The following is a 143,232-nucleotide window of genomic DNA, read 5'->3' on the forward strand; positions in this document are numbered from 1 at the left end:
AGTATATTTAGTATGAAGGTAAACTGCATGGGTGCCATGATCGATTAAATCTCTGAAAGGAAATAGGTACTGTGTATATTCTGTGATATTCAGTGTGTTTGCAGCATCTGAATAGCCCTCCCCTAAGGATTCTGTAACATGCGCTGCAACTCAAGAGGCATGTTCTTGTTTTAGACAGCAAATATTTACAAAGCATTGGGCCAAGGAAAATGTTTCACTGCACAAAAATAATGTAGGTGGCAAAGACTTGTGGGAATGCGGCTGTACTGTGGAATATGGGGGGATCGTCAGTATTTTATGTTTGACATTTTTATTTACTTTTTTTCTGATGCTAATTTAAGTTTATCAAGATTTGAAAGAAACAAGGGGTAAGAATTCATTTTTAAAAAGTTCAGTTTTAGCAGTTAGACAGATACAGAACTAGTTTTACTTGGTTTGTGGTTACTTAATTATTCCATATTACTTGTGTTTTTATTATTATTATTTTAGCTAAGATTTCTTTATATATTGCCTGAGTGTGCAAACATGAGTTACAGTTACTAATTTGTTGATTGATCTCACTTGGATTTAATACAGTAAAATGTATATCATTGATGTAGACTGATTTTATTGGGACTCTAAACTCTCTAAACTGTTGTAAAAACCTAACTAAATGTTACTTTTAATAATGCTGAATTTATGTCTAAAAATATACACAAACAATGTCTGCCTGGTATTATGTAACACCTGATGCTTTTACAGTTGAAAAAATTACAAAAACATTTTTTCTCTCTTATCTCTTGTGGTATCTAGCCTTGCAAAAAGTTTTCGCTTTTATTTGACCAGGTTTTAAGACCTGGTCTCTGAGATTTCTGCTGTCACCCAATACAATACAGGTAAAAGTAATTTTGTTTGTGGTACTAGGAAATTACATTTAAAAAGATCAACAGCAACAGGAATAAAACACAGTGTGAGCACTTTCCATTGGGTTTATTTCTTTGGTAGAAAATAGTGCCAGTGAAAACTGTTCACAGTGAAGTCTGTGGGTTATCCACAGTGATGGGGAAATTGTTAACAGAATTTGTAAATTTTAGTGCTGTGAGCAACACATCCAAAATTCTCTTCACCTCCTTTGTATTTTGGTGGAGGTACAAATATCAGAGAAGAATATCTCAAAACCCAAGACTCATGGAACCAAAATTACCTGCATGACTAGATACCATTAGATGCAAGTGTGTTGTTTTTTTTTCAGTGATAGATTTATGCAAATTACTGATTTAACGTTCGTTTCCACTGGCATTAACAAGAGCCCGAGTCACTATTCCTCTCTTTACTGCTTCATCATGCTTGCCCAAAGACTAGTGACAAGATGGCTAAGATACTTTAACATTTTAGAACCTGACTGGACTCCCAGCTTCATTCCACACATTCCTCTTCTTCACACCCCGTCTGCGTTTTTGATCTGTTGTAACAAACACCTGTGATCGCTGATCAAAGACGAGCCGTGACACTGTTCTGGGACCTGCGAGGGTGTGTACTGAATGTGTGTGCATGGGAATCTGTGTGTGTGAAGTGTGATTGATTGTCATGAGTTGCCTGCACTACAGTACATGTTGGCAGGCCATTGGAGGGTGTCGTGTGTAATAGAGTGTGTGTTTCCAAGTGTTCGTAAGATTGTGAGAAGGCATCTCTTTCACAGAGAAGACAGGTGGCCGTGATTTACAGCCTTTTACAGGAATCAAGAGCAATTTAAATCTCAGCGTGCATACGTACATTCTCATGCACACACACAGTTATTACAGTAATAAAAAAAATAAGAGAGTTACTGTGTGTGTCACAGCAGAGTGTGAAACGGGAGAAAGAGAACAAATTCAGGCTGCAAAAAGTGACACTGAAAACTCTTCAGACACACCACCTCCGCTTTCTCTTCACATACACACTCACCTAGCCTTTCTGCCTCTCTCTTCCCCCATTCTCTCTGTTGCACATGCATACATAGACAAACACACATACACACACACACACACTCAGACACACACATACACACCCAGTCTCACACCGCCAGCCAGCCATTCGCTCTTCACTCACACCCTCAAATCTTACCAAGCTCAGCTCTCCCTGCTCAGAGGCAGACAGGAGCAGCACGGCAGCCTGTTAACGGAGTTGAGGGACGGAGCAGCAGTCAGAGAGAGAGACATAGAAGGAGAGAAGGGAGGGGGATGAAATAGTGAAGGGAGAGCAAAGCAGAGAGAGCGCTTCTCCCCATATGCTGAAGAGGCATGGGCGGTTGAACAAGCTGCCCCCACTGAAGCCTCCTGACTCATGGGAGCGTCAGACCCCGATCCCCCAGAGAGCCTGGAAACGCTGCCGAACCACGCGTAAGCGAGAAGGAGGGGAGCCAGAGAGGAGAGAAGAAAGTCTGGGGAGAGGAGTGGAGTAGAGAGGAGAGGGGAGGGAAGAAAGCCACAGTGGTAGGCTGTCCCACTCAACTGCTGTGCAGTGATGATGTCAGAGGACATGTGACCCAGGCTCTCCAGTGACGGCACATGGAGGGCAGGAAAGAGACGAGTTTTAAAGCTGGTGCCTTTTGGGTTGTGTGAGGGCTCTGCTCGCCTCCCAAACAACCACAGAACCACAGACGTGCGGCTCGGGGTTGGTGTTTGAGGGCGACCTGGAGTGTAAATGGTTAATCGTCGTGGGCCAGCACCAGTCACAAGGACGGCGCTAAGCGAGTAAGTACGTTCCAACCACACTCGCCAAGCAAGCAAGTCCGACACCATCTGATCTATCCGCAAAGGCGATATTTGCCTCTGCAATTTTTTTTTCTCTATAAAACCAGACCGGGTTGTTACTTGTGGTCATCCAAATAGTTGATACGTAAAAACATGTCTTGTGGATGGCTTTTCCATTTTTTTTCGTCATGACATGCTGCGTGCTCTTGGTTTAGGACGTGTCAAGGGTCACGGAAACCACAGAGGAACAAAAGTGGGGCTTGCTGCAGCCAGAGGCAGCTATGGCATCTAACAGCCTTTTCAGCACAGTGACACCATGTCAACAAAACTTCTTCTGGGGTGAGTACTGCTTCGCTGGTCTCTGTTGTGTCTGGAGTTGTGTTAGGGGCTTAGGTCATTGGGAGGACTTGGGGTTAGGTGTTGAGGTTTGGATAGAGGAATGAAGGGGTTTGGGTTAAGGGGGTAAAGATCTGTTGGATCTGATTGAAGGATTTGGGTCCACATCAGTGAAAGGGATCAGCTGAGGTCACTGAGGACTTTGCAATCAAGGTCCAAGCTTTTGTGGTGGAAGAAAGACCCAGCTACCATCATGGCTTTTTGTGGTGCACAAATACAAAAAAACAAAAAAAACGAACCTCTCCGCACTTAGAGATTCCAGTATTTACTGTACGTGATGTTTATAAATATTTCTGAAAGAGAGAGATGACATGTTTGTGCAATATACCCTTAGATTTACAAAGCGATGCCATTGCGGAACCAAAAACAAAAGCATGGGTGATATTTTTGACAAACGTAAACAGACACTGCGCAAGAGAGTTTACAGTTGAGCATTGGAACAAGATGTGGGGATTACTGGATTGTGTGTGTTGGGCGCAGGAAAGAAGTATTGATTAGTTTGCCAAGAAAGGTCTGTAACCGCTTCCTGATATTGTTCCGTCGCACTGCTGTCATTAATGAATCAGTGTCCTTTTCCACATCCTCCAGGGAGCATTTAATATAAATCTACATTTAACAAGAAGTTGCTCCATGTCGACTTCCATATTATGATTTCAGATTCAAGCACTGTAATAATGAATTTGAACTCATAACAATCACTTTATCCTGACTTGCTGTTCTGCAAATTACTAAAATAAGAATGTATAATTTTTTTTTGGATTATAATCTATGATCTAATTTATATGTAGATGTAACGAAAACCCTCCTGAAACATATTTTCTTCCAATAAAAAATTCATATTTTCAAAGAATTGTACAATTGCACTTTTTAGTGTAATTTATTCTTCATATTTATTTATTCTTTATTTGTCTAATCCTATAATCAACATCCCCCTTGGCTCCTAGTGGATCTATAGGAAATAAGACGACAATAGATTCAAGACCTGTGAACAGTAGTAGTGTCAACTTTATGATTTTCAATTACCTGTGAAGGCCAACTTGCATGCTCCAGTTTGCGGCCACTGTTTTGGTTTTGCTGTATTGTATTGTGACAACTTCCTTACACAATCTAATTTCATCAGCAAAATAAATGATGTTTTAGGTTGACCAGAAGAATTTTCAAATTTAAACAAACATTTCCACTCCCGTGCGACACAAGAAGACAGGCTGAGTTTAATAGACCCCCTCTCTCTCTCTTCGCTCCGGTCCATAGCCTCTGCTCCCCTGTCCAAATCAAATGTTTAAAAGATGTTTTTAAGAAGTCGCTCCGTGGTCAGACACAGCTGTTCTGGGCTCCTGCTCCACACAGAAGCAGGGTGGCTCCTAATACGCTCTGAAAACCGGGAGAGAGTGAGCGTCTTCTTCCAATCTCCACCACCTATTACCATGTTAACCCCCTGACCTCTCGGTGTGTCTCTGGGGTCGGAGCGCAGGAGAGGAGAGGAGCAGCGCAGAAGGAAATTGAAAGCAGTAGGGGCAGAGAGGGAGAGAGAGAGGAGTAGATGTGTGCAGATGTTCATATGGAGAGACTCAAAAGAAGATAGTCACTGATCAATTTCTGTATTAAATATTGTTGATTGATATTGTGCTATGGCCCATTGATGTTGCTCCTGTTTGTGAACATCTGGGTAGTAAATCTATCAGTGCAACCACAAAAAGTCCCCTTGACACCGCAGTGTGATTTTGCAAGACCACCAGAGCTTTCTGTTGTATTTCTAATTTAAATTAAATAAACGTAGTGTGCTCTACTGTATCAGGATTGGTAAAAATTTGGAATGGCATCTTAAATATTTTTGTTGTGATCAGACAAAAAAAGGGCTCTGATTTTCAGTGAAGTTCAGTTAGATTTTGAGTGTTCATTAAGCTGAAATAGGGATAAATTGAATGAACGATTTAACACAGAGGTTAGATTTTATTACATACCGCATATTTATATCTCTTAATCTTGATCTTGAATTTAAATCTATTTAGTGGACAAAAACATGCTATAACTAAGCTCAAGTCTTGCCTTTTTTGTTGACTTTATATATTTTCTTCAAGTTCTCCTGTTGGTATGTTTCTCCTGGATCATTTTGTCCAGCATCAGCCAGTTTGCGGAGGATACAAGTTACAAAATATTGTTTTGTTAGTTAGAAAGCCACATTACTCAATCCTGTCTCTAGATTTGTATTTAAGGACATTTTTAATTTCGAGCTGAGTGCACAATCCAGGCGATAAATTGAGCCGACTTGAGGAAGGGGGCAAATATTCCAAAATGAGAAAAGGGGGCTCATTAAAATTTGTCTTGGCATTTACATCAAGCAATTTTCATTTAACTGCCTCAAATACATTTTTTATAACTCCTCATACTGGCAGATGAGATGGGGAGGGCAGACTAATCTTCAACATGTGTGGCACCCACTCAACCACCATGCCTCTCTGGGGACCATTAAAGTGCCTATTTTCTCTATTACAAACTTAATTACATATAGACAATTAAGTCATGGGAGCAATTATCATTCAGTAAAGTTGTGCAGTCACAGTAGAGCAAAAGTGCTTACACAGACAGACCCAAATCAAAACGATCAAAAGAAAAGCGGGTCAATGTGGGTAAATATCTGAAAACTCCAGGCGGAAAACTTTCCCCAAGAAAATCTCAGATAATTTGCAGGGAAAGCATATATGTATTTGAGAAAGGCAGCTTCTGTTGCATAAGTGTTGCCTTAGATCTAACCACAGGCCTGCTTTTTGGAGACATCTTAAAAGTGAACCAGACACCCCCCCCCTCCCCAGCCAGGGAGAGACATGAAGCCCTCTCATCAATAGGTAATTTGAAAAAGCCAGGGGGAAAAATCTGAGCACTTCACTGGCTGCTACTGTGCAGAGAAGAGTCTTCCCTTAACTCCGGGCTCAAAGGAACTCTATTTAGCAATGCTTAATTGTACCTCTGAGGCAAATGCGTTATTTAATCCCAGCAGGGTCATATTGATGGAGTAAAATGGTGCTGTGTGTGTTTGTGAGCTGTACCAGCTATTAGGACTTATTAGTGCTGGAAGTTCACATTAGTCTACATAATTCCTGAGGGTAATCAGGGAGGTGCAGAGTGTTAATGTATCAGTGTTTAATCAAAGATAGATTAATTGGTCTGTATTTTCACTCCAATGTAGTGAGACTGAATGGTGGGTTGATTATGGCCCTAAATAGGCTGGAGGCAGTTATTACGGTCTAAATGAGAGTAGCATGGGAACACTTTAACCTGTGATTTTAATGGCCTGAAATAAGTCTTTCCCACAGGTGAAGATGTGAACGTTGTGGAGAAAGTTCTGTGTGTTTTTCTTTGAGTCTGTAAAGACATTGACGTGGTCTTGGTGCATGTTCTTATCCATTACATCTGAAATGGTGGTAAAAATAAATGCAAATTCAATCAGTGAATCGAAGAAAATGAGTTTAGCATTTTCAGAGAACAAGAGAAACCCTGACTGTGGGGCATTTTTAATCTAGTGTCAACTGGCAAACTATGTTGTTTCTGAACTACTGATTCATGTACAATATCTGCTTCTCCTCCTTCCAAATTAAGCAGTGAGGAGTAATTGAAACAGACTGCAACAACAAACAGAGAGTTGAATGTAAATACTCAAAAGGCACCGTGTATTATCTCTTGTTTTATCCTCATATTCGGTAGCTGTGGGGCTAATTACACTGTTATGATAAGGCAACTTGCCAATTGACTGTGCTTACTGTAGGGTTTGTGCCAGTTTAAAGTTTTGATAAAAGACTCAAAACGCAATGTTCACGAGGGAGCGATAAAAACTATTTGGTGAACGCTGAAGGCTAGTATCTCTGCTTTTTAACTAAGCTCATTTTCTCATAAATCAATGCAAATGTTTGATGTCTTTGCAGTGTTTCCTTAGAATACATTTCAAATTAGTGTGTATTTTTTGGATAGCTCTGTAAACTCATGTTATGCATAGCTATAATTTTTGAATGCACCATGATTACCAGGTAGCTTAATGCCATTGCATTAGCTAGTGAAGCTTTTAATGCAGTGCTGTACTATTTTCACACTTAACAAGATCATGCAGCCCTTCATCCATTTCAATTGCATCATGCTGGGAAAATTACCGTTATCCGATATAAGCCCTCAGAGAGGAAGTAACTACCTAACACTTTGAAAATTGGTCTATTTTGGAACCGGTTCACCCTAATGAAACAGAACACCAGTATTATAACCCAGATTCATATACCTCTTTCACTCTGCTCTCTCTGTTTTATGCCCTGTCTTTTCTCTCTTCCATTCAAGCATTCAGGTTTTATTTTAGTTGTTTAAATCAGGAGATGGCTTTAAGCAAAGTTGATACAGCAAACTAAAACCACAGGAAACCTGAACAGCATTGTTTAGCGTTCCCTCGCTGACCTGCAAAACGGCCGAGGCAGCTTCGCTTCCACACTCCATGTTTCTATAACGGGGGAAATATGGAGTGTTGAGCCTCCTGGATGTTTGGGTTCAGCCTGTAACGATGTGAGTGAGAGCACGGGCATAGCACCTACACAAGGCCTTACCTGTTCTGCCCTGTGCTGGAGAAAAGGGAAGGTTTTTCCCCTTGTTAGTTTAATCTTAAAGGAATGCAGTATCCCCTCTGACTCAGCCCGGACTCCCAAATATATAAACCTACTTACCAGCAGGTCATGAAAAGAGCAGCATGTGTTGGACATGTCAGCCATATTTTTGAAGCAATACTGATTATTTAACTGAGGTAACACATAACGTGCAGGAGTATAAACTTAGAAGGGTTAGATTTGGCTTATTTTTCAAGGAGAAGGTGAAACAAGATGAGTAAAGACGCATCAAAGAGCTACACCAAGCTTTGACTGTGATCAATAGCTTGGCAGCAGATCAGTGGAGATGTCTGAGGGGATGAGTACACCTTGTTACAACTTGTCTTCAGACGTTGGTATAAGCACTCACTTTCTCTCAAGTTATAATTGTTTATCACTCTCCACAAATTTAAAAAACATTTTGTATTTTTGAATGGGAGTTTGGTATATGCCATGTCATGGAATACTGACGGTGGGGTTTGTCGTTAGTATGTAAACCTAGTAATGTAATGAGTGTATAGATGTACAGTACTCTCTCTCTCTCTCTCTCTCTCTGTGTTTGTGTGTGTGTGTGTGTGTGTGTGTGTGTGTGTGTGTGTGTGTGTGTGTGTGTGTGTGTGTGTGTGTGTGTGTGTGTGTGTGCTTGCACGCACTAAGGGTGTGTGTGAGAGAAAGATCTGTCTGCTTGATTAATGCTCTCACTCAAACTGGCACCTGGAACCAATCCCCTCTCCTGTCGCCCCTGTCTCATGTCCACCGTGTATGTATCGAAGTGTGTATGCTTTCCATACACTGTGCCTTAAGAGGGACTTGGAGCGGAAGAAAAGAAAGGTGTGTGCAGAGGAGGGAACAATAGGTGGACATGCAGTGAAGGGTATGGGGTGCCATTAATAACACACATGCCCCATCTCCTAATTTGCTCAAATTACCTGCCCACACAGTGGGCCCCCTGCCAGCACTGATGTGTGAACACAGCAGATCAAATACACCTGAAAATCAGAATGCCCACCCACTCGGCAACGCCCACACAAGCCTTTTATGGTGGTCTGACAACTCTGAAAGCCTGTGTGTGTGTGAGTGTGTGTGGAAGAGAGAGGTTGCGTGCTTATTCTTTCATGTGAGAGTGAGGTCAAATGTGAGAAAATTAGAGAATATGAAAGAAACATAAAGAAGAAAAATAGTAAAGAGTAAGTGAGAAAGAGGAAGAGATGATACAAAAGGGAGCATCGGTTCGCGCTCATGAGGCATCCCAGTAAGAGAAACACAAGACTGATTCTTTCCAACCACCTCCCATATGGCACTGCGGGGGTGGCCATTTACCATCATCTACCCTCTTCTTCTCCGTTCTTACCTTTCCTTCCGCCATTTCCTTCCCTTTATGATTTCCCTTCATCCTTCCCATCCCACCCACGCTTTCAGGACAAGGGTGATGACAAAATTGATGGGGCGGCGATGCGTTGGTCACCACAATAATCAGAGTCACCAGGACCATACCACCTGCAGCACACACACATGAGCGCATAGAAACATATTCAAATGTGTGCCCTGACAACTGAAATTAAATATGCCCCAGAGATACAAAAGGGGCCAGGAGAGTGTGTGTAGGTGTGTGTAGTGGGATGCTAGTCTTTGAACTTTGAATAGTGTGTGTAGCTGATATTGGCAAGTCTCTGGGGAGAGGAGGGAAGCTTGAAATGGTAGATCTCATTTGTAAAGTGGCCTCCAGAGATTGACAGAAAGAAAAAGAAAAAAGACAGAAAGAAAGAAAGAAAGAGACAGGGAAACAAGCATGCAGATGATTCAGACTAAGAACTGAAAGACGTTATGGGTTATGTGGTAACACTTTACATTAACCCCCCTATTTTACATTTATAAGCAGTATATAAACGCTTAATAAATAGTTTTTAACATGCTGTAGTGTAGGTATAAGCATATATAAGGAGACTTATATCAACTACAACAATTATAACTTTTCTTAAGAATCTCCAACTGGTGTAAAAACAGTTAATGTATGATCAATAACGCAGTACAGCATAGTTGTAATTATAGTTAAAAATATTGGATTACAGTGAATTATAAAGTATTTATTAACTATTAACTGAAAACACGTAGAAAGGATTTACAGGCAGGTTTTAAACTATCATGTGATGGACAGTGAAGGAGAAATATTTATAAATAAATGAACACTTAATCAATAAATGTAATAGGAACTATACTTTAATGCAAGTACAACGGGGCCCAAGAACACTGTGCAGTTCACTGATCGGGAAGCCAAAAGCAAGTACTTCATTGATAAATATAATAAAGATAATCAATAAATATACATAAAACATACATAAGTATTTCATATAAAGACATATTTTAAATACTCACAATTGTGTTATATTCCATTGTTAATCATTTTCATTATCTATTAAGAATGCTACGCAGGAGGAGTAATAGCTGGTGGCAAGTACATTAAAAATACTTAAAAATGTCCATTTACAACTACAACAAGTGTGTTAAAAAACATTCATTAAGTATGTATATAATACTTATGAACACTAAATAATGGGTTAATATAAAGTTATACCATTTAGGTTTTCTGTCTAACACCTTTGAAAATTTCCAGAAGCCTGGATGACTCTTGCTGTTAAAAAAAGTAAAGTTTTGAACAATTTATGCTTGTACAGCAATGTTAAAAAACTGCAAAATCCCCAACATTACATTTCAGGTTGTTTTAAAGCTCTTTCCTGTGACTGGAGTAGGCATCTTTTGAGAACTTGTAGCTGTTGTGTTTTATGTTGATTCCTGAGGCATTCCAGTTTACACATATTCAATCCAATCTGTTCCGACAAGCAGCTCTGCGTGATCGAAGTCTACATACATACATAATGTCTGATCCTCACTGGAGCAGGCTTTCAGTCTGGAGTTGAATCCTGTCACTCACCCAGACAGCTGCCCTCTTACAGTCGTCTGTAGTTCATTTTGTTGTTGCAGTTAAAAGTTTTCCGTCAACTGTTGCGCTGTTCATTCTATTTTCTGTCTTTCCCCAAAGGAAATAGGTCTCTCTCTTTTCTCTCTTTCTCCTTTTTGGATGGAGACCAAAAACAGGCCTTTTCCACTTCACTTCTCCTGATGCTGAATGAGCAAAGGAGGATCCCAGAGGAGCAGGAATATTTTATTAGAGTGATTTTGAAAGTTCCTCTCCTCCCCTGTCTTTCTTCATCTCTCGTGATGGAATTTTAGGATGCTGCAACAACTCTGTGTTTGTGTGAAAGAAAACAGCTCACACAGAGCAAAGACAATTCAAAGTTACAGCTAAATGACAGACTGGGAGCTCCGGTCTTTTGAATTGCATTGTTTTCTTTTTATTCCTGCTTGGGAGGAGAATTGGTGAAAAAAAAAAGCCCAGTCGGGACAGAAAGCAAGCAGTTTAGTCTCGGGGGAACTACACTCGGCACAAACAAAAATAGCAGTCATTTTTTGCTGACAAACACTTCTTAATATAAGGGTATTTTTTTGTGAAGCTGGGCTCTTTTTGTTGTCTTATTTATGTCAAAGCTACCATTTCAGGGTAGGAAGGGTGGGCTGTGTATATTATAGCCTTGATTTACTGTTGCTTAGAGATGCGTGAGAAAAAATAAGGGAAAGAGGGATGTCCGTGTTCTTTAGCTTAAATGGAAACACTGGTTCCTTAAAAAACAAAACACTTTAGAAAATATGCTAATTGGAGGAAATTTATAGGCAAAATTGTCTTTATAATGTTCACAGACAAATTTAACTTTACCTATGACCTTTACCTCTGACCTATGACCTGATTACACCTACACACACATACTCATGCACACACAGCTGGACAGATACACACACCCTTTTCCTGAAGGACCCTGCAGATGCAGCAGAAACAGTAGAGTTGGTCTGTCTGGTAAACAAACAGTGAGAGGGTACTGGGAGTCTTCACTGGGCCTCCAAATTATAGTCTGGTTAACCAAAGTCTGAGAGCCAGCCCCTTTACTGCTACACACACACATACATACAGTACATACACACTCACTGCACATGTATATGCGCACATATTCACATGACCTGTGCACATTAAAGCGACTATAGAGGCATAGTTAAAAAGCGTATATACAATCAGGTTCTAATGGGACCTTGTCTGCACTGCAGTTGAGCCAAGGGTAAAAGATTTTATAGACATAAGAGAGACTAAGAGGGAAGCACACCCTAAGGGCCCATCATAAATATTACCCAATCATCAGGCTCACGGTGTGAGGCGATTACTGATGAAAAAGAATCCCTTGCAATGTAAACACAGGTTTAATGTTTATAGCTTTTAACCCTATATACCTGTTTTATGATTTTTAAGGTTTTTTATAGGTAGGAGCTGCTTTGCTTAGAGAATTACGTGATAATGCTTTGTGGCTTGTAAGACGTAATACACTTGCCTCTTTTGCAGGAAAGTTGCTAAAAGAGACTAATTTGGTGTAAGACGTTTTCAACACTAGTTCAGCGAGAAGAGGTTGGATTGTTTAGAGATTCTTTAATTGTCTGTAAATGAGTTTTGCAACTACTGGGAACAGTTTACAGTCTCTTGAGGGACGCAAGAACATATCGGAGTGATCTATGACGCCATAAAATCCAGTTAAAACATTTAAGATGATCAGTTCTCGTGAAAATTATTAGAAATAAATCTCATGCTTCCAGAGTGACAGTATATTCCAAGCGGACAATTTAATTGTCAGCCCCAGACCACATCCCAGCAACCCCATTGCCAGAAAGTATTTTTTTAAGTGTGTGACTTTCAAATTCTCAACTTTGCCATAATGCAACACCACATAATAGATTGTATTTGAAGGACTGCGTTTCACAACGTAATTGATGTTCATCGTGGGACCCAGCAGTTGTTGAGTCTCCCTGCTCAGGACTCAATTTAGGCACTATAAAGCTGGCGTCATCCGGGTCTCAGTTAGGGGAAGAGCAAACATGACATGAAAGGCCCTGTCCCGGAATAACCAGCAAGTTGTGGAAAATACAGGGTCATAGGTCACATAATCAGACAATAGTCATTTATCCTCTGTGAAATCATATTTTCCCTCAACTTTCATGATGTTTTCTTTCATTGAACCTTCCTCCAAAGATGACTGGAATTGATATTTTCTGAGGACATCTCAGGCTGGAAGCTATGAAAGTGAACTCCATCCATCCGTCTCTTTTCTCCCCCTCTACACCCCCACTTTGTTGTGAGTCATTTCTGACCAGTAGCCTAATAGGCACAGTGTAATTATAGGCTTTAGGCAAAAGGTTTCAGGCAAAGGCCCATCTCTGAGTGAGCTGCATAAGCCGTGACACTCTCAACTGAATTTGTTAACTCATTCAGTACACGAAGCATCAGATGCTACATGAAAGGCCTCTCAAGATTTTCACAAGCCAAGGCTTCCTGGGCCATTTTGACGTCTGAATGGTTTGGAATTCGATCCAGTATGTATGGCTCCAGGTTGCAGAGTTAAGGCTCAGTGTTTTGGAGTGGCTCCGAGCTGGACTATGATCAGGAAGAGATCAGGAGAAAGAAAAAGAGAGCAAGATCCAAACCCTCGGAAGTTGAGTTGATGCACTCCCAGTACTGTGGCTGCTTGCGGTGCCTGCCCAGTACTGTTATTCACTTTCCTGTTTATCTGATTGGCTGTTGTCTTTATGCTGGACATATTCACTTGACTCACTACAGTTTTGATGTTGATTACCTCCCAGAAATGGAGCCATAATGCAAACTTTTCGAAAGCGGCTCACTTACTTTTAGTAAAAGCCCTTCATGATACCCATTCTGTGAAGATGGCCAACCAAAACAGATATTATATTTAATTCTTTTAAATGCTCCAAGAAATAAATGTATATGGTATATTTCCAGGCATGGGTTTACTCTGTCTTTGGTTAAATGTTTATGTCTGTGTGCAATTGAGCATCCATGACAGACTTTTTTTCCCTCCATCTGGTCCTCCTCTACAGCCCCTTACATCGATTTGGACCCAGTGCACCTGGACATTCCTCCACCCTGTCTCCATGCATATACATACATATATCCTCACCTCCTGTCTCCTTCCTTTCCCTCCCTGTCTCCAGCCGCTGCCCGTCCTTCCTTACCTTCCTCCAGTCTCGAAACAGAAGCAGTGGAAACGGTCGAGTGACAGCCGATAGCCCCCCTGCGAGTGCTAGTCTGGGCCGCTGCCTGTTCGCCTCTCGCAGTGTAGTCACTCTATCTATCTCGCCTGTGCCTCCTTACCTCACATAAATCATTCTCAATTCTACTACACGGACAGGCAGAACAGAGCGAAATCTCCCCCTATAAATCTGGTATTAGTTTTACCTCACATAATGAACACAGGGCTTAACGGTCCTGGATACATGAGAACAGCATGTCTTGCAGATGTACTATAAATATTTTGATACTAGCCGGCTAGTTTGCAGAGGGGAAGTAGACCAGTGAAATACACAGAGGAAGGGAAAAGTGTAAAGTGGAATGTTGGCCTAGCCCAAGTGTCTGTATTGTCTTTAGCACCTACAGAGGGTCTCAGTCCAAGAAAAACGCTCTTTACAGGGTTCCTGTTCCCAGCCGTGGTCCGGTACCACTCTTGGATAAGCTGTGTTTCCTTCAAGCCAATCCTTCAAACTAGTCTCCAAGGAAGGGGATCATTGTTTGATTAATAGCACAATCAGACCTGATTGAGTGATAGATGTTTTGAAGGGAAAACCAGCACGCCTTAGGGACACTGGGACCAAGTCTGGGAAAGGCTGCTCCAGGGAGGGTTTGAATGGTGGAAGGCTTAAATTAAAGTGAAGGACCAATAATAGCATAGCTAATGACACAAAGGCTGCACAGACTGGGGCAGCCAAATATGCCTAATACTGTAAAGATATTTTGTTGCAGCTATGTAAAGAAAAACTATAAAATACACACACAGTTGCAAAAAAAAGTGGAAAAATTGAACTCCCCCTTTTTGGCATGTTTTGGGCCACAGCCCCAGGCGCTGTCACCCTTCCGCATCAAAGAGTCACACAACCACCCACCAACACACACACAAACACAAACACACACACACACACACACACACACACACACACACACACACACACACACACACACACACACACACACACACACACACACACACACACACACACACAATCTACAAATACTCTCTTACGCATGCACATTTTTAGGGCTATGACAGCAGGTGGTGTATGACACGTCAACATCTGAAGGCTCCCTCGCAGACACAGAAAGAGTACTCAGCTCTCTGCCCCAGTCACTCAGATCTATCATTGGGACTCTTTAATGGCAGCCTTCATCACATATTACTGCTTTATTTTCTCCTCTCCATCTCTCAGCCCACAGAAGTTCCTTTTTTGTTCCTATTTTTAAGTACAAGTGATCTCAATTAGGGACCTCCATGAAGGCGGTAGGCGGCAGACAGTCAAAGGAATAAGAGCAGAGAGGAAATTGTCTTTATACCCCTCCTCTCTCCCTCCCTCCCTCTCTACCCTCCTGCCACAAGCAGTGAGCAGCCGCCCCCTCCATGTCTCCATCTCTTTCCATGCTGCTCTCTGCCATTTCAGGAACAGAGTGAAATATCAGACAAACTCTTTTTCTGTATTTCTCAATACTGCAACATAAATACATTAAACTCTATAGGCACAGCCACTCCAGGTCTCTCAAAGTCTAATACAAAACTTGGACAAGCATCTGTGGAAATGGTTGCTCTGGGACACACACACAGACACACCACATTACGTGCCGTCCTCATCCTAACAGTTCATGGTGATGTCACAGGTTCGGTGACAAACAGTCATAAAGGGCTTAGCTGTGATCTGGGATCACTGTGTGCATGTGGATGTTGGTGAGGTTGTGTCAATGAGGTCACGAGGAGTAAAGTTTCTGCCTATCGTCATCCTCAGCTTAATGGCTGGTTCACTAATTGACATGCCCAGTTGGCTGGCTAACAACCGAACTCAATCCAACTGACCTGCAGGGTAGATTTGCAGCTGCACGTCTGTTCTCTTGGTTGGTTTGGTTGACTGACTAGTGGACGGTTATTTGGCGAGTTTGCTGCCTGGCCTGGTGGGCTTGCTGATTGGTTCGCTGACAAGCTGGTTGGCTGGTGGCCTGCCAAACATGGAAACATCCAGTTAGAGCTGAAAAAGCCTGGGCCTCGTCACAGCCCTTCTCTAGAAAGCTATAATTAAGTGTCTTGAAAAATGCACCACTGTGAAATGGAGCCTTAATCCTGAGCCTTAAGCAGCTGTACTTTTCCTCTTGAATGATGAGATTATGCGCTTGTGAAAAAGAGAAGGAAAGAGGAAAGTGGTATGGAGAACCAGTAATGTTTCTCATGATCTGTTTTTATTATTTTTTCTGTAGAAGTTAAAGTGCGTTCATGTGGATGATCCCATACACTTGGGTGTGTCCTGCTTATATGTACTTTATAGCATCAACAATGAGCTATGTGTTCTGCGTTCTGTGTTCTAATGAGATGTTGTTAATAGTGAATATAAAAGGGCCTTTACATGTGTGTTTCTGTGAATGTCAAAGAGAAAGAGAGATGTAAAGAAGTTGACAGAGAGATTCTGCATGGTTAGTTTGCTGACAACATTATAGACAGTGTGTGTGTGTGTGTGTGTGTGTGTGTGTGTGTGTGTGTGTGTGTGTGTGTGTGTGTGTGTGTGTGTGTTTGTGTTTGTGTGTGTGTGCGTGTGTGTGTTTGTGTGTGTGTGTGTGTGTGTGTGTGTGTGTTTGTACACATTAGCGGTTCACACAGTCTTTGTAATTCCAAGTGGGAATGAGAACAGAAACTTTTAATACACGCTTGATATCTCGACAGGAAAATTAGTCAGAGTGTCAGCTGAGTTTGATTTTTATTGAAAACAAATAATTGAAACTGAGCAGCAGAAATACAATATTACCGTAAATCATAAAATGCACATCCTGCTCAATGTGGTATACTGTGGTTCTTCACTGTTAGTGACTTCGCCTACTGTGCAATGACTCCAAGCCAGTGTAACACAGTAGATGAATAATACCAGAGCTGAGAGAGATGATCCAGCTGTGCACCAGGCCAGCAGCAGCCACACTGAATGAACAGCTTTACGCTAGATTCATTACTAAATAATATTACGTCTGTTAATGCTGAGCAGGATTGGTCAAATATCCTAAAAGTCCAATACTGCACGGAGGTTCCAGCATATAATTTTAATCAAAAGTAGATTTTTGGCTGGGTTAAATCCAGGACACTGAAGCGGAGGAAGCGGTATTTTTTGATTGAACAGCATATTCTGGCACATTAACGCCTTCGCCACTGTCTCCCTCACATCTTCAGGACATCAAACGGCAGATTTTAAACTCAGAAGTCGCCCTACACCTCTGGATGACAGGGAGCCAGGCAACAGGCCCTACTGTATGAATACAGGCCGTATCCTTTAGGGAGCTGGAAGACAGATGCTGGACGTATAGCGGGGGGGGGGGGCAAAGCGGAGTCAGATGGGACAAACACTCTTTGATGAGCGGGGCTTGTCAGGGTCTAAGTCACGACTACACTGGGGTGGGAGTGGGAGCGTTTGGGGCCTGGGAAGGGAAAATCAAAAGGTTCTTCCTGGTGCTGCCTCTGATGGGACAATAACAGAGTGCAAAAAAAGACTGATTAGTTGGGCTTAGAAAAGTAAGTAAGTTGTAAGTTGTAAGTTGACTGGGGATGTAATTTTTACATAATGTATCTATTGATTTGTCTTTTTTTCATAACCCATACAAATAAACAGTTACAAAATTAAATTTAATTTCAAATCTGAAAAAAAAAAACAATTTCAAACATATGCATTTGCAGTAATTAGGCTGACTAAATTGATTGTATGAAATTGACTCGAGTTATTATTTCATCCCTAACATTTCCTAGATTAGATTCCACTACAACATTAAGGATGTTTTCCACATTACTCCAAATGTACTGAGCACTGAAAAAATTATATTATCGGAGCTGAAACTTAACTCTGTTGGAATAACTGGCTTCACGGTTCCTGCAAGGCCATGTTTATCACTATTACAGATTTAATTACTACTATTCACATTTATTCATCCATGAGTTGTTAGTTGATCTTTGAGAATGTTGGACAATGTGAACCATATTTCTGGTGTTTGGGGCACACAGAGGGGAAGTGTAACTCAATCCCCCCCCACCTCCCCATCCACATGACGAGGTGCCAGATGCGTGTCAGTGCTTTCAGACTTTATATATATCCCTCCCACATCCTCACACACACACACACACACACACACACACACACACACACAGACACACATATACAGACATATGCTAACAGACATGTATGCAAGTTTATGCCCACGTACATACATACTTATGAAACAGAAGAAGTCAAGTTATTTCAAGCCCTCCGGCTGTAATACTGCGAGTAAACGTTTTTTGTCTCTACACAGAAATCTTATCGTAAAAAGTATCATGCTATATCCAGCTTTATAGCACAAAAATAAGCTGAAAAATCCCTAACAGGATCCAAATAACCAGACAGCTTTGTCTCCCAGTAGTCCCTTTTATTTTGAAATAGACCCAGACTATCAAAGGCCTGTGTCTTAAAGACTCAGCAATAAAAGCCAGTTTAGGGGCAACGGAAAAGGAACACAGAGTAGCAATACACATGCTGTTGTGTGATGTGGCACTCAGAAACACTCATCGGGAGACTGATGGATAATCAGGACAGAGGGTGGGGTGGGTGATGAGAGTCAGCTGAGATATTGGAGTTTCTCAGAGAGCTCAAGGAGGGTAGATGATGCCCTCTACAGTAGACACAGGAGGGACAGGCGAAGAAGGCCTTCTCCATGACTGCCTTCAGAGCAGCATCCACTCTGAATATTAGATATTTCAGCGCTAAAATCAAAGCATAAAATAGTTTTCTTTTTTTATTTGAAATGATTTTTCACTCATGTTAGAAAGGTGTTATTATGAAAGGAGTCTAAAGCTGCCATCAATGCTTTTTAAAAAATAGGTTTTTATCAAATTCGGGGATTTTTTTGTTTGTTTTTCCCTTGCTTTGAAAAATGTTCAGTTTGCAAGAAAAATATTTTGCATCGTTTATTTTGGAGTGGTTGATGAAGTATTTAGATGCTTTATTTAAATAAAAGTAGCAATTCCACGTTACAGGTAAACGTCCTGCATTGAAAATATTCCAAAAAAGTGCACAAGTGTTATCAGCAAAATGTACTTAAAGTATTGCAAGTAAAAGTACTCATAATGTAGAAACATGGTCCCTGTGAATTTTATATTATTATACTACTGAATCATTATTACTGGTGCACTAATGTGAAAATAGCATTTTATTGTTGTAGTTGGTCGAGCTGGAGCTAATGTTAACTATTTTATACACTGTTGGATAGTTTAATATATAATAATATATGATATTTTATAAGCTCAACATATGTTTCATATGTTAAATCTTAATCTGCAAAGTAACTAAAGCTGTCATATGCATGTTGTGCAGTAAAAAAAATAAATACATTATTTCCTTCTAGGCTTTTAGTGGAATAGAAGTATAAAGTAGCATTGAATGGAAATACCTAGGTAAAGATCAAGTACCTGAAATTTGTACCTGAATGCAATACGTGAGTAAATGTAGGCTACTTAATAGGCACTTTGGAAACGATCTAGGGGCTCATCTTTTGGCTCTGTAAGATTGGGTTTACCTTTAACTAATGAAATTGTACCTATGTAATAATTTTAACAAGCTGTATGAGCCACAACAGATTGTGAAACAGGATTTTACATAATTGACTTTTTCAAAAGCGCCGGCGGTTAACAAGAAACGGCCCCAGTGGTTGATGAACACTGTTAAAGTAGAATACCTGTACACCTGCACAACAGCTCTCCCCTGCGACCGAGTGAAACTCTACTCCTGCGCCTCTACCTGACTCACCGCTCTCCGGTGACTCACTCACTCCTACCTTACGGAGTGTAATTCACTTCTCAGCCGGGCTCGGCTCTCTGAACGCTCTTGTGAGCCGCATACTGTCAGGACGTGGTGGTAACACAACACGGACTGATGGACTGATGCGTGCACGCCGACTGGAAATGAGCACCTCCAGAGTTAGGAGCGCGCGGACAGCCCAAGAGAGCGGTAACATGTCGGTACGTACAGCGGGCTCTGTTAAGCTCTTAACTGTGAATAACGATAAAGATAAAAGAGGTGAAACGTAGCCCCATGTGTGTTTGATTCAGGTATAGACGTTACACTCAGACCTGTCCGGTCGTCTATATAGGCGTGATAGATTATGGTGAAGGGAATGGATCTGACTCCAGACACCACGTGTTGGAGTCACATCAGTGCAATAATTGCCGGGCGCTTGAGCTATATAAACCACAAAAAGCCTGAGCACGGGAAACCCCGGCCTCCAAACACTAACCACATTTGCGGCTCCAAAAACGAGATTCGTTTTTCCGCCTCCTTCATCTCAACGGCGATGATTTTTTTCCCCCTGATTCATCAACCGTTTTAACCCTATACACAAAACCTGCTGCTCGGCAGAGAGACTTTAAGGAAAAATATGTGCAATTTGCAGGCGTCACGGGGTTATAAATAGCTCTGTTAAGTATTGTCAAAGCTTATCCCTTTGACTTTGAAAACTTTTTTTGTGTGTACATAGCCTGCGGGCTTTCAGAGAGCCTTTCAGTTTGGCACAAAGACGCACCTGGAGCAGCGCTTTGACTTTTCACTCTAGGAAGACAGACAAAAACTTTTTTGAGCATCTGGGTCGGCTGTTCATTTTAGACCTGCTTTTTTTTTTTTTTTTTGTAACTCTATAGCCTATTACGCGCTCGGAAATTTATTTGATGTTATTTATATCCACACATGATCAACTACGCCTGTGTTATGGCGCACGGACGCTTCCTCCGAGAAGTCTGAAAAAAAAGAACTTGTCATTTAAAACATCATCAAGTTTTCAAGGGTTGTTTTTCTTGCCGGGGAAGTATATTTTATGTCGTCTGAAAGCGCCCACTAAAGTTTGTAGTGGAGAGGGTTTTGAAACGCGGTGTTCGCTCACCAAGTCCCATTTTCCATTGGCAGACACGCTGAGGTTCAGCAAGCAGCGGCGCAAACTCAGAGTTTCTCCCTGAGTGTTTGAGAGAGAGAAAGAAAGAGAGGAGCTGGAGAGCCTTTGGTGCACTTTCTGATAATCCACGCTGTTGTGATGCGAATTCCCGTAGATCCCAGCGCCAGTCGGAGGTTCAGTCCGCCGTCCAATAGCCTCCAGCCGGTCCCAGGGAAGATGAACGATGTGAGCTCTCCAGCCGGCCAGCCGGACGCAGCGGCGGCGGTGCCAAGGCTGCGCCCCCACGAAAACCGCAGCATGGCCGAGATCATCGCCGACCACCCGGCCGAGCTGGTCCGGACCGACAGCCCCAACTTTCTCTGCTCGGTCCTGCCCTCCCATTGGCGGTGCAACAAGACGCTGCCTGTCGCCTTTAAGGTGAGTCCCGGCTCAGTTATGTGTGGGTATATTAAAAGGTGGGTAAACAGTGTGAATCGTATTCAGTGGAAGTGAAGCAACCACTAAAATGAGCCAAATGATTTAATAAAGAGCGAATGCAGGATTGTTCTGTAAAGACTCAATCTCTATGCAACTTGAATTTCGGATTTTGTTGTTTATCCTCTCGACTCGTGTTCCATTAGACTTTTTATCCCTTGCATTTATCACTGTTTCGGAAAAACATATTGTTGTATGTTGTTATTTCAAATTTTAAATAGAAAGTTATCAAAATAACCGGTTAAGCTGCAATGTGATTTGGGAGTTTTAATGTTTATTCACAAACAAAATATGTGCAGAAAATGCATTTTAAAATGAAAAAGCATAAAAGAAAGGTGATGTATAAAAGGCCAGAAAAAATGTTAAAGGTTTCGTTAAATGTGTCTATATCTAAAAGAATGGAGCATGTTCTTATTCTCTTTTCACATTTTGTATACAAACAAAAACTTTTTTTTTTATTGCCAATAATCAGTTAATACAGTGAACTATAATATTGTGGTCATTTAAAAAAAAAAAAACCCTCCCAAGCAGTGAATAATAATAATGCCACAAACAAAACTTGGTTTTCATGATGATTAATTACAATTTTCTACATTAGGCAATTAAATATGTTAAAAAATATTTTTAAAATATATAACAGTTACAACCACATATGGTCTACTGTAACCGAAAGTATTTTAATGATTATACTAAATTATTGCTTTTAGTCTTCGCATGTTTTGTTTAACTTAACTTTTAATGAAAAGAAAATCAAAGATAGAAAAAGATATATTTTAAGATGAGGCAAAGTAATTATTTATATATTTTACAGGAAAGGCACTATGAATTACTTGACAGACATTATTTAAAGGATGGATCAAAGACACACCAGAGTGGAAATTTGTAGCTGTAGTCTAGCTCCAAATCAAATGTGACACTTTTTAAAATATATGTGCTATTTAACCATTCCAATTACTACAGCTCTGTAATTATTTCTGCTCTTTAGGCCTACTCATGCTCTTTTATCTGCATCCAGGAATCTAAATGATAACACGAGGCATCACTGATTTTTTTTTAAGACTTTGAAAGCATTAAGCATTTGACAAGCGATTCACATAATCACATTTATCATGATATCAGACTGCTTCAGGAGAATGAAATTAAATCAATTTATCAACATCATTTGGTGGAGGATGGCATGATGTAAAACTAGTCTGTCACATTAGCTAGATGAATGCTTTTATGAGTGAAACTGAGAATAAAACTGATGTTTGATTTCATTCAGCTTTTGGCTTTTAAACTGAAAGAATTTTTTTATTAAATTTTCTTCTATAATAATTTTTCTTATTTTCTTTAACCATGGACAGAGATAGAGAATATGTTGTAGCATATTGTGGAGGAAGGTAGTATTTTATCAGTTTTTGGCCATTGGACAGGGGTATTCTGCCAGAACATTGATCAAAATAGTTCCAAATTTCTGCCCTGACCTTCATGCTGCCTGACAGGTGGTTGCCCTTGGAGACATACCTGACGGGACTGTTGTCACAGTAATGGCAGGGAATGATGAGAACTACTCTGCCGAGCTGCGGAATGCCTCAGGTGTGATGAAGAACCAGGTAGCACGTTTCAACGACCTTCGCTTTGTGGGCCGCAGTGGAAGAGGTGAGGCCTGAAACATTCTGTGCTCCTTTCCCTGTACACTACTACTACTCAGAAGGGGCTATTAGGTTCAGTGGGGTGGATTAGTGGTCACATTCCCTACGTGGCAACCACATAATGATGTCTCTAACTCCGGGCTCAAATCCCACCGCCCCTCTCCTAAAGTCTGAGTGGTGAATCATGTTGCTGCTTCTCTCTTTGCTTTAAAATGAGGGTCCTTTATTTATTTATTTTTAATCTTTTAACCCAGGTGAGACAGACAAGCCTTGTAAAAGCCACCATCTCCTACTTGTGATCTTTGCCCTTTAGTTTAAGAAAAAAAGCTTTGGACAATGATGGGATGTGCATCAGTCCAGCATCAGCTGCATAAGAAAGTGCTGATCTGATAACAACGAACAAGTCTTTTTTTTCATACTTTCCTTAATGTTCACCTGAAATGACCAAGCTCAGGTCAGGCTTATAAACATGTTGGGTGGTGCTGCAGCCCTATAACTGATCACTCGCTGCACATATACTCAGGCTGTTAGGTAGCGAGGCAGAGGCAGACTGCTATTGGGTCAAAAGGCATTCCCTGAATATTTGGCATCACTAAAGCAACTCTTTGCATAATTTGCCATCTTGTTACTAAATCATCTTATTTATGATTTGAAACTTGGCACTGAGGATGTCCTCACACCCTCTTTTCACCCTCTCCAAACTTTTCTGGAAATATTTTCTTAGAGTCTCACAGAAAGTTGTCATCTATGATAAGTTGGTGGTGATAAGAGCTGTCAGCAGCACTACCAGTGACTTTTCTTTTCAGTTTCCTTCACTGTTGTAGTTGCAAAAAAGGCAGGAATCAGTGGCAGTTAGGAGGGTGTGACAAAGTATAGAGATGAGAGGAGGCATGGTGGTTGGACCTGTTGAAACAGGGACCTTGTGTGCGTCCCTTCACTGTGACACAGAATCTAGTCACAGGAAGTGACATAGAAACCAAGAGAGATCAGGCTACAAGGTGTCTGAAACAAATACCCAGCAATGACAGAGATAAGTCCAAGCAGAGCGAACTTATAGGATGTAGATAGATAGCTAAAAGATCTGTGTAGAGAGGTGGGAAGAGCCAACAGAGATGGAAAAGGATTGATAGTTACAGGGCATAAAATTGTTCCACTGTATGACGAAAGCATGGATGGATAGGACAGGTAACAGAGAGTAATCGGATACTGTTGATAACGTCATTGGACTTACTAGTAGTCTACAGGCTTGCTTGACACTAAGCCCAAATTAGATCGCAGGTAGTAGATGGCAGCAGCAATGATGGCAGGGAGCGCAGGAAGGTGACGCACTTGGTGTCCCACTTTTATCGTAGATCACTAGCTCTGCTTCACCCACATGCGCCTCAAACCAGGTGTGTGGGGCACCTGTTGCATCTGGGATCTGCTATCTCCCCTGAATCATCTTATCGCTGCTTTGTAAGGTATGTTTATAGTGAGCTACAGTGTGCAACGGAAGAGGGGACGACACGCACAGGTAGATGGCTGACACTGAATGGACAGCTGCTTCAATGAGTTGCTGCAGCTACCTGCCCCCACTTCCTGTTTTGTGCATGCAGTCATGGTCACATGATGCGCCTGCATACCTCAGACGTTAGTGCTGCTGCTGACTTGGCTGTTGTGCTCTGATTCATAGCATTCCTCGTGTATGCACATAGGAACATACACACTTGCACAGACACACACTCAACCCCAAGGCAGCAACTGCTGGGGATTATCGAGAAAGGAAGTGACTATTAAAATGCCTCTCGCCCACTCACACTGCATTAGACAGGGAGAAAGTCTGGATAACAAGATACTGGCTCCTGCAGTCAATCTTCCATTTAGGCTTTGCCAAAGAACCTAAATAGACCCTCTCAAACAGCCAATGTTGTCTGTCGTTAATCCTCTTAAAGTCGATTTTTCCCAGTTTGTATTGGCCATTATGTGATCACAACCACACTTGTGACTTAGGGATGGTTTAGCGATGAATGCTGGTCATTGTCTCTGCAGATGGTATGTCATTTGATGTTGTTTGATGTCACCACAGGCAAGAGCTTCACGCTGACAATCACAGTATTCACCAACCCACCACAAGTGGCCACTTACCACCGAGCCATAAAGGTCACTGTGGATGGACCACGTGAGCCCAGAAGTGAGTACAAATGCACACACATACAGTATGGGAACATGCATGCAACATTTTGCTTATTTTCATATGCCTTTAAAGGGTTACATCAGTGAACTTCCATAAAATTTGGGGACTCAAGAGAGACAGGCTAAAAAATTAACAGTTAATATCAAAGCAGTAGAAGTCAAGATATGCTTATTTTTAGTCCCTAATATGGGTCAAGCTCCAGAAACACTGGATCCTACATTTCCCATAATGCACCAAAATAATATCTTTCATTAGACCCCAGATGCCTCTTAAATGCCTCCTTCAATCAAACCCCACACCTCCATATTGTAATGCAGGCTCAAATTTTAAGTCTCCAGCCCAAGCCGAGAAATACCCTGATGACATCATCAGGGTAATTCCTTTCAAATTTTAGAAAGAGCCACAGAAGACATTATACAACTGTTTGTACAGACTGAGCTGTACTCCTAGACCTTTAACTGTGCTGTCAGTGTGGCTGACTGTGTAGCTAGCCAATGGCAACAAATGCCCAGCTAAAATGGTGACAGATTAATAAAGTTAATTAACAAAGACACTGATTGTGTTAATTCGCAATCAGCTGGCTTTTAATTAGGTTTACCTGTGAAAAACCAGCTCAGCCTCCCATTTAACGGTTTGAGAGAAAGAAGAAAAATAAAAAGTGAGGCAGAATATTCCTGAAAGGGTACACTGGGTAGCAGAGTGCTAGCATCAGCTCATTTTAATGGACCATATAAAAACAACTGAGGAGGAAAAAAAACTTTACTATAGCCATCAGTGCCAACTGGTCTGGCATGCAGCTGTTTCTCCAACCCTCTTCCCTATTCATAAAAAAAAAAAACAACAAAAAAAACAAAAAAAACCCCATATTCATCATACCCGCCCACCGCCCCATCACATATGGCACCAGGACACACAGAGACACAGAGGAGCCGGGAGACAGTAGGATTAGTACCACCATTCGTCTCTGTTGTAAGAACCCTACCCTTGGTGCCAAAAAATGGCTCACACAATCGACATTCAGCGCTCATCAACACGCACCCTGAAACAAAGGCACATGCTTGTCCTCAAACGCACATGTACTCACAATCACGCCCACTTTTCCCCTCCATCCCTCCTTGCTCTCGAGCCATCTTGTTTGATCAAAAGCATTTCCTGTGCATCTGCTGTCCCTCGTCAGATGACTTTCAAACAAGTCCTGTTATTTGGTGGCAAGCAGATGGGAGTTGGAGCAGAATTTGTTTAGAAAAGCCAAAGTTTGGTCTCAACAAAGTTGCAGGCCAAAGTTGAGGTCCAACAAGCCTCAATGGAGGTGTGGGAATATGTGAAGGGAGACTGAGATGCTGAACTAGACAAAGGCAGTACTACCTGACGTCAGGTTAGGGGAAGGGACTTTACGCTTTCATCCGTTGTTCTTCCCTTGTATTTGCACAATTTGTGGTCTGAGAGAAAGCTTCAAAGTTAAAGTTTGCATGTTCTAACTACAGTCTCACGACAGTAATTTAAGCAATAAAGCCTATGTCATCATACGTAACCCCTGAACTTCTTTATTTTGCTGTTAAGTGGTCAGAATTGCAGCACCAGTGTAATTTACCCAGAAACTACAGCCAGAACACGTCTCTCTCAGGGGTCATTAAGCTGAGGTCGGAGGGTGGCAAAACACACATGTGCCCTCTAAACCGCACCTCCCCTCCTCTGGGTTTCAGCACGGAGACTTTAGAGCTGAGAGCACCGGCTGTCTCAAAAACTGTGATTCTATCTGTGAATGCTTCATTGACACATGGGGGGCTTTGTCAGCCATTACAGCTCTATTTTGTGTTAAACGAGTGAATAATTAGGAGGCCTGTGGTACACTCGGCCCCTAAAGGGAGCGGTCAACACAGAGAAAGAACAGTAGGCTGTCTTAAAGTTGATATACACTGGCACACTGTGGCCCTGCTCTGTAAAAACATTGCGTTGTTTACGGAAAATTAGCTGACAATAACACTAGATTTCAACATGGGCTGGAGACTGGTCTGAAAAGCTAAAATTAATAACCATTCTCTATGCTTTTATTGAATTTTTACACTTTTCCTGGTGTTTTTGGCAGTTTTTTGCTTTCCTGGTTGTGGGTGTCTCATTCAGGAAGGACATTTTGCGTCGGCATGTTTGATAAGCCTTATGGTAGCCATATGAGTCTTCCCCAGGGATGACATTTCCCCAGCGGTTCCTCATCTAATATCAGAGGGGGGATAAAGCAGGACCACCCATGAATGAAGGGGGCTCATATCTCTGAACTGTGGTGCTGAGCTTTAGCTAATTAATTTGGTGGTTAGAGTGACGAATATCAGTGAGGCCTAGTTTAAAGATCTTTCGTGTGATTTTCCTCAGAGGATTATAGTGTGTGTGTATGTGTGTATGTGAGTATGGTAAGTGGTTAGTCAGGTCCATCTGGCCACTGTGTTAGTAGCAGGAGGCTAACTCGGTTTCTGTGGCTCGCATTGTGCTTAATCGCTTGACAGCTCTTGGTTACCCTGTGGTTTGCCACTGTACCAACAACTCAGCAAGAGTGTTTGTACATGTATGTGTCTGTGTGTGTTCATGCGTATAGGCATGAAGACACACATATGCGTGTCTGTTTGCTCATGTAGATATGATTGCAGATGAATGTATGTCTGTCCTCTAGCGCCTGTTTCTGCAAGTGTGCACCCACATGACATGTTTTAGAGAGAGAGTGTGTGTTATTGGTGTCATTAGTCTAGTGTCTAGTGTAGCCACAGTGCAGATTTTGAGCAGAGCTAATAGGCCTCATTAAATGTCATTTTGAGCTAATAGACAGGGAGTGGCTGTTTAAACCAATATGCTTTTATAGGTGGTTCTGTCTCCTTTCAGCTGCTCCTGACGGTGGCTGCAGCCAGCTGAGACAAACTTCCTGAGTGATAATAGCTGAGCCGTAATAACACAATATACAAGGCTTTCTGTCCAAACCCACTGTTCTCATTATAGATAATTGATGACAGACAAACATAGGAGGTGACAAAAACCATTGTGGCGTCACACATACTGTGTCTTGCCGAGGCATATTGCAGTGGTTATTGTGCATAACTGAATGTGGTGATGTGTGTGTGTTATGTGTCTGTGGTGGAGGTTAGCAGTCAGGCACGTCTCTGCTCTCTGGTTTTTGAAGCTGCTGGGTCTGGGGGGTTCTGGGCTTGGGGAGGGGGTCGTGTTTTGGTTCGGTTTTGGTCAGGGTGTTAACAAGTCTGGTGAAGAAGCCCTGGTTCCTTACAGGCCTGCAGACAATATTAGTGGTTCAGGAGACCTGTCTGCCAAGCCAAACTCTTCCTGCGACATACACATACTCACACTCACAGACACACACATACCCACAATACTATCTTATGCAGATCTCCATCCCTGTACATTCACAATAATAGCTTTAATAATAATAGTAACTGCACATGTGCACATATGTGCATAAATATAATAAAGATAAAATACACTAATATAGAGACAAAGGGGAAAATTAAATGAAAAATCACACTAGAAAAAAAAAGTGGCTCATTGCAAATTTGAAATGTGAAATTTGAATATGAAAATGAATGCAAAGTGATTTGACATAAGACATAAGCTTAAGTTGCTTAGGCAAGCAATTTCATGGCTGTGGAGCCCACAAAGCAGGCTCTATCACCTCTAGTTACTAACCTGGCACTTGGAACAGACCCTTTCCAGAGGACATCAGGCTGTGGTCAAGCTCACAAGGGGTTAGGAGTTGACAGATGTATTTTTGGGGCTAGACCTAATTTAACCTTGAATGTAATTAGTACAATTTTTAAATCAATTCTGAAATTAACTGGAAGTGAATGGAAGCTAAGATAGGGGTGATGTGATCACACTTCCCTATAATTTTTTTTAAAGCATTACTGCCACATTTTGGACAGGCTACAATCGAGAGAAACTGAGTTAAATGAGTTCTAACAGGATGAAATAACAGCAGTGGACAAATTTTCTCCAGGTCAGTAGAAGACAGAAAAGATCTGATTTTGGATATTAAGTGAAGATATTTGAGTGAAGAAAGGAGGAGCATACAACCCTCTTGATTTTAGCATCAAAACAGAGGACTCTCAGATTTCTAGACACGTTTGTAACATATATTGAGGGACTGCCAAGGTTTTTTAAAGATGGGCTGAGTGAAGTTTAGAAGACCAAATAAAATCATCTCTGGTTATGCTGAATAAAAATTGTTGGCATCCAGTGCTTAATCTCATCAAGGAAGTTAATGAGAGTGACATGACTTCTGTTATTGCCAGGTGTTATTGATACATACAGTTGGGGGTCGTCTGCATAAAAAAGAAACTTACCCCCAGAAAAGGACACTTAATTAACATCTGAATCATACCGAGGCCAAAGCGTCCCATGGGAGGGACGGTGTTTTTTAATGGATTAATGATATATCTGACAGCAATGTCCCCAAGAGGAAGCATGTAAAACAATAGTGGGCCCAATACGGAGCCTTGTGGCACACAACAAGTGAGATGGGCAGTAGAGTATGGTGCATGTTTCCACTGCATGCACTCAGACAAACACCCACACACCTAAACAACCTTATTGGAGTCATTGCTAGGCTACACTCTATTACAAGTCCGCCATCTTCAGTACTGCTACGCTGGAAACAGTTTGAGCCTCCCTTAACACATATGTCATGACAACACCAAAAGGCCTCCAAACATTGCCATCAAATTCATGTGCCATTACATGCACTTGTAGGGTACTATTACCTGCTGTAAGGCCTGGGCTTTGTGTCTTACAACAGCCGTTTATGCTCAGTGCTAAACGCTGAGATCCTCACAGATTCTAATTACATTGTACCACAATATTTTAGATGATTTCAGCCAGCAATCATTTCTTTTCCTTGAATTAGGTCCAGAAATATAAGGCCATTTTATGTCTTTGGATGTCCATGAGTTGTCATTGACTGTCTCAAGCAACCTGTCCAAAAAATAGAATATACTTTTGTATAGGATCCAGGTAATTAAACCTATCTGCTGCTGCTTTACTCGAAGCAGCTTTTAACAATGGGATCCGGACAAATAAAACTCACCCAAACATCAGGAGGAGAAGGAATGAAAAGAGGGAGGGAGGAGGGGAAAAAGAGAGAAGAGAAAAAAAGACTTCAGGCTTTTCCAGAGGCAGTCAGTCAGTTGAATGTCTCATGAAGTTCCTTGAAGAAGTGCCAAGGCCTCTACAGCGCAAAACACAAAATCATTCAGTGGGAGGGAGAGACAGAGAGAAAGATAGATGAATAAAGAGCGAGAAAGGGAGGCAGAAAGTGAATTAAAAAAAGAGGTAAAGATTGGGAAAGAGGGTACAGAGTTGGTTGGCTCTGAGCTGCAACAAAAAACATCTCTGAGGGATTTGTTCTCCCCTGTTCTGAATCAAAACACTTTAATGCGAGCAGAGAGGTGCAGAGGGACCCTGTCTGAAAACCACACACACGCCAAACTGTGTGGGTGTGCGTGTTTCTGTGTGTGTGAGTGCTCTTCAAACTATAGACAATATTATACAAGTGTGTATATAGTGTTTTTGCTTTCAATAAATGTATTGCCTTTGGGAATTGTTGTGTATATCTGTGTGTGTACATAAGTGTGTGTGTGTGTGTGCCCTTCCCTTGCCTGGCTTGCTTCCTCCAGGCTGGAACGCATGGACCACACAGACGGCTGGCAGCGCTCCACGACAGCCTGGCTCCCCCTTTCTCTCTTTCTCCTTCTCTCCTTTTCTTGCTGCCTCATCTCCGAAACCTCCTTTCTCATCGCTCTTTTTCCCTTTTTTGTCTTTTCTCTTTTTTTTTCCAATTCTGTTTCTATTATCCTCTTCTTACCCCTCTTCTTTCTCTCCCCTCTTTTCCTCTCTCCTCTCTCTTTATACCAGACCCCCATGGTAGACGGGCGTCTGGCTATCTCAGCGCTTTTCCTCCCAAGCCAAGCTCTGCCAGCTTCAGATTGCCACCTGAAATAATTCATTGTTTCTGACCGCTCACAAAAACAACATGGCCACTGTGAGGGCTCCAAATAAAAAAGTGAAATATGGAACCAGTGTATTCATTCATCGACTTTACTGGCTGTTCCACAGTGAGATGACTGACACACACATACATACACACACAAACACAGACTGGCTGATTTAACTCAGGCTCCATGAGCATAGAGGTTTTTATGAATCAGCCCCAAAGATACATTCATTTGAGCTCACCCAGTGATCATAAACCAGACTGAAGGGCTTAGAGGGCATGACGTGACACCAAATTTATAAATTATCCCATTTATTCAGGATTTTCTGGCACTGTGCATTTTCCTCACGTTACTTAGTCAGGCAGCAGGCAGGAGAATTTCCTACTGATGTGTCTGCAACGATAGCTGAAACTTAATGTGTTGGTGGGGGGAGGAGGTTCTTTAAAGACTACGTCGACATTTTGGAAACATCTTCTTTGTCAGAGATGTATGTCTGTATGGTAAATACGAAGCTATAGCCAGGAGATGTAAGCATAAAGACTGGAAACAGGGAAACAGCTAGCCTGGCTCAATACAAAGGGAACAAAATCCGCCTACCACTGTGTTTGTTTAATATGTACAAAAAAACATTACTTTTTAGTATTACTTTTAGGCAAAGCCAGGCTAGCTGTTTCCCTGTTTACCCCAGTAGCTTCATTTTTATCTAATCTTCTTATCTAACACATGGCAAGAAAACAATTAGCATATTTTGCAAAATGTTGAACATTTCATGTAAACTTTTTAGCCTTTGGAACTAGTTACCCTTGTCATGTAAAACCCCAACACAAGCCATCCCAGAGCTAAGGGAACTGGGGTATTTTAGGAATATTTTCAGCTGGGACATATGAGGGAACAGCTAACCATCCATCAAAGATTTCTGTACTCAGACTCAGATCTAATCTAACGCTGCCATTAATTACAGAGGACTTATATTCTATTTGCCTACTTGCTGTTACTAACTGTTATCAGATCAGCAGGGGCAAGTTGAATCCAGAGTTATGTCTCTTGGACGGCTGAAATAATACTATTCTAGGATCAGTGTGCAACTGTGTGATTAGAGATACTACTACAGAGGTGTTATCTAATCATTATTAATCTTTCTTTAGTGTGTGTGTGTGTGTGTGTGTGTGTGTGTGTGTGTGTGTGTGTGTGTGTGTGTGTGTGTGTGTGTGTGTGTGTGTGTGTGTGTGTGTGCATGTCTGAGTCTGTACTATGGGTGTATGTGCAAAAGTATAAGCAACATGTGTGTGTGCAAATGTGCATAATTAAATGTGCAGACGTGTGTTTGCATATGTCCTTTCTTGCATGTGTGTTTCTATGTGTGTGTTTTGTGTGTGTGTGTGTGTGTGTAAGTTGCTCACATCTGGACTGAATCTGTCCATGTTTCCGGCCGCTGGCTGGGCAGGGAAGTGGCAGGCGCTATCGAAAATCTCCGCTGTTTTCACAGGGATGATGGGAATCTCAGGGACTTTCCCTACGGCAGTGAAATCATCCGCCTTTCCCGCTCCTTTAAATACCCCCGGCTCATTCCTCCACCCTGCTAGGGTTCCGATAAAACAGCTGAGACGGCTTGTGTTTGGCAACAGTTGTCGTCTAAAAGGTGTAATTAACTCATGAAAAACTGTATTTACTGTCAGGGCCCGCTAAACTAATGGACTTGAGGTCTAGCTGTTTGGAGTGTAAAGTGGACCTTAATGTGGTGGTTGACATGCTGCATTCCTATAAGAGAAAGAAATATATTTGTTTCCGTTAAACTGGGTTGCATCCATAGATTTCTTGACAGAATGGTAGTCCAGGGGTGGAAGCTGGGAGTTACTGCAACTGTGACATAAAATTTAAGTTACCAATAATAGAGAGCTGGCTTGTCATGCTGATCAGAATTGTCTTCATCTTCTTAAATATACATGTAAATATCTGTCTGTATTTTGGGATCTTCCTCAAAGATATCAAAATCCCAAACCCTCTCTAACTGTATTACCATTTACTGTACTCTGTGCTCAGCACTCTTCACAGAGTCTGTCTTCTGACCGGCTCAGACCCATCCAGAGGTCTTAATTTACTGGTCATCGGGGTCTCTTCCTCTCCATGTGCCTGCTCCCCCCTCGTGTCTGTCCCCCTCTGTCTCCCCTCATCTCCCTTGGACTCCCATTGCTATTTATTCCCATCACTAGGAGACGGGCTGTGCACAAAGCCCACACTGTGTCCAGAGGCTTTTTTAGAATAGAAATTCAGTCTGTTGAAAATGGAAACGCTATGATTGACTGGGCACAGCTTGCACAGGGAGATGAGGAATGCCAGCAAGAGGCACAAATTATCCGCAGGAATGATGGAGAAACATTATTAATGAAATATGGACATGAATTATGTTACAAAGTCCTCAATAAGCGGAGGTTTTCAAGTAGCCGATATTATTCTACGTTCCAAAGCAACTATGTTAAGAAGCTGATGATGAGATTGTCTGTTTATTTTGAACTGGATGATGCCAGTCCAGTAACGTCACTGTAATAAAAATCATGGTCTGTCACTGGCTCTTTTTCATTGCTGCCATTCTCAAGTCTCATTTCAAAGCAGCAGTATTTAGTATTAAAATTCCAAACAGTTGTTCCAGAATAAATGAATGTGTTGTGAGGAGTCAGATGGTTTATAAAAGCATTTCTGAGGCTGAAATAATTTTGTTCAAAGATGCAGTAGTGGAAAAATGCTACGCTGAAGATGAGGCAGTTTTTAAAGTCATTTTGCATTTATTTGATAGTGAAAGTGACAGAAAATATGCAGAAACAGAGAAAACTGGAGATGAAATGCAACAAAGCTCCTCAGCTGGGGGAGTTATTAGTACATATATTAGACAATTAGTCCACAAGGACCCCCACTGAGGAGTTTTCTGTGGTCTTTGATCCTTGTAATGATGCTTCAGTAACACAAAGGATGATTTTTCTTAAGGTCTCCTCTCCTCTCCTCTCCCATCTCACCATAACACCCACCCAGTGCTATAGGTGTACTGCCAGGCCTTTGTTCTCAGCCCAGGCAGGTTAGGCAGGATTCTGAAGTAGCTCGCTGTTTTTGCCTGAGCCAGCTGGAGCTCTGCCAAGCACAGCAGGAGTTTCTACTCTCCTCTGTTTGATATTTTCTTTACTGCCTTTACAGAGGAACTAGTGCGAGACCAGACAGACGCACTGACACAGTCCTATGTCAGTGTTAACAAGGACTGTGTGTGCACAGGCCTCTGTTTTTACCCCACCTTTGCAAAACTATAATCTACACCTGGGCCTATGGGCAGGTTTTGCTTTGGTTCCCACTACAGGACCAACAGGGCTGTGCGATCTATGTGTTTGCAATGTGCATGTGCTGTTTTCGTATATTGGAGGAGGATAGAGTTACCAGCCTGAAAGACTGATTAGAATAGGATCCGGAATATAAAGGGTGTAAAATTATCAACAGAGGAATGCAGGAAAAGAATGGGTGTAATATATTTAGCATAGGAGACGACTCCTGTGGGGATAATGGGGGAATGGCATGAGAGCTTGTGTTTACCTGAGGAAGAAGCCTCAGGTTAAAACATAATATACATGCAACTTCTCACTCTTGAGATCTCTCTCTTAACTTTCTCTTTCTCTCTCATGCAAGGTTTGTATCACCTTTTTTGCAGAAATCTTTGTTAATTAACAGGATGTAGATTCCCATTCCCAAAAGCCTCTGTAGCTCCTCTTTGTTTAGGAGCACAAACTACTTGTGTTTACCAAGTAAGGCATGGCACACACAAGAAATGAGTCATTAAATGTACATTATACAGGATAAATGACAAACTGTTATGCCAAGAGAACGGCAAACAAATTGAGATCATTTATCATACAAAGCCAAGCGCTGTCAGTTAATTACATCTTACGTTTTCATGCAACATCTCAGCAGTGATGACAATATAAACACTGATATCTAATAAAATTGTCTTTTATTACAGCCTGGATCTCTTTCTGTGACTGGTGCAACTCTGTTCCAATGAAAAACTTTTTGTGTGTCTGCAGGGCATCGTCAAAAGCTCGAGGACCCTCCCAAGACTGGTCTCTTCTCAGACCGCCTCAGTGAGCTTGAGAGGATGAGGGTGAGGGTCACCGTTCCCACTCAAGCCCCCCGGCCAACTCTCAATACAGCGGGAAACTCCTTCAACCCACAGGGACAGACACAGATAACAGGTGAGCACCCCAACATCAGCTTTTACCTTACACCCAGGAAGGACTGGGTTTGAGCACCATAACAGTAAGCATCCACCCTCCTGAAGCACAGCTGAGCAAAGTAATATTAGCCTACTTTTCTGTACTTGATCTTGACCTCTGACCTCTGGGATTACATGGTTAGTGGTCAACGGTGGTTGTATTGCCTTGTGTCGTTGAAATACGTTTAAAATACAAAATCTTTTTGCTGCACAACCTTTGTAGTTGGTTAGTATTAGGTGTTTATTTCAAAGTATATATCATCTGTCAGAGGTATCATATTGTGAAATGACATTAATACCTTATTTCTCTGTACTGAACAATGAAACCTTTTTATCCAGACTGAAAATAATTTTAGGCTTTACTACCTACCTTATTGTGTTTCATTTGGTATGTAGTATAATGCTTTCATGGCCTGCTTCCAAGAATTGGAAAGACACTTGATTAAGACTGGCCATCATTCAATATTATTGTATAGTGACTTTCATTAGAATTATGTCATTAGGATATGATGTCATTGTGTTATTAATTTTACAAAATTCAGTTATCAAAATGAATGATTCCACTGATTTTTTAATTAATATCAGACAAATATTTTTTATAATATGACAAAATTGATTTCAGACAGATTGCCCAGGCCTACATTTTATGTTTACATTCAAGGATAAGAAGGGTTAGCGAACATTTTTATGTTTTTCACATTGTATTTTACACCCAAACTGCCAAGAAAATCCAAATATAGCATTGTTGAAGAATTCTGTAAGAAGGGGGTACATTTACAATATGCACCACATTTTTCTAAACAATGTCCTAAAGGGTATCACTGAATAAGCAAGCAGGCTGAGTCACAAGCTGAGTCACCAAGTGAGCAACATTTACTGTATGGAAAAAGTGAAATATTAAACCCGGACTGGAGCCACGGGTACATCCTGATGGGACCAGCAGATTATACCGCAGAACATGCTGTACAATATGTTACATTGCCTCTAAGCTCACCTGTCTTTCTCTACTCCGCCATTCTATCACTCTACAACCTAGAGTTTCCACGATGGCTGCTACCTGATCTCCCACACTTCTGCAGGCTTTCACAGGTCGTCATTTAGTTCTTAATTACTCTCTGGCACGGCTTTGTAGTGTTACTTAGTGGATCGTTTGAGGGATGGTTAAACAGAGTAGCAGTGTGGTGGTGAGTGGAGAGTAATATACACTGGATTGGATAGTAAATCCACGTGAGAAAACTGCCTCTCAAGTGTAAATATTCTGAGCTGAATCTTGAATTTTATAGATTTAAATTTATTATTTATTATTTTTTATTTATTGATTCGAGCAGAGGTTACCAACCTTTTTTGTCAGACGTACTCTCATGGCCCCGTCTCAAGTACACCTGCATCAACAACACCCTCCATGTTCTAGATGTATTTTGAATTTATTCTAAACTTGATGTTAATTAACATTATAAATTATTTAAAATTGGATAATAGTGTTTTCGTCAATTGAACTGTGAAAGATTTGGTCAGTTAGGTCACTTACTAGTACCACTTGGAGTGGCAGAAGCTGGACGTTTAACTATTTTCCATTGGTTTTTTCTTTTTTTTTCTTTTTTCTAAAAAAACTACTTTTTTTACTATTGTAACTGTCTTATTTAGCTAACTATTTCCACTTTTTATCCAATATGTTTAGGTATTTCAGCTAGCCTATTTATCCATTAGTACTTTTAGCTAACCTTTTTTTTTTTAACCATTTCTCCATTAATTTAGCTATCTAATGTAGTTCAACCTTTTATCCATTACTTTTAGTTAACTATTTCTCTCTTTTTCTCTATTAACTTAGATTTTTTTTTCTTTTTTTTAATGGGTTGAGCAACTTTACAGTCATTCCACACAGCCCCTCCCAACTGCAGAAGAAGCTACAACTACCCCTGGTTGGGAATCAGTGAATTACAGACTGTAAATCACCACAAATTTGTTCACAAATATCACCGTTTCACATAAAAATAGCTTACTTACAATACGATATCAATCAACTTTCATGCTCTACAGTCTTTCATTGCCGCACAGACAGAATGTTAAAGTGTGTGCGACGGTTATTTTCATGGTTGTCTGCTGGTGTGTTTATGCCCTGGGTGCATGCCAGCAAGGCTCTCTGTGCCTCAGCTGCAAGCACAATGTTTTATAAGGCAAACAGGAAGATCTTCTCTTCGAAAGTAAACATTAGATGTGTCATTACAGAGGATGTTGCATAACACGCCCAACTGATACTTACCTCTAAACACAAGCACAGAGAAACAGAGACACTAATAATGTCTGCAGTTGTTGTGAATGTTTTTGTCAATATGCTCCATAGTTTAGCAAAAAATTAGAACATTTGAACCAGCTGATGGGCCACTGGTAATTATTCTTTCTCTCTTTTCCTGTCTGTTTTTTCTCTTTCTATGTCTTTCTGGGCTCTTTTTCTCCTTCCTCCTTTTCCTCCCTCTCTCAATATCCCCCCATCAGACCCTCGTCAGTCCCAGTCCTCTCCTCCCTGGTCATATGAACAGACGTACCCGTCCTACCTGAGTCCCATGGCATCCCCCTCAGTCCACTCCACCACCCCCCTCTCCTCCAGCCGAGGCACGGGCCTGCCTGCCATCAGTGACGTGCCTAGACGATTGCCAGGTAGAACTACTTCTCTGCCACTGTCTGAAACTACAATTTTTTGTCCTGTCATGACTGCCTAATCTGCTAGGAATTCTAGATCCAGATAATACATTTTCTTAAGCGATAGAAGGAGGGAGGGAAGTGGGGAGAGAAAGACAGACACTCACACACAATTTTCACACTCAGACAAAGCAGAAACATAAACAAAGACACGATTAGTGGACTACAAAAAAAAAAAACAATGATGTACTACTATTTACCAGAGACTAATACAGCAAAGCAAGCTGTTATTAGGTCATTCTCAAATGAACGTGAGGAATGAAGCATGTTGTCAGAGTCTGACTGTCTCTCCAGAGAGCGGTTTGGATGGCGTTTTTTAAACAGTGGAGGAAAAAACGATTGTTTCCTTTTTTCCTCGCTCCAAGCCTTTGATCCCAGAGGAGTATGGGTAATAACAGGCCCAGGGATAATAACAGGCTCGTGAATGACAAATAAAGTGTCTTTATAGCGATACGCCACTCTCACAAGGCATTCTGGGTAACTGCATTAGCCAGTCTGTGTGCCGTAACGGCAGCATCTGTGTTCCAATTTGTCTCTGTTTTTCCCCCAATGTGAAAGCTCCTTTAAAAATAGATGCCGCCAGACAAATTTCTCCCCGGTACACCTGTTTGACTCACTGCCACGTGAGTTTTTTCTTTCAGCCCTGCTTTTTTTCCTTCTGTTTCCTTGTGCTAACATACTACACCCTCCTCTGTGTGTGTACCCCGAGCGAGGGTGAACGATTACACGACACGGCCGTGTGACTCTGCATTACAAAGGGTTTAAAATCCGGCCAGCTGCCTTGTCAGCTTTGATTAGTTCGGTCTTCCCCTTCAGCTTTCATCTAATAAGCACCAGGCTTTGTTCTCAAAGTGACACACGTGCATGTGCGAGCGTGCGCACACGCATTAACACAGGTCAAAACCTCGCCTCCCACCTTTGCCTGCTTGCACACCTCAAGCGCTTAATGCCTCCTAAGTGATGTGACTAAGGCTCTCAGATCTCTGGAGATCATGTTGACACCTTGCCAGGCTGCACTGTAACAGTATCCAGCCACAGAACATACTGACAAGTACAAGCAGAAGCAGATATGGATGCTCCAATGCAAACACTGCACCATCCTGCACCATCCAAACACACCGTCACACAGTCCAGCTCTGCTGTTGAAATGTTACAATTGCTAAGAAAGCAGTTGCAAATGTTCATCAGTCAAGTCAGACACCTAATTTGGAAATGAAGCTCCAAAGTTTGTAAAATCCTTCCAAATATTTAGACAATGTTCCACTCTGGTTTCATTTAAACTAATAAAGTTCGATCTGGCTCATCATCACACGGCCCCTTTGAGCTCTAAAATAGGTCCAAATGTTAAAAGCAGGAGTCAGGAGTTTATTGAACAGCGCTGGTCATGTCTGAGATCACCCTGCTCCTCTACAGCAGACACAATCACTTACTATTTCTATTAGAATCAAACGAATCTTGTGGAAAGAGGAAGTTTAAAGGCCTTAATTGGCAGCATATGCTATCTGACACTAGCGACAAACTGGGATTCACAATTCCTCCCTGCACATAAACACGCAGCCCCCTGTCCTTTCACAGCAGACATGGTGACACGGAAGACGCCTGGTGATTTATGATAAGAGCGCCATGGCTGGACTAAACCACTGAGAGGAGACTGTAGAGTGGGAGTGTGAGAGGGGGAGGACCTCCTATTCTCCTAAAACTCTGCGCCCAGCGCGAAGCTCGCCGCAGCCAGTTAGTGGTTTTTGGGTATTTTTTAAGGGATAGAGTGAAGAGAGGAACGAAGGGTGAGATGGAGGAGCTCCTTCTCAGCTCTCTCTCTCTTGCACATTCGCTCCCGCGCACGCACACGGGCACACATACACACACACACTGGAGCCGATGGGAGGCGAGGAGAGGAGCCACATCAGAGCTCAGCCCTGCCTCATTATAGATCTCATGGAAACTGTTTCTGCTCAAAGTGCTTCCACATGTGCAGCTCCTGATTCATCCCAACTGCTTTTTTATGTGCATACAGTATTCACACACATACACCCCTCACACACACACACACACACACACACACACACACACACACACACACACACACACACACTCTCCGTTTGCATGACGGAGTGTTTGCATGCATAAACAGGTATACAGATACACAAAAACATGCGCCAACACACACACAGAAATATAAATATGCAGAGGTGTAAACATATTAAGGTATATGCATGCGTGGGACTTTGCTGATGTGTTTGTTAACTTTATCAAAACTCAGGAGTCGAAGTGAACAACATTACAGACGTCGATGATTATAACGATATTTATGAATAAATGCTATTTCATAACTGTGTCCACAAAATCCATTAGCCAATCCAAACTGGTTAATGTACTTATCTGGCTTGAAATGTCTTATTATGTACAATTAAGTTTACTACCGTTTCATTTCTCAAGGGACTTATTTGTTAAATTCAATTACTCTACAACACAAAGTGCTAAATAGTTTAAGTGTCCAAAGCCACATTTTTACATAATCAAAACTGACACACTGATCTGTAAAAGTGTAATTATTTAGGATTCCAAATTAATATCTGCTGTATTTGTGTGCATGCGTGTGTGTGTGTGTGTGTGTGTGTGTGTGTGTGTGTGTGTGTGTGTGTGTGTGTGTGTGTGTGTGTGTGTGTGCCTGCATGTTTTTGTCTGCAGGTTCTTCCGACCTGAGCCCATTCCCTGGTCAGTTTGAGCGTCAGTTCCCGGGCCTCTCCTCACTCACAGAGACTCGTTTCTCCAGCCCTCGGATGCACTACCCAGCCACCTTCACCTACACGCCACCCGTCACCTCCGCCATGTCGCTGGGCAGTGCCCACTACCACACCTACCTTCCCCCTCCATACCCAGGCTCCACTCAGAGCCAGAGCGGACCCTTTCAGACCAGCAGCACGCCCTATCTCTACTACGGAGCTTCGTCTGGCTCGTACCAGTTCTCGATGGTTCCCGGCGGGGATCGTTCGCCCTCCCGGATGATCCCGCCTTGCACTAGCGCCTCCACAGGCACCTCCTTGGTGAACCCCAACCTACCCAGCCAGACAGAGGGAGGGGTGGACGGCGACGGGAGCCACAGTAACTCCCCAACAGTTCTCAACCCTGGAGGCCGCATGGATGAGGCTGTCTGGAGGCCATATTGAAGACAGCCAGGGGGTGGAGATTGGAAGTCAACTGATGTCATGGTTTGAAAGCACAAAACCTTTTTTTATCGAAAAGGGGATTTTTGAGCTCTCATCACCTATCTCTACCTTTCGCTTGGAAATTAAGGTTGAGATTAAAAAAAAAAAAAATACCAGACTTGTACGGACTAGTCTTCCTGGAATGTGTTTTGACCAAGGCACTACAAAGGGAGTCATTCTCACAGCAATAATGAGAAAGACAATTTTGGTTTACTAGGCCCAAGTGGATGAGACATTATTTCAGTTTTATTATAATCCACAAGCTAAGGGATGCTTCAACAATATTTGTAAAAGACTGCCTCTTTTGTATAGTGTTTGTATTTCAATAAGGCTTTTTGCAGAGCATGTTTTTGTATTACGACAATATCAAGATGCAAGTTAAGCACTGAGTAGCAAGTGATGAGAGTAACAGATATGTTACCTTAAGTGGTATGGACAGTAAATTTGCTTTTAATCAATTAATTTAACTTGTATATTGTGGGTGAAACGATGTAGATTGAGGCGTTTTCTTAGTTTTAACTTATAAAGCCATAAATTATGTATTGTATTTGAAACTTGAGTCAAAGAAGTGTAATCTGAATATTTTTGATGCATCTATATGACTAAGTTAAAATGATTTTTTTTGATAGGTAATTTAAGAGAGTGAAAGGTTTAATTTTTTTGTAGTACCCAAAGATTTAAATCGTTTCAAATATGAAATGTAATTTCCAAAGAGTATTGCAACATGTTTCTTCTGGTGTAACTTTCAGTTTAACTGCTCGACAAGTTAAGAGCCCAACATCCTCACTAGGTGTTGACACACATTTGGCTTGGAATTAAACCTTCGGTATTTATTGAGCAATAACTTGTATTGTGCCTCTTGGCAACATACCATAAAAGAGAGCTTAATTCGGGGAAATTAATTATCCGTTGGGGGAAAATCTGCTCCATTTCTATAGTTTGTCTAGTCTGACATGCACACAGACACATGTATTTTCTTGTCCAAATCAGAAATGGTACATTTATAGACAAATTTACATGTAGCCCAAAGATGATTACGGTGGTGCCACGCCTAATGGTGCTCTCCAAAGCAGCAGGTCAGACTTTAAGGTTCAGCTAGCTCATGATACATGAACTCCTCAGGACTGGAATAATCCTTGTGTGATCCCACAGATTTGCTATGTCTGCATGTCTTTTTTCATATCCACTCTGCTATGTCAAGATTATAGGGAAAACATGCCAAGTCTATTATAGCATTCATATCATGTGCAAAAGACAGCTTTGAAAAAGTTTGTCTTAGTGTGTGACACACATGGGTACTTCTTTGTTTGTTTCTTTGCATTTTTCTCTTTCAGACTTTAAGATTGAAAAGAAGATATCACAGTTAAAGACAAAAGAGACTGTGACATTCCATCTGAGATTTATTTATTTTCCTTTTTTTTTGCCTTTGTTGACATGGTTTACCCATTACATTTGAACCATCCTCACTAACCAGTGTCACTATCTAAAATCTTTCTGTGGCACCAGGAGGAGTGGGAGGTCTGATATTTTTCAATCTGAAATTACTATGAGAGATTTTTTAAAAAGTGTTGGAGTAAAAGGAAACAGTGCAAAAACTGAGGTGATTGGACGCAGCTGCTGGCAGCAAACTGGTAACCAAAAAATATGGGAGACTTGTGTATGTTTGTTTCATAAAGCACTTATTTCTTGTGTTATTTCTAGCAGCACTTGTGGCTGGCTGCCAGCAGGGCACGTGGTTTTGGTCCTCAGTGCAGATATAAAGCCACTGGAGTCACTCACACACAAACACACACACACACACACACACACACACACACACAAACACACACACACGCACACACATATACACATATAGAATGGATAACACTTGGCCAAACAAGCCATTTACATTGGAGTTGAATTTGATCTCACAGGGCAGTTGGTATTTATTTGAAAAAACATTTTTAAAATTTTTTTTTTTTTTTTTTGGCTTTCATACAATATGATATTCAGTGCATGTAGGTAATATAATAACCCAATTTGAAAAAGTTGAGAAAAACATGGCCCTCTCCAAGGATCAGACTTCAAGCTTTTCATTGAAGGTTTGCACGCAGTGCCTCTTTTCCAGTCTCTGCAGAGGATGTTCTGAAATCACTTAATGGAATTGAACATGTCGCACTACATTTCCCCAACTGCTTCAGCCCAAACAAAAAGTGATTTTGCTGTTACAGTGTAACATAAGAAAGCAAATAAAAACCTTTTAGATTGTTGTGATTTTATAGCTTTTTTCCAACTACAGATTTATCCAGTGTCTCCAATAGTAACTATGCACATCTGTTGCAATTTATTTAAACCTCTTCTTTCTTTCCATATTTTGAACAGGAAACGGTCTTTTTAAAAACTGTTTACACATCAACGCAGCACTGACATCCCATTCTGTCCTCATGTGCTTTTGTTTGTGTTGTGTTTGTTTGTTCTTCCTCAGAAAATAAGAGATTAATCATTTTCTTTTCTTTGGTTTAATGTTGCGTACAATTTGTCAAACTTGTATTATTTAATACAAACTTGTATTATTTAATGATCAACATGTACTTTACCCTGCTCTTATGTAAAGTTTACTTATTATGTCTATTGTTATGCTTCTTCTCTCAAGAACACTTGTCAGGAAACTGAAACTAATGGAGACAACATTAGATTTTGCTGGTACGTTTCATAAAGATCGAGTGATTTTTTTTTTTTGGGGGGGGGGGGTAGACCTGACAACAGTGAGTGAAATTGGCATTGTGATTGTACATTTTGTTTATTTCAAGAATAAAATAGGAATTTTGTAACTTAATTTTTTCTCTTAATCTCCTCTTTCCACCAAAATAACAGTTTTGTTTAATTTAAAAAGAATTATGTTTGAGTGTAGAGATTATGCACCACATTTTCTGTCAGCTTAATTTTGATATAAAGTCCCCTCCACTCAGAAAAGAGTCTGGTTTATTGTTACTTAATGAATGTTGTATGTGCAGAGTTTCATGTTGTTTTCATATTTATTTGCTTGAAGGGAAAAGTCAAAAGTTTCATTGTTTCTTTCCTTTCATCCAAAAAGTTATTTTGACATGTATGTACGAGATGATTTTGTAACATCACTATGGGAAGCCAGTGGTGGTCCAATTTGCAATTTACAGAAGTGTGATGTGGAAACTTGAAACTTCCAGTGCACAAACACTGAGAGTGGACTTTTCAGTGAAGTAGAAGGCAGCTTGTGTTCAGTAGTAAGACTTCTGAAATGAACAATATTTGCATATTCATAGATTTTGAATTTTTCTATGCGAGAGAAGGAGAAAAGTGCTGCTAAGAATTTTAACCAGGTAACTGAACATTTTTGGAGAGTATCTTTTTTTTAAAAAGGTTTATGTATCCACCGATTGTCTGAGTATTTGGATTTGATTTCCCTGTGTGTTGAATTTTCATTTAAATAGAGAGGCCCACCACTGAGTACACTCTTAATTCGCCAAGAACGTTTAGCAGTGTCATCACTTGTTTAATCTCTTTTGAAACAGTTAACAAGCAGATCTGCGAGCATGTTGTGCATTGAAAGCACATTTAGCGGTGTCATCTCTGGTCTGCCGGTCTGTCTGCACCAACATTGTCTTTGGACAGGGACTAAGGCAGGCTGGGGCCCCGGCACGCTCAGCCAGACTACTACTGCCACTGCCACTGCCATGGCTTCATTTCAAAGGTACACTGGGAAACCAGAGAGATGGAGACAGGAACAGAGACAGGGAGAACCGGAGAAGCTGTTTTACATTATTCCAAGACATAATAGAGCCAATCTAAGTGTGCACACACACACATACACATGTTGAAATAGAGAGACACAAGAGAGGGAGAGCTACACCATCCCATGTGTTTTTTTAAGGTTCAGATTGGGAACATTCTCGGGATTTCCCTGAATATAGATTGCGTGGAAAAAGCTCCCGCTGGTTTCAAGTTCACATTCTCAGCGTTCTCAGCCATGTCTAGCAATTATAATAATGAACTCCGGAGGAGCAATGGGACCCAGACACCCAGAGAAATTAGCATAATGTCCTGCATGCACGGAAGAGACAGCAGCACTGAGACAGACTCATTTATGTGGGGTTGGTATAGAGTTTTTGTCCCTGTTAAATTTGGTGGTTGAACATGATGCCAGCAATGATGTACGTTTGATTTTTATACCAGGTTATAAGTAGTTTTGCAGCAGCAGCACAAATCAGACTGCACTCTCTTCCTTATGTTATGCAATCAACAGAGAGGAATACAAACAGGAGTTTATGAGGAGACGAAACCACTCCATTCAGATGACTGTGCACACATGCACACACACACACACACACACACACATACAGCTGACAGTCCAATACAAACTGTTTACGTGACCTCTACAAACGTTTCAGAGAAGCAGCTCAGGCGGGAAGTGATCCTCAAGGGTCCCATACCACTCAGGGAGCTGTATATCTCTGCCTATGTTTCCGTCTCCACTAACAGAGCTGAGGGCTGTGTGTGTGTGTGTGTGTGTGTGTGTGTGTGTGTGTGTGTGTGTGTGTGTGTGTGTGTGTGTGTGTGTGTGTGTGTGTGTGTGTGTGTGTGTATGTGTGTGTGTGTTTTCAATGCTCAAACAATGAATACATGCATCTTGATTTCTCATTCAGGCCACAGATAAATCCAGGGCAGGGGGCTCTCCAGTGTGTCCCCTGACTGTTAGATCAGCATGAAGTCCTGACCTCGTTGAACTTCTCTCATCTGCTGTCATCTGATCTTAAAAAATGGCGACCTGCCACTCTAATGTCTCAGAGGAAGACCATCTTCAAGATCAGCCCATGCCCACCATAAAATACACAAAAATGATCTTAATTTGATCTGATTGTAATTGAGCAACCACCCTCCCAGTCCAAGAGAATTTCAAACTGAGTCAACAATAACTGTGTACTTTGGCGCACTCTAGTGGCTTTTTATATTTAACCTTAGGGACTGGGGTGAGGGGCCCACCCATATGGTGTTCCATAAAGCCAAAGGCAGGCTGGATGTGGCCAAACTAGCTCTTATTATGTTAGTGTTACTCCTACTAAAGTTCCAACAACCCACATTTTGTCTCTGTAGACTTTAGCCTGCTCCAGAGCTTTTGCACTGTAAATGAATACCAGATATGAAAAGTTCTTCACCCTCACAGAGAGGGGGTTGTAAACGACGACTTGTCTTTTGACCTGTAATAAAAGAAATGATCAATTGGCAGGCAAGCTGCATCCAGGCAGCAGCCCAGAACCTCACAGACATGGTAGTTTGTAAGGCAGCCTGACATCCTGCATCATAATCCATTCATCACTAGATTAAAGCATGCCTGTGTCTTTAGCCTGCTTTGGAAACATTGGATTCCATGAAACCATTTGCTGCTAAGTGAAGCCCAACTCAGAGAAAAGTGCACTTATGAAACCTAAAATGCCTACATTTAATGGGTTCTGCCAGTTCAGATTATGCAATCTGATACTGGCCACATCGCTTGAAAAAAAAAAGGAATCGCTGTGAAAATGCAAGTGTCAGGACCATGGACAGCGACCAAACACACAAACAAAAGACCTCTTTGTCCAAGGCCGATTCAGGTCAGTGTTTCAAATTATACACGATCTCAACTGTCAAAAATGGCAAACTGTTGCAGCACGACTGAGTGTACAGAACGTAAGGCAGGATAAACCTCAGCTTGGTGCCAAATATTCATGCAAAACAGGCCTTTTCCATAGGTTTCAGCCAGGCAATAAAATTTCAAAAATTTGGGCAGGGGCCCCATCTTTGCCTGAAACTAGGCATGAAGGAACTCTCTGTGTTCTTCCTGTCAGATGAAGGGCTGTTAAAACTTTATCAGGCAAGTGTTAATTGAGAACTAATGGACTTGTAATTCAGAGCAGTAAAACAGATCCAGTTCACTGCTAAATAACATATAACCCTGGTGAAATTTAGATCATGTTGGGGCTGTTTGGAAAATCACACCATAGCCATGCAGGGATACCAGGCAACAAGGGGGATGAAGGATGCCCGCCATCATGTCTGGAAGCACAACCAGACATGGTTCATCCTCTCTGTCACCAGGGATCATAACTCGTGTTAGAGGTAGGTTTTATGGTTTACGACTGGAAAATAAAATGCTGCGTGTTTCCTGCAGGCGAACCGATGATTTACAACTATGAGTGATAAAGTGAGTGCCCACCTGACAGTGCGGATTGTGAGGGCTGCTGAGGATCCAGACATGTCCGACATGTGGATGTGAGTGTGGTCGTATAGCGCGTGTGGTCACACAGTGTGGTTATATACATTGGAACACAGTATAGAGAATAGTTCTGTCTCACTAGTAGGTATCAATACCTGACATCATCATCTCACATAATTAGCACAGTTTCCGCATCCGTCTCTAGTGACTATGGATTAATTAATGTGGTTCACAACTGGAACTGAAACCCTAACCAGTGAATCTAACCAAGAGCATAAATACGCCTGCGCTCTGCTGTCTGCAGACCTGGTTACTCATTTCAACAATTCCTCTACAAAATGCAAATCAGATATGTTATTGTTGTCTTCTGCCTTAATTTGGGCCTGATCATTTAAATACACTGAAACAGGGCTTGGTCCATCACTGAGGACCTGAAACCATGCTCCAAGCTCAAACTTTGCACACTTCAGGCCACGACAGGCCTGTCCCAGCCTCCACACAGCTCCTCTACTGATCTGAGACAGAGATCGATGTGTGCCAAGAACTCTCTCTCTGGTGAGGTCGTCAGTCTTACGCCGAAACCGCAGGCGCGCGCCAGGCAGATCAATAATCCCCATCAAGCTTCACCACAAGTCACTCAAACCTCCAAGGGCAGGCGAGCAGAGGAGGGCCGGGGGACCTGCTGAGAATCTGATACTCTCTAAGATGCTCTCTGTCTCAGAGTGGAAGAGATGAGGACTCATCTGTCTCTCCTCTAAACCTGATCTCCTGTTATAACATGGTTCCTGTGCTCTGATTAGATGCTTCCTTCTCTGTCCTGTATGACTTCAGCTGTCACCTTCTGAATGGGCTGATGTTGATGTCACATGTCAGTCATTATCCAACTTTAAGAATCACAGCTGTTAGTGAATGGAAGGAGGATTTAAGTGGCAGAAGACAAGTGAGTTTCTGCTCGAATTATGTGTGCCTGTCGTGTAGTTTCATTACAAAGAATTTGCTTTCTGAAAAATAAGTACCTGGCAATCTTTGAAAAACCAGAAAGTGACGCTGCAGGTAATTTAGAATCCTCAAAGACTCTTGAATCATCTGAATAAAAAAATATTCTGTGTTCTGCAAGAAGTTCTAAAAAAAAAAAAGATTATTAACCCTCAGGCAGCCAGAATTGTAAAAATATAATTGTCGCAGTGTTATTTTTAAACTAAAATATAAAATAATGATAATAGTATCTATAACTGATAATGAAACCATGGATAAACCTTTTATTTTTCAGAAAAATGTCTGCTAAGATCTATGACTTGTGAAATGAGAATACGTGAGAGGCACAGCATGGGATTATATGTAGTCTATGTATTATCATACTGAAAAATCTGAAGTGAAGAACTACAGCCAATGAAGCCCTTTCCTCTACTATTGCTGCTAAAAGACATTGATAAAACAAGGTTTCTACTAAAACACAGTAGTACAGGAGAGGAGAAAGCAAACTCCAACTCAGGCTGAAACATATGTGTCTGTCTCCTGGGTACAATATCTATGGAAACAGCAGCTAAACTTGACTTGTTCTTGCAAGAGGCTTTGAAACTATGGGTCTGGCCCTTAATTGGATCACAGGTCTGTTTCTGGTAGGTCCTCACACGTCAAACACATCGGTTTGTTTTAATCAGCTCAGGTCTCAAAGCAAGACTCAATTTACACAATTTATGTCTGAGCTGAAAAGGTTTACTAAACCTGGCTATAAAAGTATGCCGTGTGTGAGTCCCTGTCAGCCTATACGGACTCCCTGTACTATGGTGGCCGAGCCAAGGCCAGCGACTGGTAGATCCACTGGGAGTGTAATAACAGATTAATGTGGCGTGCCAGGCCCCATGACCAGACGTGTTTGACGTTAATGCTCCACTGTATATTATCCAGCTTGCAGAAATGTTGGATGTGAGCGATGGGATCCAAGGACAGGGATGTTTAGGTACTAATTACCAAACAGCAAGGCACAAGTCTCGCTCCATATTTCCTTACTCCTGTGGAAACACTAGGCAGGCTCCATTTATTTTCTTTGACTGTTGTTTCTGGCAAGGCTGCGTCTCAGTAAACACCACTCGCCCACCATTGTAAATCCGACAGGCGCAGATCTTTCAAGTTAGACTCCTTTGAGGAAAAATGGAGACAGATCGGATGGCGGTGCTCGGGTTTTCCGTCTTAATGAGAGAGTGGAGAAGAGGGATGGCGTTTGATCCCTGGCATGGAAGCCTCTATTTAAGCCTGTCAACGGTCATCACTCTCTCTCTCTCTCCTTCTTCCTCTCCTTCTCTCTTTCTCTGTCATGGATGAAGAAACAGACCTGCACCACTGGATTTGATCAACTCAGTCAGACACACTTAACCCTTTTCAGGATGTCGGGACCAGGATCCAGGCTCCACCAGCACTTTTGCTATCACCGAGACAGACCGCGCACCCCTCCCTCCTTGACAACCTATAAGTATCAGTGTTGATTGATCACCTAGCTGGAAAAGAAAAGAACAGGCAGAAGCAGATCTGTGAAAATATTATTTTATTTGTAGAGCTTTGCAATGAGCAAGCCTCTCAGTCATCATGCTCCAATTTCATATCACGTTTGTCCAAACCACACAAGCGCCTTATGGTTCTTCAAGGAAGTCTCGCTATAGTTGCAGCCTGACACCAAGCCAAAGACGATAAGACCCAAGACAAATTTCCATCCTCCTCTGCATGGACAATGAAACTTTTGAACTTGAACTTCTAGGCTGTGGAAGTTGATAGACTCCTCAGAGTGGAGGAAATGTCCCTTTGATCAAGAGCTGGAGGGCAGGGCTCCTGACCATTGTGGACCTGGCCTGGAAGACGCTTTTCATCGCAGCGCTAATGGCTCTAGCTAATCAGGCCTGATTGGGGCTGCTAAATAAATACTCTCTCCATTCATAATATCATCTGTAACTTAAGACAAAATCAATACCTAGACTGAGCACTAATAGCTAGAGGCAAAACAAATGTCTCAGCTCTGGCTGCAATACATTTTTCATAATGAGTCCATCAGTGACATTGGCATGGACTTTTGATGCTTCAAATAAAGGCACATACTGTAAATGAGGAATTTTCATATCTTAAAAAGAGGCTCTATATCAGGTTTGAATATTACAATTTAAAACAGATTCATGCATGCAAACAATTCAGAAACAAGCTTTGTTCTAAGCTATAGATTCCCTCATCTGCTAATTTTTGTTCTTTTGAACTAATGTCTTCAAGCATATCATCTTATATTTAAAATCAATCTGTCTTAAAAATCAACCTTTCAGAAGCAGGAGTGAATTTTCAAGGTAATTATAAGCTTGAGGGAAAAAAACAACTAGAGCAACACCTACAATAATGAATGACAATCAGAATGAGTCTGCAGATTGCAACAGTCATATTCAGCAAACAATTAAGAGCATCAATCATAAATTAATCAAAGTGTCTCCGCAGGAGCCAGAACTTGATAATAAGCACTGGAGTCAGACTAGACTTCTGTAAGCTTAGGAATAAATAAAGTGAACAACCCTGACATCAGCAGCTAGTAAAAAGTTTGGCTGTGTGGTCCAGTGGAGTATGTATGAAAGAGAGCTTTGTGTTATGAGAAATGAATACAGACAGACACAATCACATTTGAGTGAAAAAGGGTTATTTCAGAAGTGTCACAGCAGCAAAATTTGAATCTGGTTTGATACTTGTGAATTAAGCTTATTGTGACTGATTTATATTCTGCTCCACTTCTGTTTTGTAATGTCTGTTTCTGTAATTGTAATACCATACACACTATGCACTGATTCTGTGACATCCATCACATCTGGAGCATTACAAGCCACTGTACAAGAAAGACACCTGCAACATCTGACCTGTTTGCTAAAACAGACAAAAATTGCAGGTTCTTAGAAAAATGTCACTGAAGAGGACTCTAAAGGACAGTCACATGCATGTTTGAAAGTGATGTTTTTTGTGTTCTGCTGCTAGTTTTTTTTGTTTGAGCTTGGTAGGCAAATTATTTTGCCAGTCTCCTTGCAACATCTTTGTAGGCGGTCTCGATCTCAGAGTCAGCAGCGCAGGTGTTGGTGAATTCATCACGTGTGTAGGCATTCTTCAGGTACCGCCACACACCCGTCATGTCTGAGGGGATGTCGTAGTTACGGTACTTCTTAGCAACAACCTACAGAAGGAGAGGAGGCAAAGCTTTATCTTCAACCTGAACTTAAAACTAACTTGATTTAAAATGTCAGACATTTAAAATCCACCCCTGGGTGCTCTCATGCAGTCAACCTGTATCATCAATTTGTTACATTCAGTGCATTCCAAGAAGAATTTTGTTATGAGTTGTTGCAGTTATCATTTTTGTATCCTGCTTTCCATCAACTGGTCTCATTTACTGCTTTTTCAGTAAATAAATGTTAGAATAAATGACTTTAAAGAACCTCCTGGGTGCTTTCTGTGATGCATATGTTCAAGTAAGTGCGCACTAGCAGTAGCATGTGGACTTCCTTCAGAAAAAAGGAGAGGAAACTTGAGAGGGGAAAGATAAAAATACTGTGAGTTGCTAACCTTATTCAAATTAATTAAAATTATTAAGAAAAAAAACTACTAAAAGCGTACAGCCATGCTCGCAGCTCTGTGAGGCTGTACTGTGGTTTAAGCTAAATGCTCACATCAGCTAACATGACAATCACCATCACAATGAATGACAGTACTAAAATACTGATGTTTACAACGCACACCATCTCAGTTTAGTGTGTTAGCATGCTAACATTTGCTAATTAGAACAAAGTATAGCTGGGGCTGAAGAGAACGTCATTAGTTTTGGAGGTGCTTAGTACAAAGTATTGGACAACTTGAAATTTTAGCCTTCCTCTAATGTTGCAAGATGAAAAGTTAAGGGATCCCCAGAGTTACTGCGGTTAAATCGCCTAGGAACCATGAATGTCTGCACCAAGTTTCATGGCAATCCATGTTTTAGTTGTTTAGATATTTCTGTCTGGACCAAAATGGTGGGCTGAAGCAATGGCATTGCCATCCACAGAGTCATGTCGCTAGCATATTTAAAATGCTGTTGTCATGTCTAATTGAATTAATTCAAATAATTAAAAAAAGCAGTTGCAGAGGATGTTGTACTTCACAGAAACCATTTCTCTTTGATTCTGAGGGACTGAACATAAAATTTGGTCTTTACTGGTTACATTTATACTGGAACTATCTTAAAATGCTTTTATGTTGTCTATTTATATATCTGAATTAGAAATAGCTGAATAGAAAATTATATGATCAAATTATTATTTTTTGTAAGGAAGATGAACACTGGGATTTTTTTATGTCTTCACTCTCAGCCTGCTTTTATGGTGTTGTTTGGGATTTTTTTTTTTAGTTTTCAACAATTTTATTATGAAACATAGCTTGATCTTGTTTTTATCAATGGTTTTATTTTGTGGGTTTTTATTTCCTATGTTTTGGTAATCAGTCTTGGCCTGATTAGGATGGGGGCAGTGTCATTTCCATGTCCTTATGGATGAATAAATTGAACTTTTGACCTTTGGAATACCATGGAATAGTTTTAAACAATGGATTTCACCTTCAACTAACTTCAAACAGGGTAACATAACGTCTAAGATAATATAAATCCAATACTCATCTTTTTCTTAACAACCAATTAACAACAATCTGTATTTTCCTCAGATACACTCCTTCTTTACTTTGACTATGTGCAGTTTAGGCAGCAGGTTGCAGTCTGCGAGAGTAAGCTCGTTCCCATCCAGGAAGCATCTGCTTGAGCCCTTCTCCTCTTCCATGCTGTCTGCATCGATCTCATCTGGCAAGGGGCTGTTCAGGTAGTCATCCAGCTTCTTCAGGGCCCTGGTTAAACCCTTCTCTAGAACTAAACACACAAGCCACACAATGAAACACACATAATCATGTATACAGAAAGCTGAAAGTGACAAACTGTGTAGTGATAATCACACTAGGTGGGAGCACAGCAAAAGCTATGAGTTAGAAATACTCGACTCTGCTACAACCTAGTGGAGAAATAAAACAATGTCTGTCATTTTTTTTTTTTTTTTTTTTGACTGTTCATGGCACAAATTTTGCAGCCCACCAGCATTGGCCTCCAGTTTGGTGTTCTTGATGTAGGCTGAGAACTTGGCAAAGATGTCATTTCCAGCTGTGTTGGACTCCCTCTGCTTGGCGGCTAGTTTGGGATACCTGAGCAAACGGTGGGACAGAGGCAGGAGACACAGTCAGAGACGCAGTCAGACCAAACCATCTGGATAGCATTAACACCTGGACTGGATCTCAGCTCAGACTGAAAACATGTTACACACTCAAACCGAGTTGGCAACCCGCCCCTTAAGCTCTTGCACACTAAGGTCCATTTATAATGTAAAAAACTTTACAGGCAATAAAAGAAAGATTTAGTTAATCTGACATTTTTCTCTGGAAATGCTCACACACTGGCTCTGACTCTTTTTTAATGACAATAACAAAACAAATAAACTTCTCTTGCTTTTGCTAAAATCACACAAGAGCCGCAGCTGTTGTCAATGAAGTACATACAGTATATTTGGATTTGTTGATAGCTAAGGATATTGTTTTCAGGAATTGAATGTTAAAAGGTACCTGAAAAAAATACTGTAAATATGCATTCACCAAAGATTTATAACAGCCATAAACAACAAACAGTTATATCAGTTAACCTCGGCCCTCTTTTACCAGACTAAAATGTTTCCTGTCCTTTCAACAGTGTTGCTGAAGTTAAATAAATCTAGCTAAAAGGAGCATGTGTGTTTAGTCAGCAATATAATCTGATACTGTAAACTATGTGTTGTAAAACCTTCCAGTGGAATTACCTCGGAGGACAGAGCATTTCCTCAAGAAACTCCTCAATCTTGTTGATATCGGTCTTGACCTCTTCGTTGAAGGTCAGGAAAGGAGGGTGTGTCCCTGGGGCCAGGTTGTGCAGATCTGCTGGCTTTCTACAGAGGACACAGTGAAAGAGGTATGTCAGGAGGAAGCCATAAGTGTGTTTTTGTGTTGGTAGGTAGCATTTTTCGAAGCCTAACCTCTTGAGGTCGACGGTGGTGACGTTGAACACGACTCCTTTGAGCCAGAGGATCATGAAGAGGCGCTGAGAGAAGGGACAGTTTCCAATACTCTCTCCATCACTGCCTGCCTGCACACCAACACAAGATGGCAGAAAATTAGTCAGAGTGATGAAATACAACACATAGCGGAAATATGGTGTATACATGTACATGCAAACACCCACATACAGTGGGGGGTCATTTCATAGTATAATGTAATCCACTACTACAACAGAAACGCCTACAGTTTGGAAAATAACCATAGAATTCTATCAAGACAACTATGACATAGTCAATATAAAGCTTAACATTAAAAATCTTACAAACATACACAAGTATTATATTCAGGTCTACAGAACAGCAGATTTTTCTGTTAGTTTCTCTTTTTGTGTTCTTTTATATATATATATATATATATATATATATATATATATATATATAAAATCTGTGACTGTGACGCTTTGGTCACAAGGTTGCAACCTTGCTGCTAAAAATTAAATACTATTTGGATTAGGCAACTGTTATCTTGACTGTTGACTGTTATCTCGCTATTTGACCAGTAAGGTTGTTAAGAGAGGTGTGATAAGTTGGATAAATATAAACACTATGCAAACACATAAATACATCACCCTTAAACCACTGTTACTTGACAGAGTCAAACCAAAACTACATCCTTGGAATCTGCCCACACATTCTAATTTAGCAGTAAAAGTATATAGAGACTTCACTTAAGTAAAAGTAGTAATACAGCAATATTAAAATACTTTATGACAAGTAAAGGTGCCACATTGCAAAATGTCACTCAAGTAAAAGTATTTAAGTGGTATCAGCATAAAGTATCAAAAGTAAAAGTACTCACTATGCAGAAAAATGGCCTCCGGGAATTTTATACCATTATATGTCATAATATTGGATTATCATTACTGATGCATTAATGTATAAGTAGCATTTTACTATTGTAGCTGGTCAAGGTGGAGCTACTTTTAACTATTCCGTACATTGCTGAAATACATTAAATTGAATCTATAGTAATGCATCATATTTCAAAAGAGCATCATATTCCTTGCATGAATAATCTCACTAAAGATGTCAAATGAATGTAGTGGTAAAAAACTACCTCAAATTAGTACTGAGGTTTTGTGCTTGAAATGTACTTAGTTACATCCCACATTTGCTTACACTAAATGGTGTCCATAAAGATTTGGCCATATGAAAGCAGCACAGTCTTGCTGTCAGGTAAAAGCATTTGACCAAATGCTAGAAAGGAAACAAGTTTTTTGCATTTACAGCTTTAGATTTATCCAAATGGTTTTGAAATAAGTTCATCAATTGCTCCAGCATTTTCAAGTTTAAATACAACCTAAAATTAAGGGTAGAACACAAATATAAACAAATAAGAGTTATGTTTTTCTTCTTACAGCAACGCTACTAATAGAATCACTTCCTCTCCATCATATATATATGGTGATATCATGTATCAGCATTATGGATACAAAGCAGAGCACCACCGGTGACATCTGATCCACTGGCCCAGCTGAATTATACATAGTGATTCCATCATCTGGTTCACTGGCCACTGCGGCACAGAGTCCAGGGTCAGACCTGTCGGCATGCAGTCACAGAGAGAGCCCACAACACTTGGCAAAATAAGAGCACTGACCTCGAGGGCAGCAGGTTGAGCAGAGATTTGACAAGTGGAGTTATTCTCCCTGATTTAATGCATTAATGATTAGGAAATTAATCTCACTTTAAAGAAATTGAGAAACCAGCAGATGAGTTTCATTATGTGTAATTTAATAATTACTGTAATTAAAGCAGGGTCTTGAGATGACTAATATCATAAGCGCCAACAATCACTTCACAAGAAAAGATACTACACTGGAGTGGAAAACATTTTGCCATTCAGCACATGCTCCCATCGGTACACAGCTCCTAGCAAAGACCAGAAAACAGAGCTGTCAGTCCAAAAGTAGCTGAGCCAACTGTATGCACGCCAGCCATTGATGCTCCCAGTGCTGTCATGCTGCCTGAGTGCATGTGATGCTTCTGTCTGTGCATTGTAATGGCTAGGCTCAGCAGCACGGCAGTAACACAATACACGGTCGCTGATAATAGCCAATCAACATCTAGAACGTGGAGGACAAAAGCTGTCACACACAACTGGGCCCTGTAGGCACAGAAAGGCCCTGTATGGAGTCACTGAGTGATGATGAGTTGGGTCCAGTGGAGGGAATGTTACTTTATATGATCCATCAAATACATATATATGTATAGTATACTATAACTGGGGTTTGGTTTCCTTGGTTTCCTTGGTTTGTCACAGATTTTAATGAGAAGAAATGACAGCGTTTCATTACCAAGGTAGTCTAAACAAAACAATTCCTCATGATTTTATGTATGTCTTTGTCTGTAACTAATTAATACTGCAATATTTGGCCATTAACTCTTTCAACTCATCTGTACAAATTCACTTTGTTCCAATAGAAAGATCAGAGGCTCATCAAAGTCATTTGAGTAAATTATATGTTGCAGTTTCAATTCCAGCATGCAGTTTTCTTTTTCTAAAGCACTTAGTAAAAGATATTTTCAATACTTTTTTCATTAAACTGAACTTAATTGTCCAATAAGAACTGTATTTTCCAAATACCTGATTTTTATCACAACATGCCACTAGAAAAGAAAAGAGTATTAGAGTTTATAAACTTCTGATTTTAATCTCATGTTTTTCAGCAGACTTGATGAATACTGTAGGCAAGAAATTTAAGTGCTTTCAATGGCCAGCCTGAGTATAGATGAAAATTTGATGAACACAAATAAGTAATTTAGAATTATGTTTCCATAAAGTTGGAGGACTCAAAAGAGTAAAATAAGAATCGTCAAAATTGTTGCAGCAAAGCCCGAGATATCCTGACTTTTACTTGTCTAACTATTGATCCAGCCTCAGAAATGCTGCATCCTACCCTCCCATAATGCAACCAATCAATTTTTTTTTTCATTGGTGCCCCACAGACTGGTAAACGCACACGTTTCAGAATCTACATCCAAGTTAGTACTGCTTTCTTTTTGACATTCTTAGTCTCCCAGTCCTGCCTGAGAATACCCTGATGACCTCTAGAGCCACTGAAGCCAGTTTATAACAGCTTTTGCAGGCTGTGTAATACAATTCACGTGATCTTGATGTGTAAAATTGCTGGAGGGCCCAATTACTGACTATACCATGTGAAGATATGCTCATGAGGGTTTTTGTCCCAGTCATGAGATTCATCATTCGGGTACTGGTGCAAAGTGTTATAGCCTGTGATCTTGCTGCTTCATGCTCTTCTACATTGTATAATGTAGATCCTCTCTCTTTAAGGAGAGTTAAAATAAAAAGAGCTTAGATTCATATAAAGGGTGACGCAAGCCGAGCGTGTTGTCAGTGTCTGTGAACTTTTAGTTACATAGCTGACTGTTTTCCTAGGAGGTGTATTGGCTGAAAAGAGCCTTCACACCAGCTAATTGGGTTAGTGCATACAGGCACCACATCAGTTTTTCCACCTTCTTCCACTTCACCTGCCTCAAGTATATTCATCTGCCTCTAATGTTTCTCAGGGGGCCTCAAGTGCATCTTGTTATGAAGAACAAAACAACACTGCTCTATTTACTGAAGGTGATGCTTCCAGACTGGTACTTTTATCATTTTTGCTCTATTTCAGGTGATAATCCAGAGCATCTATTGATCAGTGAATACCTGTGCAAAAATAATGCCAGGAATACTAAAATATGAGAGAACAGAGTGGCTGATTTAAGGGAATGGGAGTGGCAAGTAAAATCCACTTCTTTCATTTCCAAGAGAATTAGCCCACCATGCAGTGCAAAATCAAGTGTCATTAGTCAAATACATATTGCAATCCCTCCTTTGCAAAGGTTTCACTAGAGTAATTTTAGCACAGCATTGCAGAGCTTCCCACAATCAACAAGCAGCTTCAGTATCACTGTCACAACAATCCTGGGTCAACATGGAGCACAGTGTGCCAGTGTTCCTGTAACTCTACCTGTACTATTGAGTTACACAAGCTTTCCACAACACACAGTGATGCTACAGAGGATATCTCCTGATATACTGCCTCTGTCTTCCATCATAAACTTAAGAAAATATTGTAATCATAGTTCTGTCTCTGTCTTACCTTGACAAACAGTTCGATATCGGGATCTCTGTCTTGACCGTTTGTGGACATGATGCCTAATTCTGGCTGTCACCTTGTTTCTTTAGTATTTTAGTTTTAGTTAGATTTTTTTTAATCTACAGTCCTTTGCTTATTCTTGGAGGTCTACATCCTCCACAAAAAAAAGAAAAAAACACAGATATTCTTTCTGACTGATCTTCTCTTGCGGCTCCTCACACCTAAAGAAGTTGTCTTTGCTCTGTTTCCCCTAGGAAACAGGTCCTGGTCCTGTAAAGGTTTTTCTTCCTTTGTTTATGTCCTGCAGGTGAGGTTGAGAGTCAGTCCAGGTGGCAGGTAGAGAGCCTTGTGCTCTGATTTAGACACAGATGGAGGGCAGAGACAGCTCTCACTGACACTGAGTGGAGAACAGGTGTCAGTCTATACCAGGGGGTGGAGCCCCATCTATCTCTTCCCACCGATGCAACCAAACTCCCCCCCGAACACACATCACTTCCACTTCTTACTTTCTTATCTGTCCCTTCTTTCCCAAACTAGTCACCTCACGCTTTTATTTTTAATTATTTTTCCATCATTACATTTGGTCTATATTTGCTTTTTGTCAGATCAGGTTGAAGAAACCTTTCCACACATCGCAAACGATCACAAATACCATCACATCCCATAACAATGCCCTTGGGATGATATTTGTGTCACTTTTTATTTCTGTGGTTGTCTCTCTGTCAGTATATGAGTGCCTGAGCAGCATTGTTCATATTTAATGTGTGTTCACACGTACGACAGGATAGTGCAGGTTATATTTGATCACCAGTGGGAGATTTGGAGAAAATTCCTCTTTGAATTATGGGTGCTTGGCTTTGGTTTTAAGACAGGAATTGGCGTTCATTTAGAGAAAGGGCCTATGTAGGGCAACAAAAATAAATGGCACCTGACCGCAAAAATCTTCATCAGCACACAGTGAAGAAATTCAGTGGCACTCACTATTTGGCTCACTATGTCAGATATATCCAAAAAAATCCCTCATTATCTGTCAATGTGAAAGTTAGATGAAAGTAGAAAGATGAAATGGGGGGCAAGAGCTCTTTTTTTTTTTCAACTGTTTCTATTTATAGAGCAGCCCCCTCTCCTGGCAGACATACCAAAATGCAGCGCAAACCAGTTATTGGGCTAGAGTGGAAGAAGAGTTCGTTATCAGTGTTTATGAGGGAAAATGTTGAGTGTTCTCTGTTTTAGGTTTTTTGGTGAAGAGAGTTTATTTGTATAGACATTACTGAGAGGTACAGTCTCAACAGGATTCACAGCACGCTCATGATAAAAACAACATATGGTAATGAGCTGAGCCTAAAGTCTTTTCAGATTTAGATTTCATGCCATTGTCTTTCAGCTACCAAATATTGCATCAATAAACAAGGAACCTCATATAATATGGATATAACTGCATTTCCTTGCATTTTAAAAATTTAAATTTTCAGCAACTTGTACAGCTGCAGCACAAGAAGACACTGAATTGAGCTGATTTGATGATCTTTATAGCAATAGTTCGACATTTTGAGAAAGAAGCATATTTGCTTTCTTGCCAAGATTTAGATGAGGAGATCAACACCACTCTTAGATCTGTCCATTGAATGTATGGCTAGAGCTAGCAGTTAGGTAGTTTAGCTTTGTATAAAGCCTGGAAACAGCCACCCAGGCTTTGTTCAAAAGGCCAATAAACAGTCTCGCACACAACCCCCTGTAAAACTGCAAAATTTTTGCTCCATATTTCTAAAATAAACAAAACCTTGAAAGTTTTTAAAATAAAAAGGTGATTCTATGATTATTTTATCCTTTCTTTGTAGCCTACTGATGAATAGCAAACCCTTTCCTACATGATGTAACATTAAATAATTAGTTCATCGTGTTGGTAGTGAGCTTATTTTGTTTTCTTGCTGATAGCTTGATAAGGAAATGTGTGCTACACAACTCTCACGTCTGTATGAAGCTACCGCCAGGAGACTATTAGCCTTGCTTATTCACTGCACCCAGCCAGTCCATTATAAAACCATCTGTAAAATCACAAATTGCTGTTTTTAAACTAAGTTTTTTGTACAAATTAAACAAATGAAGTGTTGTTTGTAGGCAGACTTTTGTTACCCATTGGTAGAACCAGGCTTGCTGTCTCCAACGTTTTCCAGTCTTGATGTTACACTGAGCTAACCCAATACTAGCTTATTTATCGTTCAGGCACGAGAGTGGTCTCAGTCTTCTCATCAAACTCTCAGCAAGAAAGCGAATAAGTGTATTTCCCAAAATAACAAACTATTGCTTGTTTAAAAGTGATATCCTTGGGCAGTATTCCACAACTGGACTCTTATCCACCCTTATCTTGAAAGTTCCCCTACAAATTGACACTTTTATACTTACAGTTTTTGAATGGATTAATCTGACAATTTATGTTAATTAATAATCTTAAATGGTGCTGGCAGGTGAATTTTGTTACCTTCAGACAGAACCAGGCTAGCTGTTTCTCCTCATTTCCAGGATTTACTTACTGACTAGAGCCTTATATTTACCATACAAACATGAGCGTGGCATCAATTTTCTTAATTAACTCTCGGCAAACCAGCAAATAATCATATTTCCCCAAATGTCTTGATCATCATAAAAATGTTGATTATTTAGAATTGCTTTTTGTCCTCTTCAGACAAAAGGAAGCTCAAATCACTGACTTATTGGACTAATCATTCGCCTGAACATTAAACAGTAACAGACATTTTGTGTCTTTCCAGAGCCAAGGTGGAGGAGGGTGTCTGAACTCTTGTAACGACAGACACTTCCCAAATGAGACAGTCTGACAGTCTTGTCAATGCATGCATTGTCTTACGTTTTAAATTGTGAGGTGAAACATTAGTGACATCAAACCCTATGTACATGATTTTATGGCCATCCTAACTTTGACATCGAATACTTGAGCATCTTTTACTTAAAGAGAGCGTGTTATCATATGAAATCAAATTAAAGCAGATGTGACAATGTTTTTATTGATAGTAGTGATGGCCTATTCTGTAGTGGCCTGCTTTATCAAAGAAGGCAGGGGAAGACTCACGTTATCGTTCAACAAAACAGATGATCTCCTAAGTCTCCTCCCTACTTTTATAGTACAGCTCGGTTTGGTTTATGGCAACTGTTGAAGATTAAACTGTTGGGAAATCCACCCATGGCTTGGACTCAGATAGGAAGGCCAGATAGAAAGTAGAGGACAGTGTAGTATGTGGAGTAGGGACCAAGTATGTTGTCACTTCTCTGGTGAACTATGGTTCATTTTTATCATAATTGTGATACAACAACATCAAGATAGCATATCTACTGCATGTGTCAAACTTTTCCTTTTAATGTGTAAATATGCTGAGGTTTCCAGTGCTCTGGTATTGACTGAGGTGAACTTCCAGAAAAAAAGGAGTTAAAATCAGCTGCAGGGACAGAGGCAATATAGTGTATAATACTCCAGAGGAATAAGGTTTCTGTATGGCTTGATAAAAGACAGAAGATCCTTATTATACTGAGAACTGTCCCTTGGTAAAAGTCATAACAATGGAAAATTCAATATGTTGTTCTTATGAGAATGCAATGTTTATGAAATGAATCTTCTCAGAAGCAAATCATTTTTGAATTTGGCAAAGCCCTGTCACAATTATGGGAGGGAGTTTTGATCATTTTAAGGATTCTTCATCCAGATCAGATTGTAGCATTTATTTTGTTTGCAGCTCATCTATGTTGATTGCAAGCACTCATTTTATCTAACCACGACCTTTGCTGATGCTATACAAAGACATGGTAATTTTAAAATATAGCATAAACTACTGCTGTCATTACCAATTACAAGGGCTTTGGTGAGCTCAAACAGAGCTCGAGTCTCGACTCTCAAGCTCCGTTGCCCAATCACCAAAGTGACCCCTGCATGTGCTGATAGTACACCTTACAGACCAGCTCTATCAGAAAAGCAGCAAAACACACAGTCGGATTTGCTCAGCCATGGAGTTCACCCCTGGTTTCTATGGCCCCACAGTAAATAAGTTAATTATTACATCAGACTACCAACAGATAAAGCCCTTGACAATAGTACTGATACACAGAGATTGCTGCCTCTGTGGCATTTCTTACTGAAATCAATAGTTTTGTCATACAAATAGTTTTGTCATACATATTTCTGAATATACGTCTGTTTATTACTATAGGTATGGTTGTAGCACATTGGCATCCAGTCACTGATTTCAAAAAGTTAAATTTATTCAACTTAAATCATTTCTACAGTTAGTTAGGCTTCAAAAGTAAACCGTGTATATACTCTGGTCATAAAGAAGTTGATAAAATTTATATTTTCTAGTTTTTCACATTGTATTTAGATCCCTAATAATGCTTGACTATAATTTCTTCATACAACAACATTATAGTTCTGATCTGTGTTTTCAGATTTTGATCAATAAAATTAAATTAAATTTAGGTTTAATTTTTGAACGTTTCCATTTTTTTATATATATATATATATATAGCCCAGAAAAGGAATCCAGAAAGTCACATCTCTTGATTGTGCACATTTACGTAACAGTTTAAATTTATTCAGATTTGCACCGTGACTGGGAAATGCCATAGGCCTGTTATTCAGAGATAGCAGTGCTTCAGATTATTTTATGATTATTATCATATTATGCCTCAGAAGCTGGTGTAATGATGTATCTATATGTTTGGCTAAGGTGCTTTACAAATGGCCAAGTTACCCACATCCAAAAACACAGATTGATGTTACACTTTTGGATGGTGTTACTCAATCTATGCACTGATCTTTAATATGCAATATATATGCCAGATAACATAATACTGTTCTACAGTTGAAATTAAGTACAGTTTAAAACATGTATATGCACCTGACAAAATGATGTGATCCCAGCTGTTTTATTGTCATATTAGCCGCTAATTAGCTTGCAATATGACAGTCATTAGCTGGCTGTAATCAATAGATCAATAGATACATTTTGCTCTATCTCCAAATGCAGAATATGCCAGTTGGTTGATACTTCTGTTTAAGGTTATTAAAGTCTATACCTTGCAGTGTCTGTGTTCCATCTAGAGCAGCCAACACTAACATCGGAGAGACATGAGAGAGACATGAGAGATGTGCTAGAAAATCTAAAAAGGTGAAAGTTCCCAGCACAGTGAAGAAAAATACATAGCATGGCCTCAGGGAGCCTTTTGGCAAATCCGGTATATGGTGCTGGATTCTGCATTAACAGTGGTGAAAAACCAACCACACTGCAGCTGCCTTGTCTGATGCCTCATGCTGAACACTGAGGCCGGGGCAAACTGAAGCTTGACCTGGGTCAACCCAGCAGACACTCTCCTATGCTGCCTTCCGCTGACCTGTATCTATTTCTTACCTTGACGAACAGAGAGACTTCAGGCTGGCTGGGTTCAGCCGGTGCAGCTCTGCTCTCATCCAGGGTGACGCTCTCCAGAGTTGTCAGGCTGTAGTCGACAGACTCGTCCAGCTTGGCGTCAGTGTTGGGGTGGGTGTACGCCATCAGCATCCCATCCTCGGCGTTATCCTCATCCTGTATCCTCGGCTGGACCGACTGGTCGTCGCACGGGTCTCCAGGGGAGGCGGAGGATGCTGAGGAGGCCGATGAACGCCATGATCCGCTGTGCGCCTCGCCGTTCACCTGCTCTACCCTCACCTCCACCACAGGCTCCGGCTCCACCGCCGCCGCTTTTTGCTCTGCAACCTCCTCGGCTTTAACCTCATCGTCGTCGCTGGATGAAGGGGACGAGCACCTGTGTCTGTCCCCGTCCCTTATTTCCATATAGTCCGGCGAGCCGCGATCTCCCCCCGCAGGGGAGTGGACCTGCACCTCGCTGTACAGCTGCTCCCTCGCCTCACCTGGGTTCTCTCGCCCGGGGCTGTCCGCTCTATTACGGCGCTCTTCATGCACATTTCCCTCAACTACTGTGTCATGGATGTTGTCCATGATTGCTGTTTTTGTTTTTTTTGTTTTTGTTTTTTGACAGACCTGAGGATTAACGTGGAGGAGTGGAGCTGGCGCGGTCAAAGTGCTGGTACAACAGTCCGCCTGCCTGTGACTGTCTGAGCGCCTGGGCGAATTCCAGTGATAACTCATAAAGACCTTTGATCCGGCAAGTTAACGAGCGATTAATGCAAAAGCTGAGGATTGTGCCTTCAAGGACATTTGAGGGAGCTTATGTTAAAGTGTGAAGCCTTGTAGGTGCAGGGAGCAGATACAAACTTAAAAGCTGCATTTCATTTGTAACGTATTCCCCATTTCAGTCCCAGGCTTTAAAAGGAAAAGCTGAGAAAATTCAAAATGTCAAGGCAACAAACTAAAACAATAAAATGTTGCGTTATTTCACTTAATTTCTTAAGTCTTGCTTTTGAGTTTGTCCAACTTTTTTCACTACAAATCGACTTCAAGAGGAATAAGTTTACATTTTAATATCATCGCAATTTTGAATTTTCATTTACTCCAATTTAGTTTCTTGCTTTGTAATAAATCCCAACTTAAGATTTCAAGTTATTAGTACAAGGTCACTTTTGTTGAAGCAAGAAATTAGCTTGGTTTGTTGGTACAACTTCAATTTTTACTTAAAATGCTAAGAATCCATATTTCTAAGGGACTGTATGAAAATATTTATGAGGGATAGAGTGGCCTGAATTGGGGGGGGGGGTATATTTTTTCTTTTCTTTTTTGGGGAAGTTACATTAATAGCTGTTTATCTAGAAGCTCTTTTCTCAACAATCAAGTGGCCATCTCTAATGTGTGCGCTGGTGGCTATGATGAAAACCATCATTCTATTCACATATTCAGATTCAATAGTGAAATGAATTGTACCAGTCCAGTTTTGAAGATGGGGGAGAGAGTGTTGAAGTTTTTTTTTGTAGTTTTTAGTGTCAGTGATAATAATAATACTGAGGAGAAACATATCATTTGAGTACAGTCCCCAAGTCCCAATAACTTGTAATCCTTATTTATGCCAAATAAAGTAAGTTGAAGTTTTTATATGAGTTTTGTCTTCCATTAGAAGCAGATCCCTTGAACTGTTTGGCCTCTTACTTGTCAGCAGCCGCACGGAAAGTGAAGACATAAATGGTATTGACCAACAGACAATGTGTAACGGCCCTGGCCTCATACGCCAACACAAAAAAATACATCCAGAAAATCCAAAAAATACAATGGATTCAGTTTCACATAAGTCCCTTTATTTTCAGAAAGCTCTTTAATTGAATCAACATGGCAAAGATAGGTACTCTATCAATCATATTAAATATCCATATTTAAAATCCAAGGTAATCAACTGACTTTTTAATAATTTGAGGTGAATTATTTAAATATAGTATGGATATATGTAATGACTGTCAACAAGTATGGGGAAAAATTATCAGACAACACTTTTTTTTTCATAAAACAAGAAAATTGTCAGAAAATTAACAATTTCCATATAAATGCTTTCAATTTATGAATTTAAATTTTGTAAAAAGTAAATATTCACAGTGATGTCTGTCATTTTTTGGCTCATAGGTATTTGTCAATGCATCTAAAAGCATAAGAAGAAAAATTAACCACTTCTTTCTTAAAAGATGCAGAAAAAATATTAGAATAATTTAATGGCAGATTTGGATTCTACTCGACTTTCTATGATTATGCTAATTAAAAAGATTTTTGGCAAGAGGCACCTAACTTTTTTATTATTTCAGATAGCAACTATGAACAAGAAGTGCAAATTATACATGACCTAAAAAGCATCCGACTACCGCCCCTTTGTTCTGTTTCACTTCTATACTGTAGTGAAATCGCGGGAACAGTTCTTGCCGAAATAGTCTTCCTCATTAGTCAGCCAAGCAAAAACGAAACCCTTAAAATCCCTAAGGGTATAATAGCAACTGCACTTCCCATTTCACAAACAATGGCCATGGTTATGATGGTCAATGTTTGAAGAGGAGGGCAGTACACAGTAATCTATACAGAAAAATGCCTTCCCAACACAAATGCTACAAGAAAAATAGACCAACTTACACACAAATGATTGCACACCTTAGATAGTTGTTCTCTGTTAAGTTAAAAGGCAAATGGTTACTAACTAATAAAGAGCAATGTTGTGATGTGATCAGCTCATGGAATGACCTACACATATGAGCACTAGGCTGGTACATTGAGTGAGTCTTTAGTGGAACATATGCATCCAAGTAACATTCAAAAGTAACACTGAGTCCAGTCATTCTCCTCAAATTAGTTTTGAATACTTCAGCCTAATCACAACATTTGTAATGTAAAGTAACTTCTAATTCAGTGCTCAGACCTCAAGAAGAGCAATTGGTGGAAAAAAATCTGACCAGGCCTCGATCCTCCTTTACTCTGCAACATACAAATCCGCTTTGCATAGATTTGAAAATGTCAAAAGAACCAAGTCTACTGCCGGCCATATCGCTGCTACTGCCTGAAGTAAAGGGGGGTTGCTGTGTCTATTTCTGTGCCTTTCCTAAACCAACAATCCAATAATCACGCCCACTTCATGCTGCGACTGGCCAGGTCGCAAAAGGTAGTCTGTTTTCCTAAGCACAAATGAGTGCAACATCATGAATGCCATCAAGGAAAGATTGTCTAAAAGTATGCACGGTTACCCCCATTTAAAAAAAATATTGCTTCCAACCCTTTCTATGATGGCTAAGCTTTTTCACCCTGCCGTGGAGTGTGGCTGCTCTTAACAGCTATAACCACTTTTACCTTCAGACAGTCTAATTCATTTCAAGCATACTAACACCTTAATATTATCCAAGTCACAGTTTTGGCCACCAAAGGTTCATACTTGCCAGAATGACAGGATAAAATTCCACTCTTAACTTTGATTTTTTTTACTTTGTAAGTGACTATGAAAATGTTGAGATTATATTAGGCAAAATTCACAATCAAAGCAAAGCCACTATAACGCCTATGTAAAGGTTTATTTTCTTGATTAAGCCTCCACCAGAAGCAAATCCTACACATTTCCCTCACACTTGAGCAAACAAGATGTACCTCTAGACATGATTACAAGGTTAGATTACATTCTCTTGATCTCTAAAAAACTAATAAAAGAGCAGCACAATGGTAATTACTGGTGTAAGGGGGGCATTTAGGGGATGCTTCTGGATAGAGCACACCACCTTGGGGAGCAATACCTCCTCTTCTTTTATGTCTGCCATCCTTTCTGTTTTTTCAGCTACAGGTACAAGTCCTCTTGCAGTAAGGGCTGCGACATCTCCCTGCTTCTGTGTTTTAGTGGGGGCAGTTGTTTGAGCGTCACTTGTCTGATGTAGACAACCAGAAAGCCAAGCACCACCACCACACTGAGGAAAGAGCCCACGACGGGGGCACAGGAGTACCTGTTGACCCTTGGAGGGATGCTGGGTGTGAATGGAGCTGGCTCTAGGGAAAGCAGGTCCTGAACGTTTAAGAGGGAGCCGTTGTTCGGCAGAGGGTGGATGGACAGGATGTGGCACATGAGAGGGTAAAGATCGACAGAGCGCATGGAGGTCTTCACATAATTCTGGCGAAAGGCTGGCCCACGCGCCACGAACACAGGCTGCATGCTACGTAAGGTGTTGTCATAACCGTGGTTTCCCACTGGAGGAAAAAACAAGAGATACACTTGCATAAGGAAGTATAGTGCTTTGCTGTTAATTATCTTTGCATTGTTAATCTGTAGATCTCCAGTTTCCGCATGCCACGAATCCCAGACAGCAGTTTTTGTTTAGAGATTTATGGCATCCAGTACGTGATATACTCCCATTACTGCTTGCCCCAGCTGACTGGTTACTGTTAAGTCATTCACAGAAATACACGAGCAGAACTGCTAATTAAATCAAAACACACAAGCAGAAAGACCTGTGATGAAGGCTTAGACTGGCTAACAGCTGCTCCTAAAATGTATCAGCTGTATTACCTTCCTGAAGAACTGACAGGATTCTCTGTGAGTAAAATCAATACAGTTAATCAGTGCTGCCTAAGATGGCAGCATCAGTGGATTTAACAACCGTCAAATCAGACACAATATCTAAGACTTATCTTGCCTTAATGGTACTCCGTGGAAGGCCAACAGTTATGCTATGGAGGAAGGCTTTTATGATTTTTTTCATTTTGTTTGTATTGTATACACACACGATGAGGCAAATGCGGAAACATATGGGCTACACGATAAACAGTCCTGCCCATGGTTCCTGACTATTCCACTGATCGATGGTGGAGGTAACCTGCAACAAATTTAGCAGTATGCCAACAAAGGCAGTGAAGAAGACTGCTAGCGAGTAAACATGGATGTAAACAATTCAGGATTTAAAATATTCAAAATATTGGCTTTGCAAATGTTGTATGATGAAGGAAACAGATTTAACACCTTTGTTAGACCTCAAAGATATTGTCTAACACTTAGATTAAAAGTCTATGGGCCACATTTAAGGTATTGTCACGAGCTTTCTGTTGAACAAAACTGTAAACAGACTGAGAACGATGCTTCAGTTTCAGCAGACTAGCTACACAGTCTCACACCATGTCGTCATTGAATACTGAGAGTCAGCATGTTTTTCTCAATGATTAACACAGAGGAAGAATTAAGGAATTAAATAGAACTGCTGTGGTTTGTGGCTGCATTAAAATAAACTTTTCCCTCTGTGACATATGGTTTGAGATCTCTAATATATCTGCTTGATTTGAATTGACTTGAAGAAAAATACATGCTCTCGGAGGCAGTACAAGAAGAAAATCCAAATCCACTCACACATTCATGCTGTTTCTAAGAGAAAAAAACAAATATAGCTTTCTTTGTTAACTACTGGTATTACTTCTGGCATAACATGAGCTGGCTTTGATTCAATGAAAAAACACCTCCCGTGAAGCTAGTAATGGAGCAGACGGAAGCTGCTGTTTGAAACAACTATGGAAAAAAAAACAAAACAGTTTCTAGCCACAAACCAGAATATTGTCTCAACACAGGTTATTAGGGTTTGAAAACGTACACATGAAGGTCCCAGTCCTGTTCTGCATGATGGTCCAGCCCTCTTTGGCCTCGATGATGATAGGCATGATCCTGATGTTGTGCTGATAATGGAAGTGCTTGGGAATTTCTTCTTTCTTGTACACCAACATGTTTGGGTTTGCGTCCACCAGCTTACTATACACCTCGTCAAGCTTCCCTGGAAGAAATAGACAGATACAAAAATTTTATTTCAAGATGAGAAGCAAATAAGAAAGAAATTCGACATTTCAGAAATTTTGCTAATATTTATGTATAACTAAAGAAAAAAAAGGGTTCTAGATTGAAGGGCCATACTCCTGAAATTTACATACTGTATTGGAGAGTAGCAAAATGTAACAAAATGACAGATTAAATAATCAAAATTGGTTTAACCTTTGACATTTTTAATCAGAAAAGATGCTTCTGTGCTTATTTTATGTTGCATTTCAAATATATTAATCTTAAAATGCATCATGTACCCATAAAGGAACAGTTCGACATTTTGAGACATTCACTTATTTCATTTTCTTGCTGAGAGTTTGATGAAAAGATCGATACCAGTCTGAATGGCAAATATAAAGCCAGCACTGGCAGCTGCCTAGCTTAGCTGGGAAGTCACTGCACCCATCTAGTCCAATATAAACCTCACATAAAACCACAAGTTTGTCATTTTTACACTTTGTTTTTTGTATGAATTAAAAAAATGGGCTATTATGTATTAATGAGCAAGCCTGAGAGTTGCTGGTTAGTTGCCTAGACGGACAGTATTTATGATTCCTAGTTACTTCTAGCTCTGGCATCATATTTATTGTACAGACATGAGAATGGTATCAATCTTCTCAACTAAGCAAATATGTGCATTTCCCAAAATGTCACCATTGTTTGTTTAAAACTGATACCTTCTTTGGGCAGTATTCCCACCACTGGACTCTTATCCACCCAGGTGTACAGATCTCTGCTAACATACTCATCCAGTTCTATGATATTATCAATGAAAAGCTGCGTCATCCCGTGGTCACTGGTCACTATCAGGTTGACTTTCTCATACAGCCCAGCCTTCTTTAGCTCATTAATGAGGAAGCCAAGCTTCTCATCAATTCCGGCGATGACCACATCCATGAGGGAACTCTGAGGTCCTAGGTTGTGCCCGCTCTCATCAGGCTCCTCCCAGTACAGAACTCCAAAATCCACCGCTTCCTCTCTAGGTGCGGAGAACCACTCAATAATCCGCTCCACTCTGGCTTCAAAGGAGACTGAGGCATTATACCGGAGGAACTGAGTGGGGAACATGCCATGGATCTTCACATCAGACCCAGGCCACATTGCCGCCCCGCTCCGCCCTCCAGCTTTCTGGATGGTCACCCAGAGAGGCACTGCCTCCTCCCACCACCGTGAATCATAAATACTGTCCGTCTCCATGGAGAAGGACCGGTTCAGAGCAGGGTCGTACATCTCGTTGGCCACTATGCCGTGTGTCTCAGCATACAGACCTGTCACTAAGCTGTAGTGGTTGGGGAAGGTTTTGGTGATGTAAGTGTTCTCCACCTGCTCCACTGTCACCCCCTCATCCATGAGGCTTTGGAAGTTAGGTGTAGGGACTCGGTCAACATAGTCCCAGCGGAAGCCGTCGAAGGACAGGAGCAGCAGCTTGGGCCGGTCCGTCACAGTGTGGCCTCTGCTACCATGCTGGTTCAAGTGATGGAGGGTGACCAGCGGTAGCAGCAGGGCCCACAGGCAGACCAGAGGACTGCAGCCTCCTCGCAGCAAGCAGCCCAGCATAGTACAGTGTGTGATGACAGAACCTTAAAAAAAAAAAAAAAAAACACAAACACACGCACACACACACACACACACACACACACACACACACACACACACACAAGTAAATAACCTCTTATCTGGAAACATGAACAATATAACCAAAGGTATACAGACAACCCTGCCCACAAACTTTTGTGTACTTTTGTTCTGGGAATATTTTTGTGGTTTGTCTAAGCCTAGAAACTCCAGTGAAGGGAAATCATAATGCTACAGCATACAGTGAAAATTTAGATAAGATAAGAGTGTGCATCTATAGGGCTGCAACTAATGATCATTTTCATTCTAGATTAATCTGCTGAAATATGTTCTTGATTGATCTTTTCTCTTTAAAATGTCAGGGGAAAAAAAGCAAAAAAATTAAATGTTCAATAATCACATCTGGGTGTCATGTCAACATTTACCATTTCTGTTGATTAGTAATGAGGTGCTAAATCGATGAGTAGGGATATAAAGAATTAATTGACAACTATTTTGATAAACCATTAATCATTTAAGTCATCTACCAGGCAACACATTTGCTGATTGCAGCTTCTCAGATATACTGCATTTTCTGTTTTATAACATCATGAACTATCTTTTGGTTTTGGACTGCTGTTGCCACTGCTGTTGTCCCAGTGGGTTCTGGCAACTTGTGATGGGTATTCTTCATTAATCTCTGACATTTTATAGGCTGAGTTATTAATTGATTAATCAGAAAACTATCCAGCAGATTAATAATGAATATAATATATATATAATATATATATAATATAATATATCATCATTTGCAGCCCCAGTGTGGACATGATGACGAAGCAAATAAGAATGGAGTTCAGAAAATTCACTGTAATATCAATTAAGTCCAGCTTCAAGGCTCAGTCATAATGCTAAGATACCCCAAATGGCAGGCAATAACCAGTCTTATACCAGGATTCTGATATTAGTTTGATACATCCAACTCTACATTCCATACAGTCAAGATTGGAGCTAACTATACCCTAAACAGACCGATTTGGCACATAAACATATAAGCACTGAAGACATCACAGGTCAGGAGAGCAATGATGTCACTGGAAATTTGGCAGAATGATGATATTGCGACTGCAGTGCATCTTAAAGTGCGACTTAGCAACAAATAAAATGATGGCAGCCTTTCCATTCACAGTCAGTCACATTTAAGAGGAAACAGGCTTTTGTGCATGCCGTGCTAACGGCTAAAACACGCAGCTCTGCCTGCAACAGTAAGACAAACCCCACACAGTGTTGAAGCGACATTAAGGCAGAAACGAATGCGCAAATTCCAAACGCGAAATGTTGCGCTGGCAACAAGCTTACCTTCTTATCAGATCCTGTCCTGGTTCGCCTTGAGCTGCACACCGAGACACACAGCCGGACACGTTTATGCCCGATGGAGGTCCGGCCTGTTAACCTCCCGTGTTTTTCCCCTTTCTGTCGCTTTTATTTACAGATATTAAAGCAAGTCAGACCATTTGAAGGCAATACGCTGTCCGGTCTGTCCTGCCAGTGCATGCTTCGCCTCATGCGGAGCAGCATCCTCGAAATTCTCTGCTGCGATCGACAAGTGCCCAGGTCCCAATGACGTAATGTAGGGTGAGGAAGCGGGGGGGCTCAGTATCACGAATAGGCTTCTTGGGTTCAGTCAAGCTGCAATCGTTCTTGAATGAACAAAAGTAAATAAATAAAGAAATCAAACCTTCATTTCCCCTGATGAAATGTTATGTGAGCGTGTTACCTTTACAGATGTGAACGCAGAAGACGTTTTCACTCAAAATGATACTCCGTACTAAAAATAGTGCAGTTCAAAGACACCACTGTCCTAATTCCGTCAGCATTTTTTTTCTCTTACACGTGTGATATTGCTGAACGTGCAATGCAATAGCCCTGCAACAATAATGACAAAAACTGTCCACAAGGTGTCAGTCAAGTCCGGTCTGCACGTATTCATACCGATGGCTTTCTTCACATTCTGTTGTAAAGAAAGATGGGCGCCACATGGTCAGAGTGACCCACTGACTAGCGCGTCCATCCCTGTAGAGAAAGTCAGTTTACTGAAGCTTATTGCATCAATGTTATTATTTTAATTCTGTCCATTAGAGCATGTTCATTTGCTATTAATTCAATGCCCCGCCACTTTTCTGTAAGCTAAATTATTTTTATGACCTTGATTTATGACAATGATGAAAAGCGCCACAAATGCTTATAGATGGACATTGAGGTGAGATTGCTTTGTCAGCTTTTTCCAATTTTTAAACCAGCATACGAGAGAAGTCCTTAAAGTGCTTAGAAAAAATGGAAACATGAACATCTATTCCACTACACCTTGGCACTCGACCTGCTGATGAAGATCATGTGGTTTGACTGAAAACTTCAGAACAGAACATACAAAAACCTTGAGGGGAGATTGTTAAATCAGCTGCTGTCTACAAGGACAAGAATTACCTCAAAAATCATTTTTGTTTAGTGTGAAGTAAAGTTGTATTTACAAAGTAGCTCTTCATGTGCTGCTTATTTAACACAGTGGAATTAAACGGGATTAACAGTCCTTTATAGTATTATTATTAGCCTTGAACACAAGAACACAACAAAATAACAATCTTGAAATCTATTTGAACCGCAGCAGCTTTTCAGATGGCAAACAAAAGAACGTTGCAGTTTAATAAACAAGTAATAAAGACACAAATGGGCTGGCAAAACTGATTAAAAGAAACCAAACCTCCTGAAACTTAGGGCCCCAGAGCAATGATTTGACTCATTATTTCAATGGAAGAAATTTATAGCCAGCCATAATTTGAATTTTCCAGGCATTTGGCCAATTAGAAGTGAACTTTAAGTACTTTATGATAGGAAATGTTTTTTGGTTTAATAGCATGAATTGTTTGGAACACTACATGTATTATATCCACCAGATCTGATAGATGCATGATACATACACCTACAAACGTCTCCCTTATTCATATTTTTTCCCAATTCAGACATTGCTCAGAAAAAACTGAGATGCAGACCTATTGAGACATAAGCAGTTTAGGTTCACTGACATTACAAAAAATTAGTCTGAACAACTCCCATGCATATGTTGTGTTTATTCTCACCAAGGTTTCTGGTTATGGCTTAAACGGGGCAGTATGTTTGGTTGGTCTCTTTAAAGAATGTAGTTTTATTAGTCAAGTGACGTCTCACTTTTACATCACATGTCATCATACATGTTGAAATCACACATGGTCATTTTTAGCCATGCTAGCAGCTAGCATGTCCACCACTTTGATACAGATTGAAATATCACAACAAATATTGGATGGATTGCTATGATGTTTTAATGCAGATGTTCATGGTCCCCAGTGGATGAATCCTACTGACTTCGGGGATCCCCCGACACTTTGTCTAGCACCACCATCAGGGGGATGTTGGGGTTTTGGGTGAAATGTCTGGCAAACTATAGGATGGATTGCCACAAAATTTAGACATTCATATTCCTCTCAAATTAATGGTGATATATGAACTTGTCATCTGGTGTCACCATCAGGTGAAAATTTTGTCCAGTACTTTGGTTTATGACCAGATTCCTTCAAAGTAACAACATTCCAAGTGGGGAATAATTTGATTTATTACATCAAGCAGACAACAGCACTGCACATCTATCAGCAAATACTCCAAGGATGTAGGAGAACATTGGTTGAATAAAAGGAAAAGAGAAGTACATTTTGTCATTAGAACCGCACCTTATCGACTCAGAAGAGCAATTTGGTCACTTTTTCTGTCAAAATAAATAGTGTACCCTCTCTCTTTCTTTTTAAGTTCAATAGAAATGTCTTAGGTGTACAGGTTTAAAGACTCAACATGGAAAATCAAAAAGATAATACACCACAAAAGGAAAGCATCCACAAAGAAAGACAACTAAATAGCTTATGCAATACAGTATGTGACAAAAAGCTACAAACAAGAAAAATGTGTAAACAGAACTGTGATGGTGCACCCATCATCATTTTTTATACACAATAAATGTGGTTAAAAAGTTAAAAAAATAATTTTGGTAGGGAATATATCTTTTCATTGCGTATTCCTTTTGTGCCTTTCCTTTATGTATATATGTGTTGTACTTGTTCCTCATTGTGTTTCTGCCTTCCATTTAGCTGACAGTGTGAATCTACATTATGTTGGAACAGTGGAGCAGTCATTAAGCTACCTGCTCCTGTGTGTTCTGGGTTGACTTCTGAAACAGCTGTGTATTCACAGCCATGTAGACATGAAAGGTTTTTTGTTTGTTTGGGCAGGAAAGCTCTGTCTTTTGTGAGATTTGTGAGAGATTTGCTCTCCCTCTCTCTCTTTCTCTGTCTATTGTAAGGATGCACAAGAATGTTGCAGTTGCTTTTGTTTATTGTAGAATGCATTTTCTGGTTATTGTATGTTCAAAATGTTTTGATATTTGCTGTAATGTATGCACTTAAACATTGTGGAATATGGTGAAAGCCATTGTTGTGTAGAAGACGTTCTGGAAGTTGCATTGTTGCAAAGCGTGTATTACTACACTAGTGGAAGCACTGGATGTTATTATAAACGGAGCAACTGAGTATGTTGTAGCAGCACTTATCTATGATATCACAAGAAGTTTCCCCAATTCTGATGATGATTCAGTTCTGAAGTTTTAGAGTAAAATGCCTTTAATGAGGAGAAACAAAATAGACCATTAAATATTTAAAAACTCTATAGAAAGTTGTGTTCTCCACAATTGGTTCTGGCACAAATTCATGGATTGAGAGGGTAGCCAGTCTTTAACATGAATATTCCAGCAATACAATAATTTGAAGAATTGTTTAAAACAATCCCATGACCTTCCTCCCTCCTGATTTAAACTACAGCAAATGAGAATGACAAAACACATCTATTCTACACATCCTACCCTTTCTTGGCTTAATAAACCTTTTGACAGTGGTTCTCTCTGTTTTATTTGAAGCAGTAAATGTTATATGTTGTTATATATATACAAAGCAGTGATGTACACAGACTTTGTGTGGTGCAGGGGATGAAATAAAAAAAATGGGCTCTTGTGAATGGGGTAAAGGGGTATTAAGATGAGTATATCCCTAAATTGAAGAACTTTTTGCGACTGGTGCCAATCTGAGTTGTCCTTGGGCCAGTTGCAAGGGCCATTTGGCAGGACGCCTTGGCCAACCAGAGGGCACCTAGGCTTATTAGATAGGAACTTGCTTCCCCTTTGGCTGACCACACTTTGGGACAATTTGGCTGTGTAAAGTGGTACTAGGGCTAACCAGAAGGTCCAGTGGGTTGTAACCTTTGGGGAATTCTCAAGCATGTAAGCATCCCATGAGGACACAGACATAACCTCCTTAAAAAAGAATGCACGCATCCTATATACACTACTGGATCAGTATCTGTGCCAGTACTTACCAATATTTAGTGACGTGAGCATTTAACATCATGTAACCTACCTAGTTAAATGTAGTTTCTTTTTCAATATCATTATAAAATAAAGTTTTTCCTCCTATGTGTTACATTCCTTCATTCAATCACTGCAGGCTGCACTCAGTTTTTAGTATGTCAGCGTCCCTCATGGCCTCATGTTATCTTACATAAAAATGATTCCAGTGAGATATACAGATTTTAAATGTGATAAAAAGAGAGAAATGTTATAAATGATAAATGGCAACGGTATCAGCCTAATGGTAAATGGCAAATACATCTGTCTGACACTATTTTACACATACATAAAAATGTGCAAAATCATTAAAGAAATAACCCACAGAGTATCCAGTAGGCACTAACTGGTCTAATTTTGTCTACAATAGTGAATTGTATCCATTGCATTGTTTTACTTAATAATAACGTGTTCCTAAAGGGACTAGTGGCTTTGCTGTGATATGTTATTTGCTGTGCAAAACTGTGGTGTATGATTACTCTAGTTCTTTATAACCCGGAAACCCTACAAGACACAGCGCTTTTCTGGAGCTCGCCATTGTGTCTTTGTGCCCATTTTTCTGGCCCTTTGTGTTTTATTTACAACATTCGCTCTCTCGCTCTCTCATCCTACATTACCCAGATCCACCGAGAGTCGGCCCCGCTTTCATTGGCCTGTCTCCACTTTCCCTCTCAGCCATAACTGTCTGGTGGGATCTGCGCACAAAGAGCGCGGAGCCAATCACAGGGAGCCTCTGATAAATCTCGACCAATGTCCGCGAACCTCATATTTACATAGAGACGGGATGAGCCAATCGGGAGTCAGCACAGGAGAGGATTTTGACCTCTCTACCCAATGGCTGTGGGAGGTATAGAGTTTTGGGGAGTGCATATAATCAACATATAATCGAAGGTGCTTAGATATTGATCCTGTATTTCGAGGTAGTTCAAATTCACCACTCTTGGACCTTCGGGTTTGACTTTATTTTTTTCCGCGCTTGGTGGAGAATAATTCACGCGTAAAATGCCGAAGAGAAAGGTGAGTGTCGTTTGTGCCATCCAGCTCACTTCACTGTAGTTTTTCTGCTCTTGCATTTGAGGAAAATAGCGGTGCGCGATTTTTTGGCGACGTCGAGGCAGGTGAGGTGATGCCAAAGTTTGAGGAAGCGTCTTTTAGTCCGCAACCTTTCAGGTGTATTAAACACGTCCTTGCTTGTACGGGAGATATTTCATCAACAACATTTTATCTTCTTACACTATAAATGTCAATGTGTTCATCTCAATGGCCGTTCTTGTGGTCGTTTTATTTGTCACTTCCCTGTCCACTGTGCGCACTGGTGAAAGTCAGACGGACCCGCCGGATGGATTGATGCGTAAATCCCGTGGGAGACGTGCGTGATTATGATTCTTCTGGGTGCGTTTCATGTATATATGAGACTTATAGGTTCCGATAATGTGTAATCTAACAGAAAAAAGGATCAACACCTCCCTGTCTCATTCTAATTCTCCAGTAGTGATGAATCACAGGCGCCAAACCGATTGAACAAACCCATATCCAGATGAAGAGAAAGGAATAAAGAAAGAGGGGATCAGAGACAATTGCCGCCGTGTTAAAAGAGGCCGTGACACTGTCTAAACAGCATTACACGACGAGCTTCAGTGCATTGTATCAGTGCATACATGGAAACGGGCTTTTTTACCATCTAAAAACTGCCATTGTCTACGCAGATTCGCCTTTGAGGATAGAGAATGGGGGGCCTCTAGGGGCGGAGGTCGCCCACATGCAAATGATGCGATTGCCAACCTGCAGGCTAAACCAACATTTTTTTTTTTTATGGCGGGGGTGGACTCCTGTGCACTGTCCTTACCTACCCGCAGCCTGAATATACCATGTTCATGAGTTGATCCTCTGAATGAAGCCTGAGAGCCCTCACTGTTTGTTACTAGTCAGTAACCGCGTCTAAAAGAATCCATGTTTATATTCCATTTTTCATTGGAGGGCTCAGTTCCTGGCATGTAGGCAAGATGTCTATTAAAATGATAATCACAGAGTTTGTGCTATAATCATATATCATCATAATATGAAATTGCAATTGGTATATAGGCGATTTCCAACATAGATAAGATTGTGATTTTATTCAAATTTTCCATTGTTAGCTATTTTAAGCATAGATACAAAATTAAAGGTCAATCCAGAAAATACAAAATTATTTTTGAATGAAGAAATTTAAGACCTTTAGGCTGAGAACTCTTAATATTGTACGCAATTGTATTAAAATACTTAATATATTAACTAAAATATTCTAATAGGCTACCTGACAATGTATTGGTAAATCAGGATCGGGATGGTACTTAGAATGGAAAAAAACATATTATGTTGTCTGCTACTAATATTATACAGGGGTTTTTTTTGTTTAATTTGCATAATTTTATTACATGCACAACTTTGTAACTAAGTTTTATTATATACAAAACAAGTGTTGCTGTAACCATTGATTATTAACAAATAATTGAGATGTCAGAAAACATCAATTCCCTTTTTTTTGGACTAGCAGTCACATATATATATGTATGTATACATATATATATATATATATATATATATATATATATATATATATATATATATATATATATGTGTGTAGAGAGAGCAAGAGAGAGATAGATAGATAGGTCAATTTTAGGTTGATAACTGATTTTTTCAGCTAAAGTCACACATTTATTATATCATTATTATTAAGTGGGGTTTCTGGTGAAAAATAAGACATTTCTCTGAAAAATGAGAGACTCTAATACCTCTTTTTTGTCTGTTTCTAAACTTTTGACTTCTTTCCAAAGCTATACTCCTTAATGATTTGCATTATTTGTCTTTGTCTAATCATCCTGGCTCACTATATTTCTTCACAGATATGATAAGCTACACACGCACAACTGAACAGAATAAACCCTAATGAACCAAATTTAATTTTCATAATCACCAATTCTTAACTATTAGGGTAAGAAAGGTGTAATAGGGGTAATATTCATGCTCTGGGTGTCTGTATGGGTGGGGGACTTTCTTGTGTGTGTGCATCTGCACATTTTCACCCTGATAGCAGTCTCTGTGTTTGTTGCTTTATTAACTGCAGTCTCCAGAAGGTCCTGAGGGCAAGGAGGCCTCCAAAGTCACAAAGCAAGAGGTAAATGTTTCGGACATGTTTGTGTGCTTTGTGTGGGTGTGCATGTGTGTGTTTGTGTGCTGTGTTTTTTTGTACAGAAAGTGCGTGTAAGCGTGAGTAAGTGAGACATTAGACACATGACAGGTTAATGATTAGGACACATTTAACATCACCAAGCAGATCAGCTCAAGATCAGGTCGCAAAGGTACAACTGATATCTTTCTCTCTCTCTGTCACTGTTTCTCTCTCCCTCTCTCTTGTTGATCATCCCTTGCTCCGGTAGCCCACCAGAAGGTCAGAAAGATTGTCAGCGGTAAGTTTTATTCTCCCCTCCCTGTCTTCACCTCTGTCACTGTCCTCTCCTTCCTCTCCCTGCCTCCCCCTCCTCCTTCCTCAACTTTGTGGGATAATCCAGTAAGTGTCATATTACCATAGCTCAGAGTAAAGTCCTCACCCAGTTTATGGATTTGATCAGTGCAATTTACAAATTCCATAAACACGCTTCCCTTTGCGTCTGGCTTGGTATGCATGTCTTTTCTCTGTTGTCTTTGTCCATTCTAAATGTGGTCTGTTACAACACCTTGTTGATATGTAGGGCTGCATGATTAAAAGGGTGCATATTGCAATTTAATATTCCAAAAGTTAATGAGTGTAGAATATTATTATAATTCAGTTCTCAGCTATACTTGAACATACTCAACAGTAACCAAAACTAATAATGGAAATCCTGGTAAAACTAATGATTATGGATAGCAACCATGATTATATTTTCCAGCAAATGTATCATTAGGTCATTTTTATGTGATCATGCAGCTCTGCCGTACAGACCACACGTGTTTTTATATGTGTTGTACTTTGTATGTTTAACTCATCCGTTTTGAGTCTTTGCATGCGTTTGTACATTTGCATGAGTACTTTAAAGGAATAGTTTGACATTTTGGGAAATATGCTAATTTTCTTGCAGAGAGTTAAATGAGAGGAGCAATAGTGTTGTCATGCCTTTACACACAAGATATGATGCCACCAGCTAGCTGGCAGTTAGCTTAGCTTGGCATAAAGACTGGAGATGGGGGAAATAGTTTGCCAGGCTCTGTCCAAAGGTTAAAAAAAAACCCCAAAAAAAACAGCACTTCTAAAGCTCACCTGTTACACACATTATCACTCACATTATATATACAGTTTGTTTAATCTGTACAAAAACCAAAGTGTAAAGGCAACAAATCGCCATTGGACTGTTTCTTGTCCAGGTGACCTGTGGGGACTCCATGAGGTCACTGAGCTATCTCCCATTGTTTCCAGTTTTGGGCTAAGTTGACTGTCTCTTGGCTGTAGCCCTATTTTTAACAGACAGACATGAGAGTGGCAAGAAGTAGAAAGAGAATAACTGTATTTTCCCAAAATTTCCACCTATGTCTTTAAACTTTTAATGTGACACTTTTCAGGAGAGCTATGCAAAAATTCTATCAGTAAATTTTGCATGTTCCCTGATTTAATTTGACATAGCCTTTCAATGCCTTCAGCGGCAACTCATTTAATAATATGCGACTTTTTTTTAGCAGTAAACCAGCGCTGACAATGTTGTTTATAGGCTGCTATCTGAAATGCATGACACAAAGTACATTCTTGTGTTTTTCAAAATTATGATAAGTTGTAGGTCATTTTCTACATGCAACTGTAAATGCTAAGCCCCAATCGCCCCAATGTAAGAAGAATTTATGTCTATCATTTATCTTCTCATGTGCAGAGTATCAGCTAAAGAAAAACAGATATTTTGAGCAAGAATCACATGTTTTAATTTTGTCACAGCAGTGTTACTGTAGCTCGTGGCTTCAGGGTAATGTGTTCCACATTCAGCATCCTGGAAAAAGCTCTGCAGCAAACCTTCTCACACTGACTGGGGTCAGTTCACTGGTGGTCTGGGGTCAGTTCACTTTTAGAACAGGCAGATATTTAAAATCGTCAATAGGAGTATTGTCAGATCCAATTGCTTAGGAAATGCAGTACAAGTACTTCATCATTATTAACATTTACAGTGGGATCCAGTGCAGACATTCCAGTTCTCTATGTGCTCTGTGTTAATCCTAATAAATTTTCTAAGCAGCTATTGTGTCTAATGAAATATTATTCTAAAACACTACTGAAATTGCTCTGTAAATGTAGAGAGGAGGGGGGATTAAAGGCAAACTAATATTTCTCCAAATACTATGCATTCATTGATAATGTCAGCTTGCTCAGTCCTAACTAGCTTATGTGTAATCTGCAGAAACCTGCTCCACCAAAGCCTGAAGCCAAGCCCAAGAAGGCCATCGTCAAGGTAAAGCAATAACACAAACACAAACACACACACACACACACACACACACACACACACACACACACACACACACACACACACACACAAGCGACCCCTACAATAATTTATTTATATCCCCATAAAATTGCAAGAATCTGAGGCAGACCTCTCACTGCTAGTTTATGTGCATAACCATGGCCCCTGGATGTGGAAAACACCCACAAGATTCCTCACATACAATCAAACTTTGCACCTACACCTACAGTATCCAGGGCTCATTATTTTCCCTCCAAATTATCTAGAAATGCACCTGTATTTAATTTAGATATTAAATTTTTGATTAAATGTTATAAAACATAATTTGCAGCATAACATTCTCTAGTGTCAACTTTTATTCATATGATTAGATTTATTTTTATTACTTTGAAAAACTGCTGAAGCATAATCAACATTTTGTCTTCCCTTTCTATTATGAGGCAGCACTGTTAAGATGCAGCAGGAAACAGAAAAAAAACATTCTTATACGTAATACTTATAGCAAATTCTGGGTATTTTTTGGTGAAAATTAGTAAAAATCCAGTTGAAGAGCCTCACACATACAAAAGATCATTTGGAGATTGTAGAGAAACACGTGCCCCATGTGATAACATCTGTCATCGTTTTATATGCATTTATATGACTTTATATGCAGTGTATGTTTTTCCATGCAGAAGGTCGCAGATGATAAGGGGGCGAAGGCAAAAAAAGGCGGCACTAAGGGAAAGAAAGAAGATGGCCCCGCCCTGAACGGAGAGACCAAGACCAATGAGGTACATGGAGGGAAAACTGAAATGATTAAAAACATCTCAAAGAAGAAAATGTACATTCAGTCAGTGAAAGACAAGAAAATAACAATATTTATTCCCATTTTGTAAATGTTTGTATAAACACAAACACATGTATGCATGCACCACACCTATACTACTCAATAACCCACTGCATAACCACATCTGTTCCTTACTAATAATCACACACACACACACACACACACACACACACATACACAGATCTATGTGTCTCGTCCGTCTGTCAGTGTGTCTTCCATCAGAAGCACGGCTCCCTCTTTGATGTCAGTGAGAGGACAGAGTGAGACAGTCAGAGTTAAGGGTATGGTCGAGTGTTTCTAATCCATCTTTGGTGTGTTTTAGACACTAATATATAGTATAACTTGTACTGATATTGAACAATAATCGAGCAAACATTTACCCAGTGTGCTTTGCAGTGCTGTGTGTATTGGCAAGAGAGAGGGAATGAAAGGGAGTACAGTGAGAGAGAGTGAAGAAGAGAAGAAGTGAGGATGTCTGGCGTTTTCCTTGCTGTGTGCAGTGAAGTGGGCCAAGGAGAACTTTTTACACACAAGCAAGAAGGTTCACTGCTGCTCACAGAGTTGTCACATGGAAGATGATTGGCGCAATGCCTTCATAGACAGCTGGCTCCACCAGTGGAGAGGCAGAGGAAACAGACAGGAGATGTTCACTCCAGTGAGATTGCACACACAAACGCACACACACACAGCCGGATTTTGATTCCCCTGTTGAGATAATGTTGATTCCTGCTGATACCAGAGGAGTTATGGGTTTAATTGTGTAGCTTTTTAGAGCAATTTAGTGAAGAAAGATATTGCACATATGCTGTCAAGACAGTCTTGTGAGCACATGATTTTGAAAATCATTCACTGAAGATCATTTGAGCTGGCAACTTGAGGCTGGTCTCAATTTCAAATTTAAGAGTAAATTCAGCCTAATCACAAACATACTGTCTAGTGGTGTCTAGTCATGCAGCTATGAGTTTTATTTGTTTAGTTTTTGAGATGGATGAAATGGAATTTTTCAATGCTCAAATCATTGAAAATGACACTTGAAAAACTTAATGGCAGTGTGTCTTTCCACAAACAACGTTGCAGGCACTGTTGATAAACCACAGACCTTACTGTCAACAGTTATCATTGGAGCTACTTTCTAGCAAAGAAGTAGTCCCAGAGGTATTGGTTCAAAGCGCAGTTGGTAACCGGGCTACTTGTTAACTTTCAGAGGTGGATATCTGAAAAAATAAATAAAAAATAAAAAACCTGAAACTGTTAGTCACCACTAGCCGTTATTGAAAGAATGTAGGGTTTTTTGTTAGCTTAGCTTAGCATAAAGACTGCTTAGATAGCAGGTGTTTATAGGTGGATTTTGATAACTTTGAACAGAGACAGGATAGCTGTTTCATGCTTTCTCCAGCCACTATGCTAAGCTAACAGGCTTCTGGCTATAGCTTCATGTTTATCATACACACGAGAGTTGTATTGATCTTCTCATGTAACTCTCAGCAAGAAAGTGACTAAATTAACTTCCCAAAATGCCAATCTATTCCTTTAACTCCTCTTCTGACCTATTTTCTCTCCTTGAATGTATTCAGAGAAGATTTAAGGTTAAATTTTATTACTTAAAGAACAGTTTGGCTTGTTCAAAGAAGCAGGCTTACCAAGTTATTTGATTACTTTGCCCCAAAGTAAAACCCCAAACCACTTCAAATCACGAGCACGGAACAATGCAAAATCATACAGATATTTCAGTAAAGATGCTTCCAGCAAGAGACCCATCAATCTAAAACCAAGTGCAGCCAAGTGAGTGTCACATTCCAGCTAGTTAAAGGCTGATTTAGTTACATGCAGAATGAATTTGGTCTGCACCCACCGAAGACTTGCCGGCTGAGCCCTGGCAGACCAAAACAAGCCAAGTGAAAGTCGTGCACTGGTTTTTTGAAGCTACTCTCAGTGGAATCTACCTGTGGAGAGAATAAGGGGTAACACTTTGAGAATATCTTTGAGACTTAACGTGTGTGTAACTCCTTTACTTTCCCCTCTTCCATCCTCCAGGTAACTGAGGCAGCGGAGGAGGTGACTGCGGAGAAGGCATAAAGACACGGACGCGTTCACCAACTCGTCCCCTCTGACTCCATGGCAGCAAAGCATCTTTTTTTACTGACGATTTTTGTACCATGCTGAATTTTTTTTAGACTTGTGATAGTAGAGATGGACAACCAGCAGCCCCATCCCCATATTTTCACACTCCTTTCAGCTCTTCCACGTACAGTATGATTTTGCTCGATTCTCCTCCCTTCTCCATTCTGTATCGCTTTACAGTATGCCTCTCAGAAGCAGAAAGACAGAATGAAGTGGTTTTATCAGACAGCTGCAAATGTTCTTCATTTTGCCTGAAGGGGGGCTGTAAACACGACTGTTATAATCTTTAAACCAGCTCTGCCTATATTTGTAGTTATTCTTCTCTACAAAAGATGATCATTATTATTGGTCACTCTGACTAATAAGGGGATGCCTTATATCCCCCCCCCCCCCCGATGGTAAAGTTGGGGATTTGTGGATATCTGTCAGCAGCGTGGATAGAGAGCTACAAGAAACCAGGTCCATAGTCGCCATGGAGAACATCTGCAGCTTTTTAAAAATCTTTCTTTTTAGAATCAACACCACTGCGTTTCACATAGCTACTTTTGTATGTGTGTGCTGGAGTGAATGTGTTTGTGGGTCTCTGTGTTTGACTTTGTTCACTTTGGCACCCCCCTCCTCAAACGCCTTGTCCTGCAGCAGAGTGACATAGCAATAATGAGTGGTGCTTCTGTTCTAGACAGCTCTATTGGCTTTGGACCCTCTGGGTTTCTCTGAGTTTCATCCTGTTGGGAAAATATTTTGAAATAAAAGAAAAAGTTGATGTCACATTGAAGTTTTTCTGTTTTTCTGTGTCTCTTCTCTTATTGGTGAATAAAACTACATGTGCACAGTTATGTATGTCGTGCATTATGTGTATATTTTCTCTAATTAGACAAAAATGCCTGTTTAGAACAACTAGTGTTGTTCTAAACACTAGTTTACTGTAATTGTATACCTTCACCGTGTTTTTTGCAGTTTGGAAAACTCAGGTAATCTGTGCAAAACTCTATGCATGTGTATGCATGTAGCATGTGTTCTACTTGAGTTCGAGAGCTCCTTTTCAATGTGTTCATGTTCAGAGTTAGTTTTTAAATCAACACAAAGCCACTGCTGTGTGTCTGTGTATATCTTTGTGTGTGTGAGGTCGCCAGGGGCACGTGGCTGTGTTAAATACAACTGCTGTGTCAGGAAGTGAAAGGTCAGCATTTGCCAGAGGGTGGGACCTGATGAAACCATACAGTCTCTTCATTGCGGGACAAGCTGTCACTCACACTCATAGACCAATGACAAGTTCCCCTTTTTAACATGTGGAGGTGTGGAGTGATGATGTCTGAATACCACAGATACTGGAGAGACCAATTAAAATGTATTATCAGGATCCTCAGTTCACAGTATACCTCTTTTAATATGATGTAACAGCAGTAGGAAAGTGCTGAATACATATAAATATTCATTTGAAAGGTTTGATTTTCCAAGTGAAAAATCCTCTACTAGGACGATCTCATATTTTAACATACACCAAATCACTGAAATCTGAAGTTATGCTGCACAGGTACAATAATGATGATTAATTGTAATAAATCAATTGAAGCTCTCGGTAGAGCTAAAAGGGTACTACAAGCAGGTATGATATAAACTATAACTTAACGGATCAGCAGGTGCATAAAGATGTCAGCCTCCTGGACTAACATCTTTCAGTTCATGTGGCATTCATATGAATCTTTGACACAGAGGGAATGGAGCATTGCAGCTAACGAAATCTCCAAACCTTTCGGCAATTTTCACAGTGTATGTGCAAAAAAAAAAAAAAAAAAGATGTGGTAAAAACTACCACTCCACAGAGGTTTGGTAACGGGTGTGGATTTACTTGGTCAATTCCAATTAAGCATGAAAAGTTTCAAATGAATAGAGGATGCACCAGTTACAGAAGATACTTTTGTGTCCATTACAAACAAATAAAATAGGTATCTCCTGGTGGATTATATGTTAAGACAGGGGTTTTGTGTGGTTACGAATAATCAGTGAATTCCTATTCATGTTACAGGAGGAGAAAATTTGTAACATTTTTCCTCAGTACTCATAACCTTTGACTCAATGGCCCCCTGCTCAGCTGAGAGGTACAGAATGAGATTGCCTCCTTGTGGCCACGTCAGTCAGCACAATAACAACTACATTTGATGGGTCAGAATGAAAGGTAAAATGGAAGAGATTGAACAGGCCTAAAAATTCAAATCTGGCCCTACTCCACACTAAAATGTTTTTTAACAGGCCATAAAGCCTGTGAAATATGTATTACAGACTGCAAGATGGTCTAGAGGTTTAAGAGACCATCCTTCAAGTGACTGACACATCTAAAGGTCGTGGTAACTCCGTAAAAGCCGCAGGGATGCTGTACAGGTGTTGAACTTTCACTATGAGTTTCCAATATCAATACGGGCAGCATGCAGAAATAAAAAACAACACTCATCAATTAAGCTTTACACTGTTATCAGACCTGGACATTATTACATTTCTATAAAGAAAAGTCCTTGCACTTGTACTTTTACTTGTGAATGCACCCAAACCCAAGTCCATGGAAGAAAGTGACAAATTCAGCTGTACACGACACATTCTGGACAGCTAACTTAAGTGTCAAACTCTACCACTGGCAGTTCAGAAAATTTAGTGGATGCAGAAAAGGCAGAATAAGCCTTCTGCTTCCTCACAAAGGAAAAAGTACACCCACCTATGTTCCACAACACTTTTGACATGGTAAAAATCGTAGTTGTAGTAACCACTGGATCAACATATCCTCTGTAGAGTTTCTGCCTTTCTGATTATACATTATCTGTATTATTAGTGGTTTTCACCACCAAAACGAATCCGTAAGTGCAAAGCATATAAAAATGTAAATAACAATAACATAAATTATGGTCACACACAGCACTGGACAGGACTTGGGGTAAAATGCATGTACTCCAAACTCTCTGTCACCTTCAAAAAACGAATACCAGTTAAGACATGATGTGGCTACATGTATATAAGATGTATATACTGAATATTGATTTGATTATTCACACTTTGTTAGCTCTTACAAATAAACTGAATTACATTACTCTATTTAAACGAGGGGAATGGTAAGTGTGTGTTAATTGATGTTATAAGTGTGTCTGCATCTCACAGGAAAAAAAAAACATGTAATGTGAAAGACCAGAGTAAAGCTGTATTAAAGCCAACTAATGATTTCTTTATTGTCATTCAAATAAATTTCAATAAATGACAGAGGATGAGAATTGGTCAGTCATCTTTCCAAGAGTTTTTTTTTTTCATATCAGCATCTTTTCAGCCACAAACTGGCCTTTTCCCTGATGTCTCTGCCATGGATTTAAGTGAGACCTGTTATGTAAATAGGAGAGTGGTTTCTCTACCAGTGTCTGTGACTTTCCGAAATTACACTATTGGATCAAAAAATTATTTGGTACAATATATATTACATTCAAAGACAGAAAGCTAGGCATAATTCCTTGTGGGTTAGATTACACCATATGGGCACATGCTCACATTCACATGGTTTATACTGAGGTGAAAAGAAAACATTGGGAAGAAAATGTGTGAAAAAAAATTAATGTATGCCTTTTCGGTAGTGTTTGAAATGCATTATTTGGTTCCTAGGTGTGTAAATATCTCACACATTGAATTTGAGGTTGTGGGTTCCCTAGGTTGCTCTAACAAAACTCAGTATAGGCCTCACTTGGGAGGTGGAGTGTTTTGCAATTAATAAAGTTATCTCATAACAGTTCCAACATAATGGAAAAGTGATTGTACTAATATTAAGTAGTAATTAGAGTAATTACTTATGATTTCATTCATGTGTTCCTTCAAGTTAGAACAGTTCATGAGGTCAGTAATAAGATACTAGATTCTTGTTTTAAAGTACATTAACCACTTTAGAAAATAGCTATATAATAAACATATACCCTGCTCACATAAATAGGACAATGTGATTTAATAACGCCTTAGTGTGTTCCTTTTTTATTCACAGCTGTCTCATGAACCACAGAGAAAGTATGCAGTCATGTTACTATTTCCTTAATAATGTTCATTGATGGTCTATTTTGTATTAATGTCTCATTGCCTTTAAATTCCTGTAACTCGAGGTTTCATTCATTAAGCTGCATTCCCCTTCTTCTCCAACCCTTCCCCCATTTTACTGCCTGGCAGTATTTGGAAGAGAAATGGACGACTTCCCCACCAAACGGCTCCCAGAGAGAGTGGGTGTGTTAGCTAGACATCTTGTTACACAACAACGACAGAGTAATAACAAGCGAGGCCAACGAAAACACAGAATTATCACAGCTAGCTATATTATTTAAGAAAACCTAGCTTAAACGGTTAGATCGGCTATAAATCCCTCTCAAACACGGGAGCCATGTTATACATCCGCATCTAAAAATACGGGAAATATAACAGAATTTACGTTGTATCAATCTGCAACTACATTAAATGTATGTAAATATAAGACTGTAATTATTAAAACATGATAAATGTCATCTAGCTACGAAGTAACGGCAATGTATCCTCTCCTTTAGCACGTTGCCATTTCTACGACCCTTCTACAGTGGCGTGCATGAAACACACCACTTGTATTCTTCCGCAGAGGGCTTGCGCTTTTTCCTTTGAGGGGGAGGGGGATTTAAACAAACATGCCTCCAGAACCGAGTGACCGTCACTAAAATTTAGCACGAGGGGTAGTCAACCGAGGAATGTTGTGGCGGTTGGTTCTTTGCGAGAAAGAGACGGTGGTTTGCGGGGTAAACCGTTCAGTGCGCCCTAATTGCCGCTTTGCGGAGGAATACTCGACGCAGCCGGGACTTTGTGTGAGCAGTGCTGAATGGAGGCAACCTCTTCCTGGTGGACAAACATTGACAGCTACAGGGCAGCCACCTAGACCCACCACACAGGCTCTGGCGCTGCCCTGGCAAACAACACCAAAATGGCTTCAGACAGTACACACATCGCGCAGTTGACTTCTGGTGAGTAAAGAAGATCGGAAACTATGTCATGGTTGTTTTAATATCCCCCCAATTTCCTCGGTGCCCTCTTCTAACGCAGCTCCCGTCCTCTTCTCCCCCTCCAACCATACCAGAACTGTACTTCCTAATAGCCCGATTTCTAGAAGCTGGACCGTGTCAAAAAGCAGCCGAGGTTGGTGTTTTTGCATTTTAGGATAATTTATAATATGTCCGAAATTGTCATGGGGTGTAATTTTGTATTTGTATCCTATTTTCAGACTCTGATAAGGGAGGTGGAGGAGAAGGAGGTAAGCAGTCAGCAGTACGAGAGAGATGCATCTCTCTGCACTGTACTTTGTGGTGTTGCTTTTACTCTGATTTATCATTTACTGTTTTAAAACATCACTCGATACATATATGAACTGAATGATCACACTCGACACAATTTTTCCATCTCAGCTGCTACCCAAAAGGCTGGACTGGACAGGGGAGGAACACCCCGGGACGTACGAAAATTTGGTAAGGGAGCTCTATAACTGAGGAAAAAGTTTTTAGAGAGCAAAATAAAAATTGAATTTCCCGCAATTTTTAAATCAGGTGGTAAAGAAAAAACTGAGAAGCACTTTGCAGGGCGAGCTGGCTGCAAGTTGGGGCCGTTTTTGGGCACCAAGGGGTCGGGTCCCAGCCACATGTGCACCGTGGTGTGCGAGTTTGGTACCAGGCATATCCTAAAGGTTTTAATAGTTGTTGGAAAAATGTGTGTGAAATGTTGATACGTCATGAGTGTTGTGGTGTAGGAGCGCCAGGATCCGGAGGAGGGACTCCCTGCGCCACAAGCCAGAGAGAGATGGAGGCGCTCTTGTCCTGCAAGAACCATAATTTGTGTTCATGGGTTGAAAACACACAGGGGGCAAGAGTTAGAAAACAGGACTTTTGTGGAGAGTATAAACAGTATATTCGGCAAAGCTGGGGTTACAGCTTCCATTCGCGGGGAGGCTGCTGGCCGCTTGTTGTGGAGTTATTTTGAAGAGCAGTTGTGGGGGATTGAGGTCCAAGCTCGGATGGAAGAGAAGAGGGAGATCAGTTTATGGGAAGATGCGAGGTAACGTTGAGCTGATATCTTCTAATCGCGCTATTAATTGACGTGCTAATTGTCATGTAAACAAACTGGGCTAGCCTGAAAGCGCCGTTTACGCATGGGGGCGTGGAGAGAATTAATCATGCTTACATATTTATTCCTTAGCCAGCCTGCTGAAAGCGTGCATCCACATTTTTTGCTGTTTTTTACGTTTTTATTTTAACACTATATAAGAAATATCGACCTATGGTCTATATAATCTACAAAGACCTACATTTTTATGGCTTTTTCCTCCCATATCCACAAAAGCTGACAGATGAACACTGAAGACGAGATCGCATGAGGGGTTGCTTGAACTGAATGTAAATCTATACGTTTAAGATATTATTGACAGTGTCTTTCTGCCTGCCTGTGTGCTTTTTTTTCTCTCTCTCTTCCTGCTTGGCTCACTCGGCTGTCCGTTCCTCCTCCTCCTCCTCCTCCCATTCCCAGCTGTTCAGCCTGCCTCCTGTCTATTGTGCATAATTTCCAATATTAAAAATACTGCGGAGGGTTTTTAATTATTAGAACAAATGTAAAAAAAGACAAAAGGAAAAAAAGAAAGAAAAAAGGAGTGTTTAGAGGCAGGAGCGCGGTTGTTTGTCAGCGGTGTAAGGTTGATGTCTGGGCTGGTACAGAAGGGGGTTGGGCAGTTATGAGGAATCAACGGTGACTTCACTGATTTTGTAATAATTTACAGTATTAATTGTGGCTAATTAATTAGAGCATAGTAATTAGATGTATGATTAGTTTCATTTAGCAGATATTGATCAGGAACATAACACACACACACACACACACACACACACACACATACATACATACATACATACATACACATATATATATATATATATATATATATATATATATATATATTTAGACCTCTTTTGGATGAAACAAAAACCTGTAATCATTATGACCAGAAATATATTTACATCAATTTATTTTTATTTAAATTTTTCCCATTAACGATTAACAAATTTCAACATGGAGGTACTTTTTCATATTATAAATCTATGTTAACGACAGTAACATCTTAGGTGAAAGATATTTCTAGATTTGTAAACAGTGGATTGAAATGTAAGGTGATAGTCATACAGCAGGTGCCTTGCAGACGTGTGTAGGACCATGTGCTTTCTGGTGGTGCTGTTGTGGCTGGAGGAGTGTTATCCTTTACCCTTCAGAAGCAAGTAAAATGGAGCAAATTGTTAGCACACATCACTCCTGTGGTGTTAGTGTGTGTGTGTGTGTGTGTGTGTGTGTGTGTGTGTGTGTGTGTGTGTGTGTGTGTGTGTGTGTGTGTGTGTGTGTGTGTGTTCGTCAGGGCTTTGTGTGTACCTGAGAGAGGCTTGTGCGCTGATATGTGTTTAGAAACACTGATCACGTCTCTGAACCAGCAAGGATGTTGAAAGCAATTAAGGGGTCATTAATTGTGTGTGTGTTTGTGTGTGTGTGTCTCAGGGAGTGAATAAGTGTTAGTGTCAGTGCTCAGATAAAGGAATGGAGGAAATATGTGTATGTGTGAGAGGAGTAATTGTTTAATTTCAGGCTTATTTGACCCAGTTCGGATATTTAAATCAGATGTGTCTGAAAAAAAGATGATTACCGCATGTCTGATTTAAATTGATACATTTAAAATAATCCTGCATCCTGAAATAAATGCAGTGCTGCATGCTGCATGTTTATCTCTCTCATCCTGTGCTGTTTAGAGGCTATTCCAGTCACTTAGGCGTGTGTGTTTCTTCAGAAGTAGGCCATGCAGGAGTGTCCGCATGTGTCAGTGGAATCAGAGACACACTGTGTTTATAACAGTGTGGCTCTCATTCTGCTTCATGCTTGTGTTGCATGCCATGCCCCCCTCTTCTGCTGTTGTACTGCACTGTTGTAAACTGTATCCATATCCATTTAAAAGACAAACAGTATAACTGAATTTCAGCATTCATTTGGTTGCAGATATTATTTTATCATTTTCATTCACTTAAAAAGTATGCGATCATTATAAATTTTCCAAATGATCCTATCTCAGTTGAAACCCTCAGAAATAGGCTGGCAGTAATAATTTAGTTTTTAAAAGGACATTTTTCCTATTGAAATTCTGAAGCACTCAGCAAGCCAAAAGGGGGAAGAGACCGTATTTTCTGCTTCTCCTAATGTTGCTGAAAATATTTTTTTTATTTCTGTGCTTAAGAATTTAAAACTAAATGAACTCAAGCCAGAAGACGAATCTTTTTGTTTATAGGCCACAGTTAAACACACATGGAATCCTTGACTGTTCCTTTTTTTACTTGCCAACCAGCATTTTGTTTTTAATTAAGACCTTCTGGAAATGTTTTTTTTTTTTTTTTTTAGACTTTTAGATTTTCAGATCTGGTGTAATAATGTTGTGCCATGTTAATTCTTATAGGGAGCGTTTCCATTCCTTGCCACTTTTGTCAGGGTCACTGCAGGCTGCGCAACAAAGAATGTAGAGCTAGTAGGTGTTTGATATCTTTATGCTTCAGCATTTGGCAAAAACTTGAATACATTTCTTTCAGTTTCCCTTTTTTACTGTACTTCCCTGCTCACTACTAACAGGTGTTTTGTCATTTATCAGTCGGATTAGAATCTGAAATATGTGTGTGTGTGTGTGCTCAGGTGAAGCTCTACCGGCACATCAGTCCAGACCACCTGCTGCAGGTCTGCTCCAGAGTTTGTCCATTGCTGGAAAGGGAGGTCCCTGCCAGTGTGCCTGGACTCACCAGCCTGCTGGGAGCTGGCAGGCAGAATCTCCTCCGCACCAGCAAGAGTGAGTGGATATACAGTACATGTGCAAATGAGCCACTTAAATGTACATGCACGCAAACACAACCTCTCAGGCAGATATTATGTCTTATCACATATTTGTGTGGAGTAACAGCCCTCATGTAAATACATTCTTTCATGTCCTTAGGCAAACATAAGTGTAGATTAGTACAGAAAAGTTCACACAGGCCAAGTCTTAATAGAATCTGTATAATGTGTGGTTTTAATGTTTTAATGATGTTTTTCTTCCTCCAGGTTGCAAGAATGTTGTGTGGAAGGGTTCAGCACTGGCTGCACTTCACTGTGGAAGACCACCAGAGCCGCCAATTATCTATGGGAGCCCACCTAATATTGGTATGTTAGAAAAAGCTTGAATTTTATAGAAGAAAATAACATTCAACTAGTTTTACTCTTGGTTTGTTCATTTGATCTCCAGGGTATGAGTCAGATCTTACATACTATGCTGTATCTTTGCTTGGTCACCTTTGCAAGTAGCATTTGACAGTAGTGTTAGTATTGATTTCCTTGAAAATTACAGTGTGTGTTTGTTTGTGTAGGGAATAAACAGAGTTGTAGCCCATTTTCATTTTCTTCCTTTAAATAAGAGAGTTTTCATAACATGGATTCTGTCTTTTCCACATATCATGCTGTCCTTACTGATGTGTATCTTTCCTTGACATCCAGTGGATACGAGCTATGGCCGTCGACTGAATGGTTCCTACCGTCTCCGGCAACTGGTGCCCACTGCTGTGTACCAGCACATGAAGATGCACAAAAGGATCCTAGGACACCTGTCGTCCGTGTACTGTGTCACCTTCGACAGGACAGGACGACGCATCTTCACGGTAATGCTGCAAATTTTGTGTGCAAATGCACATGGTATGATGCCTGTGTGTGTACAGGTGTTGAAGGAGCCTCTTCAAAGTGAGTTCATTGACATTGTTGTTTGATAGTGTTGGTGCTCTGTTTGTTTCGAGTCACCTCTTGTATGTTGTGTATGTGTGAGTGTTACAAGGTGTCTTTTGCTTACCAAGATGACCAAGTATCTGTATTCCCTGTTGTAAATGTGCTGGTAGGAGGTAATTACTGTTTACCTTACTGTGGTGGGATGCTTTTACTCAGTGACGCACAGCTATAGTCTAATTCAGGTTGCAGGGGAGAAAATTCACACAACTTAATGATAATGATCGTGTTTTAAAAAGGTGAAACAAAGCAATCCCAAGTTCTCAAAATGAAGCTGACCTTTGCCCTCTAGATGCCTCTTGTGTATATCATGCTGTTTTAGCTTCCTTTTCTATGTGGTGTGTGTGTTAGAGATAAAGCACATGCAATGTGTTAAATATTGAACAAACAATGAGATAATGTTGATTTAATGTTGCCATCCTTCTGTTTGGATCCTTGAGTCAAACACTGCCTGCTGCTATACACCATTTCCAGATTTCACTTCTTAAATCTCTAAAAATGGCTGTCTGCTGAGAGGGGCGGGGGGGGGCGATTGACTCTCTGTCTCTCTTTTCCCCTTATCTCTCGCTCTTTCTTTTACCTCTCCCCCTTCCCTTATCCTGCACTGCCCCTCCTTTGTTCCTTTTTCTCCCTCCCTCCTTTTTGCTATTTCTCATCATAACTGGAGAAAATGTTTCCTCTGAGGCGCTGGCTAAGTGCCAGAATTAAAATTCATTCTTAGTCTCCCTCACTTTCTCCTTCTCCCTTTTTTCTCTCAGCTTGTTTTTTCTCTCTTTTTTCTATTTTTTCTCTTGCTGTCTCCTTTCATCACAAGATCATTTTTATTTATATATTTTCTTATTTTTGGAACGCTTCAGTCTTTTTACTCAGGCTTTGCTGCAGTTGCAGGCAGATTGACTGATAATTGATCAATTTGTTTAGTTGAACATTCACTGCGATCATATGTGATCAATGAGCACATGCATAAAGGTTTGGTTAAACAATTGATATGCAAACAGCCATATTGATTTTAGTAATATAGCTATAAAAATGGTTGCGAGCTCATTATCATGGTCATGGGGAAGGACAAATTAGACTAGCTGGTATGGATTGTTTGTCCCTGTGACAGTAGCTAACATAACTTCACATCTATGGCAACAAGGAAAGTTTGTGCCAAGTCTCTGGCTTTTCCAAACCCTGCACATCTCAAGTCTGGCTATCATTTGGTTTTTTGTCCATCTTGCCACAGCTTTAATTTGTCCTTGGCCTTTTTCTAAATCAGTAAGGGACTGCTTGCTATTTTGATCAGTACACAGAAAATAACAGCTCAAGTCAGACTCTGTTCTACTGGTGATGGAGCGAGTGGTTATGATTTATTCAAAGGAGGGATTGGTGGTTTCATCTCACATTTCTTCCAAAATCTGTGCGGACGCTGATAGCATGGCCTGTCTTTTAAAATGTTTTGCCGATATAAAAGGATGAATGTTTTGGCACATTCTGTCACCAACTAACTGTAATCTAATCTGACCCCCTTATTTGTCAAAAAAGACAGTTTTTTTATTGAAAGTTGAATGCTGACAATCAGTCTTTGCAAATTTATAATTCTTCTAAAATTGCACTCCTTCCTCTTATTTCTAGCTTTGAAAAAATCAGGCTCTTCTTGGATTAAAAACATTCACTCACATCACACTGAGTTCTAGCATCTTGATACTGGTTACCTGTTGGTTTTCCAAACTATTTTGAGATATTAGTCGGGGCACAGGTGGTTCTGGCACCATGTTGAATCACAAACATTTGTTATCATTTATCAATTTCCCTTGGTCTTTTTTGTTGAGTTGCTTTTGTTCTCAATTCTTTTAATAAATTTAATACTTATAATAAATATTCTACTAAGAGAACTTTCCCTCTAAAAGAAATACACAACAGATTTTTTCAAAATGAGACATCTTGTGAGGTCTTACTGAAGCCTCAACCAGATAGTTTCTCCACAGTTTGAGGTTATTCTATCTTCTTCAGTGCCATTCTGCTTTATTTCAGCCGGGGCGAGGTGTACTCACAGTGCAGGCCAGTCTGTCTCACAGTGCTGTGAGAAATCTCAGTTCTGGGTAGGGAGTCAGTAGGTTTTTTTTCATGTTTGTATCTGTTTAAGTGCCGAAAGAAATTCAGTATGCGTATCTGCACACTGTAACCCTGTCATTGTGAATAACCAAAGGAATGTCATAATTTGGTATGAATTTTTTTAATAATCATTTTAATGTACGAATATACTGTAGTTTAGCCAACAAAAAACATTACAAAATAGAAGAGGAAACGTATATACTTCGTGTACTTGTATTTATGTAGTTAATCTATTTATTTATATTTACTCATACCATGGTAGTGATCTGCCTGTTAATTGAGAAATTCTTAGTGTTACTTGGTCCTTGACCTAAAATAATATAGTGAAGGTGTTAACATGGCAGTTGCAGTGTTATTCCCCTTACTTTATTTACATTTATTACATGTAAATGGTTGACAATCTAGTGCCTTCGAATGTTCCTTGTTACTTTTTATCACACTTTATATTAATCACCTTTATTTTTGCACCTGAGGACTCTCGTTCTCTCTTCAGTTTGTGTTTCAAGTTGGCCAATCTTCTGACAGTCTAAGTCTACAGTGTGCTCAGATAGATTTTAAGTCTTTTTGAACTTGACATGTTTAATTTGCCTTACTAGTACTGTGCCTCAGAACCCCAAACACCACTTCTCAAACTATCTAAAATACTAGTCTTCATTCATGTCTAATAGCCATGTTGATGGTTTTGCGTTTGTTTCCCAGGGCTCAGACGACTGCCTTGTGAAGATCTGGGGAACAGATGACGGACGTCTGCTGGCGACACTGCGTGGTCATGCTGCTGAGATCTCCGACATGGCCGTCAGCTACGAGAACACCATGATTGCTGCTGGTTCCTGTGACAAGACCATCAGAGTGTGGTGCTTACAGACCTGCGCCCCTTTGGCCGTCTTGGAGGGACATGCAGCGTCTATCACCTCACTACAGGTAGGAGGATTGTCAAGGCATGTGGTTTTATGAATGTTTGAGTGTAACTGGTTTAAAGGAGGATCTGAAAACCACTAACAGTATTTTTGATCCTTGCCCCCATGGTGGTCTGTCTGTAGAGTGTGTGTCTGTGTTTGTAAGGGTACATTATGAAAACTTCATCCAAACTGGTTGGATAGACAGTTCAGGCAACTTTTGGTAGACTAAAATTGGAGCTTAGCTGATGTTTTTGTCGGCATTTATCATGTTGGTTAATTTCATACAGCCAGATATTATGTATTCTGTGTACCTTTATTCTTTGTAGAATGGAGATTCACTAAAACTATATATGGATTATGACCAGGTGACACTTTACTGCAGTCCACCGTAGCTTTTATATGTTAAGTAGATGAGGTCAAGAACAAACCTCCAACATATGGGCATTTGATGACATGACTGGCTGATATCCAGTATGCAATAAAATGCCAACATTATTTCTGCGAGACTCATATTTAGAGTCAGAAGTATACATAATAGTGTAATAAGATCAGGTCTGCCGTTAATGGATAAGACGGGTGTTGTTTTTCTTAGTGTCAAAATTCCCATTAAAAGATCAAAACAGTGCATTGGTTGTAGTTTATTAATTAGCATCCTTTTTTCTTTTTTTTTTTAAAGGCTAAGTAATTTCCTGAAATAGCTGGGTACTGTAGTTTTTAGCAAATGTTACTCAAACAAGAGTAAATAGTGCATTTGTTGAGGACTATTTTTATGGGACTTGTCCACAGTAAGACGAATACAGAACATTGCCAGCCTTATCCTGTGAATATACAGTATACTGTGACACGTTTGATCGCCCACTGCGTTTGGGATGGCCTCTCCATGCTCTCCCTCACCTCTCCCTACTTCCTTGTTATGAATGCATTTTAAGCTTGTGTGGGTTAATTGTCCTTTCTTTTTTTTCTGTAGTGTTAGGAACGTCATTTGAGTGTCAACAATGATCAGCTATAACCTCTAATTGGTTGTGTTTGCAGTTTTCTCCTCTCTGTAGTGGTTCCAAGCGCTACCTGTCCTCCACCGGAGCTGACGGAACCATCTGCTTCTGGCAGTGGGATGCACGCACGCTCAAGTTTGGGTGAGAAACATATAGTCACAAAGTCTCACCTGTAAAAGTGCTGTTCACACCTTTTGAAATGACATATTTGTATATCATTTTTTAAAATGTTATTTTCTTGTCAAAGCTATATTTGTTACATGGGGAAAATCATAGTTTTTTGGGTTTTCATTATCCTGTGTGGTATCTTGACAATACAGATATGCAATATTACCATATGCAGTACATTATTTAGGCCTGTTTTGATCTAAACTATACATAGATTTGAAAAATTATTACACTGAGACTTTGCTACAAGACTACTATCACTTTCAACTTCCTGTTTACGGGGGATGTGATTCCAAAGTGTGTCATTACATGACTTCTGTTGTTTATATGCACTGAATATGACAAGTAATACAATGTGTAAACTGATCCTAATTCAGCAAACCTACCCACCTGTGACAGCTACTCTCTTTAAAACATAGATAAATCAATATATTGAGGCAGGAGTGGTTGTTCACTGTATTTAACTGTAAACGTCTATTTCTGTTCTTGTGTGTCCAGTCAGAGGCCAAGTAAATTCACAGAGCGTTCCAGACCTGGCGTCCAGATGATCTGCTCCTCCTTCAGCGCAGGTGAACACAGCTCGCTTTGATCTTATGCATGCTTCCACACCACAGAACTTAAAAAAAAGTGCACAATTAACCCAGATTAACTGAGGAGTTAGCAAAGTAAACAGGCACACTCAAGTGGGTCTGCTTCTTGTCAGTAAATGTAGAAAAAGGGTTCTTCACAGTTGTTGAGAGTATATTTCTGTTTTGGGATGTTGTTGACCATGAACATTTGATAAATGACTTAAAAGTTTGCAAAGTTTGAACTTGAAAATACAAGGCAAATTTGGGTTTCACCACAGTTTGATCCTTGAAGTGCGTATTAACTATTATGTGTTCTATTATTCATCTTAAATCTATCTTTAAAATACTGTAATATATGGATTTTGTGATTCAACTATGTCCCAGGCATGAAATAGAAGTGAAACAAATATACAGAAATGATTGCTAAATTGATTTTAAAAATAATTGTAAATTAATGCCTGGGTGCAATTGCCCAACAAGAATTATTCTAATCCTGTATGTGTACAGGTGGTATGTTCCTCGCCACAGGAAGCACCGACCATATCATCAGGGTGTATTACTTTGGTTCAGGCCAACCAGAGAAGATCTCTGAACTTGAGTCCCATACAGTGAGTCAACAAAGAGCCTTTTTTACAAAAACTCTGCTTCAGAGAAACTCTCTGTATGTCAGAGTAAGATGCTAAAAAAAGTACATTGTTTTGACTTAACTTGGTGTAAGACTATTTTTCTTGTGCGTGATATGTTTTTGTTTTAAAACCGTTACATAAAAAAATTATAAAAACTGTATTTTGTATCCACATCAGTCAGCAGGTTGTTTGTGCGATTACATTATATATTTTAGTCATGCAAGTTCATTCTTTAAAAAAACAAACTGACAAATAAACTTGAGGTCCACTTACTTTTGCTTTTTTTTCCCAAAGCTTTCAGCTGTATCTCATAGTCTTCCTCACCAGCTGGATTTTAAGTTTGTCATGGAGATAACTGTTGTTCTCAAGCTGAGAGTTGTCATCATTCCCCATGAAAACTGAGCAAACTCCATCTGCTGAAGAAGAAAGTGAGATGGTGTGAAAACTCTGGAAAAAGCAGACCTTGAGATAAGATTTTTTGGTCGAAAAAAATGGCATTCATTGGTAATAGACAATGAAAGTGTCATGATTTTGAAGACTGGCAGAGGATATGATTGTTACGTATTGTCTTGCTTTAACTTTTCTCCTGTATTTTTCTCACCTAGGACAAAGTCGACAGCATCCAATTTTCACATTGCAGTGACAGGTATGTTTGCATAGGTTGTTGTGTTTTTTTCGGTGAGCCTCATAGTTGATGTACTTAATTTCTGTGTGTGCTCTGCTGTTCATTTTTATGGAACCTAAGGGTGTCGTAATGTGTCTTGATAGTGTCAGCAGAAACACCATTGTTACTTACTATCTGATACATGCTCTAATACACGTTCTCTCACACACACATTAACATACGCATACACTAGCTGATAGTAAAATTTTGTGTGCCTATGAAGAGTTTGCAGAAAAACAGGCTCAGCTGTAACTCCCCTGGGCTGCTGTAATCTCAGCAGTGAGGGAGGTAGACTGTCTATGCAAAAGGAGGTGTGGAAGAGACATAGAAAGGGAGAGGAGGATACATACAATTAGTGTATACCGATGTGTGCAGATGAGAGCAACCATTGTACTGCAGAAAGCTGAAATAGAACCAAGTGCTATATTTACAGTTTAGCTGCTGCATGATTATGTGCTCACAAATCTGTGTGTGTGTGTGTGTGTGTGTGTGTGTGTGTGTGTGTGTGTGTGTGTGTGTGTGTGTGTGTGTGTGTGTGTGTGTGTGTTTGTGTGTGTGTGTTTCTGTCTGTTGTAGGTTTGTTAGCGGCAGCAGGGATGGTACAGCACGAATCTGGCAGCTGCAGCCTCAGGGCTGGAGAAGCATTCTGCTGGACATGCAGACCAAATTACCCGGGTAAGTGTGTGTACAGCTGTCAAAGTCTGGCTTTTCAACCAGCGCTGTTGTGCTTAGAACTCAGAGCTGTAGGCTGGGATGATCCTACGAGTTAATTTCTGGCTAAAATGTACAAAAATCAATCATTTTGTATACAAAAAGTCCCAGACCTATTGTATGTGAGGAATCCCTGCTGAAAACTATGCAGTCTTGAAGAAAAAACATTTATTTAGCAATAATTAGAAGAGACCTCAATCCTTTTGTGCCACCAGCAAAATGTTTTTCTTTCAATTATGTGCGTGTGTGAGGTGCCTCATAATGTACAGGGCATAAATAATTAAGTTAAAGAAAAAAACAACACTTTGACACCTGTGGTATAAAGTGTGACAATGATTGATTACCCAATTGCTTCTGGACAGAATATAGATTCACTGCAGGCATTACTGACAGTAAATGAATGGAGATGTCACTGACAGGCTATTTAAGTCTTTATTGCCTGAATGAAAACAACCAACAGGAGACAACAATGAGAATAAATGCAGATACCTGGTTATTTACAATAATAAAATCTGTAGCTGGTTTGTGGTAATGGCACTCAAGCTTAGATAATATACTAAACAGTGAAAAACACAATCTTCAGACTATAACAAGACTGATACATATAATTGTCTTTGGTACAGGAACTCCCTGATCCCTTTGATCATTGGTTTAGAATGAGGATCCTCTTAATTTTTTATGCCATTTTAACCATTTTACAATATCTCTTTGAATAGCTCTCTTATTATTTGAAGTCAACCAAACTGATCTTAATTCGTGTAAACATGACATCAACGTCTTACCCTTAGGAAGTACAACCCTCCTCCACTGGAAGATAAGGTGACCAAGCTGAAGGTTACCATGGTAGCGTGGGATCGCCATGACAGCACGGTGATCACAGCAGCCAACAATCTGACACTGAAGGTGTGGAACTCCACCACCGGGAACCTCGTCCATGTCCTGATGGTATGTAGCGATTAAACACACACACACACACACACACACACACACACACACACACACACACACACACACACACACACACACACACACACACACACACACACAGGTAAAAAGACAATATAAAAAGTAAACGCTAGCATGAGTTTAACATTAATTGTATTTCAAGGGTTCTTTGTCAGTCTTACAAATTGAACTTCATTTTCTAACATTACACTTACACTTTTTTAACACTTTCCATGAACCATGTGATGTTGCTAAAATGAACTTTGAGTAGTTCGGGTAGTATTTAACTTTGCTGCGTCCCACAACAGCAAACATGCTTGCTAGTTCGCAGTGTTACCACAGATTTGTGCACACGATCATCCTTTGCATGTTTTCCCTCCAACTACAAATACCATATACAGATCTGGATTATTATTGTTGATCTTTTTCCAAAACATACAATGGATTTTTAAATTGATTTTTTTGGTTTACCTTGAAACACAAAATCCATTAGCCTGAAAATTTTATTTTTTCTGCTTGTTTTTGTCAAAGTTACCTTATTATTGGATGGTAATGCAGTTGTCAGCAGGGACTGTCAGAAACTCTCCACAGTGATGCATTTCAGGACATGGGACATTTGATAGTTGGCTGGAAAAAATTGCATATAAACCCAGATGAAAACAAAAAGCAGATGTGGACACTGGGGAAAAGATAATATGAATTTGGTTGTTTCTTGCATTAAAAAATTTGTGGTTTTGTAGCTGACTCTGAAATGTGGGAAGTCAGAGTCCATTTAAACATATTTGCATTGAAAGTATGCTTAATTGTTAATGGGCTAGAAAATGTTAAACACAGGTAAAGTCCTTTAAGAAACAAACGCCACTGGTCTTTAACTTGTCTATATTTATTTCTTAAGAGTGTCTTAATCTAGATGTTCTTGTTGTTAAATGATAGGGTCACGAGGATGAGGTGTTCGTTCTGGAGCCACACCCTTTTGATCCAAGAATCCTTTTCTCAGCGGGGCATGATGGGAATTGCATTGTGTGGGACCTGGCAAGAGGGATCAAGATTCGCTCTTATTTTAACATGGTAAGATTCTTGTCCGTCCTGTGTCTCTCCCTCACTGTCTTTTCACTTCTCTTTGGCTACATTCACACTGGAGCTGAAAGTGTCCAGATCCTGATACGTTTTTTTCCCCCCTCTGTGGCACAGATGTCATGTTTTCTTATGCAGTGCATTAGCAAAAAGATACAAAGATAAGCATTTTTTTTTAAAACTTTTTTTCTCATTACTGCAGGGATATGTGGTTTTCATTTAAAATATTCCTTTTGTATTTGCTTCTTTCCCACCACACATTCTTTCCCCTTCCTTTCCCTGTGTCACTCTTTGTCTTGCATTCTTTCCCTCTCACCCACTAACTGTTCTTCCCCTGCCTCTATGCTTTCACTACATTAAGACATGGCACCACACTCATGTGCACATGCTGCTGTACAAATTCATCTAGCGTGTTAATCATTGCAGCCACTGTTATATTTCCTGCTTGTGTCTCTATGGTAACTAAGGACAGCATTAATCGCATTCTCAAAACAAGTGAGTCACTGAGTGAGCTGGTCAGTTGGCCAAATCTTGGTGTTGATCATAGACAGTGGACAGTTTTGTTTAATAACACAAAGTATGTGAAAAGCCCCAGATTTCAGTTTGAAACTTAGAAGAATAGTTCAGCATTTTGGGAAATAGGCTTATTCACCTTCTTGTTGTGAGGCAGATGAAAAGATAGATAACACTCTGTACTGTAAAAATGAAGCTACAGCCAGCAGCCAGTTAGCTTAGCTTTGTATAAAGACTACAAAAAGGGGAACACTGTCTGAATGTACCAGCACCTCTAAAATGTATTAAAAAGACAAAATATGTTTTTTTACAAGGGCTATGTGCCAAACTATTGCATAGTGAGCTTTGGAAGTGCTGGTAGGCAGATTTTGCTACTTTTAGACAGATCCAGACTTGCTGTTTCCCTTGCCTTCTGTCTTAGTGCAAGGCTAAGCTCAGCAGTGGCTGGCTGTAGCCTTATATTTCACGGACAAACGTGAGAGTGGTATCAATCATCTCTTCTAACTCTCAGCAAGAAAAGGAGGAAGTTCATTTCCAAACATGCAGAACTATTCTTTTAATGGAGCAAAGCCCAAAAGCCACTACAGGCAGACAACTTCAGTTGCACTGCTAATCTACTCACTACATCATGTATTCAACACACCTTCTGCAAAGTTTAAACTAACATACACTGCTTATTCTTTCACACACTTTTTATCACTGCTGCTGCTACTGTAGCCCTTCTTCAGCTGTGTCCTTCCTGCATATAACTAAGTAGAAGAAGATTCAAAGTTCAGTACTTCAGGCTTGGTGGATTCAGAGTATTTTTGATGAATAAGGGACAAAGAGGCAAAAACTAAAGAAATGATTTCATCTTGTGTTGAATGGTGCTATTGTGAAAGTGAAGGAAACCCACAGAACAACTAAAAGCAACAGGCAGTTGATGGTGAGAACACTTAGTTTCAGTTTCTACAGGTCTACTGGTTCTCTCTTTTGTAAAAGTGGATATCACTCTTTTTGCTGTCCATCAAATTCGGTTTATTTCACTATTGTTGTGGGAAATGTGAAATGCTGCTGGCCTGAAATACCTTTACCTGAAAAAATACCTGATAATTTTCATAAACTGGCTATTTGCTGAATCATAAATGCATTTTGTGGCTTACTGAATAGTGCATGTGATCTTGTGTATTACACATTTTGAGTTGACAGTGTCCATTCCCCCAGGTAGTGTAAATACTATGATTTACAGTGTTCACTGTTTCCCTATCTTCTTCCCTCTGTCTCCGTCTCTGCGGAAAGATTGAGGGCCAAGGGCATGGGGCGTTGTTTGACTGCAAATGTAGTCCAGATGGGCAGCATTTTGCAGCCACAGACTCCCATGGACACCTGCTCATCTTTGGCTTTGGCTCCAGCAGCAAGTATGACAAGGTAAAGTGACAGGATCATCTTTCATATTACACACATACTGTACCTATACCTGACATTTAAACAAAAACTCGAGTAATTGATGTTATCAGTAGTCAGAAATGCCTGTCATGTCACCTCCTCAGATCAAATGTGGGAAGATCCTCAATGAAAACATATAGCCGTATTAGCTTTAAATTTTGCTGTGTAAATGTACCTGTTACATTCCACCTCTGCTTCAGATAGCGGACCAGATGTTCTTCCATACCGACTATCGGCCACTCATTCGGGACGCCAACAATTACGTGCTGGACGAGCAGACTCAGCAGGCACCACACCTAATGCCCCCGCCCTTCCTGGTGGACGTGGATGGAAACCCCCACCCTCCTAGATACCAGCGGTTGGTGCCTGGAAGGGAGGGCTGCAGGGATGAGCAGCTGATCCCACAGATGGGAGTCACTTCCTCAGGTACTGAGGCTGAAATATCGTAGTATTGCTTCTTCGTGTTTTGGGGTCATGAAGTCAGTTGTAGCTGAACTCGGCCCTTGTCTGCTTGTACACTTCAGATCAGATCTTTCAGGAAGCTCCAAAATGTCTCTGAAGTTTTTGCCTCACAGCAAAAAGAATAGTGTTACCCAACCTTGCCCTGCTGTCAGCTTTTGAAAAGCATTCTGGGTATTGAGGTGACTGCAGGATTGTGGGAAAACGCCATTGCCTTTTTCTTCTTTCTATTTATATCAGATACGTCTATTTAGACTTAATGTAATGTAAGGTGATGTCCAAGGTTTCTCTTTCACTTTTTAAGTGTCTTTCTCTTGCTCCATTCCTGTCTGTGTCAGGCCTGAACCAAGTGGTGAGTGAGCAGGCGTTGGATGGTCCCAGTCCTCTGGATACAATGATTCAGAGGCTGCAGCAGGAACAAGACCAAAGACTGGGAACAAATGATGCCTCTGCTTCTGCTGCTGCAAACTCTAGGGCCAGTAGAGGTAGGACCAAGTCATGACAGGAAGCCCATACTATTGTAACGTGGGCAGCTTTTTAATGTGGATATCGTTTCATGTAAGCATCTGGTTAACATGCTTACTGTTAGTGTTTGTTGTCACCTGCTTTAAGTAGTGAAGACATTATTTAAGGCAAATCAAGATGTCATTTCAGTGTTGTAAGTGAGTTAAAATAACATTGTGTTTCTTGTATGTTGCAAACTCTACTTATATTTGAAGCAGGTTCAAACAAGCTGAAAATTATTTACAGACGCTATGTTAATCCAAATATGATGAATTTATACAATTAACAGTATGAAAATTACACCACACAATACATTTATAATAATTACTTTTTTATCATAGTTATAATAATTACTTTTCTTTGCTTGGAATTAGTGCATTGTGGAACTAAAAAGATTTTTCAAATGAAATATGCAACGTACATAATGTCCAATTATGCAAGACAAGCATTTTGAACATCTCAGTGAGAATTGCTAAGGAAATCTAAAAAGTTCAATAAAACAGCTTTGAACTGTGTCTCAAACAGTGTGTGAACACAGAAAACTGAGTGTTTGGGATATATGCCTTTTGGTCAGCTAATCCATTTAGTGATGAAAACATACAGTCACCCATGTGTCTGGCTCTGGTGCTCCATTGTCATGCATAAGCATACACAATGTTACGTTGTTGCATTTAACTGTCTTAATTTAAAAGAAAGAAACAGCAGCCTTTTGTGTTCACATTGTACGCTTTGTAAATTCCATTAGGGTTTGTAACTGAAATATATGTAATATATAATATATATAGTTATATAATTACCTAAATAACTGACTGTTATTTAGAATAATTTTTTCTTGTCTTTCTTTGTATCTCTCACTCAATCACTTTTAGTGCTGAAACACTTAATTTGTTAAATCATTAGTCAATCAACAGAAGAATAATCAATAAATGTTGATTAATGGTTTATACATTTTTATAACAAAACATTAATACCAAATATTTTCTGGTTCCAGCTTCTAAAATCTGAGAAATCTTTGGTTTTTCAACTGTTGGTCTGACAAAACAAGAAATCTGAAGACATCACCTTAGGCTTTAGCAAACTGTGATGGATATTTTTCACTATTTTCTGACATTTTATAGATAAAATGATTAAAAAATAATGAAAATAATCATTAATTGCAGCCCTGGACGACTCCCCAATAGTTTCAGGGCTAAAAATTCCCATTTACTAACTTTTGGGATGATTAGAGTCCTTTTTTATTCTTTTTTATAAGGTATACTAAAGTGCTATCATATGCAACACCTACAAGGTGTAACATTCTAATTCTTTATCAAGTATGTTAAACAATGGAAAAATGTCCCCAAAAAAAAGTGTCTCTTTTTAATACTTTGGACAGATTGACTCAAAGCACTGTGCTTCTCTCTCTTTTACGTCTCTTCTCCTCAGGATCGGTTGGTTCGCCCACAGAGGTGCACTCCCCACCAAACGTGGGTCTGCGTCGCAGCGGCCAGATTGAGGGTGTCCGCCAAATGCACAGCAATGCCCCACGCAGCCAGATGGCCACAGAGGGAGACCTGGTAGCCTGGAGCCGCAGGGTGCTGGTCCCTGAGCTCGAGGACGCCTCTGTCAGGTAAAACACAGACATGGATCCATCCAGTACTCACACACACAAAGTCAGACTTTTGACTTTTGATAGAACGTCATATGATTTCCCTGTTTTGGAAGTGTTAGCTTTGATCCACATCATGATCTGTGTGTCTGTGCTATTGTGAAGGAGACAGGTGAACTGGCGTGAAGCTAAAGGGGAGGAGGAAATCAATATTTATCAGTCAGAAAGGAGGAGACGTACAATCCACTCTCTCCCCAAGGAGAGCAGGGTAAGTGAATTAACACATTTGCACACACACTCTCAGACATTATTGTTTTACAACACTTTACAGAGTTTGTTATTATTATTTCTCTCCTTAAACATTTTCTTATTCAACTCATTGTTATTTCCTGCAATCCTGTCCCTAATTATTATTCTGCTGTCAGCTGTAATATCCCCTGAGTTATTCTTGTGTCTGTCCTTCATATTAACCATTATATTCTCTGTTGTTGCAGGTTCATCCCACATCAGAGTGTGTAGTTGATGAGGGGAGGAGGAGCCAGGGTAACCATGGTTATCACACTCGTGCTGCCATGGAGGAGACGAGTCGCCAGAGTGCTGAGGCTGCAGACGACGATGACAGCACCTCAGAGGTAGATACACTACTGTTACTGCCTTTTTTTGGATTTAGTTTTATATTTTATGTGGGAACTATGTGGTAAACCTTTCTTGAAATCCAACAGTACATTAACAAAACTAATAACTAACTCTGTGTTATAGTATTTCAAATAGTTCTGTTCCCATTATTTTCATCTATTTCTTTCATTCTTTTTAATTAATTCTGTGTGTTTTATGTTTTCAGGGAGAGGTGGAGGTACGACAAATCAATGGACATTCCTCAGAGGAGGAGAAGGATGAGGAGGAAAAAGAGCCCTGGCCAGATGACCACAGTAGTTCAAGGTGAGATACATACAGTATATCACACACATTTATCATATCATGTATCTCCTACATATACATGCATGTACCATACGCATATCATAAAAAATAAACACAAGGAGATACATCTGTGTATTTAATCATTGTTTTGTGATGCATATGCAGTGACTACTCCAGCGATTACTCTGACTGGACAGCGGATGCAGGGATCAACCTTGAACCGCCCAAGAAGAGTGTTAAAGTAAAAAAGAAGAGCAGCAGCTCTGAGGAGGACGGAGAGAAGAAGAGAGATGGGAAGAAAGAAAGAAAAAAAGACAAACCAGACAAAGATGGTGCATTACCAAAGAAAAAGAAGCCAAAGGAGAAGAGGAAGGTTTGTCATCAGTAATGAAAAAAAAACTGTATTTTCCTCCTTGTAGCAACGGGAAGAATGCCAAGTGAAGTAGCTGTGTGATTTAGAGTTGTTACCCATCAGCTGTTTTCACAAATAATTGTGCACATGAAAAATTATTTTAAATTCAATGATGTAAAAATTGCAGTTTACATGCAATTCAACCTTTGCCAGTAATTAGACAGAATAATAAGAGATGATAGTAATAATAGACAAACACACTAGGTGAGGATTATGGGAACTAACTACTAAGTGTAGGCCCTTATATAAATGCAAAATCTTCATAATTTGGAAAATAAATGAAATTGTTACAAATGCAAAAACCAGAATTTGGAATGAACTGTTATTGAGTATTTATTGTGTTGTGTGTTGATCAGAGGACAGAGCTTCAGGATCAAGGGCTAACTCTGGAGGAGTGGCTTCCCTCTGCTTGGATCACAGACACGGTCCCCCGGAGATGTCCTTACATACCCCAGATGGGAGACGAGGTACACGCCTCCTGTTTCTGTTACAGTGTCTTCACCACATGTGCACCACATATCTGGTTACACCAAAAACACAGGCTTGCGTTTTATATAGCCACAGGATTAGAAGTGTACAGCAGAGTTAGCGGGCCTATAATGCCTATAATGCTCATGACATGTTGGAAAAGACAGGGCACACTACCTGACATTACCATCCCCAGCTGCTAAAAAGGTCTATTTAATATGTGGCCCTAAGATTTATATTTTTGAGTAGAATTACTTGCACTACAGTCAAGAAATGTACCAGACAGATGCAGTATACAAGATACAGTTAAAGATGTCGTGTTCTGCTGTGTATTTGAAATTATGTATGTGTATGTGTGTGTGTGTGTGTGTGTGTGTGTGTGTGTGTGTGTGTGTGTGTGTGTGTGTGTGTGTGTGTGTGTGTGTGTGCAGGTATACTACTTCAGACAGGGCCACGAAGCCTATGTGGAGATGGCCAAACAGAAAAAGATTTACAGCATCAATCCTAAGAAGCAGCCCTGGCACAAGATGGAGCTACGGGTAAGGAAGGACTCTTTGAAGAGAGACATTGTTTTTTGCATCCCATGTATCTGGAAATTTATATTGTCCCTTTACTTGTGTCCCAACAACCCCTGAGGAGAAGCCCATAATAAAAATCACAGTAGAGCAATGTAACAAAAATCAGTTTTCACACAGGAGAACTATACTTGGACGATTAAGTTAATTATACTGACGTTCATTAAGAACATAAAAGTAAAAAATCCCAGTGAAAAACTCAAAACTGGCCAAGCAATTTCCTCAACTTTTCTGATAAATATGCAGCAAACATGTGATGCCGGATCATGTTTTGCGATGTAACATGACATTTTGGATGTATAATATTTTCAGTGACATTTCAATTTTAAAGGGGCTGAATTTCCAAATTAATCGCTAAAAAGGCCAGTGCCTTAGAGATGAAAAAATGACCCACGGTCTCCTTAGGAATACATACTGTAGCTGCAGCCTACAATGATGTTAGAATTCACTGTTGTTTCATCGTTATCAACAATTAAGCACACACGCACAGATGCAGTCTTTCTAACCGGTATTTCTTCTGTAGCACAGACACTTGTCTAGTTTTACTCTCAGTTGGACTTTAATCCTTTTTCCGTCCTAAAAATGTCCCTCCACTAAAAGAGAAATTTCTGCTGAGTACAAATTGTCGTCCCTGTATATGAAACTGCTTCTGAAAGAACACCATCAGACACTTTTCTTAAAAGCTTATGGGACTGTATTTTTACTTGGTGTATTTTTCGTTTCTTTTCCATGTGAGGAGGCAGGAACAGCAATTTCGGTGCAGATGGTAGACCTTAATGCATTGCAGGCACGGTGTGCATCTCATCGATTGTGTTGCCTATAGCGTGTGAAATGCGGCACTCTCTTCTATATCTGAACTTATATTTTGAACAACCAGGCATGGCATTGCCAAAGCATCTGTCCCCAGTCTCACTTTTTCTCAGCTGGAAAGACTGACTCCAACATTGCTAACACTCTCTCACCCCACATATACACAAAAAAAAATCTATCAATATGAAGTGAAGAGTAGTGCACTGAAGTATGGTTAACCTAACAGGTTCCATGTTTTATTTGTTCTTTTGCTTGTGTTCAGGAGCAGGAGTTGATGAAGATAGTTGGCATCAAGTACGAGGTCGGCTTGCCCACACTGTGCTGTCTGAAACTGTCCTTCCTGGACCCTGACACCGGCAAACTGACCGGAGGATCCTTCTCTATGAAGTTAGCATCCCTCTTTTTCTCCAAGCAAGAGCTTCAGTATCACAGTTGTTTAAAGATTGCACTTCATATCAAAAATGTCAAACATCTCGACTTTTAAGATGAAATGTTGACACTTGTTATAGGGTAAATATGCTGCTTCACAATGTGTCATATCCTGTGCTTAAATGAACTTTGCATTTCTCACATTCGTATATTTTCAGTGTGAAACTATCCTCCTAAGTAATCTATTCCATTAGGTTTAAATATAACATTCTCTTTCCTAAATGAATTCCCATCTTGACACAAGAAAAGACAGGGCTCATAAAACATTTAATCTAATGATCTTTACATCATAAAATGAATAATTTTTGAGAATGGTTAACTGTGCTACTACAAATTTTATATTCATAATCTGTCATGCACTGTTAATATGGGTGTTATATTTATTGTTTAATTGCTTTGTTTTAGTAATTTGTAAATGTTACTCTTGTTGTAGATACCACGACATGCCTGATGTTATCGACTTCCTGGTGTTGCGTCAGCAGTTTGACAATGCCAGAAAGAGGCAGTGGAGTATAGGTCAGTCAGTTTTGTCTTTGCTGACTGACTACGCCAGACTAACTAGCAACATGTTCAATATTTCAAGAAAATATAAAATATATGTCCTCTTACATTTTCTAGCTCAATTTATGAAGTCAACTTCTTTTTTGCAAAGACCTAAATAGTCCTGTGATGTCTGTGTAGGTGACAGGTTTCGGTCAGTGATTGATGATGCCTGGTGGTTTGGGACCATTGAGAGCCAGGAGCCCTACCAGCCCCAGTATCCTGACAGCCTGTTCCAGTGCTACAATGTCTGGTATGACCACATCTTGGATTCACTCTATTTGCAGTAGGGCTGTAGGTCTAATCACATTCAAAATTGCAGTTTCAATCAAAGCTGTACACAATCTCAATTTCACATGATAAACCTGCTGTATTTGCGTCTTCATACCAAGAGTTCCTAATTTCTCTGTGAGTTGCATCAACCAATGAAAAGACTGCATTATCCCACATGACAAATTGTGCACAGGCAGAAGGGGGAGAAATAAAGACAGAACCGAGGAAACCTTGCTGGTGGTGGTGAGGAAAAGGAAGTAGAGTGAAGAAGTGTCACATTGTTTTTAAGTTTCAAAGGAGATAACAACAGTCAAAGTTATATACATTGCAAATGATATTTTGCCATAGTTGCAGCACTGCATGTTAATGTCCGAAATGTTTTCAGCCACTTACTGGTATGGATGGAAAATTGTAATCTCTTCGCGAGAAATCATTATTCTTGTTTTATGAATTTCGTGCAGCACTAATTTGCTTAATTAAAAGGGAAACTTTTACAAAAAATGTAATTATTAAAGTCCTGTGACTTTAAAGTCCTGTGAAATTGCACTTGAAATTTAGAGATTGCTTTTAGGAATCACTGAAGTTACCTAATGCAAAAGTGTGAAAACTTTGTCTCAGTCCCCACTTTGTCTACCGTACACTTTGTCTCTCTGTACAAAAAGTGTCTTAGTAAATCCTAGGATTTAGTGATTTCAAGGCCTCACTTACCACAGAAAACTAAAAGAATAAGAAATCTCAAACAGTTTCATTAAAATGGTTTGCATGTAACAGGAATCTGTCTGTTTGGACAAATCGAGGCCGTCAACACCTCTCACAACACTCATTACCTGCATAAACACTTTTATAGAACCACGCTGAATGACAGTTTGAAGTTGATATTTACAATGATGCCAAACTAACAGTGCCCCTTTGTTTTGTATTGCTTGACTTTCACAGTCAGTGACATTCCAAATTGAAACATTAATAAGTATATTGTCTGTTTGAGTTTTTTTTTCTTCAACACTCAGCCCTTCTAAGATTATTTGAAAAACCTTGTTAGAGAATGAAATCCACTTTATGCCGTGGGAGACTAATGTCAGTGTTTGCAATACTGCACGTTACCAATGTAAAATAGAAAAGAAATGACAAACACAAAGACTACAGTGTGAAGAATGATGACGATTCATATCAACACTATTTCTAATCCAGCTGGGATAATGGAGACACGGAGAAGATGAGTCCTTGGGATATGGAGCCAATCCCTGATGATGGTGGGTTAACCAAAATACACCTACATTATGGTGCACACACACTCACATACACACAAACTTTTTCTTTCTTAACAAAGTAAAATTTTGGTGTTTTACAGTTTCAAAATTTGATAATCTTCTTTGTGTAGCCACATTCCCTGACGAGTTAGGCATGAGTGTCCCACTGACAGAAGAAGAGCAGAAGGAGCTGCTGTATGTCCCTCTGGACGGGGAATGGGGCTGCCGCACACGCGCAGAGGAGTGTGAACGCATCATCAAAGCCATTGACCAGCTCTGCACACTTGGTATGATGTCATCAAGCCACTGTGAAAATAACAGTTCAATTATGTCATGTAAGCAGGGATGTGAAGTTAACCCACGAGGGCAAATTTCTTGTAAAGAGGCAGGAGCAAATGACTCTACACGAGTCACCACTCTGACCTCATCGGCATGAGCCCAGCAGGTCCACGGATCATATGTTATAAGGAATGAACTGCTAACACATTGAGCCAGATTTTCAGATGCTGGCTTGAATTCCTGTTAAGTGATGTCATGTCATATTACAGCTGTGGTTCTCAAACTTTTTCTGGCAAGCCCCCCCTTCAGAGGCTGACCCCCACTGCACACACACATACACAAACATGCACACACTTTTTATCAATCATTAACAATGGTAGGGGAAGCAACTAAGTAAGAAGGATCTAAGTTACATTTTAGTGAAATAAAGGTTAGCATGATAGCATTAGCAAACTCTTGTTTATTTTCCCTACATAAATCATATTCAATGAACTTAGTATCACTTCCATATTTTTCCCCCGGCCAAATACACCCCCCCAAAGTAGCTCTATGACCCAAGGGATCTGACCCCAGTTTGAGGACTGCTCTATTAGGTGCAGACTTTGTGTTATTTTAATCTTCCCAGTGAAAGAAAGCTGGTTTGATGGCTCCCTCTAGTGACAATTTACCAGCAACCAGCACACTTAATCCTTCTAGATCTCTCCCTGTTACTCCTACGCTTTATGCTGCGGCTCACAGGACAGGATTTATATAAACTCTTTTAAGTGCGTTTTGAACATCTAAATTTAGGTAAGAATACTTACAATAGGTAGAAAAATCTTTCGCAAAAGGGATAAAGGTGTAAGTTAATATTGAGATTTTAATATCTGATATACACAGATTTTAAGCCGAATAAAGATTTCAACCTTTGTTAAATATCCTCACCTCCCTTATGTTACCTGCTACCTTACTGCACTTGATCATGCAAGCTTATTTGTTGATTAAACATACACTCTCACACCCACACCATCCTGCCTTTTTGTCGTTGGCCCTTGTCACAAATGAAAACTTCTACCTTTTCTTCTGTTATCTTGAATATGTTTTTGTTCTGAGTTGTAATAAAAGCTTGTCTGTTACAGCTGATGTGTCCCAGTAATAATCATCTCTTCCCCTGTCTTTTATCCACCGACCAACCTCGCCACCCTCAGATGTGGCAGCGCCATTTGCCTTTCCAGTGGACCTACAGGCTTACCCCACGTACTGCACAGTAGTGGCCTACGTCACTGACCTCAGCACTATACGCCAAAGGCTGGTGAACCACTTTTACAGGTAACTCACATCAGGTTGTGTTTCAGTAAAAGAGATGGTGGAAGATACAGAATGTGTGTATGTGAGAAAGACAATTCAAAACATACTGTATTTTCATTTCAGACGACTGTCCTCTCTGATGTGGGAGGTTCGTTATATTGAACACAACGCCCAAACATTCAATGAGCCAGGATCATTCATTGTCACTACTGCCAAGTTTGTCTCTGACCTCATGCTGCAGTTTATTAAGTGAGTGTGTTAAACATACAGTATCATTAATTTAAAAGCCTGTATGTTGTTTTACAGGAAAACAATGTCAGCTGCCCAGCTTTTATTAACAAAATGTACATCAGTTAATCAGTTATCAAAAAAAGTAATATGTTTTAAATTTAACTGACAATAGGACATCTGATGAATTTAACAATATTTAGTATTTAACAATATTTAGTATTTAGTTTTTTAGTTATAGCTATTAAACATTGTACATTTCTTGTTAACAATTAAGACCGGTTTCCATGTTTTCTTCTTAAACATCTCACAACATTTGCACTGTCAGGTATGAATTCATTTCTGCTCTCTCATCTTCTTTTTTTCTTCTTCAGGGACCAAAGTCTGACAGACCTCATGCCCCTCTACAAAACTATGAAGAAGGCAACCTTCTCTGACTCTGAAGATGAGGTGTGTTTGCATATATACATTTTTACAGGCCAATTTGTCTTAAAATTGTCCTGCACATGTTGTTTTTTACTCTAATTAATGACTGACATTGATTACATGATTTCTCACAGGGGCAGAATATTGTTTATATAATTTGTTTATATGAAAAACTTTAACTGTCAACCTTATACACAAATATCTTAATTCCTCCTTCAAGATGCTGCCAATTTGATATGTGTAATGCATAAAACGCTGCCACAAAATGTTTGATTACCAGTAGTAATAATATCATAAAATGCTGTTACAAACACTGCCATACAATCCCAGAGACCAGTGACTACAGAAACAATTAACTTGAGAAAAAGGGTTTAAAGTTTTGAACTCTGTAACAAATAGAAAGTTTGTTCCAGCTATTTCCCCTTATTTTGTGTTTTAAAGCAACTTAACTACATCAAATCACATGAATTCCACTAGAGTCAAAAGCTGAGACTGCAGTTATTGCTATATTCTGCTAAGCTAGGCTAGTTATCTTTGAGCCAAACTTGTTTAGGCTTGTAGCCTTGTTTTTGACTACTGTCCCATTAGTTATGTGTGATTAAAAAAACTGAATTACCGAGATGTTTATTCTTACAATGTATTATTTTTCAATTAGAAAAGAGCTCACGGAAAAACAAAATGTAGTTTTTGCTGGGGTTAGCCTTGGTTATCTCCCCAGCTAGCTTTAGATTGATACAGCATTAGCTCTGTTGTTTAAGCAGTCTAGTTGGCTGCCTTTTTTGGTGGGGCTGTTGTTTATTATGTAGTAACTGTAAAGTGATTTTTCTGGAATTGTACAGGTCTAAGGCATAATCATTTTAACATGATAAAACAGAAGTCAAAAAGTTGTAATCTTGTCTTCACTCAGTTTTGACCAAGTTTGTATTTTCTGCGTTTCAGCTTTGTAGGGCAGGACATTAGTCAAAATAATATGATTTGTGCTTTGAATAGAATACATGAGCTTGGTAGAGTACGATATGCATTACCTTTATTATTTTTCTCTTTTCCCTTGTAGGATGAGGAGGAGGACGACGAAGATAGTAATACTCCTGGAACATCCACACGAAACCATAAGGTATCATACCTCACAGCAACACCGTGCTCCCCTACATTCCAGATTGCTTTCCACATGAGTGAAAACAAACAATTTCTTAACTCTAACCTTTAACTTTTCACATGAGAAGTTATTCACACATATTCCATCATCAAGAGAAGAACAGACTGTTTTGTGTCAGCTACTTAAGTAAATTTACTTAAGTGTACTGTGATTCTTTGCATAGGGTCGTCGACCTATGCAGCGCCAACTGCGAACTCGACCTCCTTCATATGACCCTCATGCATGGAGGGGACGCTGTAAGGAGCTGCTGGACCTGATCTTTCAGTGTGAAGATTCAGAGCCCTTCAGAGAACCCGTGGACCTACAGGAGTACCCGGTACATAGGCAACAAAAGTCTTACTTACTCGATTAAGTATGGTGCACACATGTGAACTCTGCCTCCTCAGTAACAAACCAAACTTTTCTGGATGTGATTTGAGATTAACTCATTGTGGATTTCCATTAGGTTCACATTTGTTTTGCATTTTCAGTCATCTTTTCTGGTCCTTGAATCTTTCTGCAGTGTGTCTGGGAAATAAGTGGCTACAATTCAATTACACAAGGAGTGGCATTTGAGGTGAAGGAATTGTTTGGTCTGAAGAACAGGCCTCTCCATTCAGCATCTGAAATGTAGATCAAATTGAATAGATGTATAAGTTGTGAAGGACTCACAGCTTCAGTCGGCTAGGCTTCTTTTGTTAACAGAAGGATGGATTTATTTCTCAGTCGGTTCAGGTTTTTTCCAGTCCATTCAAAATGAAACATCAGATCCCCCAAGTCTCTTACGTCTTCCTCTCGTCTACTCCTTATTCTGTTCACATCTTTTGAAACCTGATATTGAAATGTTCTAACTTCACTCTGATTCTCCCAGGACTACCTGCAAATAGTTGACTCTCCAATGGACTTCGGTACCGTTCTCAACACGCTAACAGACGGAAAGTACCAGTCTCCCATTGAGCTCTGCAAAGATGTCCGGCTCATTTTCAGCAATTCCAAAGCTTATACGCCCAGTAAGAAGTCTCGGGTGAGACATGCATGCACAGACACACACACACACACACACACACACACACACACACACACACACACACACACACACACACACACAGACTTGCATACGCTCACTGAAACCAAAATGCATACAATTTAATATTTTACAAATTGTATCCAGTATTCATACTTTGATGAGTCCATAAAATAAAATCTACAAATTAACCAGTGCTTATTAACATTTATCCCTTTTTTCTCTAAGTATGACAGTTGATACAGTGTATCCTTTACTGTGTCTTCAGATCTACAGTATGAGTCTGAGGCTTTCTGCACTGTTTGAGGAGCATGTCAGCTCCATCCTGGCCGACTACAAGGCCATCCACGGCCTGACAGATAAACTGACCAAACAGGGCACAGACAGACAGACACGACTCACTACGGACAGACAGACACGGCACGCCATGAAGAGGAGGAGGAGGAGGAGCGAGTCTCCCACAAGCAGCACTGCATCCAGGTAGAAGGAAGGACATTTTATTTTACTTTTTTTGTAGCTCTTAAAATGCATTAGGTTTGATCTTTTGTATTCTTTCTTCCCATGCTGCTTCTAGCCCAGAGAGGAAGAGACGTGTATCATCCAGGATGACCGCAAAAAGGGAGCCATCACCAGCTCCTTCACGAACTTCCTCCCTGAGACATCCCATCCCACTCAAACAGCCCCCCCAGCAGTTCAATGGGAAGGCGGATACACCGGCTGCAGGGCGAACACGAAGTACAGCACGCCATTCTGCACACTCTCCACCTGCCTCATCCTCCTCACATAATGCCACAAGCAACACAACGAGCACAGCAGGTGAGACCACTTATACATGTAACTTCTCACTTAAAGCAATACTAAAACAAAGGAGTAGTTTGACATGTTGGGCAACGCACTTGTTTGCTTTTCATGCTGAGAGTTAGAGGAGAAGAACAACACCAGTCTCATGTCTGTACATTAAATATGGATCTACTCCTAGCAGCTGGTTAGCCAACAAGTCGTTAAGAATAAATTATCAAGAACTGATCACAGCGTGTTACAAAGTTTACTTCAGTTATTGTGTATCTCTTTGTCATTTTCAGAGTCTACTCGTTCGCTGAGGGCTCATAACTCTGTGTCAGCTTCAACGCCACCAGCTCCCGAAAAGGTGACACCATTTCCAGCTGCAGAAAGTAGCAGTGGAGGAAGCACCCGGCGGAAACTCAGGACTCCTGTACGACACGCACCTGGTAAGAGATGATGTCACTTAGGTGTGATTCTTAGGTTTTATGATTAATGTTCTAAATTAAGTATTTACTGGAACCTGCTTGCTATTGGTATTTTACGCTTTTTGTCCTATGAATAAATGTCCTTCCCTCTCAGGATCTCCTGCTAGCCCCTCATCTCAGAGCACAGTCCACCTGAATGGTCATAGCAGTCATATGACCCTGGGTGTGGGGAGGAGGGGGCGGAAATCCAGAATTGACCCACCGGTGAGTCCTCCAGAAGTCACGACTCCGGCGAGTCCTTCCAGACCCCGAGGCCGCCCTCCTGGCAAGAAGAGAGGCAGGAAGAGCAAACAGGAACTGGAGGAGATGAGAAGGAGCAGTAACCGTAGGAGTTCCACGCCTGACGATGAGCTTGACCAATCCACAGGCGACGAAGGTGGGACGTCTTCTGCACAGGAAACATCTGTGTTGTCAGACTCTGGCATGGCGTCGACGCCTAGACGGCGTGGCAGGCCTCGAGTGGTAAGAACTGATGAATCCACTCCTCCAGCTGAGTCACCTGAGCCCTCGCCGCTGAGGAGGAGCGGCAGGAGAACCAACGAGGAGGTCACCCCTCCTCTGCAGACTGCTCCTCCACGATCCAATCGCAAGGAGTCTCCAAAGGAGGAAGCAGGGGAGGGGGCAGGAGGGTCCATGCGCACACGTAACCAGGGGCGACGGTCGGCCTGGTACATGGAGGAGGACTCTGAGGAGGAGCAGAGGCAGCTGCTGTTTGAGGACTCATCAATCACCTTTGGCACCTCTTCTAAGGGACGTGTCCGTAAGCTGACAGAAAAGGCCAAAGCCAACCTTATAGGCTGGTAACAGAGCAGATACACAGGAAATGAGGTGGCGGCAGACTGCCCTAACAGACAAGAAATCTTGAGAGATTAAGATTTCTTATTTTATGTGTTGGAGGAGTAGGGGGCTGAGCTGAGGAAGTCATACTTGGTTTTGTAGGCATTTATGTGCGCGTATGTGTGTGTACTTCCGGGTAGACGCTGGTTCATCTGCTGCTATCTGAAGCTGTGGCTGTGGAGAGACATAACAGCGCAGTTTCCTGTCCAGTCCTCCTTCCTTCCGGCCCAGTAAGCACATCACTACGGCAACCGGTGGCTTTCAGACAACGCATGTTAATTTGTTCCAGCTCCTCTTACATTATTGGTCCATGTTGGATCCGATAGACGCTTGCTGACTCCTGTGTTGGTGGTCATGTGACCTGCTCCTGTCCAGTGAACCACTCTTCACCTGTCTGACCTTAAACGCTGTTGGTGTCAGACTGGGCAAGACAGTAGTTGAACAGAGTTTTAGTACTTGAAAAAGTCACGAGGAGAGCTGGATGTATCTTATCTCGCTCTTATTATTTCTGAGAACTTTTCAAGTGTCTCTGCTGGGTTGGTCAAAGACACCCACTGAGCTAAAAATTCTTAGGTCTCTGATGGACTACAGACCACTGGCCTGACAACATCTTTTGCCCCCATCTTCATTGTTCCCACTCTTTTTTTATACAACCCTCTCTTAGCTTTTTCTAAGATTTGTACGTAATGATCGGCCCCTCTGTTTTGGAAGTCTTACACATTGGCTGACCTGAGCGTGTCTGTCTGCGCTAAAATACCAAATGGTGTACCTTTGTAGGTACTGTAGATCAGTAGGGTTTGTTTACTATTGATATGTGTATGTGTGTGTGTGTGTGTGTGTGTGTGTGTGTGTGTGTGTGTGCGTGTGTGTGTTTGTGTGTGTGTGTGTGTGTGATGCGTGTGGGCGTGTTTTTTTTTTTTTTTTGCATGTTAATTAGAAAGAGGAAGCATCTCTTTTTTTCTAGAAGCTGTTTTTACTGTGAGGTGGAGAAAAAGGAGGTATGGGTGAAAGGGGTCATTTATATGTTTAGATAGATCATGTTCCAATGCATCCTCAACATTAGCAATACCTTGTGCCTTTATGTCTTTGGTGTGTGTGCGTGCGTGCATGTGAGTATAAGCGTGCTTGGCCTCTGCCCTGCAAAGTACATGTGCCTGTGTATGAACTTATGTTGTGACTATGCGAGCATGTGTAATTGAAGGAGTGTGTGTGTTTTTATAACACAGTTGAGTGTGTCATTCACTTTCAGCGTACAAACAGTGGCATACAGTTTGATCGTTGTGAAACCTCTCAAAGAAATGTATTTATAGCAGTTGAAAAAAAGATTTTACTGTTGTTGTAAGCATACCATTATTCATGTCAATATATTATCCTATAACCAACCTATCATCAGTTTATACCTAAGGTACAGCGAGTGGAGCTTTGGGTGACTAGCTTTGAGATGCACTTACCACAGACCGGTTATCAATGCAGTCGTAGGGAGTAACCCTGTGTATTTTAAAATTGTTAACATATAAAAATGAACTTTTTAAATGTTGATATGTTTCTATGGTGACCACACACATGCGCGAACATACACACATAATTCTGTCTCGCATGTTCTAGCACTTTCTCATGCCTGAAGCAAACAGGATGGAGCCAGATCAAACTGGCTTGGACTGAATTTGGACGGAAAGCGGAGAGAGAGACAAGTCTTACATTCATCTTTCTGATTGTGTGCCTTTGCGACTCTGGCATAATATCCTCAGTTTCTCCCTTTGGGGCCTTTTTTGTTTGTTTGTTTGTTTGTTTGTTTGTTTGTTTTGTTTTTTTTTTTGGAATTCCTGGTTCCGCTTGTTGTTGGGTTCAGAGAACTGGACTCCGGGGACTGGACTGGACCTTACAGGCATGTAAGGCTTGTACGAAAGGCTTCGGAAAGAGAGAAAAGACAGAAAAATTAACAATCTGACAGGAAACAAATGTCACTCTCTCTATCTGTACACACACCTAACGGACTGAATTTACAAAGATGGCGGCCTCCAATTTGATATATTTCTGTTTTTACCCAAGCACAGAGCAAGTGAATGCCAAAATCTGACACTTGTATGATTGACTGGGGAGAACTGGATGGTATCATCTGTATACACCTGATTCATTTCATAGGTCTTCCTGTTCACCTATTATTCAACATATAGCTCATCTGTTTATCTTTTTTTTTGTTTTCTTGCTTTGTTTTTTTGGTAACAGATAAGTCAATGCAGAATTCTGTCTTTGGGCACTGAAGTTTTAGAACACGGCTTTTGAATGTGTTTATTTTAGTTTAGTTTTACTGTCTCCACAGTGATTGTGTTGAGCTCTTTTATATATAATGTGTCAAATGTTTTCTGTCCGTGTCCCTGCCATATAGGACAATGCTTCAGTGGCTAGATCTGTGGAGATATACCATTGGAATGGGGTTTTACACTCTGCCGCACTTATCTGAGAACACAATTTTCAATTTTTTTTCAGCCAGTTTCACAAATGCTTTGTTAATATTGTGTGTATGAAGAGTTTTATTCAAAACTGAGGTGGCTTAAACACAGACACCATCTCCCACAATTGACTCTTGACATCACAGTAAACTTTATTATTGGGTTTTTTAGATTGGAAGCTAATGATTTTTGCCCATAAAAATATTTATTTTGTGGGAGGCAATTTTGTTGGTTTTAAGTGTTCATTAATTACTTTCATTGATAAAATTGATCTATAAACTCTTCATATGCACGTAAAGGTTTTGGATTTTTTTCTAACTCGATCACAAATAATCAAATTGGCATACAGTATATACACAGATTATCATGATGAATAGAGTTTGGAAACAAAATTTTAGACCCAGGTTTCTCAAACTCACTTTTAAACATAATGTTTACATGAGCCAGCTAAAAAACACAGTACTTGAGAATCCCAAATGTTTGCAGGATATTGACGAGGCTCTAACCATTTTAAAATAGGAATGATTTTTGGCTAACAGCATCCTTGGCCTTCTGTGTAGGAGCTATTGTATCCGCAATTAATAATTGGATGGGGATCCCATTATGTACCCTCTAATTTCCCATTGAAATACACTCAAAGTAGGAATGCATTCATTGTATGAAAGTGGACATCGTGCTTGTTTAGTCTGCTGCCACTTCCTCTTAATCAAATCACCCACATTACCTGTATTTTTAAATCTGTCAAAGTAAAAGAGCTGATTTAGTATTGTTGGTCAGGTTACCTTAACCATGTTGGTGATAATATACAATCTCTAATCATTTCAAAGGGGCCTTAAAAGCAAGTTACTGGTTATTAGCCAGAATTGGTATATTAATTTATTCTTATCTTTTCAAACACACATCAGTCACATCTGTCCTGCCTGCCCTGTCTGCAGCGCTTCAAAGAGTGGACCTCATTAGGTTCATGTATCAGTGCTTTCCACCTTGACACAGCAATTCAGATCAGCCCTCTTACTTTAGGAGACCCATACTGCATTTTGATGCTCATTTACACATGCATTCATTTACCACAGGCCTGTGCTAATGTGTGGCAGAGTTGTGCTGTCTGTAGCCTCTGACTGGGCATCACAGTCTTGGGTCAGAGGTTTAAGGTCACGATGTTGTGTGAAGTGGCTGCATGTGAGCCACTGGGAAGCATTTCGAAAAAGTTTTACCGGCAAGTGGTATGGGAAACAACGGAACGGAAAGGGGAGTGTTTCACGTGAACTGATTGAAGAGGATGTCTGTTAGTTTGGATACTTTTTATATATAAAGGAATTAATGCAAAAACAGAAGCATAAAGCTAGAATGTATGTGTAGGGGAGTACTGCTGTCCTGTTAGTTAATACCAATATTTTAAGTAAATAAACAGTTGTGTTTCCATATACACTTTTACTTCCTGTTTATTTTTTGGGTCATTTCAAAAACAACAACTTGTTCAGTTTTTTTAGACCTACAGTTAGGTACATAAGTATTTGGACAGTGACAACTTTTTTGTAATTTTACCTCTGTACACCACCACAATGAATGGGAGACATAGGCATCAACATTTGATTGAAGTGTGGACTGGTAGCTTTAATTCAAGGGGTTTAATAAAAATATCACATTAACTGTTTAGGAATTACAGCCATTTTTATACATGGTCCCCCATTTTCAGAGACTCAAAAGTAATTGGACAAAGTAACATTATTATAAAGATTATTTTTAATTTTTGGATAAAAACCCTTCATGACAATGGCTGCCTGACGTCTGGAACCCATGGACATTACCAAATGTTAAGTTTCCTCCCTTTAGATGTTTTGCCAGGCCTTTACTGCAGCTGTCTTCAGTTTATGCGTCTTTCTGCCCTCAGTTTTGTCTTCAGTAAGTGAAATGCATCCTGAATTGTGACGAGGTCAGGTGACTGACTTGGCCATTGAAGAATAATCCATTTCTTTGCCTTGAGAAGTTCTTGGATTGCTTTCACTGTATGTTTTGGGTCATTATCAATCTGTACTGTGAAGCACTGTCCTATCAGTTTTGCAGTTTTGAGTCTGAGCAGACAGTATAGCCCTATACACTTCAGCATTCATCCTGCTAATTCTATCAGGAGTCACATCATCAGTAGACACCAGTGACCCAGTTCCATTGGCAGCCCTACATTTCCATGCCATTACACTGCCTCCACCACGTTTGACAGATCACGTGGTATGCTTTAGATCATTAGCCATTCCTTTACTTCTTCATACTCTTCTCTTCCCATCAGTCTGATACAAGTTAAGCTGTCCAAAGAATCTTCTTCCAGAACTGGGCAGGCTTTTTTAGGCTTCTTTAGATGTTTTCTGGCCCATCTGTTCTTCAGTGTTGCCAGTGGTTTGCACCTTGTGGTAAACCCTCTGTATTTACATTCATGAAGGCGTCTCTTATTGTAGACTGTGTCAATGATACGCCTACCTCCTCGAGAGTGTTCTTGACCTGGTTAGATTTTGTGAAGGGTTTTTCTTCACCAAGGAAAGAATTCCGCGATCATCCACTTCAGTTTTCTTCCATGGTCTTCCAGGCCTTTTGGTGTTGCTGAGCTCGCCAGTGCATTCATTCTTTTTAAGAATGCACCAGATTGTTGATTTAGCCACTCCTAGAGTTTCTGCCATCTGTCGGCATTTGTCCAAATACTTATGTACCTACTATAAATTCATATTATTCAACCAATTATAGTTTTGAGTTGGGCTCTTTTTAAAAATAAAAGTTTGATTTGGGGCCTTTAAAAAAAAGAGAGAGCACGTGATTTTTTTCTGGCTGGTTTTTTTGGTGCTCGCTAAAGTAAATAAAATAAAATACAGTAGTACTGTAATATTAAAAAGTAAAACGGCAGAGAAAGTTCATTACAGTCCGTTTTCACATTACAGCATTGTTGTGTGTCTCTCCCACCTTGTGTCGCCAAAGTGTAACTGCGTCAAACCCAATTCCCCGCCCGGACCCCGCGGGCTCTGCTCTTTCCTGACGTGGCGAGCCGCTAAAGGTCCGCCGGTTATCCGTGGGCTACGGCGATTGGGCAGACTACAACTTTGGCAATTTTGTCAAAAATGTAAATACACAGGTGGCAGCGGCATGGGCGAGCGTTTGGTTTATGTAAATACAGCAGAAGTGAAACCGTGTCACTCTGTTCTGGTTTCCAGACGCAGACAGACTCGCTCAGGCGCAATGCTTGGTAGATAGTTGGAGAAAAGACTTTGGATTTTAATACGAGGTAAGAGTCATAATTACTAATAGTAATGAACTTTAACAGTTGCGTCGTTTGACTTGCATTTCCTCTTAAGTTTCTGCAGCTGCATATGTCGTTTATCGAGGTTTAACTTGAAGACGACGCGCAAGTGTCAGTTCACACTGGAAGGAGCTCTGCACCTAAACTAAAAGGCTCACTGGTGGGATTTCATTTGAAGACATGGCTTACACGTCGCATTTGCCCTGGTTTAGCTTCGGGTCCCGCACCTGCCACTTCCACCTGACGTGCGTTTCCGTTCCCAGGTGACAGCTGCGCAGTCATGCCTCAGCTCACGGCCGCCGCGGTGCTGCAGCTCGTGCTGCTGCTCTCTGCTGTGCCCGCGCAGTACTTCATCTCCCGGTGGAGCGGCTCCAGCGCGGTGCAGCGCTACCACGCAACTACACGGTAGGTTGAATCCGTGCGTTAAAAAAGGCCATTTCCATATCATACAGGCGTCGGTGTAGGGTGAGACAACTTTGTATGAGAGGGAAAACGTGTCTGAAGTTGGAAAAATGTTTTGAAAATTGATGGACGGCTTGAAATATTCATCCATCCACGATTGAGTCAATACAGGGCTATAATAGTGTGGAGTATAGTGACACTATATACTTTCTTTTTTATCCTAATTTTATGAATAAACTTGGTTTTTCAGGTTGCTTAGAATTTGGAAAGATTGGAGAGCATCATACCTCAATGGCACTGCATGGATGGACTGGGCAAACCAGCAGATGTCCCATGTCATGTGAGTGGAGTCCCAATAACAACTCAGATTGAGAGTCAAACATGTGTTTTGATATTGCAAGGCTCCTCTGTACTGATTTGCAGAATTCCAGTCACTTTACAAAATGACCTCGGATGTTTGAAGTTCTTGTAGGAACACTACAGAAAAGGAACAAGGAAACAAAACCACAACTCACTTTTATGTCGAGACTGACAATATTTCTGCGTTTCCAAAGGTCTCTGGTTGGCTTGGGACAAGGAGACCAAGTGGCACACACGTCACCTCCCGTAGAGATCCTGCTTTATGACAACGAGCAAGGCTTCTTTGGAGGTGTGTGTCTGTATACATACATACATATATTTGGAAAATTTTGGTCAGTAGACCTATTCATAAAGAATGTACGAATATTGAGAATTTTTCAGAATGACAGAAATTAACTTTGTGTATGTCAGTGTTGTGCCCCCATATCTCCCACTACTCTGCCATTTCAATGCTTACATTTTTTCACCCATGTGACATGCCTGAAGCCCTTCAGCATGTACTAAATTAAATGAACCTTTATTAAGTCTTTATGCTCATGAATACTCTGAATTGTGTGAAGCTTAATTCAAATTTTTAGTGTATTTTGTATTTTTCAGTCATTTCTCATTGTTCATTTACAAAATAAATTAAACTTATTTTGTCATACATGTCATGAAAACATGTCAAGTGATGCAATGATACCCTGGCTGTCTTCAAGTATATTAGTGAGTGTTGAATGGGTGTTTTTTGTAAGACAGTAAATAACCAATGGTTTCATTGAAAGCAGCACAAGTAAAATTTGTCTCACATGATTCAGATTTTTTTTCTTCATTCCTACAGCATCCAAAACAGTGCGCAGCCCTCGTCCTCCGTATGTGTTTCTACGAGTTGGAGAGGTGGTGATGGAGAGGAAGGACCATATGGTTGGGGTGGTGGTGAGTTGGGACTCTGAACTACGAGCTCCTCCAGAGTGGGTTGAAAGGATGTCTACCAGCCCTGAGGTTAGCAGCCACAACTTTTTTCCCCCCGTTACCAACGTTTTGTTTCACAAACTCAGTTTATAAGTGTTGGGAACCTAAAAATTAGCCAGCTCATGGAGTTCTGTGACTGTGTGCGCATGTAGGGCATCACAGCAGAGAAGACGCCTCACTACAAGGTACTGTTCAGCGGGCCTGGACCCTCCTCTCTGTTAGTTGCATATTTGCCTCAGACACAACTGGAGCGCATCACTGGCATAAGGGTAAATACTGGAAAATCACAGCACACACACGCAATCCAACACACTCTGTATGTTTTGGACTCACTGTTGGATGTTTCTAGCCGGACATTCCCACCTTGGAGAATTACTTCACACATTTTGACGGGCAGCGGTTTGTCATGCAGCCCTGGCTCCGAGAGCTCTTCCCTGAAGATGAGATTGAGGACGCCTGAGTGCTCGGTATGAAAGATCCATCCAAGTGACGATTTCATTTTCTTCCTTCTGTCATTGATTACCGGCCTGGTAGTCCTAAGCGCCAAGCTTTGTGCAGATCAAGAATAATCACCATTTCCCTCCAAGCTGGATCTCAAAGTGATGGTGTCTCTTGGGGACTTGGAGACCGTTAATAGTGGGATATGTGAAAGAAATGTTGTAATTACACTCTAATGACGACTTTGAGCTATCAATTGTTCAACCTTTATTACTTTGAGATGTATAAATATACAGTATTTTAATTTAATGTCTAAAAAGTGTTGAAAAATGTTGAGATTAAATGTTTCACAGAGTTTTCACAGAATGGTTGGCATGTTTAAGTTAAATGATAATGGTGAATGCTTGAAATTACAAATTTCTTTTGAAAATCTATATAGTTTTTTTTTTTTGTTAACATGACTGTTTTGGCTGAGCTCCAGAAAAGGAAAAAAACCCTTGAAAAACAGCACTTTGAATCAGCCCCAACTATGCAATAAAATGTTCACTGTGACAATCACCTCTTTGGTTTCATGAGTCAGTGACAAATGTCCTTAGAGTTTTTTCCTGTCTCTGTCTCTGAGGCTGAAGGAGACAGACACCCGTGAGGAGGCAGTGACTATGGGTGTACGGGGAAGGTGAGATAGGGGTGCAGCGCCCTGCCCTCTGCTACCATACTCCTCCTCCTCATTCCTCCACTCCTTTGTCTCCTCCTCTCTGATCAGTAAGGGGGGTCCCAGACTTTGTCCAAGGAGCTGACTGACTCCGCTGGCCTTCTGCTGAGCATTTTCAACTGCAAATACACACACTTGCCTCCTAAAACACAAACAAATGCTCACTAGTTTCAAGTGCTGCATCAAGCTTATGCAATGCATTCAAGAAATATTAGGAGAGGTCTGTCCAGCTATGACTTCACAGTACTGGGAAGAGGTGTGCTTTGTTTTTTCCTACCTCAATTGACTCAGGCATCCTGCACTGTGGTAAAACTGGGGTGTTCCCACACAGACACTCTTGTCCAGTTTTTCCAGCAGGACACTACACACTTGTTCCATCTTCTCAAAATTTGAAAAAGTTACCACGACCTACGGGAACATTTTTTACAATGTCAGATACAACTCACCACACATACATATATGCTGTAGGGTCAATGAAATATTAACAGCATCATAACACATTTTAATCGCTAATGTTCAAATTCTCCACCTCTGCATCCATGTGATATAGTTCTGCCTCTCGGTGAAGAAACCTCCTCACTGAGATGTCTTTGTCACTGATGCCATGGTGTCTAAGCAGGATGAACAAATGTAAAAATATTATCATACACCATTTGCAATAATAAAGTTGTACTTTAAGACTTAGAGAACAAGGTGGAATAAGCTACTGCACGTCAAAAATCTAAAAAAATTTCTATATTTCACACAAAATAAGAAGTGAGCATACACAGTATTAGAAACACTAACTGGACTGCCAGCCCATTTATGCCCCAAACAGCTCCAATTCTTTAACTACTGGTTCATCAATTACCACTATTACTATAATACTTGAGCAACTACTACTACTACTACTACTACTACTAGAAAGACATTACGGGCACTTTAATGCTTCAGTGGACACCTATTACTGAGGAGAGTATGACTCAGTTGTGCTACTACCAATGGTGGAAAGTACATCTACTCAGGTAAAGTACTTTTGCAATTTTGAGGAACTTGTACTTTACATGAGTACTTCAGTTTTAAGCTACTTAACAATAATATTCCAATACATTTCAGTGTATTATAATGTGTAGTGTATTCAGGAATCACTGTGTTCAAATGTGCGTTTTACTCCGTTGCATATTAGAGAGTTGCTAGTTACACTGACGGCCAAGGTTTTACATACACGATATATGATCATCTCATAATAGTGAGGACTGAGGACAAATGAGTCCTTTTGTTGCTAATGCTTCTGTATTATTACTTCACTAAAATTCGGAATGCAAGGATTTTACTTACAGTCGGATTGTTTGACACTGCTACTTTTGCTTTAATAAAAGCTATCAATACTTCTTCCACCACTGGATACGACTATTGCAGTGAGAGCACCAGTGTGCTGCTTGTTGAGTAGAAACAGAACCATGCTACAGCCTAAACAACTTTATAGCTGGGGCTATTAGCCCTTGCTGTGATTCTGTTGATACCACAACTAACGCATAACACAGCCTCAGTGAACATCACTGCTGCCTGTGTGGAAGATACATGTAGCAAGTGGCTAACGTTGGGTTAATGTTACTGTTCCACTATTAAACTTTTAGTCCGCTCGTACTACTGTTGAAACCATTGCGTACGTTTTCACCTCAGAGTCTGTAAAATGTATTCGAGTCGCCGTGAAACGCGGTTGGTGACCTCGTTGACTGACTCTTTGCTGTTGGCCACGCTGACCCGAACTGACACTCGGTCCGCCAGGCAACAAACCTCCGCTGTTCCCGTGACCTGGACCTCCCTTACACGGTTACTGGGGCTCTGTCGGTTAACTGTTCGTACTTCCAGCCCTTGCTCTTTTTCACTGCCAGCGAACTCACGACCTGCAGACGGTGGCATCGCAGGAAACATTCTACTCTCCATGATGGAAACAGAGTCAAATCAACTTCCCGCTGCTATTGCAGTAGCCGAAATGCTCGTCGGGATGTGTAGGCCACTTCCGCCAAAAAAATACAGGGGGTTCCAATACAAACAGGTTTTGAGCAAAAGGGAAATTAAACGGCATATTCAACACGCATTTCAATAAAATAAAACAAAATTTTTACTCGTCATCCTAAACCACTGGGGTGTTTTATTATTAGTATCCAGCATTAATATTTTTGTTGATTTTTGGGAAACAAAGTTCTTCTTTAGAATGGTACGGGACATCAAACCTACACAAGAAGAAGGTGCACAGGACACTGCAGATTTCAAGAGCTTTGCCACAATTCTGTGAGACATTCTACACTTTGTTACAAACTGGCCAAAAAAACTGCACGGTCACACCCACAGATAGAAAACCTTTGCCATATTTATTGTTGTGAATACAGTATGTTCACCTGTGAAAAAAAAAGGGCTATTCTTTTTGATTCTTTTTCTATATTATATTTAGGAAAAAGGGCAAAAGAGATAGGGGAAAGGATGGAGGGTAAAGATTAGGAGTACGGGGTTGCAGGTTAGAGGATGAGCAGGGTGGTAAAAGTTGTAGGAAGATTTGGTGGTGGAGGGATAAAGGAGAGATCTAAAATCTATCCAGCTCATTTGAAGAGCCCAAGGAATCTCCTTCACATGGAAAGCTTTTTGGGCTTTTTCTGGAGCCCCTTCATTAAAAGCTCCAGATGAAAAATTCTGTCCATCATGTCTTCCCTTCTGGCTTTCCAGTCTCTCTTCTTCTGCTTTAGGATCTGCTGGATATTGTTCAAATGACTTGAGTAGATGAGACTTTTCTTCCACACCTGGAGCCTCTCATTCTCCAGGTGCTCTTCTGCCTGGGTCAGTACAGAACTCCATCTTTCATTTTTATCTCTCTGTTCATGCAGGCATCTTTCCAGATACGCTCCGTCTCTCTTTAATGGCCTTAAATGCTTCCCCCAGCTTTCCAGCTTGAGGGACTTTCAGTCCTCTCTTTGTCATAGAGCTGATTGTGGAAGGATCAGACAGGCAGTGAACCTTAGACTTGTGTGGAATCTTATGCCCCATAATAGTTATCCACCTGCCCTAGTGATGTCCCAGCCTTTGTAATATTGTAGAGGAAGTAAGAAGGTTGGTGATGTGGTCACCCTTTCTTTGAAATTCTATCATGTCTAATTTCTGTCAAAAGAAGTAATTGATGTTAATAGGCTTCATCTATTGTTCCAATAGAATTAACATCAAGACTTAACCACCCTCACTCTGTTAAGACATTAAAAATTTAGTAAAATCAGTTAAGTAAATTATTATTATTTAATATTCGGTTTTCTGAACGATTTCATATATATTCGATTTATGTTGGAAGTGTCTGGATATAATTGTATTTAGAAGTCAGACTGTGTGATTTAAATTTTGTTTCACAACACAATAATGTGGAGCTCATGATCACGAGATTTTCGTTCCCTTTGTGATTTGTTATCCTAATTACTTGATAAGTCATTATGCATGCTTGAAACACTTGCTTTTTTTTGCTATATATTTTATATTTGCTATATATTTTAAAAAGAATATCAAAGCAGCTCAAGTTAGCCTGCTTTTCTAACTTTGCATAGTCCCACCAGTAATGAAACATCTGCCCTCCGACCCCAAACATGAAATTTCAGGTAGATTCTAACTTTTTAAGAAATAATTTATTGACTTCACTTACTGACTTCATATAAATGTCTCAGTACCCAACTTTTGTTTTTAATGTTTTTCCCCAGCTGCTAGCTAAAACGAATTGGTCAGACAAGCAAGTGCAGCAGGTAGATAGCCAGCTATGTCCGCTATAAACACAAACTAGTAACCCCACACAGGTGTAACAAATACACACTGTATTACCGGTTTGAGGGTAATACTAGTTGTGCATATTTACTCATTGGTTTGGTTTACTAGGGCACTTAATTTGAACAGAGCCATTAGTAATAATATTAATTATTGCTCTGACGAATCAAAATGTGTATTGTGAAAAAGGTCGGCAGCCGTTCAGTTTTGTGTGTTTATTTAAATGCTTGTCTGAAATATTTACTCTCTAAATACTGTGTGTTTGAGTCTACCAGTTTGTAAGCAAGGCTTATGTCAATTTTGAACTGTCTTACTAAGATCAAAGTCATACTTTGTTCTGTACATTTGGATATAAACTGTGTGTGTATCATTTGTGGTGTGGTCTTCAATGTGAACAAATTATTATGTTAGATAATGGCACTACAATCTCTGTTAATTAGATTCTGTATAAAGGACATAACTCCATGCAGCAGTTTGTTTTACCATATGTAACTGTGTAGTTGCATTTCATCATAAATAACAGCTATTTTAGTTCAAATGTGGGCTTTTGGTGAGTATTCAGAGGATGTGTGGAAGAAGTAGTTTCCCTTAGTTTAAGTGAGCCCACTTTTTGGTCAGTGACCAGCTCTATAGCGGGTTTCTAATTTTTAATATAGCAGAAGTACTCATAGTCTTAGTCCTAATACCTTTCTGCACATCTAGACACACACCCAAGAAAGGAAATGAGGCAATTCAAAGAATAGCAACATCCAATAATGCACTGTAAAAGCTTAATATTAGTCAGAAAATGGTTTTGATGAGATGGGAACTTCATCAGCAGGTGGCAGCAAAGTATAACAGTAATAAAATAGTAAAACTGCCAGCGCATAAGTAGGGATGGGGTAAGTACACGCTTTTAGATACAGTACAGAATCTTCTTTCAAGAAATATAGATACTTTTGAAGTTACTTTTTTATTATTTAAGATATAGCTTCCTACCATTTTGAGAATAATTCTAATTATCAAAAATATAAATTAAATACTTCTAGCAATAAGAAAAGGAGGCTAATAATATTAATAATGATTCTTGTATTTGGCTTAAACTGTATAACACTGTGACATTATTAGTTACTAAAAAATACATAAATATATATATATGGATACAATATCCATTTCCTCACCTTTTATTTATATGTTTTAAAGCAGTGTTTTGTGATGAGGGAACAGGATTTTTAAGAGCCTGTACAATTGAATAATAGTAAAAAAAATAGCAGAGCAATAGACTGATGAAATAGTAATAATCATGATACAAAAGAGTGTATTGTATTAATTATTTAAATTTAGTGTCTCTTTAGTTTTTTTTTTGGTTGTTTTTTGTATGGTGAAGGGTAAAGGAAATATTACTTAGCACTTAGTGTGTCTCATTTGAATCTGTCAAGGTAGTTTGTAAGGTGCAGTCTCTCCATGTACAGTAGACCTATTATGTGCCCTCTTCTTTCATTTTTCAAGGACATTTGGGAACGGCAGAGATTTGATCCAATTCTAGACCCTGGTTTCTTTAAACAGCAAAGTTTGTTTGGTCTCCCTGGAGTATTTAACTGTGAAACGGGCTTTATAATCACATCCTAAAAATACAGGGCCATATTTGTTGTTATTGTCTCCAGTTTCGCCGGTCCCCTAGTATGCTCTGTGAAACCCTAGAGCCGATGTGCGACTCTGTCCAAGAAAGATGCAGCACCCTACAATAGGCTATTTTCATATGGGAGAGAACGAGGAAGATAAAAAGACCCTTACTGTTAAATCTCCATGGAAGTCCAGAACATTTTCCTTCAGTGGCCTACAAATCATCAGGCTGTTTTCACCCATCTTCCAGTGATCTGTTGCTTTAATCACTTAAATAATGTATCTTTTCTAAACTCTGCTGTCTCAATTTCTCCCCCTCTACCTCTCTGACTAGAATGATGGCTCACTCAAAATGATTTTAAAGGCTTACAAAAACATAGTTGGGTACTGTGATGTGGTGAAAATGGTGGTAAATTATTTGTTCAGTTAGGGATCATCATAAGTTTACCGACCACTTACATAAACAAGAATCCATTTTACTCTTAAAAGCATTAATTCTTCTTTTCCTCCCCGGTGTTTATATAACTACCATCAGTTTAATAGTAATTACTGTGATGCCTGCCATGAAATAATATTTTAAAGATTTATGTAAACCAAAAAAATGATTGGTTGTGTAAATAAAATTTTGGGTAAACTAAATTGAGGAGGTTTTGCCCTCCACAGTGTCCCTGGATGTTGGGTGAAAAGGATCTGGGGGCCCTTAGATGGAGACTGCGGCCACTTAGGGAAAAAGATTTGACTGTAATGGTCTCTGAATCTGTTGATGTGTCTCTCCCTCTCTCTTTCTCTCTCAGATGAAGTAATAAAGTTAGCTGTGTTGGAGGCCGTCCATGTTTCTCCATAGACCACAATCAAGGCCCGTGCAGTTTTATTGCAGTTTTATTTTCATATTGTCCTAGAAATCTCCAGACTCCCTCCTGTGCCTGTTGCCATAAATTGTATATCTTGACTGTATTTCTTCCACTCTGCATTTTTTATTTATGGGTGAAAGCGATAAAACATGCAGTATACACTCTGTGTGTCCACAGCTGTCATCTGTCTAGGACTTTATTGTGAAAGGAAAAAAAGTCTAGTTTCATTTTTTATTTCCCTACACAAATCTCCCTCCCTGTTAAAAACAGATGCTGATAGAATTAGAAAACACAGTAAATGGAGATTTTCATTGTTTACTTCTCCAAACTCTTCCAATGAACAGTTTTAGGGGTTATAAAACCAACAGTATTCAGCTCTGTCTAACAGTAGGTTCAGGTGGTGATCATTGGTTCATCAGCAGGATGTACTCTGAATTTATGAGCTCATAGTCAGCTCACAACTTGAGCTGGAACTTCTTGGTCATTGGTTGGATGAATAATTTCTCTCTCATATCGTTATGTTGATGTTTTACTTATTTGTTTTAATAGCTTTAAGGGATGTTGCAAGTTGGAACAACTGTGTAATGATAGCATGAGTCAAAAAAAGGTTATAACATTTCTGCACTGTGAACCTGCAGATGGGCTGTTGTCTAGTATGGAAAAAAGGACAAATTACACAAAACATGATTGTAGTTTTTTGTTCTTGTATGTGTAAGGAGGTGAACATGAATGTGTAAACCTTCTGTTCTGACTTCTGTTTCAGCTGTAGTCCTGGCCATAGCCACGGTTTTAAAAATTTCAAGACCACCTTCTCAATGCTCTCAGACAATTCAGACAAAATACAAAAAGGAAAGTCTCTAAAATTTTGAAGTTACTTGGATTTTTCATATTTTTTGTATTATGTATTCCTATATTATATTTCCCAACATGGAAGTCTAAATGGTGTTTCATAACATTTATTTGTTTTGCTTTGTTGACCTTAAACTAGCCAAACAAAAAATATTTAGTCTAAAATCATAATGTCACCCTGGTAGGGTGTAATTTTTAAGTAATTACTAAAAGTGAGTAGGTGATTTGATAATTACCTAAACTTAGATAACATGGTGTGCCCCTCAAGTAATTTCATGGTGGCTCCCAGGGCCAGATGAGCAAACTAACTGCAAATAAAAGGAAAGTTTAAATATTATTGGATAGGATCTTATCAAATAGTTTATAAAATTTTGCAAAATATGAATTATTTAAATTGGACACAGAAATATTACAACGGCTCTCATCAGATATGGAGTGATGCTCATGGGTCCTGAGAGTCGAGCAAGGATGCAAGTTCAGTGCTGCGTTCTCTGTATGTTAGTATATTATCAGAGGTATTTTCTCATGCTGTCACTCAGCTCCACAGCGTCCATCTCTGTAAACAAGTGATAGTCAAATAAACAGTCCTGTCCACAATCCTTCTCTACTCCCATTAGTGAATAGTTTGTAACAGCCGATATTTTTGACATGTCAGGGAAAGCACAGGTATAATTAATTGCATAAATAATAATAATGCATTGTGTTTATGTGTACAAGTTCAATAGTTGTGGAATTGCGCATGCTGGCTCAGTGACATGACTTACCAGGACTGTTAAATGAAACAGAGCCACCGTTAATGTTATTAGTGATTTTCCTGCAACGACAATTCAACATGTTTGCCTTTGAAAAAAGATTCATAGGTTGGCTATGATGAATGGAAATGTCGAATTTACACTTAAAATGGCTGCCAGAGAATTTCCTGTGATTAGTTTGAGCATTGTTCTTATGTATGTGGATTAGAGTAGCTTGTTTGTAACTGTGGTAATGTTATGAAAGCATTATTGAAATGCTTAAATTTCTCCTAACATTTAGGATGAATTCTGCATTTTTTCCTGTTCATTTCCATTTTTGGTCTCTTTTATGGTTTACCGATGAGAGGTTTCCATGTTAGGCCTAAATATGTTAGACACACACACACACACACACACACACACACACACACACACACACACACACACACACACACACACACACACACACACACACACACACACACACACACACACAATTGGGGCTGAACCTGTTGTAAAGACCTCATAAAGACTCAACATCTGTTTATTTCAATGCATGCTAGAAGATTCTGCAACACAGACACCCACCCAGATAAATACCCACCCACTTAAACACACACACAGAAAGGTCTGCATGTTTTAATTATTGTGTCCAAGCATACACACAGGTGCCGGCACTAAGCAGTGCCCCAGATGACGATAATGAGGTGTGTATGTGTGTTACAGAAACAGCATTTTAAGATCCTTGATATGCGAGTAATGCTTTGACATGTGTCTACCCATTTCAGAAAGCTACTATATTTGTCTCTCAGCCAGGTCAGCAGGTGTGTGTTTATATATGTGCTTTATTAGCATTATTGGCCTCTGCGTTGACCTGGGTAAATCATATTGTTTTGTGACTGAGTATTACAGTCGCAGTGTTGTGGCTCATGATTAAACAACCTCAATGATCTAGTTCTTAATGCAGCTCTTCATCTTACCTTCTCTTTTTGTTACATTTACATACATTATGTGTGGTTTAATATTGACCATTTCCACCTCCTTCTCTCCATTTTGTCTTTTCCTGCAGATCTGTGTTTTTTAAGGCCTGGTTGACTTTCAGGGCTCTATTAAAAGTTCAAAGGCAGCATTTACTACTGTAACTGGAGCTAGTCTGCACTGAGGCTTTTCACTAATGAGTGCACAGCATACTGACCACACACTCACAAACACACGTACACACAGAAAAAAAATACATATACACACACTCAGAGTCCCACGCACAACAACACATGTTCACCTCATGGAGGCTACAGCGATATTCCCCACAAAGTCTCTTGTTACCGCAGGAATCATGTCTTTTTGAGTGCCAAAGATCTATCATAGACTTAACAACCCTTTCAGCACCCTGTCCCTGTTTGTTCCCTCTTTTCACTTCTCCCTCTCCTCTCTTCCAAATAATAGATCAGGCTGCTTTCATGACAGATGAACTGGAAAGTGTGATTCCTATAACATCAGATCTCTCAAATAGCAAAAGCTCTTTGATTGTGTCATGAATACATTAAAACAATACTGTTTTTCAATTTATGCTGCCTTTGACATTCAAAAATGTAAATGATCAAAAAGCTAAGCTAAGATTCATCTCCATAGACATTTTCTGTTGTTTTAAGTGTTCAAATTCTCTCATTATCAGCTTTCGTGTTCATAAGAAATGTTTTTCTTTTGTAGGTTCTGGTCACCCTATTGGGTGACAAAGTGTGATCTCACTAAAATGCTTTTATACCTTTAAGCCCCTCACTTCCTCAGTTACGTCTTAGTTTCATGTTCCACTTTTTATGGCACTGTATGACTTCCTGTAATCAAATTTTTTTGCAAGATATGCTGTGTGCTTGAGATCTTACATGATGTGCAAACCTTCTGTTTTTGTGTGCATGTCACAGTTGTCAAGTGTATGTGTACTTTAGATGTAAAGTGGACATGCTCCCACAGTGCATAAAGACCTTTACAGACAAGAAAATAACCAAAGATATCATTAATGGTTTCACTACACTACTTTCCACAAACCTTTTATAACAAATTAGAAATTAATAATATTTGTTGAGTCTTTGGCGCTCTGCTGGTTTTGACCTTGCTCTCCACCATGTCCTCGGATGTCTGAAATTCCAGAGTAAACACGAAAACAAACAACCCAGACAGAAAGGCTTGGGATTAGACCGGTGGTAGAGAGATATTTCCCCTAAGTCAAACCGTGTGTATGGATCAGGGTTATTTCATTTATTCTTAGATTTGATTGTTTTGTTTTAAATTCTTTTTAAGTTGGGGCTTTGCTGTAAATTTTTTTTCAGGAAATTTAGGATACTTTTTATTTTTCAAATTTTTATGTAATTTCAGTCCTAGTTTTATGGGTTCATATGTTTTGGAAGTATAATGACATTCTAAATACTTTTTAAAAAAAGATGTTGTATGCTGCACATTGCAAATCAAGGTTGTTATAAAATTTACAGACATCAGTTTTGTTTTCACTATATCCTTAACTAAATTAATGTTATTATTTGGTTTAAAGCTGCTAAAATAAAGTGGACTAGATTCCACAGAATTTAGCTATACAGCTACGAAAGACCACAAATAAGGCATTTTCTCATATGTGTTTTTGAACCGAACTTTGCAAATAGTGATGGCAATAACAATGCTGGGCTTTCCTGCAAGAGCTAACGGGGCCTAACAAATCTACAACAACTTAAGTGTTTTTGGAACAGAAGCTGAAGCCGGTGGACTCAGTACTGAGGGTAAGGGTGGTGGGGTTTAGAAACACAAAACGCCAAACGTTTATTATTACCCAGTTTGCAGCGGACTTGCCTTCAGGGGAGAATCTCCAGCAGTGACCCTTGGCCTTACCGCTCAACTCTCTCCATGCTGCAACCCCCCCATTCCTTCTCCCATCTCGCATTCGCGGTTCCGAAATGTTGAAAGGAGCATAAAAGAATACAACGGAACAAAATCTGAGGTCATCTGAGCTGAGGCTGCCATTCCGGGAACAGTGGAGGTTTCTGAGGCAATATTCTTTTATTCTTTTATTATGGCAGAGAATCAGAGACGAGTGAAAAACATACTTCACAGCTTTTTTCATCCAAGAACAGATCCAAGACGATAAAAGTGGATGCTCCTCCAAAGTTTTACAGCTTACCACTCTCACTCCTTTCCTTTCTCCATTCATTCTACCGTCCCTCATTCTCCCCCTCTTTTCCTTGCCCTCCATCATTCCTCTTACCTCTTGGGAGCAGCAGGAGCCTGCTGCCTGTTGGCACTGCGGATAATAAACACCACCCTCCTGCACCTTGGGGCAGGAAACCCCATACATACGCACCTGCACGGGCTGCCATGACAAGGACCATCTGTCCATCAAACCAGTGTCTGAAAGAACCTGTTCTAAGGCATATGCAGGAGGAAAAACACACATTCACACTCACAGTCAAATGGTGGACCTGGGTCATGGGTTAAAGAACCCCATTTCCTGTCCAGACAGATGAGGGCTAAACACCCCTCCTTTCACTTCCACTCCATTTCTTTCTTCCTTGTTTTTCTTTCTCCCGCTTTCTCTCTTGGTTTATCTCTATCTGAAGTTGATATTCATTGTACTGCACAAAAATGTATTTTTTTGTGTTTTGAATGTGATTGATGCTGTGTTTTGAACAGCCTCGGCTAAGTTGCCTTAGATCATCCTAGTGATTATTAACCAAGCAGCCCTTTTCTCACAGGAGCGCTTAACTGCAGACCAAAGGCTGATTTAATAATACGATGGAGTAAGTTGATCACTGAAAAGTTGGTTTTTATTCAGACTACTCAAGTGCTTCATTAAAAGGGCATGATCTTATGTTACACAGATTTGAAAAGGCTTTGGCGAAAGATTCTTGTTAGTCACTATTAAAACCAGCTCCTCAAAAATAATTTTGTGCTCTGCATTAAATCAACAGTCTACACAGAAAAAAAATCTTAAAAGCCTTTTTGAGGGCTTTTCAGAACACACGAGGCCAAATGTATCTAGATATGCTTTTCATGCATTTGAGTTATTCTAGGTAAACGTAATTTATCCTCCAGGGTTTTAACCAGCCTCAAAACTGGACACATCCCTTGTGAAACCAGACAAACCTAGCACGCCTTGTGTTTTTCAAGTAACCAGAATATATTTGACTACTATTTTGCCCATGTCTGCTTTAGAGTGAGCCTCTGTGGTACAAGGCTGGTCTGGTAATAGCCTGTGTGCTCTGCTTTGCTGAGATTAATGTGAAGACTTATTGATGTAATGATGGAGCCATGAAAAAGCACTGTGGGTCGTGGTTTGGGCCCAACACATGAGCCTAATGGACTCTGTGTGTATGTTTGTGTGCATGCGTTTTGTCTACATACGTTACATATGTGTGTGTGCGTGTGTGCGTGTGTGTGTGTGTGTGTGTGTGTGTGTGAATTTGGTTTTGGACTGAAACATGAAATTAATTGAAAGGCTGTGCGTTCATAAGACGGAACCTTGAGTCTGTGTATTTCTGTGAGATTGCACTGCTCATATAAAATACCTGACTTCAGGTGTGTGTTGAAATGTCCGTGTGTCTGTACACATACATGTTTGACACACTATGACCTCAGGCTTCCCTTTACCCGTTGTACATGCTTACTCTTGTGTGTTTGTGTGTAATTTCTGTATGTGCGTCTTTTGCGATGCGCTCTCAGCTGCCCATTGCTTTCCTCAGTTAGAGGGCAGAGCAGATCATACTCACACTGTGGGACAGCATGGTTGGAGGCAACATAGAGGGAGGCTGAGTAAATATGATGTAAATGAAAGTGGTACCTTTACAACTAGTGCCCTGCGGTGTGTCTGTGTGTGGGGGTGTATCTGTGTCTCCACAGACTGTCTGGTGAGGCCCAGCAGGTGCTGACAGGACCCCCTTCATCTCTCCACTTCCCCCTACAAGCCTTGTTTTGTGTGTGTGTATGTATATATATATGTGTGCATGTGTATGCCAACAGGCTTGATCTGCTCAGTCTGGGTCTGATGTTGAAGTGATTGACAGCCAAGCAGTCACAGGGGCGATTGAGAGCAGTTGTGGGAAGAGAGGGACCTTACAGCCTCGCAGCTTTCAACCCTGAGGGGGAGAGAGAGACAAATACAGAGGGAGAGAAAGAGGGAAGAGAGAGTCTAAACAGATTAATAGGATACACAGAGTCGAGGTTTGAATGAATAAAGGAGAATAAAACAGTTGAAAAATGAATGACGTCCTGCATGTTTGATTTTCAAAGGCGTTTCATCATTGGTTAAAATAAAATAGACAACAAAAAAATGACTTACTACTGATGAAAAGCGGTCATCTTCATAATCACCCTGCCTATTCCCTGATCTCATTGGTGGGAAACCCTGGGGACCATATAAGTTTATGGGAAATGGCTCATACACTGGGAGTGATGTCATACGTAGGAGTCAGACCAAGCTCTCCCTGGCTGATACGGTGAAGGGAGGGCAAATATGAGTTGCAGGATCTAAAATACTCCTTAATTAAGTCAAACTGTGACTTCTTTCAGGCCCTTTGTATTCCCCTCAGTTCTAGTTGTTAGTTAATGCTCAAAGATCTCAGAAAAGGCATTGGCATATTTCAAAATCATGTCATAGAAGAAAAAAATAATTTGGCTTCATTCGTGTGGTTCATTGAACTAAGTTGCATGCCATTAATTTTGTGTGATGGGCTGAAATTTGGCGTGTGTTGTTAATCAACACTCCCTGTCTTGCAACCACCCTGGACTTGGCAATTTCTCCATCTTTCTTAATATATAGTGTCTAATAAAACAGAAAAGCCCTGCAAAAAAAATAATTAAAAAATTGAGTGATTCATTTATTTGAATTTTCTTCTGTTTGACCGCCACACAACCTCTTTATGTGCTATAGAGAACCAGAGTTGAAGCTCCAAGGAGTCTGAAGTAAACCAGGCATGAACTAACGGGCAGTTGAGCATCACATCACTACCGTGCTCGGATGAGAGAGGTGTATTGATTCAGGCAAGTGAATAAAACATCCTTTTCTGAGGCATTTTTTCTGTTTTTATGTGAGCATGTGTACAAGACAGACAACCACACTGTCTGTGCCAGGGGAGCACAGGAGTGAGCGGGCCAGTGGCCATCTGGGTTTAGAGGTGTCTTTAAATGGCGGAGGTGTAAATCTACTGCCCATGTGCCGAAGGGGACGTCCGTTTCTC

At 40.2% G+C, this 143,232-nt stretch overlaps 7 protein-coding genes across 17 annotated transcripts; 4 read left to right on the forward strand and 3 right to left on the reverse strand.

Annotated features, from left to right (window-relative positions):
* The first annotated feature begins 2,992 nt into the window (after positions 1 to 2,992).
* runx2b (RUNX family transcription factor 2b) lies at positions 2,993 to 41,317 on the forward strand. Of its 2 annotated transcripts, none has more exons than XM_040125333.1 (7): positions 2,993 to 3,050; positions 20,959 to 21,221; positions 22,763 to 22,919; positions 24,978 to 25,082; positions 35,128 to 35,295; positions 37,809 to 37,970; positions 40,701 to 41,317. In XM_040125333.1, the coding sequence occupies exons 1-7, from the start codon at positions 2,993 to 2,995 to the stop codon at positions 41,177 to 41,179; spliced, it is 1,392 nt and encodes a 463-aa protein (XP_039981267.1). In that variant the 3' UTR covers positions 41,180 to 41,317. The 2 variants fall into 2 exon arrangements, with proteins under 2 accessions (XP_039981267.1, XP_039981266.1); XM_040125332.1 differs by having other exon boundaries at positions 37,809 to 37,961; positions 40,677 to 41,317.
* Positions 41,318 to 49,967: 8,650 nt separating this feature from the next.
* On the reverse strand, positions 49,968 to 64,861 carry clic5b (chloride intracellular channel 5b). Of its 2 annotated transcripts, none has more exons than XM_040124436.1 (6): positions 64,101 to 64,861; positions 54,506 to 54,615; positions 54,293 to 54,418; positions 53,542 to 53,648; positions 53,141 to 53,322; positions 49,968 to 51,609 (listed from the first exon to the last, which is right to left on the reverse strand). In XM_040124436.1, the coding sequence occupies exons 1-6, from the start codon at positions 64,836 to 64,838 to the stop codon at positions 51,445 to 51,447; spliced, it is 1,428 nt and encodes a 475-aa protein (XP_039980370.1). In that variant the 5' UTR covers positions 64,839 to 64,861; the 3' UTR covers positions 49,968 to 51,444. The 2 variants fall into 2 exon arrangements, with proteins under 2 accessions (XP_039980370.1, XP_039980371.1); XM_040124437.1 differs by lacking the exon at positions 64,101 to 64,861 and adding an exon at positions 58,693 to 59,056.
* Positions 64,862 to 67,658: 2,797 nt separating this feature from the next.
* On the reverse strand, positions 67,659 to 73,379 carry enpp5 (ectonucleotide pyrophosphatase/phosphodiesterase 5). The gene is made up of 5 exons (XM_040126044.1): positions 73,277 to 73,379; positions 72,859 to 73,199; positions 70,623 to 71,525; positions 69,725 to 69,901; positions 67,659 to 68,336 (listed from the first exon to the last, which is right to left on the reverse strand). The coding sequence occupies exons 3-5, from the start codon at positions 71,500 to 71,502 to the stop codon at positions 67,933 to 67,935; spliced, it is 1,461 nt and encodes a 486-aa protein (XP_039981978.1). The 5' UTR covers positions 71,503 to 71,525; positions 72,859 to 73,199; positions 73,277 to 73,379; the 3' UTR covers positions 67,659 to 67,932.
* A 4,446-nt stretch (positions 73,380 to 77,825) lies between these two features.
* hmgn3 (high mobility group nucleosomal binding domain 3) lies at positions 77,826 to 86,158 on the forward strand. 5 transcript variants are annotated; one of them, XM_040124480.1, is made up of 7 exons: positions 77,826 to 77,992; positions 80,082 to 80,132; positions 80,395 to 80,424; positions 82,375 to 82,425; positions 83,115 to 83,213; positions 83,451 to 83,550; positions 85,304 to 86,158. In XM_040124480.1, the coding sequence occupies exons 1-7, from the start codon at positions 77,978 to 77,980 to the stop codon at positions 85,309 to 85,311; spliced, it is 354 nt and encodes a 117-aa protein (XP_039980414.1). In that variant the 5' UTR covers positions 77,826 to 77,977; the 3' UTR covers positions 85,312 to 86,158. The 5 variants fall into 5 exon arrangements, with proteins under 5 accessions (XP_039980414.1, XP_039980410.1, XP_039980412.1 ...); XM_040124476.1 differs by lacking the exon at positions 85,304 to 86,158 and adding an exon at positions 83,770 to 85,281; XM_040124478.1 differs by lacking the exon at positions 85,304 to 86,158 and adding an exon at positions 83,654 to 83,861.
* Positions 86,159 to 90,277: 4,119 nt separating this feature from the next.
* Positions 90,278 to 121,458, forward strand: LOC120789236 (pleckstrin homology domain interacting protein). Its single transcript, XM_040125824.1, has 40 exons — positions 90,278 to 90,384; positions 90,498 to 90,556; positions 90,642 to 90,671; positions 90,823 to 90,882; positions 94,118 to 94,268; positions 94,520 to 94,618; positions 94,949 to 95,109; positions 98,024 to 98,245; positions 99,256 to 99,356; positions 99,882 to 99,952; positions 100,460 to 100,560; positions 101,184 to 101,224; positions 101,819 to 101,917; positions 102,742 to 102,898; positions 103,832 to 103,966; positions 105,764 to 105,892; positions 106,111 to 106,336; positions 106,708 to 106,854; positions 108,299 to 108,482; positions 108,627 to 108,729; positions 108,956 to 109,093; positions 109,303 to 109,400; positions 109,545 to 109,752; positions 110,148 to 110,258; positions 110,691 to 110,798; positions 111,907 to 112,031; positions 112,507 to 112,589; positions 112,755 to 112,866; positions 114,075 to 114,136; positions 114,265 to 114,420; positions 115,600 to 115,720; positions 115,823 to 115,948; positions 116,302 to 116,377; positions 117,408 to 117,467; positions 117,673 to 117,825; positions 118,360 to 118,512; positions 118,781 to 118,992; positions 119,087 to 119,328; positions 119,595 to 119,741; positions 119,875 to 121,458. Exons 1-40 carry the CDS (start codon positions 90,345 to 90,347, stop codon positions 120,582 to 120,584), a joined length of 5,517 nt encoding a protein of 1,838 aa, XP_039981758.1. The 5' UTR covers positions 90,278 to 90,344; the 3' UTR covers positions 120,585 to 121,458.
* Positions 121,459 to 126,024: 4,566 nt separating this feature from the next.
* si:dkey-261l7.2 lies at positions 126,025 to 128,641 on the forward strand. 5 transcript variants are annotated; one of them, XM_040124446.1, is made up of 8 exons: positions 126,025 to 126,332; positions 126,403 to 126,507; positions 126,611 to 126,752; positions 127,000 to 127,089; positions 127,304 to 127,398; positions 127,930 to 128,090; positions 128,213 to 128,329; positions 128,410 to 128,641. In XM_040124446.1, exons 3-8 carry the CDS (start codon positions 126,628 to 126,630, stop codon positions 128,518 to 128,520), a joined length of 699 nt encoding a protein of 232 aa, XP_039980380.1. In that variant the 5' UTR covers positions 126,025 to 126,332; positions 126,403 to 126,507; positions 126,611 to 126,627; the 3' UTR covers positions 128,521 to 128,641. The 5 variants fall into 5 exon arrangements, with proteins under 5 accessions (XP_039980380.1, XP_039980376.1, XP_039980375.1 ...); XM_040124442.1 differs by having other exon boundaries at positions 126,025 to 126,170; positions 126,262 to 126,332; positions 128,213 to 128,641; XM_040124441.1 differs by having other exon boundaries at positions 128,213 to 128,641.
* Positions 128,642 to 129,014: 373 nt separating this feature from the next.
* irak1bp1 (interleukin-1 receptor-associated kinase 1 binding protein 1) lies at positions 129,015 to 131,202 on the reverse strand. Its single transcript, XM_040124447.1, has 4 exons — positions 130,868 to 131,202; positions 129,740 to 129,821; positions 129,488 to 129,618; positions 129,015 to 129,352 (listed from the first exon to the last, which is right to left on the reverse strand). Exons 1-4 carry the CDS (start codon positions 131,134 to 131,136, stop codon positions 129,091 to 129,093), a joined length of 744 nt encoding a protein of 247 aa, XP_039980381.1. The 5' UTR covers positions 131,137 to 131,202; the 3' UTR covers positions 129,015 to 129,090.
* Positions 131,203 to 143,232: the final 12,030 nt, after the last annotated feature.

This window comes from Xiphias gladius, chromosome 4, assembly GCF_016859285.1.
Source record: "Xiphias gladius isolate SHS-SW01 ecotype Sanya breed wild chromosome 4, ASM1685928v1, whole genome shotgun sequence".
Taxonomy (NCBI): domain Eukaryota; kingdom Metazoa; phylum Chordata; class Actinopteri; order Istiophoriformes; family Xiphiidae; genus Xiphias; species Xiphias gladius.

What these genes read in the sequence shown, in the direction of transcription:
- runx2b (XM_040125332.1), top strand. Translation starts at nt 2,993, where the DNA reads ATGGCATCTAACAGCCTTTTCAGCACAGTGACACCATGTCAACAAAAC. An exon ending in TGGACCACGTGAGCCCAGAA is followed by an intron (nt 25,083 to 35,127) that starts GTGAGTACAAAT and finishes GTGTGTCTGCAG; the next exon opens with GGCATCGTCAAAAGCTCGAG. An exon ending in CATCAGTGACGTGCCTAGAC is followed by an intron (nt 37,962 to 40,676) that starts GATTGCCAGGTA and finishes GTGTGTGTGTGT; the next exon opens with GTGCCTGCATGTTTTTGTCT.
- clic5b (XM_040124436.1), bottom strand. Translation starts at nt 64,838, where the DNA reads ATGAGTTATCACTGGAATTCGCCCAGGCGCTCAGACAGTCACAGGCAG. An exon ending in ACCACCGTCGACCTCAAGAG is followed by an intron (nt 54,419 to 54,505) that starts GTTAGGCTTCGA and finishes TGTCCTCTGTAG; the next exon opens with AAAGCCAGCAGATCTGCACA. An exon ending in CTAAACTGCACATAGTCAAA is followed by an intron (nt 51,610 to 53,140) that starts GTAAAGAAGGAG and finishes CTCCTTCTGTAG; the next exon opens with GTTGTTGCTAAGAAGTACCG.
- enpp5 (XM_040126044.1), bottom strand. Translation starts at nt 71,502, where the DNA reads ATGCTGGGCTGCTTGCTGCGAGGAGGCTGCAGTCCTCTGGTCTGCCTG. An exon ending in GGGAATACTGCCCAAAGAAG is followed by an intron (nt 69,902 to 70,622) that starts GTATCAGTTTTA and finishes TATTTCTTCCAG; the next exon opens with GGAAGCTTGACGAGGTGTAT. An exon ending in CAGGACTGGGACCTTCATGT is followed by an intron (nt 68,337 to 69,724) that starts GTACGTTTTCAA and finishes TTTTTCCTCCAG; the next exon opens with TGGGAAACCACGGTTATGAC.
- hmgn3 (XM_040124476.1), top strand. An exon ending in GGTCAGAAAGATTGTCAGCG is followed by an intron (nt 80,425 to 82,374) that starts GTAAGTTTTATT and finishes TGTAATCTGCAG; the next exon opens with AAACCTGCTCCACCAAAGCC. An exon ending in TGAGACAGTCAGAGTTAAGG is followed by an intron (nt 83,551 to 83,769) that starts GTATGGTCGAGT and finishes TGCTGTGTGCAG; the next exon opens with TGAAGTGGGCCAAGGAGAAC.
- LOC120789236 (XM_040125824.1), top strand. Translation starts at nt 90,345, where the DNA reads ATGGCTTCAGACAGTACACACATCGCGCAGTTGACTTCTG. An exon ending in CTGCTCCTCCTTCAGCGCAG is followed by an intron (nt 99,953 to 100,459) that starts GTGAACACAGCT and finishes GTATGTGTACAG; the next exon opens with GTGGTATGTTCCTCGCCACA. An exon ending in TGACCAGCTCTGCACACTTG is followed by an intron (nt 114,421 to 115,599) that starts GTATGATGTCAT and finishes CGCCACCCTCAG; the next exon opens with ATGTGGCAGCGCCATTTGCC.
- si:dkey-261l7.2 (XM_040124441.1), top strand. Translation starts at nt 126,628, where the DNA reads ATGCCTCAGCTCACGGCCGCCGCGGTGCTGCAGCTCGTGCTGCTGCTC. An exon ending in CAGCAGATGTCCCATGTCAT is followed by an intron (nt 127,090 to 127,303) that starts GTGAGTGGAGTC and finishes GCGTTTCCAAAG; the next exon opens with GTCTCTGGTTGGCTTGGGAC. An exon ending in CGAGCAAGGCTTCTTTGGAG is followed by an intron (nt 127,399 to 127,929) that starts GTGTGTGTCTGT and finishes TCATTCCTACAG; the next exon opens with CATCCAAAACAGTGCGCAGC.
- irak1bp1 (XM_040124447.1), bottom strand. Translation starts at nt 131,136, where the DNA reads ATGGAGAGTAGAATGTTTCCTGCGATGCCACCGTCTGCAGGTCGTGAG. An exon ending in TATATCACATGGATGCAGAG is followed by an intron (nt 129,619 to 129,739) that starts GTGGAGAATTTG and finishes ATGTTCCCGTAG; the next exon opens with GTCGTGGTAACTTTTTCAAA. An exon ending in GGATGCCTGAGTCAATTGAG is followed by an intron (nt 129,353 to 129,487) that starts GTAGGAAAAAAC and finishes TTTGTGTTTTAG; the next exon opens with GAGGCAAGTGTGTGTATTTG.